The sequence below is a fragment of the Miniopterus schreibersii genome (genome assembly GCF_964146895.1).
Source record: "Miniopterus schreibersii genome assembly, chromosome: 2".
Lineage (NCBI taxonomy): Eukaryota > Metazoa > Chordata > Mammalia > Chiroptera > Miniopteridae > Miniopterus > Miniopterus schreibersii.
This window is the reverse complement of record NC_138102.1, coordinates 155,099,801-155,219,215: the sequence shown is the minus strand read 5'-3', so window position 1 is coordinate 155,219,215 and position 119,415 is coordinate 155,099,801. Positions and strand designations below refer to the sequence as shown.

At 38.0% G+C, this 119,415-nt stretch overlaps 1 protein-coding gene across 2 annotated transcripts; it reads left to right on the top strand.

Moving 5' to 3' along the window:
- Window positions 1-44,161: 44,161 nt before the first annotated feature.
- STK38L (serine/threonine kinase 38 like) lies at window positions 44,162-113,041 on the top strand. Of its 2 annotated transcripts, XM_081125562.1 has the most exons (15): window positions 44,162-44,264; window positions 49,376-49,451; window positions 86,812-86,956; window positions 90,998-91,049; window positions 94,499-94,621; window positions 94,841-94,924; window positions 101,428-101,551; window positions 103,025-103,179; window positions 103,464-103,566; window positions 103,748-103,809; window positions 105,707-105,824; window positions 106,266-106,389; window positions 107,380-107,475; window positions 109,883-109,974; window positions 110,079-113,041. In XM_081125562.1, exons 3-15 carry the CDS (start codon window positions 86,823-86,825, stop codon window positions 110,204-110,206), a joined length of 1,395 nt encoding a protein of 464 aa, XP_080981688.1. In that variant the 5' UTR covers window positions 44,162-44,264; window positions 49,376-49,451; window positions 86,812-86,822; the 3' UTR covers window positions 110,207-113,041. The 2 variants fall into 2 exon arrangements, with proteins under 2 accessions (XP_080981688.1, XP_080981689.1); XM_081125563.1 differs by lacking the exons at window positions 44,162-44,264; window positions 49,376-49,451 and having other exon boundaries at window positions 86,873-86,956; window positions 91,002-91,049.
- The last annotated feature ends 6,374 nt before the right edge of the window (window positions 113,042-119,415 follow it).

Below are 119,415 nucleotides of genomic sequence, written 5' to 3'. Positions count from 1 at the left end.
GATCTTGACTGCATAGAGCAAGTGAAAGAAGAAAAATAGTGCTCTTCACAACCACTATAATGAGCTTTATTTCTGTCTGGGTTGGCCACATGATACATTTGAGTTGATCCAGGCTTAGTTTTAAGTAACCATTTTTTTTTTTTTATGAACAAAATTAGAACTCTTGTGCATTTTTATAACATACACCCAGGCCCTATTTAATCTCCTAGGAGAAGAAATTTACTAAATGATACCCTGGTGTCCTAGAAGAGTTTACTCAACTTAATTCAGCAAGCTCTTTATTTGCGTAGAGTAGATTTGACATTCTGGTTCTTTCTGATGATTCTGCATTGGAGTCTAGCTGACCTGGGTGTTGGCTGTGCATATAAAACATGGAACACTTTTCTTTTGCCCACAGTTTAATTACTTAGAGAGAGTGGAAAAGAGTTTTGCCGTGAAAGCTTAATATGGTATAAAATACATTAAATTCATGGCAGAGGTATTTTCTCTCTCTTCCTCTCTCCCTCTCTCTCTTTCTCAGTAGAAAAGCAACTGAAACTGATTATCAGACCTGATTATCTTTGGAAAATAGATTCAGTTTAAATGGAGAGCTACTTATTGAGAATTATCTACAAGGCACTGTGCTGGCTAGTGTGAATAAGACAAAGAATGTATCCTCCCTGCTCTCAGGAGATCACCATCTAAGCCTAAGGGAACAACCAGTGCAGGGCAGGCAGTGATGAAATGTGGTGAGTGCTATACTAGCATGCAAAAAATGTTGTAGAAATTCTGAGGAAGCCACTAACTCCACCAGGGTGGCAAGGAGCAAGGTGCTAAGGAAGACTTTGCAGAGGTGACTTTTTTTTTTCAGAAGTAACATTTGAATTGGATCTTAGAGGATCTCCAATACTTTTAGAGGCAGACAATAGAGAAATAAACAGCATGAGTAGAGGAAGAGAAGCTCAGTGTGGGGAGATGAAGCTCAAAAGATTTGCAAGGTCCAGGTTAGGAAGGGTTAACAGTCTTCCTAGAAGGTGTGAGCTTTATCCAGAAAGCAACAGTGAAGATGGAAGGTTCTTAGTTGGGGCTGTGACCTGAGCACCTTTGGTTTTGAGATGGTCATTGCAGAAGCAGTGACTGAGAGTGAGGGGCTAGGAGATGAGCTTGTGTGTGTGTGTGGGGGGGGGGGGTGGCCAGAGAAGAAGCTAGAATGATACCTCTGGAGAACATCTAAGGGTGAGTTGTGGAATAGAAACAGGTGAAGGAGGCTTGTAAGAAAGGGTCTTCAGAATTAAGAGTATCATGAGACAAGTATAGGAAGCAAAGAAAGAGTGAGGCAAGGAAGAGGCGTTGACCAACAGTATCAACCACTGTACACAGTTCCAGTGGGAAAGACGCTAAAAAGAATCTATTGGATTGGGCAACTAGACTATTTTTGGTGACTCTTTTGAGACCAGTTTCAATAGAATAAACAGAGTAGAAACCAGATACTGTGTCAGACATGGAAAATATTTATAATGTACAGGAAATTTAAAGATAGGCAGGAGTTGATGTTGCCTCCCTCAAGGAGGGTAGTTTTTAAGAGCAGCTGATGGAAACTGTGAGAATTAGGAGCCAAAAACGTGTAATGCCAAAAACCAGACAGACGAGAAACATTTGCAGAATGATGTCATCCTGCCTTCTTGGATGATATCACTTTGTTCTTTAGATGTTTCACCAGACTGCATGAGTCAACATCTATATTTGGGCATAAGGAGAACTACCTTTTGTGCTATATGCCAGTTCAGAAGTCTGTCTGTGCTAGTCAGTTTAGCTCTGCCAAATTATTTTAGGCTTGTGACCTCACCCACAGCCCAAGGTAGTTAATCTGTTTAATATCTCACAGCTTGAATTCCAGCACACTCACTTTAATGCAATGTAATCTTAATCGGGTTTTTTGCCTTTCACATTTGGAAGACACTAGGTTTATATTTATGAGTATATTCATAGCCTATATAAAAAAGCCAAAAGTGGAAATATCAAAAGCAACCATAAATAGATCCAAGAGATTATGTAGATTACTGGGCATGACTAGAATAATAGTAATAAGTTCCATAAGTTAAGTGCCTAATGTTTGCCAATTTTCAAACCTTGTTTCTAGTTCTCATTATAGCCCAAAAATGTAGCTATGGTTTCCAGATTGAAAAAGATTAAGTAATTTGCTAATGTTCACTCAGGAAGGATATGGAAGAGTAGGGACCTGCTCAAAGCCAGACCTGCCCCCAAAGCTGGTGATCTTTAACCGCACTATGCTGTCACCTCCAAAATATTATGGGGTCATAACTGTAAAAGAAAGGTGAACCAAGTCTATCAGATATGTTCACAAGGTATGGTCTAGAAGTTCATGCCTAGAAGCTCTTATAAGACAGATGTAGCCCGGCCAGGCGTGGCTCAGCGGTTGAGCGTCAACCTAGGATCCAGGCGATTAGGGTTCGATTCCCGGTCAGGGCACATGCCCGAGAGATCAATGACTCTCTCATCATTGATGATTCTATCTCTCTCTTTCCCTCTCCTTTCCTCTCTCTGAAATCAATAAAGATATATTAAAAAAAATAGATGTAAATTACTCATCTAACTTATATTTAGAGGTAAATATTAAAAATTACATGTGGTTGACCAAACTTGAGTAAGTGATTCTCTATCTTTGATGGACAATCAGAGGAAAAGATGAGAAAGGAAAGAAGACAGCAGCATTGCACAACAGGAACTATGCCTGGAGGGAAATTCAGACTTAAAGAAGAGCTGGAGATTGGTTCTTATAAGATCTTGAGAAAGTACAACTTTTCTGAAATTTTGAACTGTAGTGATTGTTTCTTTGGCTAAATTATAATGAGATCACTTATCAGAATTCTATTCCTTTTATATTGAGTTCATTGCTATGATAAGCAAGCAAATATACAATACATATTTAGGAAAGAAAAGGAAACTAACAGTTAGTCAGTGCCTATCCCAGTGCCTGGTGCATAGTAGTTGCTAATGAATGTTAATGTCTACTTTGCTGTGTTTTTGTATAGTGGTATAGTATTTAAGTAGAAGTTAAGGAGAGGGACAGTGAGGCATTGATTTGGGTTTTCCAGGCTGGAATGCTGAGTAATCAAGTGTCTGATATTTGATATTATTATGGGGCTATTTCCAAATGAAACACACAAATCAAAGAAACTATTTTGGGAAGGTCATTGGGATATCAGTACTGTACCTTGTAAATTTGTTGTGTCGAGATTCCATGGGACAGGGAAGGGGAGACTAAAGGAGAGGGAGCAAGGGGAATGCTGCTTCTGAACGCCAGTACCTAGCACAGTGGCATGTGGGAGGCGATCCACAAACATTTGTTGCACTATCAATCGCTCTATTATCAGTGTAAGTCATATGTCTTCAACTCAGCTTTCTGGGATCACATTTTACTTTATATCCAAATAATACCCTTCAGATTCTCATCCTCCTTGATGACAATGGAATTCTCAAGAGCAGAGGCCAGTCTCCTTTTGCTCAGAATTTTATCCCCAACACTAACAAGGTGCTTGGCATATGACAGGTGTCCAATGAATGTTGCTGGGTGAGTGAATGAGCCTCACAGCATTAAAGATTCTGTTCCCAGGCATTTCTGAGGACATTCAGGTAGTCCTGGTTTTCTCTGTCATTTCACATCAAGACTGCTGATCAATCCTTGCTGTGTAGCAATTGCTTCTCTTGGCTGCTGTGATTTTCTCTTTAGCTCCTGGGTGGCAGCAAGTTGCTGAGGTATATTTCCTCCCACTGATGTGAGTTCTAGTTGACTCTGTCTTTTGTGGGTTGAATAATGTCCACTCCAAAATTCATGTCTACCCAGAACCTGTGAATATGATGTTATTTGGAATAGGGTTTTTGCAAATGTAAGCAAGTTAAGATGAGGTCATATTGGATTAGGGTAGGTCCTAAATCCAATGACAGGTGTCTTCATAAAAAGAGGGAAATTTGGACAGAGAGACACAGAGGAAATACAGGGGAAAAGGCCATATGAAGGCTGAGGCAGAGATTTGAGCTTTGTTTCCACAAGTGCAGGCACAGAAAGGATTGCTGGAAGCCACCAGAAAACTATGAAGAGGCAAAGAAGGATCATTCCCTAGAGCAGAGGGAACCTGACCCTGCCAACAACTTAATTTTGGACTTCTAGACTCTAGAACTGTGAGAGAATAAATTTCTGTTTCAAGCCACCCAGTTTGTGATAATTTGTGATGGCAGCTGCCTGCTTCCTGATATCCAGGGCACTGATATCTCTTCTCCTGGCTCCAACCAGAAGAAATAGGGTGGTGGTGGTGGGGGAGTCAGTTCACATCAAAAGAATCCCCCTAAGATTATTTCCCATCCCTACTGCCTTCAAAGAAGGCTTTAGCATATTACATAGGGAAGTTCTACTTGTTTTCTCAATCCCTCCTTGTCAGACCAGGAGGGGAGTGGCATCAAATCTAAAGTAGCCTGCCAAGTACTCTTTAGCACATTATTGGGTTATATATTCTTCATAGCAATACCAGACATTATCTTGTTCACTCATTTTTATTTTTTATTGACTGTATCATCCCTCCTTAAAATTTAAGGTCCATGAGAATAGACCTTTTCTCTTTGGTTCACAGCTAAATCTAAAGTTCCTAGAACAATGTCTGAAATATAGCAAGTGTTCAAAAATTTTACTGACTGAAAGAATACGTGGTAAAAAAAAAAAAAAAAAAAGGCATAATAATGTCAATTTCCAATTTAGAGAGGAGATCCTCACTCTAGAGAGAAATTCTACATCTCTCCTAGAAAGGGAAAACAGTAATGGGGTGGGGCGGTAGTGTTTGTTTATGTTAACAGGCTATAAAATGAAGACTCAAAAAGATGGCTTACTAACAACCTATTGTGAATAGAGCTCATTCTCAAGGATCTCCTTCCTCCTAAAAGTGAAAGTAGACCTATAGACATCCATCCAAACATATCTTGGGTTTAAGGCAAAAGGATGTTTTAGTTAAAAGTTTATTGTCCCCTAAAATATCAGGCGTGTGAAAACTGTCCAATGATGTACTAAATATACGCAGATAATTGAAATGAATTATTAGCATTCAGACCTGATCTGATGTTGAATTTACTAACTGTTGTCCAGGATATTTTCTTCTTGCTTTTGCAGGTCAGAATTTTCAAAGCAATTCTGAGTAGAGGGATGTTTTTATCTTACTAGTGTCTTACAGCATGGAATAGCTGGTCAGCTCTTAGAGCTCGTAGGCTGGAGTGCTTCAAAATACAGAAATAAGACGGTTGGCGCTCCTAGTTGACATGGCTGGATGCATTGGGGAGTTTACCTCTTATAAAGAAGTCCATTCACTGACTTCGAAAACGCATCTCATCTTCAGCTGACATGAATAAGATACGTTCAGAGGTACATGAGCTTTCACATCTTTATGTTTTTCTCTAATAAATTCCTGCTTGTGGCATGGAAAGCAACCTGGTATATTTTTTGGACAAGTATTTGAAAAACTGTTTCTTCCTAAAGCAAAATGATTATTATTTCATTGCTGAAAACTGGGAAACCATGTACATCAAATATATGTATTTTTCCACAGAATTTTCTAATATTGAGAAATCATCCTAAGTAATCACTAAGGCATATTATCAAAAATTAAACAAGGGAATATTGAAGTATGAAGAAGTTAAACAAAAGAAAGCAATACAATTAACAAAGGAGAAAAGTCACAAAGACTGATTTTAGTCAACAAAACCACAGCATTTATTTTATCTAATGATGTATAACAAACCATCCTTTGTAGCTTAATGCACTATTAATTATTTATTTGTTTATGATTTTGCAGTGTGGTCAGGAGTTGGTAAGCATAGCTCATCTTTCTGTTCCACTTGATGTCATCTCGGTGGCTCAACTGCTAATGGAAGATGGAAAACCCACTTTCAACACCGTTCATTCACACGGCTGGCCAGTTGGTATTGAATGTCCCAGCTGCCACTAGCTAAGGTTGTCATCATCTTCCATGTGGACTTTCCACAGCTGCTTCGTTCAGACATCGCACTAAGATAGCTGTGGGAATTCATCACAGTTCCCTAAGGCATGGTCTCTACTTTCAAGTAGTTGACAACCTAGTGGGGGTGGGACAGATGCGTAAAAGACAATGCAATGATAGGGGAAACCTGGAGTTCAGAGGGAACAGAGAAAGAATGTTTCATGTAGCCTTAGCTGGGGAGGTGGGGGTCCGTAGAGATATTCTAGGATATGTGCATTCTGGCCTGAGTCTCCAATGATGAGACAGAGTTACCCAGGGGAAGGGAGTCTGGGAGGCGCACGGGGTCATGCGATGCAGGGATAGCTCCTTAGCAAAAGCACCAGTTCTAGAAACAGTGTGGTGCAGGACGGGACTTAAGGCTGCTCATTGTAAAGGGAGAGGAGAAGGTGCCAAAAGATAAAGGTGGGTAGTTTGGTTTTCATTCTGTGAATCAGATAGAGCAAATGTACAGAAGAAGGGCTCCCACTCTTTCTTCTCTTACCAACAACAGAGAAAATGGGTGAATAGTGAGATTTACGGAGCGGGGAGTGGAAGAGGAGCTTCTGAAGGTGGCCAAGGAGAAATGGCTAGAAAGGTTTAAGGAGCGTCAGGAAAGTATGGTGCCCAAAGCCAAGGGCTGAGAATTTCAGGAAGGAAGAAGGAGCCCCCAGAATTATATTCGGCAGAGACCCATTAAAATAAGGACAAAAAGTCATGATTGTACTTCTCAGTAGAAGGTCCCTGGTCACTCTTGCACCCTGCCTTAGTGGAATGGCTTGGACAGAGCTGCGTTGCAACTACCAATTGAATCACAGGTGAGGAAGCAAAGGCTTCCAGCAAGTGTAGACCATTCTCAAGAGTCTGGATGGGTAGAGGAGAGGGACCTTAGAAGAGCTAGGGGAGGGTGCAAGATTCTATTGAATCTTGGAAAAACAATCTAAATATCCAATAATGTAGACTCATTAACAAAGTGTGGTAATTCCGTATGATACAGCCAGTAAACTCATATTTTTCAAGAATATTTAATGACGTGTGAGAATGTTTATGATATAATAAAAATTCAGGCTATATTTTTTCAGCGTGAGCTGAATTTTTAAAAAAGAAAGTACACACATTAGTATATATACATTTAAATTTTCCTGGAAATAAAATACATTTAATAATGCAGTAAAATGCTAGTAGTTCTATATCTGGGTGGTTCTATTATGGATGATTTGTATTTTCTTACTGTGCAGTTTTCTATATTCCTAAATTCTCTTACAATGACATGCATGGTTTTTAATAATCAGAAAAATGTTAATAATAGAAAATGACATTGTACTTGGTGTCTTATTTGTAAATTTTGATGACTGTGGGCCAAAACCCCTTGAAATCTAACTCCATGTCACTCAAACCAATAGCGTTTGGAGCTCTCTAATGACCCTCAGCGCTCTGAAATGCTATAGTGTCATTCTGTGAGTACTGCTTTCCTTGAGAGCAAATCAAGCAATACTCCAAGCATTCTGGCAAGCAGCCTTCGCAGGGACCAGCTTTAGGAAATTTAGATTTGTCTTGTTTAAAATGGTAGGGCATTGGTATTTCAATTAGTTATGTATACAATGGTTGATTAAAACAAAATTATTATAACACATGTTTGCAGTCACCCCAGAACCAGAGATAAATCAGGTGTGGTAGTGGCTTGTTATTGTGAATGTTGACATTTTTTACCCCTATGGGTGGAGTGCTCATGAGTCTGGATATCTGTGAAAAATGGAGTGGATTTCCTTAGAATCAGGGCCACTCCCCGTGTCTGATTACTTTCCTTAATCCTTTCAGTTTGTGTAGAATTTTTTTTCCTCGGGTTTTATTTTATTAGAAATCTAAAGTGAGAAAGCATGTGTCTCAGTTCTGAGATGTGTATATAGGTGGGTGGATAAGTGTGTGTTTCATGTTTCTGAGCCACACTATCTAGGACAAAGCAAAGAACAGACTTTACTGGAGCCCCGTCATGTACAAGGCACTGTGCCAGGTGCTGAGCCACAGTGCCATTCCTTAGCCCCCAAAGCCTGAGACCCCATCTCTCCTGGTGGAAGTGTCTGTCAACCCTCAACCTGGAAAGAAGCCTGATCGGACCAACAGAAGGTGCTTTGATTCAACACACCTTTTAATAGCAGGGAACCAGGTCCTGACCTTCTGCAAGCATGGCCTTCTATGAGCTGTGTGAGAAACAGACCACTTCTTAGCGTTTTCTCACAGACTGTTGTACCCTTGAAGATGCATGCCTAGGTCCTTTCACCACCTCACCAATTCTAGATCTCTCTCAGGTCTTCGTCCAGTAGCTGCCATGCTTGCCACTCTACCCTGTTTCCTATCGCTGCTATAACAAATTGCTACAAACTTGACAGTTTAAAAAACACCCAGGTCTCTTTGGCTGGTTTGGCTCAGTGGTTAGAGTGCTGCGTTGGCCTGCAGATTGAAGAGTCCCAGGTTCGATTCCAGCCAAGGGCTTGTACCTCAGTTGCAGGCTCGTCCCAGGCCCCCACTGGGGGAGGCAACCAATCGATGTGTCTCTCCCACATCCATTTCTCTCTCTCTCTCCCTTCCACTCTCCCTGAAAAGCAATGGAAAAAATATCCTCAGGTGAGGATTAAAAAAAATAATAATAAAATAAAATAAATAAAAAAAAACAACCCAGATTTGTTCTCTTATCATTCTGGAGGCCAAATGTCCAATTTTTATTGGGCTAAATCAAGGTGTTGGCAAGGCTGCTTTTTTCTGGAAGCTTTAGGGACAAATCTGTTTCCTTGACTGGAGCTCCTAGAGCTGTATTTTTTGCATTTCTTGGCTCGTGGACCTTTCTTCCATCTTCAAAACTAGCAATGTACCATCCTCAAATTTCAGTCTCTACTTTCATCTTCACACTGTCTTCTCTGTTACAAGAACCCTTGCGATTACATCGGGCTCACTGGTCAAACCCAGGACCATCTTCTGATCTCAAGATCCCCAATGGAGTCACATCTGCAAAATCTCTTTTGCCATCTAATGTAACAGTCACAGGTTCCAGAGATGATGATACGGGCCTCCTAATGCCCATGGGGAGGGAGGGCAGAGGGGCATCATTTAGCCTCCCACACCATCTGATGTTGGCCAGCTGCTACTGCCATAAGGCTCCCTGAATCAACATGCCAGTGCTTCTCAAGCGTGCTTTGTAATGTAATACCTATTTGAGGAGGAATTTTTATCCTACGGTAATAAAGTACGAGAGCTGGAAGCAGTCCATTTAGCAGGCTCTCAAGTCAGACTGTCTTGATTTCAGCCCTGGTCTCTGCCCCTTAACCTCTTACAAACCATGTGACCCTAGAAAACTTATTTGACTTTTCTAAATCTCAGTTTCCTCTGTAAAATGACATCTGTCCCCCAGAGTTATCGTGACAGTTAAATGAGACAATGCTTTTAAAGTGATGAGTACAGGGCCTGGCATATAAAAGATAATAATTATTAGCTGTCGTTAGTATTATTAGTCTATCTTCCTTACCATATAGATAAAAACAAGAGTCTTAGAAATGTTAAGTAAGTTATCTTTGCCTCACACCCTTGATCTCAGTATCTATAGACGGGGAAAAAACAAGTGAGACACTGAGCTACTTAGACCTTGTTAAGAAACCCCCTTCCCTTCCCTGCCCAAATGCTGCCACTGTCACTTCGCTAATACAGTCCTCACACCAGTCCAGAAGGGCCTCTGAGCCTTCAGTTCCCTTTTTCAGCAAAGTGGCTCCCATCTTCTACCCTGCTGCTCTCCCCATATGGGCCCTCAAACGTGTCTCGGGCCATGCTTGCTGCAGTCACAATTTTGATTCATGTCCCACCACAAATTCTCATTGCTACCGCCTAGAGGATTTGGGTGTCTAATTTATATTTCAAAATCAACATGTCCAGGACCAAGCTTTTGAATACAGCCCCCTTATCCCAATGGCTCCTTCCTGAATGATGCTCATTTCCGTGAATGGTGACACCATTCTCACAAGTTGTTCAAACACTTTAGTGATTCCTCTTTCTCTAACACTTGGTGCTCAACCTGACAACATGACTTACAGCTCCTCCCTTTGAATCCAACTTCTTCTCACTACCTCTACTGACACCAGCCAGTCGCAGGCTCCAGCATCTCACATCTGGAATATTGCCTCCTTGCAACTCTCCTTGCTTTCTTATCCTCACGATCCTTCTACAGATGACTCAGATAATGTCACTTCACTGTTCAGTCCCCTCCAATGGCTTACAGCTAATCTACACAAAATCGTGTCTTACAACTCTCTGTGATCTGGCCTCTGCTTACTTCTCCGATCTCATTTCCTACCATGTTCCCTTACGACTCTTGAACCACACTGGCCTTGCTTTCTTGGGAACACCCCAGGCATGATCTTGCCTCAAGACCTCTGTATATGTTATTTCCTTTGCCTAAAATACTCTTCCCACTAAGTAGCCTTATGATTTGTCCTTACTCCTTTCAGATCTTTATCAAGTATCTCCTCATAGAGGCCTTTCCTTACCACCCTACGTGAAAAAGCATTCTCATCGCTTTATTTTCTTTTTAAAATATATCTTTATTGATTTCAGAGAGAGGAAAGGAGAGAGAGAGAGAGAGATAGAAACATCAATGATGAGAGAGTCATTGATCGAGCCCGCAACCCGGGCATGTGCCCTGACTGGGAATCGAACCCCGATCGCCTGGATCCTAGGTCGATGCTCAACTGCTGAGCCACGCCCGGCCAGGCTCATCACTTTATTTTCTTTGGAGTGCTTATTATTGCATGCCATTATATTACATACTGTGTTATCGGTTTATTACATATCACTCCACTAGGATAGAAGTCCCATGTTCATATTGTACTTTTAGCACCTAAAACAGCATTTGGTTCATAGTTGGCACTTGATATGGCCTTTTTTTAATTTTAAAAAATGGAAAGCTTTCTATGTGCTAAATAGTGTCCTACATGCTTTACAACTGTTAGTGATCTTAATCTTCCTAATAGCCTTATGAGATAGATACTACTATCATCTTTTCGTAGAGATGAGGGACAGCTTCCCCTCTAACAGCTTGATCTGGAAGCTTCCATCGGTACATAGTCACCTTTCTCTGAAAGTATTCAGAGCGTTGTACGGCAGGTCCCAGCGAATAGATCTGCCCAGTCTCAGCCTAAGGATGCTTTCCTGGGGGAATATACTTGGGGGATTGTGTGAGCTCTCCCACTTCTATGCTTGTAAGGTTCCCCCAGTACACTGTACTTTGCATTTGTACTGTGCGCCCTGTGGGGCGTCTGTTCATGCGCCCTTTGCACAACAATGAGACATTTCTGTGTTGAATTTGCTTTGTCATTAAAAAGGAAAGCATGGCCCCAAACCGATAAAGATTGTCATGAGGGTAATTACTGTATTGATGAAGTTCTCAGAATGCATTTTAGCCCACTGGTACTTTGTCTCTCCTGCTCTATGCCAGGCCCTCTAACTGGCATTATACTTCCTGGAGGGGAACCTGGAAACAGAGGCCAGGGCTTGACTCTGAGACCACCTGTCTCCCTGAGTGGACCTTGCTGGAAGTTCTAACTGCTTTGCTTCCCATCTGGGACCCAGTGAACACTGACTTTACCAGGATAAGATGTTATAAGGAAAAGTCAAAATCCCCTCCTTTCTAAGAGACCAGTACAGCTGAGTGAGATACATCTTTGTCCTTTCCATATATGCTAGTCTCTGGAAATTTCCTCCGCTAGTTCCAAGCCATTTTGTTTGTTTTTTTCTTCCCACTCTCTTAGGATTTTGCTTGGAATCCTTTATTTTTATTTGATGTGAAAATATGGGGCAGAGAATTCCACATTCCAGATATGCTCCCATCATCTGTTTGCTTCATGGACCAGTGTACTATTTTTTTTTTCAGATTCCAAGTCTTTTTAGAGGTGATGATGTCATTCTTTGGTTTTTCTGTAGACAGTTTATGTACTTTGGTGTTTCTTAGAACCATTTACAATTTCCTGTTGGGTGGGATTTTGTCCCGTTGGAGTTCTATTTATAGTGTTTTTCCCATTAGTTTAAAAATACACATATATATACAGAGAGCCTTTCTTTCTCTCCTACCATCCGCCCTTCTTTTGGGTATATATTAGCTTTGGCTCCAGAGGCGTTCTAGAGTGTAAAACCCTTCAGCTTGGTTGGGATGCTCAGGAGACAAGGAAAAAAGCCCTAAAAGGTCAGCAACTGCAGCAGAACTTAAATGTATGGGGTAAGGAAGTCAGGAGGTCAGAACGAGGTGGCCGCTGTGCTGCCGTGTGGTGGGCAGGGCTTCTTGTCTCTGGAGTTGTGGTTTGTGACAGCTGCTGTGCATGGGAGAGCAGAAGTCAGGAGAGGGCAGGAGAGGGGCCATAGCTTGGAGGCTGGGCAATTAGCAACCAAAATCCAGTCCTGGAGCACGTGGTAATGGGATGCTTTACTTTTCCACTCTCTACTCCTCACCTTCCTTCTCCTTGAAACTCATGCCGCTTCATAGCTTCCTTCTTTAATGTAGAGAGAAATGCTCGCATGAAAATACACTATTCAAAGAGTAAAATGTATAATTGCAGCAGAATGTCTGGTGTTGGTCAAGGGCAGAGTGGCAGCATGGCAGAGCTGCCCCCATGAGCTCTGCTCTTCAAGGCAGGTCGGGACCCTGGTCTTCCTTCTCCTCTATGCCAGTTCTGACCTTTGCAAGGAAATAAGAGGTAGAGGGGGTGAGAAATGCTGCTGGGATGCATTAGTCGTGGGACCCGTCTCTGCTTTCTCAAGCCTTTTCCATGGGGGAAAGCCTGGTTCTTTCTTTCCTTCATACTATGTGCCTACTATGTGCCAAGTATTAGTGCTGGGGATATAGTGGTAATCAATACAAAAACAGTTCTTTGCACCAGCACAGAGCAAAAGACATTGAAGTAATTACAAGTCTGATGAGTGTTAACCCAAAAGCATATTAAGGATACCAAGGATCACAGAGTGGGGGAGCCGATCTGATTCCCTTTACCTGTAGGCTTAGCCCTGCCTAGGACATAAGCCTTTGCCTGTCAATTAATAAATCCTTAGAATAAGACTTGCTAAGAATGACATAGAAAGCTGGATGCCTAGAGTACCCATGTGGACCTACCAGATTACAATCTTCCCCAGTATCATGTTAGTCCAGTAAGTTTGGGCTTTAATCTTGGTTCCATTGTCCTACACTCTAGTTCTTTGCTGGTATTTGGACCCTTTGACCCTGCTTAGTTCTTGTGCGGTCCCTCCTCTATAAGACCAAATCCTTTCCCTTGTTATCTCCAGTCACTGACTGAGTCCGACTAGGACTGGACTGCCCTCCACCCACCTGACTTTCATTCTAGCCTGTCCCTGGGACTCCCGCTGTCATGTCCCACTCTTCAGATTAGACCAACCTGCCCAAACCCAACCCAGGCTGGCCCTGGACATGGATAGTTTCCAGAGCTGATTTTCTTGTCTCCTCTGTCCTTCCGATTCCTGGTTTCTCCCCTGCTCTGTTTCATTTTCCTGTGATCCTGTAGGCTTTGTGACTAAGTCTAAGTTGTGGCATTGTTACCCAGAGTGCCCTGGATTTGTTGACAATTGAATACCTATTGATTTTTTTCTTTCTGCTTTGCACACAGCTTAAGTATTGACAATTTAGTCAACAAAAATTCTCTCCGAGCTCTGCTTTGCACACAGTTTAAGTATTGACAATTTATTCGACAAAAATTCTCTCAGAGCTCGCTGTGCACCAGCCACTATTCTGAGCAACCAAAATCCAGTTTGAGCAAAGCAAGACCCCTGTCCTAAACGTGTCCATTCTGTGTGTGCTCTCTGCAAATATGGATCTTTAAAATCAAACTCACTCTGATATGAGATCAGTTGGATCCTCTACTCAAGACACACTGAATTTCCAAACGCCCATATTTCCCCAGATGAAAGAGCCCAGGTGTTGCCTTAATTCCATGCCTCTCACTTTCTCCATTGAAAATGAATCCCCATATGGATGGATCATTTCCAAACCACCCTGCTGGAAGCATGACATCAGCTCACAAACTGCGTCACTAAGTTTATAAACTACAACTGATAAATGAGTTTAAGGCTTGGAAATCAACTTGCTCTTTGAGGCTTGCAGGCTAGACAACACAAATTGCTCACTGTTGACACAAAGATTCCAAGCTAAGCTTTCTCATTTCAGAGACTTTAACCATACTATTTAAGGCAACACAAATTTGACTTTTGCTCTGATTAAAACCTATTGTAATAATAACATGAATCACTGTTGGATGAATACTCCCTTATGTCTCCCTCTAATGGGAACAGAAGCTTGGTGGTACACACACACACACACACACACACACACACACACACCCCATACACACATACTCTATGTGGGATGCGTATAATCATGAATGTATGTATAATTGTGCAGTTTCTTTAGTTTTTTTCTTCTGTGTTTTACCTTTCTTTTCAGTTTCAGAGTTCTCTTATTGACTACTGTAATTATGGAACAAAGAGAAATATTACCTATCTATCAAGAGCAATTACAATTAAGCAGAATTTTGAAATCATGCTCTAGGACTTGAGACAAATGTCACCACACACTCTAGCTACATAGTAGATAAGCTGAGGTCAGGATGGTCTCCTTGGTTTTTCTAGCAAGCACAGATGTGCCAATGATGTGAGGCAGAGCCAGGCAGACATCAGATGGGTGGAGTGGGTAACTGGCCATGTGGAGTGATGTGAGAGATTCCCAAAAAAGGTACTAGATTGAGAAAGCCCTCCCTCTTTGTTACAGACAGGGGTTGTTTTTATTGGAATTATTGTGAGATAAGCCTCACCACTCTGACTCTTTCTGCATCTGCCAACATTTTATCTCCTCAACAAAGGTTAAGGGAAGTTTAATAACTTGGCCAAACTGACATAATTGAGTGCCTGGCTTAAGCAAATGCATATTTATGTCTGGAGTTCAGCAGAGAAATCTGGGCTCTTTCTGTAGATCTACCTTGGCATGGTAATTAGAAGTATGAAAGTGGATGAGACTCCTGATAGAGAGTATTGGAGAGCTGAGGACAGCATTGTTTAAGAGATAAAGACACTGAGAGGATATAGCCAGAGACAAAAAGAGAAACTGAAAGAATTAGGTATCATGGAAGCCCGAGGGTGAAACTAATTTGCAGAGTCAAATGTTGCTGAGAAGGCAAGATCCAACTGAATGGCTTGGGCTTCAAAGAGTCAATAATTGAAGCCATCTTTCTGCATCAATATAGATTTTCATTATTCTTTTTAAGGGCTGTATAGTATTTCATGGATGCTGTATCACATTTACTTAACCACTCCCTACTAGGGGACATTGTTTCCTATTTTTCAAAATCATAAACAAGTGTGAATACATCTTTTCAAATTTGTGTAATATCTCCTTGAAGTAAAGTCCTACAAGTAGAACTGCAACAAAGAATATGCACATCGTATGTCTTGATACTTGTTGTCAGGTTACTGTCTGGAAAGGTTGTACTATTTTATAGCGCCCCCAGAAAAAATGCAAAGTAGATGTCTCCCCTAACCTTGTCAATGTGTGAGTTTGGGCAATTTTTAGAAATCTTTGCCAGTCTGATAGGTGAAAGTCATCTCACTGTTTTAATTTGCCTCTTTCAATATTAGTGTAGTTCAACATTTTTTTTCATATATTTATTGACCATTTACATTTTAATTACCTGTTTGTCACTTTTGCTCATTTTTTTTTCTATTGGGATTTTTCTTTTTTTTTATTTGTACAAACTCTTTTAATATTTTGGCTATTAACCCTTTGCCTTGTATTATTGTTAATATTTTCTTCAGTTTGTCTTTGTCTTTCAACCTTATATGTGATTGTTATTATTATTATTATTTGCCACAGAGAAGTTTTCAATTGTTTTTACTCCATATTTTTTAATTATTTTTTTTTCTGTTTTCTTTTACTTTTATGTTTTAAAGTATTTACATTTAAGTCTTTGGCCTGTCTATAATTTATTTAGATGCAGTGAGGCAATGATCTAATATTTTCCCTCTAGTTGCTAGTCAATTTTAACAACTTTTTAAAAAATTATTAATCTATTCTTTTCTCCAGTGATTTGCATATCACTTTTTGTCACATGCATAACTAGTACCCTGTTCTTTTCCATTTTCCTGCCATCCGCAAGCTGGAGTTCTGTTGTGGTGTGAGGATGTGGGACCCTGCCCAGCCTCTAGTTCATGCCCAGCCGGGGGAATTGGTGAGCAGTGTCTCAGATGGAGTCCAGGAAGTAGGGGGGGAGCGTTTCAGCAGCTCTTGGGGAACAAGACTCTGACTCATGCAGTGACTGGAACATCATGGGCGGCTCCTTCAAAGTACAAAAATAAACGGGGATCTGACAGCACAGTGGCAGACTGCCTGGGCATTTATTCCCCGGGCTGCAGCACTGGGATGATGGCTCCTCCATTCTGGCCACTGCTTGAGGCGCTGGCATGGTGCCCACTCACAGGAGAGCTGTACCTAATCACTGGCGTTCAGGATGATCAGCACCTCCAGGAGAAATGCTGATCTCCGACTTGTATCAGAATGTACACCCAGATTCTGGTGTCCCCTCCCCAAACCCTGACCCCCACCGTTTTCCCTCCCTCTATTCCTGCTTCAGCATGACATTGCTTTTCTTTTGGGCACTCACCCCAAATGTACCGGTTCCTTCCTCTTTAGAGACAATGTGGGTATTGCTTCTTTCCTGAGACTGGTTACCCTACGAGTTTGAATGTGACCTTATAAAAATGGCATTCCTATATCCTCATGTTACTTTTTTCTAAGGATAGCTTCTTTAAGCCCTTATATGTCTATCCCCTTCAAAGGGGAGCTATTTTTAGTGTTTCAAAGATAAAAAGAAAGAAGAAAAAAATGTTCCATCTATCTCAAGGCATTCTGCTACACAAATTCTTGATTTAAAGAAAAAACAGCCCTGGATGGTGTGGCTCATCCCATGCACCAGAGGGTCCCTGGTTTGATTCCTGGTCAGGGCACATGCCTGGGTTGCAGTTTGGTCCCTGGTTAGGGTGTGTAGGGGAGGCAGCCAATCTATGTTTCTCTCACATTGATGTTTCTCTCTTTCTCCCTCTCTCTCTCTCTCTCTCTCTCTCTCTCTCTTTCTCTCCTCCCCCCTCTTTCCTTCTCTCGATAAAAAAATCAATAAAAACATATTTTTTAAAAAATATAAGAGCCCGGCCGGGTGTGGCTCAGTGGTTGATCGTCGACCTAGGATCCAGGAGATCGGGGTTCAATTCCCCGTCAGGGCACATGCCCGGGCTGCGGGCTCGATCAATGACTCTCTCATCATTGATGTTTCTGTCTCTCTCTCTCCCTCTCCTTTCCTCTCTCTGAAATCAATAAAAATATATTTAAAATAAAATAAAATAAAATAAAAATAAAAAATATAAGAAAAAGAAAAACAGCCCCGCTTTGAACTTGGGTAGACAAACATGGATCCTCATCACTCTCGCTCCTTGAATCATTCCGGGAGCCTCAGAAGCTGGCGCTGCTGCTGCTGTTGCTCGGCTCCCGGAGTTCACCTTTGGTCTTTCTACTCCCAGAGATGCCCCTACGGCTCCAGTCCCTGAGGTGGGTTGCCCATCCCTAGAGTGTTTTGAATTCAGCCACTGCTGTGATTCCTGTCTCTGTCTTCTACCACCGAGCCCATGCTATTATCCAAGTCTCCTTTTTACTGATGTTGGAGTCCTTGCGTTTGGAGAAGGGATAGCTTGCCTACATATAGGCACCTGTGCAGCCTGGACCCTGCCGGGCTGAGAGGTGAATTCAGGCTGAGACTCAGTGCTCGCCACAGGAGCCTGGCATGCTGCTGGGAGGTGGGTGGGTGCCGGTGGGCCTCGAGGAAGGCGTGCCTTTCTAATTTGCACAAAGGCACTGTGAGGGCTGGCAGATATCTTGTCTGCAGAGGACTTGGAGAAAACATGAGTCAGCCCAGAGTTATGGCCTTTTGCATTAGGAAAACAGACGCGACCTCTCACAGTACTTACCAGAAGGCTCCATTCCGGGCGCTACACATTTTAGGTGCTTCTTTTCAGTTTCTCTCAGCGTCCTCTGATGGGAAGCCTATTGTCCCCGACTACACTTCAAATGAATGTGAACGTTTCACCTCTTATTCCTTTCAGCTGAGGGGTACCTTTGCTAAGTTGACAAAAGTCTGTTCTCTAAAGTATCCAGGGCATGGCTCTTTACTAGCCTTTTCTCCCTCTTTCTAGAAGCTTAGAAATTTGTTGGTAAATAGCACAGCCCATGCCCTCAAAAAGAGCAAAGAACATCTATGGAATTATCAACCCAATACCCTTCCAGCTCCCTTCTCCTAAGAACTGTCTCTCCTCCACCCTTCCTCTCTCTTTCCCTCCCTCTTTATTGCCACGGTTATGTAAGGAGTGTCATTTTCTGGGTCATGACACATCTCCTGTTAGGTTTGATCCAACCTGGGCCCAAAGGTTGTCCCTGGAATTTTTTAAACTAAAATTGAGAGGTACTGTTCCTCTCTAGGAATAAAGCTGTAAGATTTTGAAAAGAAAAATGAAGGAGCTGTGTATGGTTGGATATCCTCCTGGTAGAGAAAGTTGAACCACACCTAACAAGGGTAGCACATAGAAAAATAGATTGGAAATGCAGAAGAGCAAGTTCTGGCAGCTTTCCAGACCCTGCTTCCCACTGTTCCAGGGGCTCAGCTGCACTCCAATTTCCCCCTTCATTTGGTTGTATACTTCCTTCTTGGATTTTGTGAACCAGCAACTCCTGCCTCGATCCCCTTCTCTTGGCCTAATTCAAGCGGTGTTTCCATCACCTTGCAAATAAGAGCTTTATGTGTATGAAGGCAAATCAAGTACTTTAGGAATGTGTTGCTTTTCCAGTTAGACTTCACTGGGCCTGGACTGTAAATATTATTTCTCATAGATGAAAACCAGAGGTCGGTCGTATTATCTGTCTCTTGGATTACTAAATAGGATTCATTTCCCACTGAAGGGTAACAGTGAAGTGAATAGTTAAGGAAGCAAAGTCTAGAAGGGTTTTCCGGTTCACAATAATGCTAATTTCCTGTGAAAATTGCTTGACCCCAGAAGAGGCATTTACGAGAATTGCTTTGTTTTAAACAACAGGGCGCTATTGTGTAGTAGGCATTCTTGAGATGACTTGCTTTCTATCCACACATATGAGCAAGTTAAACAGGAATATAAGCGAACAAACAGGATAAAAAATATGTATGCGTGAAGCACAGTTTGGAGAATCTCTGCCATGGTTTCATAAGATCAATGCCATTGTAAACCTATTTTCACATTTGCATTAATGACATTCATTCATTCATTCATTCATTCATTCATTCATTCATTCATTCATTCATTCCTGCTTTGGGAAAACTCTGTGGAGGCTACAGGGTTGGACAAAAGAGTTTCTTACCACAGGGTGTTCATAACCCTAATCTGGAAGTACACTTATGAAAGGAAAGTAATTTGAGTCCAATTGACATAGGTGCATTAACAGAGATAATGAAGAATCCTGGAAGCACTGTGGGAGGAGAGACTAACTCCAGCTTCCCTGAACACAAGTGGCAGATTTATATTACCTAAGCTCAGAGAAAATTATCTATAAATCTAAAATATCAGCTTACTATTTTTCAAAACTATTTATGGCAAGATTTCAGACACTTCTTTGGTTGTACATGAGCTTACCAAAGGGCCCTTAACCGACACCTGATGCTTCCCAAACTGAGGTTCTACTTTATGAGGAATATTTCTCAAAATACTTCACAATTCTAATACTTACAGATTTTATAAGGTGAGAGGTAAAGCAGTGAGTAGTTTAAAGGATTAAGTCCAAGGAGTAAATCTCTTTTCTTACTAAAAATGAACAAGGGTTGGCAGCATTTTTTGTAAAGTGTTGTTTAATAAATATTTTTTGGCTTTGTGGGCGCTAAGATCTCTGTTGCAGCTATTCAACACTGCTGTTTTAGAGTGAGAGCAGTTACAGGCAATACATAACCGATGAACATGGCTGCATCCCAATAAAACTTTATTTACAAAAAACTAGACAGCTGGATTTAGCCCACAGGGAGTAGTTTGTTAACACCTGAACTAGAAGAAATGGGAAAGGTTATGAGCATTTAATAAAAAGAACACCTTGTGGAGAGATTATAAAAATGCAACACACACAATCCAAAGTCCAGTACAGTGGAGGCTATCTGTAGTAAATAACCTGAACATGAGGTGAAGTGAGGACCAAATAATTCTGGCTTAGAAAAGCTCCTCAGTTTGACCCCAAGACCTTCCATAATCTAATCTCTGCCCACTTCTCTGGCCTGAAAGTCCAACAATTCTCCTTCTCAGTTCAGAAAACCAAGCACTGGCTACTATGCTGTCTTCTAATCCCAAACCCCATCCCCAGTGCTCTTTTTGACTTGCCTTTCTCTGGAAGACTCCATGGTGGTCCTTCATTTTACTTGTTCCACTTTCAACTATCCACTCTCATTGTTGGATTAGTCAGCCAGTACACAGGCATGAATCTGTGAGTGGCACAAAACACACCTGAAAAAAATTAGAAATTTGGTACTGGTAAATCCAGATTTTTAAATGCATCTTCTTATAGAAGTAAAGAAATTGAAATTAGTCCAACTCTTACTTTAGTGCATATAATAAATCCATTAGTTTGAATTTAAACATGTAAGAAGAAAATTTATTTATTATTAATACTCTTTCACTGACTTCTAAGGAAAATGGATCCCAATTAACTAGAGGATAAGTCTAAAAGCCTTTGGCATACTGGATGACAGGAACAAGTAGTAACAAATGGTTCTTGTGCAAGTTTGGAACAAGGGGCTGGGGCACAGCTAAAGTGTTTGGCGTTAGAGAGTTTGGGAGGCAGGAGGGGAGAGGTCCAAGGGATCAGTTTATCCTTTCAATTGCAAAAAAAGAAAGTTAAGGAAATATCTTTAAGATACTGGTTTGAAGAGGCACCAAATGAGTAGCTTACCTGGAGCTCACAGCTATCTTAATACAACCTGAACAGTACTTTTTGTACATTACTCTGTAACTCTCTACCTTCCATACACTAAAATACATCTGAGGAATGAAGGATTTCTCATGGTGGTATTGCCTGCTGATTTGATGACACTGTTATTTCTGTTAAACAGTAGTTTGTGTAACTATTAGAATGTTTTATTGTACCTTGTCCTTATTGTTTGATAAACATGAGTAGAAAACAGAAAAGTAAAAGTGCAGATACTTGTAAAAAGTGTAAAGCTATCAACTTAATACAACTGAGAGATTAGACCTAGGAAATAGAGGATCTAACATACAAAAATGACAAGATAAAGTCCCTGGATGTCAGCCTGTGCCTAAATACCAATCATGATTGGAGGAGGCAGATGGAGGTCCAGAGTGAAGGACTCCAGAGAAAATTGGTTTTGATGAAATGACTGATGTGTCTGGCATTTGGAAAATAACTATTGCTGTAAGTGCAGCAGATTGATAGAAAAAAAATTAAGGATTATGAACATTGGAAATTAAACAAATGAAAAAATGAAGCAGTGGTTAACCTCAGGCAAAATAAAAAGATATAAAATAAAAAATGATAATAATACATTACTTATCTCAGTAGCAAACAACAATTACATAGTTATAATAATACTGTACTATTGATTCACCCCCATATTGAGAATAGGGAAAGTAGCATTAGAGCTTTATACTCCATAAAAAGAAGTCAATAGATTTCTAAAATTAGATAAGTCAAGAAATACCATATAGGTATATTACTTAGAAACATGCCAAAAGAAATAGATTTAAAAAATAGCCCAGGCTGGGTGGCTCAGTTGGTTAGAGCATTGTCCTGTGTACCAGAAAAGGTTGTGGGTTCAATTCCTGATCGGGGACATACCTGGGTTTCGGGTTCAATCCCAGGTCGGGTGCATATCAGAGGCAACCGATAGATGTTTCTCTCTCACATCAATGTTTCTCTCTCTCTCTCTCCCTCTCTCTCCCTTTCTCTCTCTCTAAAAATCAACTAAAATATATCCTCGGGTAAGAATTTTTAAAAAAATTAAAAAAAAAGAGAAATAGATTAAAAAATGAAGAGTTATCTGTTATGAAATGTATTGAGGATGGGTATAGTGAAGCAGGACCTGCTGTTTTTTATTATAACCCTTTTTTCACTATTTGATTGGTTTAACTGTGCATGTATTGTTTTGACAAAGATTTGTTGACTTATTGGCCATGCCATCTCTTTTATACCTTTTATTTATTTTTTTTGTTTTTTTAATTTTTAATTTATTTATGTTTAATCTTCACCCAAAGATATTTTTCCCATTGCTTTTTAGAGAGAGTGGGAGGGAGAGAGAGAGAAAGAGAAACATCAATGTGAGTGGACATGCTGCTTGGTATGTGCCCTTGGCTAGAATTGAACCCAGGACCCTTCAGTCCACAGGCTGAAGCTCTAACCACTGAGGAAAACCAGCCAGGGCACCTTTCACCTATGTTTAAGAAGTTTAAACTGTTATATGCCTGCTGTTCCCCTTGACATATACATGATATTGACATATCTTGATCAAACTTTTTAAACTGGGCATCTGGTAGTGGATATTTCAAGATCCATCTGTGGGGAGCTGTGTAGCAGAGCAACCCATCTGTTGACAGCTAACTTTCATTTCTGCTACCTGAGGACTTGAGCTCTTCTGTTCTGACTCTGGCCCTTCAGTGTGGATACTTCTGTTAGCTCCACAGTTCAGTATTTTTTTAGTGTGGGTACTTTGGCTTGACACTATGAAAGTCTATATCCTTCCTTGCTCAGTCTAAGCTAAGTTTTCTTTCTCATCTTTCTGGAAACCTGTTGTCCTTTCCAAATTTTCTTTCCAACTGGACTCTTCTTTTCCTTTTTAAACATGCTTTATTAATTCATCCGACAAGCGTTTTTAAGCCACTACCCTCAGTCAAATCCTATGCCACAACCTGGAGACAGAAGAATATCCAGTTCCATCTAGCAGAGGAAATGAAATTTCTCAAGTTACAGTTTGGATTTCCTTTAGAGGATTAGGGTGCCACCAGCCCTCTTCTCTTCCAGGTACACTCATGAAAAGATCACTAGGTAAATGAAAATGATACGTACCTCTCTCTTAATCCAGGCAGTAGCCCATCCCCCCAAATGCAGGGCTGTGATAAGCTGCAGTGCTAGAGGCTGAATTTTGAGTCTGGCTGCCCTGGGGTTTCCTACTTAGCACACCGGTTAGTAAATCTTGACACCTATATATTCAGGCTGTGAAGTCACAGGTAGGACCTTCCAAACAGACCCCGAGACTACTTATCCAAAAAGCAGACAAAAGGCAAGGACCACAAGCCTGCAGGCCCTGCCCACATGTGCTTGTCACTCCAAGGAGAAGTGATCGAGTCAGCTGGACCTGGGCTCGGAAGTGAATGAGAGGATGAGACAGTCATGAGCACTGACCTTTAGCCTTCAACACAGGTCTAGTTCACCAGTGAGACTGGTCTGACAAATGTCCCCAACTCTGACCGATCATCTCAGTCACTCCAATGAGGAGGAACAAAGAAAGTGGTGAAGTGAAAGAGGTTAGAAGTGTGGGAGAGTTTCTCTCTTCTTTGGGCTATAGCCCACAATGCGGAAAAAGTGAAAGAAATTCCCTCCCTCTTCAACAGTGTTCCTTACTATGTGTCTTCTTTCTTCTTCTCTTGAAAATAATTAGAAGCACAAAGATATAGGAATAGCTCAGTGTTCAACTAGATCATAATTAAACGCATTTCCTCTTATTCATTAACATGCAAAAATACTAATGAAACATATTTGTTACATATAAATATGACTACCCACCCATAAAATGCAAACATCAGGAACCATTGCCCTCGGGAGATTTTGGGGCCTGGTATTCTGGGCTCCCTAGTCACGTCAGATAAAATCATTGAGTTGTTGCAAGGATTGAGTAAGTTAAAATATGTAAAGTATATGGAAAAGTGCCTGGCATGCAGAGAGCCTTGGTGCTGGTGGTTGTTATTATTACTGATATTATTATTAATGTATATTTGTGTATCACATTATAGTAATTATCTCATTTGATTTTCACAACACCTTGTGAAGGAAGTAAGACAGTCATGTTTTAAAAGCTACCTTTGCAGATGACGCTATTCAGTACACTAGGCCTACAATTCAGATTTTCTGATTTTTTGTTTAAAACTTGTGTCCCATGGTGGAAGGGTCTCAAGAAACAGATATGTCATCTTCATTAGAGAGCACCCCGTAGCACATCTTCCCATGGCATCAAGCTGCCTCTCCTGTTGGATAAAGAAATGAAGTTAGCTTGCAGGTGAAGTGATGGGCACAGGTGATGATGGAAATAAGCGAACATGAGTGCTGCTTTTTGACCTCCCTTCTAATTTTGTTCTTCTCTGAAAGTCACTAGCATAATTATGGGTTTTCCCATTGGGCTTATAAAGATTTGGCTTACTGATATTTTTGGCTGGGAAACTGGGGAGAGATCAATGATTCGGTCCTCTTTCCCAAGGTCTGGGGAGAGATCGAAGATTCAGCCCTCTTTCCTGAGGTAGGGTAATGCAAAGTCTCATTCGAAAAGTTCTCCAGGGAAATCTAAAACAAGTGGAGTACGCGATTTCAGAACCATGGGCTTGTTCATTTAGGATGTTTATTGCCCTCTGTTTTGCTGAAGTAGTTTCCTCTAATCTGAATATTTTTAATGCTATCAAGAAAAATTCCCTGTCTCTACAGCAGGAAATACATTTCACTTTCTCCAGATACATTCCAGGGTAATTATGAAGTTTAGAAAAGATACCCCGAGTCTCTCCCTGTGCAGATATCTGGGCTTGTGCTTTGAGCATTGATCTGGCTGGTTGATTAATTCTAAAAAAACTTAGTGGTGTGCATACAAATAAGGCGTCAAAATATGGAAATGTGACATAAGGGAGAGTACTTTCGGGTCTTAGCTAATCTTAGGAAACTGGTGAATAATTTATTCTTCTAATTAGTTTTCTTAAAGTCTAACCGAAGATTGCTATTTACCAGTAATTAGGCTCTCCATTTCAGTTCCTTTCAGAGAGAGAAATAGCATGATGAGTTTTACGTTGGTAATGAGGAATTAAAAGGATTACAATAATGCTTTTAAATTTAAAAATATATATTTACTGTAGAAAATGGGGGAAAGTACCAAAATGAGTAAAATTATGAACATTACATATTTTTTCAGTCTTTCATAACATTGACACATTGTTTTATGTAGATAAAATGTGTGTATGAATAAAAATGTGTATAAATTGGAACCATGCTCTGTGCACTGTTATGCTCAACAATATACCATGAACATTTTTTCAAGCCAATAAGTTTTCTTCTACAACACACTCCCAAAGACTGCCTAGTATTCCACTGAATACATGTACCATAATTTATTTAATCACTCCTTATTGTTCAACATTTTAATTTCTTCTGGTTTTGCATTATTATAAATAACTGTGGTGAACAACCTTGTAACTCTCTCACAGCCCTGATTATTTCCTGAGGGTAAATACATAAAAAAGGATAATAGATATCCCTTGTTTGTGCCTGCCCAGAATTTCTTTCCTTTTTCGGATGATAGAACTGGCCTCCAATGCCATGTATCCACTTCCTTTCAGGAATTACTTCTCCCCCACCTGGTGGAACATTTTGTCACATGGCTGTGATTAATCAGGATTAACACAGTGAGTGGTCTAGGAGTGGGCATATGATCCATGCAGGGCCAATAAGGGAATTTTTCTAAGTCTAAAATGATACGTGGAATAAAACATCTCTTTTCCCCTAATATGATGGGTGCCAAAGACCATTTAAAATTGGAACTGATGATGCCATCCTTGCCACAATGGTGCCAACACAGAAGAAAGCAGAGCTGAGAGATGGAGAGAGAAGGGGGATTTCTGATGACATCATTTGAGTTCCTGGTTTTAACCATGCCAGAAGCAAGATGTTCCCCTAGACTTTTCCAATTACTTGGCCTCATAAATTCCCCTTTTTGCTTAAAAGAAATTAAGCTGGCTTTCTGTCTTTAGGCCACCAAAATTCTTGACTAATATTGATTTTTTTAAAATATATATCTTTATTGATTTCAGAGAGGAAAGGAGAAGGAGAGAGAGAGAGAGAAACATCAGTGATGAGGGAGTCATTGATCGGCTGCCTCCTGCACACCCCCAGCTGGGAATCGAGCCCGCATCCTGGGCATGGGCCCTGACCGGGAATCAAACCCTGATCGCCTGGATCCTAGGTTGAAGCTCAAGCGCTGAGCCACGCCTGGCCGGGCAATATTGATATTTTTAAGGTTTGTTGCATATTTCCAAATTACCTCCCAGAATAATGTATTGCCAAATATATTTGTGAGATGTGGGATTTTGTATTGAATTATAGTTGATATTGCTGTACTTAGTCAGTGTAGAATTACAGTATGAATCAATCTTATCTCTTCTTTTCATACCCCGCTCCCCTCCTGACTAAAGGAGAGCATCCCAGTGAAACTGTCGCACTCAAGTGTGAGTGAAGGTAAAGGCTGTGATGAATGTCGGTCAAGCTAGGGTTATAGGATGTCTATATGTCAGGGTGAGTAAAAGTCTTTGCTGTCAGGGAGGGGAAAATAGGTCAATGTACTCCTTAGCCAATTATACTGTGAGTCTCTAACACCTAAACTTTCTTTCCACTCTCAGAAGTGAAAGTTAAGAGATGTCTTAAGAGGAGGCAGTTCCAAGAAAGGAGTTAAATTATTCAGGAGTAGCTTGTCAACTTCAAGCCAGTGAGCCAAGCAGGAGGATTTTGGAAAAAAACTATGTGGCTGGACTAGGTGGAACCAAAGTTTTGGAGTCAAATGAAAGAGGCGGGCCAGTGGGCAGCTGTGGGAGGGGGTGGATGGGGTGGGGTGATTTTAAAAGGATGCTAAAAGAACACTGGCAGGAACAAGTCAACTCTAACATTTAACTGGGATGAACTGGAACACAGTGCCCTTTAGCTCTGGTTTTTCTATCAATACCTTATGTAGCTAAGGAAATGAAAATAGATTCCAGTTTCACTGAGGTAGGCACCACCCTCAGAAGGAAATGTAAACTACACTCATTATTAGCAGCCGCCCACCTAATTTGTGCACTAGTGATCAGCTGAAAGTCCTGAATCAATTAATGTGTGGCCTTGGCTGTTTCTTGAGAGTGAGTGGTTTGTTTCACTCATCCTTTCATATACCTCCCAAAATACTTTCTGGCTCATAAAATTACAGACAAACAAAACTGAAGAGAGAAGAGAACTTTAGAAAATAGGAACCAGTTGTTAAATTTTTTAAAGAACATTTTCTGTCCTACAGCTAGTAGAAGTGAATTACTAAGTAAATCTGTTTCTCAGTACACATTTCATTGATTAAAAAAAATAAGTTTACCCCTATAACAGAAACTCTCATTCATTGCTGGTGGGAATGCAAAATGGTATAGCCAATTTGAAAGACAGTTTGATTGTTTCTTATAACACTAAACATATTCTTACCATATGATCCAGCCATCATGCAACTTGGGGTTTCCTCAAATGAGTTGAAAACTTATGTCCACACAGAAACCTGCACATGGATATTTATAACAGCTTTATTCATAATTACCAAAAATTGGAAGGAAACAAGATATCCTTTAGAAGGTGAATGGATAAATTAACTGTGGTACATCCAGACAATGGAATATTATTTATCGTTAAAAAGAAATGATCTACTAAGCCAAAAAAGATACAGAGAATCCTTAATCTATATTACTAAGTAAAGAAGTCTGCATGAAAAGTCTACATACTGTATGATTCCTACTAAACCACATTTTGGAAATGTAAAAAAATCAGTGGTTGCCAGGGGTTAGAGGGGAGGGATGGATGAATAGGTAGAGCACAGGGGATTTTGAGGGCAGTGAAACTATTTTGTATAGTATTATAATGATGGATTGCATTCATCATACATTTTTTAAAACCCATAGAATGTACACCACCAAGAGTGAACCCTAATGTAAACCAAAGGCATACATAGTGGTATCGGTAATAACAATGTGTCCACCCAAGTTCATGGATTATAAAAAATGTACCACTCTGGTTTGGGGTGTTGATAATGGGGGAAGCCATGCTTGTGTGAGATAAGGAGTATATAGGAACGCTCTGCACTTTCCACTCACTTTTGCTGTAAACCCAAAACTGCTCTAAAAAAAATAAGTTTGTTATTAAAAAGAGTACAAGTGATGAGTGGGTGAGAGAGGGATGAAAGTGTTGAGTAGCAGATGCTAGTTTTCACCAATACCACCCTAAGGAAAGTTTGCTTTCTTCTCTGACATCCTGCCTTCCCCACTCCATCCCAACCTCCACTCTTTTAAGCATTCAGTCACTTTGTTTTCCTCCATGTGTTCATTATTAGTCTTATATTAGTATTTTTGTATTGCAAGGTGGACACACTTTACACGCTAGCCCACGGATGGACCTTCCTAAGATAGTTCCAGAGTGATGGGCTTATCCCTAATTGAACACAATTCTGTGTCTGATTTCTACTTGTTTGGTCCCACACTTTCCTGTCTTCTTCCGTTCTTCCTTTCTGTCTCCAGTTCCTGGGTTCTCTGGATCCAGAACCCCGAGGCTCACAGTACAGTGGACATGCTTGGCTAGATTGGCCTAGACTATCCTGGTCATTGCAAGCCCCAAGCTTCTGAATTTCTTTTGCCCTCAAAAGCACCCAGATGTCTAAGCCTGGCTGTTTGAGTGGGATTGGGCCTGCAAGGGAGGTATCTAATGCATCTAGATTTTTCCCCCATTAATTACATTGCACTTAAAAGGGTTTTACCAACTTTAAGTGATTTGATTGGCAGAATTTCTCAGTGGGCAAGTCACAGGAGTCTATGGCTTTAAGTCGTCACAGTTAAAAAAAAATCAAACCATTTAAGAACTGCTAAAGATTTTATAGCATTTAAAATTATTTTTGCATTTGTGTAGATAATTATATCATACAAAGAAAATATAATGTTTCCACCAAGACTCCAGGTTGCAAATGGTATCTGATTAATTAAATTACTATCCTGAAGTCCATACATTTGAATTTAATCTCAGTCACTCTAAGATACTTAACTTCTTTGTATCTTAGCTTCCTTATATGTACAAAGAAGGGAGGGAGACTAGATGATGTCAAGTTTCTTCCAGGTTTAAAATTTTATGATTTCTATACTTTAAATACAAATGCAGGTGATGACTAAGCCAGTACCGTTTCCTCCTGTATCATGTTTCTCTCAAAGTGAAGTCTAAAAGCCTAAAAAAGCTTACTCCAAATGGCCACATTTCAGATTTCATCAACTCCCAGAATAGATTGTCTATGGATCAGAAATTCTCATCTTGAAAAGGGGCAAGTCCTAACATGTGCAGATGTTCTTTCCACTCAAAAGCAGACACTGTTTTTGTGGAAATAGTAGAAGAGTTGAGCCAGCCAGAGGCCCCTGTCAGAGGCGATTGAAAGGTCTCCCAAGACAACCACTCCCAAAGGCGGGTCCAATTTCTATGAGCTGTTTCCTGCCTGAACAAACAGTCCCTCCCAAGCCTTTGAGGCTGAACTGGTTCAGGGACCACCCTTTGGGATCAGATCCACTATAGCAGCCCGTGAGCCTTGGACAAAAATAAATGTAAAGAAAGTGGTCCCTGGGATCTGACACTATGGCAGACCCAGAAACAACATGGTTTTTCAGTCTGGGAATAAATAACATGAGTCTGTGCCAAGCCTGAAACTCATTATTTGGTCTATCCTGGCTCATGTCAATGTGACAGGACTGGCAATGGGGAAACAGGAGCCAAAACTCTTTGGGTTGACTTCTGGTTCTTGGCCAAATTGAGAGGCTGTTTGTCTTGGAGTTCTCCTAGTTAGTTCCCTTTTCAACTATCCTCTCACCTCCCTTTTTACTCCCTAGCAAATCGGCACCTCTCCCCATCTCAGGTGCCTACTGTGATGCCTTTGCACTCAAACAAGAATCAAGGTCGAAAGGATTTAATTCAAACAAGTTTGGAGCGAATGAGAATGTAAGATGTCATTCCTATCAAAAGAATTTTTAATTCGTAGGGGACTCTAAAAGATTGTAGTCTTCAACAAAATCCCTAATAATGGAATTTCATACCTATAGGAGAGAGGGATTTGGATGGAGCACTTTTACATAGCTTCTAATCATACCATGCTTGATAATACAAAGAAGCACTCATTTAATGCCAACCATTTGCAAACACTGTTTTATCTATATCACCAATGTCAATTGATTTACTCCTTACAGCCATATAAGGTAGGTACTTTTTTTAATCCCCCATTTTTCAGATAAGGAAACTGAAGAACAGAGAGGCTAAATAACTTCCCCAAAGGTTGTATAGTTAATAAATGGCAAAGCTGGGATTCAAATTCAGTCATTCTGCTTCTAGAAGTCGTGTTCATAACTACTGTGCTATTTGCTTGCTCCGTTTAAAGCTTCCTCCAATCCCATCCTAAAAGTTGAAAGTCAATAAAAATTACTTATATTATTGTGTTGAGTTAAATATTCTTCAATGGAGAGCCACATAATGTGCTACAATTACATTTATTTTCTTGTGCCACCTATTTTCCTTGTGGTTGCAAATTGCCTTCTATTTTTTATTTTCATTCTTTGCCTCGATCCTTAATATTATCTACCATTTCAATCACACCATCTAGCCCATGAACTATTCCTATTGCTGTATTACTCCATTGTCCTACTGACTTCATTCTGTCGCTCAAAACCCTCCAATGACTAATCGTTTCAGTTAACACTGCAGAGAAAGTCCTCGTGATCTGGCTCCTGCTTGTTCCTCTGACATCATCTCCTACCACTCTTGTTTCACATCCAGTCTTCAAACACACAGAGCTCATTTCTACTTCTGGGCCCTTGCACTTGCTTCTTCTTGAAATGCTCTTCCCTCAGAGTTTCCTAAGACGCAGTTCCTCATTTTATTCAAGCTTCACCTCGTGTCACCCTTCTGAGAGTCTTTCCCTGTCCACCCTGCCTGAACTAGCACACCTCTCCTTTCCCTGCTATATTTTCCTTCTTATCATTTCTCACTTCCTACAATTAGATTATGCACATATTTATTACTTTTTCTCTATCTCCCTCATTGGAAGATAACCATTATTATGACTTTCTTATTTATGGCTGAATCCCTAGCACCTACAAGAGTGCCTGGCAATACACACACACACACACACACACAGATACACACACACATATTGGAAGATAAAACAAGGAAATTTGGCAAAAATATATAATATAAAGACATTAAGGTAAAAAAATAGGAGGAAAAGTTAAAAAATAAGGAATCATTCCATAAAGTCCAAACTGGCTAAAAAGCATTTCAGAAAGAAAGAATAGCAACATGACAGAAAAGCTAAATGGAGGAACATGCTATCTCCATAGTGCAAAAGCCCACTGATTGCAGAACAGGATGAGTGAGGGGAAAATCCAGATACATCACTGGGAATGTATAAAGATAAAATCCTAAAAGCTTCTAGAAAGAAAGTTCACATACACAACATACACACAAGAGGTGCACAATAAATATTTGCTGATTAAACTAAGGAGTTTCTCTCTTAAACCTGCCCAGTAGATGCCGTCTTGTACTGCCCCTCCTCCCTCCCCTTCATTGGGCCTATTGATTTCTATTTTGCTTGAGAGTATATTTAAGTAACTTCCTAAGAAAGGATGCATGGGAGTAAAATTTCCAAATTCTTACATATCTGAAAATGTCTGTAATTCTACCTTCAACCTAATTGATAGTTAGGCTGGACATAGAATTTTAGATTGAAACTTACTTTCTCTTAGGATTTTGACAGCACAACCACTGGTGAGAAGTCTGAAGCATGCCTGCCTTTCATTCCTTTGTTGATGACCCGTGTGTGTATATATAATCATGGCTATACATAATGGTTATTTCACTCCCTTTGGTCAGTTTTAACCTCATCTTTATATATAAAATATGATTATTTTGAAAATCTATACAGTACTAGTTTATGGTGGGATGATGATTGATGATGATAATAGTGGTGGTGTTGATGATTCTAGGGTCAAGATCTAATATTACTGTAGGGGGCCATTTATTACTTCTTGCTTCTATTTTGCCAAAGTCTGTTTTTCCTCACAACATCTCTGAGAGTTCTATTGATGTGTTTTTTTTTAACATTTTACATTTTTCCTAGTGAATCTTCCTATTATGAAGCTTCAAGCCCCTTAGAACTTTAATAACTTCTGTTTTTCAGTGTTATGCATTTTAAGATTGGTCTTACAAAAGGCTAGGAACAACATGCAATTCTGTTTTTCACCACTATTTACATATTACCTTCTTCAAAAAAAGTCAAGTTAAAATATTTGGTGGAGAATACAAAAGTCTATGGTTGACCCAAGTGTCACTCTTATTACAGAGTAAAGTGAGAATTTAAGTACATAGGTTCACAGGCCAGTCTATGATTTATTGCTTAACAAGTGGGATATTTGACTTTATTTAATATTCAGTTTTCATTCATTTACCTTGAAAGAAAAGTGGAAAGTATACTTAGAATGACCAATTGTTCTAGTTTGCCTACTCTTGAGGGAGTTCCTAGGACACAGGATTTTCAGTGCCAAAACCAAGAAAGTCCTGGTCAAACTGGAATGACTGGGATGAGTTTTATGCCTGTGTGTGTGTGTGTGTGTGTGTGTGTGTGTGTGTGTGTGTGTGTGTGAAGGGGATTAGGTCTATGTGGTAGACATTGTTTTCTATTAAATTTTATATTCCAGATAATAACTTAAATATATGCATTATATATGTGTGTGTATGTATATATGCACATATCTATCCCTCTATTTATCTATCTCCTTTTGATTTTTCTTTAGTTGAGTCACCTTTAAAATGAGAAGAATAATATGCAGTGTGCTCACAGTAGTGTTCAGTTGCTTAATTAAGCCTGTAATCGCTTTGGGATCCTTTGATGCAAGCACTAAGTAACTGTAAAAGTTTATTATAATATTATTCTTATTTTATTCAGAGGGACTCAGCAGGATTCAAATACTGATTGAATATAAAAGGATTACTTTACCATTATTTAGATACTATAATTCCCATGGAGGTTCACTAACAATATTTACACAATATGGAACTAGTTCACAACAAATGTTCTTTAAAAACTATCAAAGGGAAGGTAAATGATACAGGGCCTTTGGACCTAAAGAACAAAATACACAGTAAGAAAGAAGAGGGTTGCACAAGTCTGAAATAAATGAAGCATTTTGTAATGGCTTTTGTAAAAAATTATATGAAAGGGGTGCCTATAAAAAAATAGGCTCTGTTCTTCTTGTATGCATTCTAGGTAAACATATTTCTGTGAGATGTAATTATTCCTAGATACTGAAAATGTCATGTTCTCCATTGACAGACACTGTAGTTTTCCCTGGGGCTAACTTGGGGATATTTGAGATAACAATAAATGGTACCATTTGAATGGAGCATTTAATCCTTTTATGCTTACATATTCCTGTGTGTATTCCTGAAGAACAAGGGTATTCTCTTACCTAACCACAGAACAATTATAAAAATTGGAAAATATACATTACATTTTTAATTTACAGATCGTAATCATATTTTTGCCAGTTGCCCTAGTAATGTCCTTTATGGCAAATTGTAATTTAAAAATTCTGGTTAAAGATCAAATTGGGGATTAAATGTTTCATGTAGCTGCTTATCTCCTTAGTCTTTTAAAATCTGAAACAATTTCTCAGTCTGTTTTTCAGGACATTTACATTTTAAAGAGTATAGGCCAGTTTTTTGTTGTTGATGCTATTACAGATGTCTTATCCCCCCCAGCCCCCAACCCAGCTTTCCCTCTGGCCATCACCACACTATTGTCTGTGCCCACGGTTATACTTATATGTTCTTTGGCTAATCTCTTTACCTCCTTTCATCCAGTCCTCCCCACCCCACTCCTCTATAGGCCAGTTATTTTGAATAATACCCCTTACCTTTTGTTTGTCTGCTGTTTCTTCATGATTAGATTGGGGGCAAGCAGGGTAATGCAGAAGTGATATGACCTAAGTATATCCTATCAAGAGGCACAATGGAACATTTTTGAAGAGCAGAGTTCAGTGGTACATGCAGTGTAACAAGCCCAGGCTGTGGACAAGACCTTCAGTGGGCTGATAGTGGATGCTGTGGACCACCACCCAAGTCCACAGCTGCTAGGACTATTGGCTTCTGATAATCCACAGCCGAGGCCCTCTCCAGTTATTCCTCAGGCTAGTGAGCTGTCTCTCCCACATTCAACGCTGGTTGAAGGTGGGGTGCAAAGGCCTGGCTTCTTGCCTCAACTGGGACAACTCTGAAGGGCCATCCCAACTCCAGAGCTCCCTGTGGGATAGGCTGAGGCTCCGTTACACGTGCATTTGAGTTCAACTTCTCCCTCTGCCTAATCCTGCTGCCTTCCCTCTCACCTGAGTTGTTCCAGAGATCACTCGGCAATGAATTTCCTGCTCATTAATCTGAGAACTTCGAGATCTTTATTCTAGGACATCTGCCCTACAACTGGGCCATTTTACATATGTGAGTGAGTCTTTTAATAATTATTTCAAGCATTAAAATAGGTCAACTTAAAACATATTAACATTATTAAAGTAGTATGCAAATTAATCCTCTTATACAAATTTTACTCCAGCATGATTCTACTATAAGAACTGTGTAGTCAGAGAACAACAATACGAAGATATCAATAAGAGACTGTCTAGAGCTTGATCCTTAGCGCTGCATGTCCAGAAATTTAATTTTATCAGAGGTGATCACAGTCAGAGAAACTAATACAGAGTAAGGGCAATCTAAGTCAGAAAAGAATGTGTAGCAGTTTATAATGAGGAATGTAATAGTCAAGCAAACCAAAAATGTTCATTGGCTAACTGGTATACTCTTATTCCATAAGAAAATCTACATGGGAAGCCAAATCAGAAATTTACTTGATGCATAAGATCACTTAGACAATTTTAATTTATCTGATTTATCATGATCTGATCATCTTTGCACTATTCAACTCTTCTGAGACATACCTACAAGTAGATCTGATATTCATTTCTGCTTACCAAGGTACTCTAGCCCCAGTTTACAATATACAACTTAATACTTAAAAATATAACATAAGCTCCTAATAGTTCATTAATATCCATTCTGGTTCCCCACAGACAAGTTCTCTACATTAAAGGCAGAGTAATTTTTATTTCTTTAAAATATATTTTTATTGATTTTAGAGAGAGAGAGAGAAAGGAAGGGAGAGGGAGAGAGAGATAGAAACATCAGTGATGAGAGAGAATCATTGATTGGCTGTCTCCTGCACGCCCCTTGCTGGGGATTGAACCTGCAGCCCAGGCATGGGCCCTGCCCAGGAATCGAACCTCGATCTCCTGGATCCTAGGTTGATGCTCAATTGCCGAGCCATGCTGTTCGGACAGAGGCAGAGTAATTTTAAAATGAAAATTTGATGTCACCCCTCTGCCTAAAACCCTTCAATAGCTTCTTATTGCTATATGAAGATAAATCTCCTTAACCTTGTCCACAAGGCCCTGTGTGGCCTAATCAGAAAAAAAACAACACATCAATTCTTTGAAAGCCCTATTTGGGTTACTTCCTCCAGGAAACCGAGTCAGCATAAAATGCATGCGGCTAAAGCCTGTGAAAACAACAACCTGACTCACAGGGAGGTTGGAAAGAGTAGCAGATGGGAGAGGGCCCAGTAATTTCTCCCCCACAATCCCTATCTCAAGATTTCTAAAACCATCGAGCAAGAAGGAAATTGTCTTGTTTGCCCTGGATGCTACTTAAATTCTCTATGTTCAAGTAAGCCACAGGTTTTGTGACTTACTTCCCTTCAAAGTCTTGCCCTTAACCTTAGCCCCAAAGCTGAAAGAAGAGGAACTTCGACTGTGTGCCTGTGAAGCAGCTGGCATGCTACATACCTTACTGAACTTAGTCTGGTAACTCTGTCAGATGGAGGGAGAGGGTCCTCCTTAGCCAGGTATTCATTCCCTGAGGCCCCATTCTTATAAGATTGTTCAAAGAAGCAAAAGTCATCAAAACATGAAAATAATTACTAACCAATTGATCTATTTCAAAATGAGTCCCTATACAAACTTCCCATTCTGCTTAACACTAGGGTTTATCTGTAATATCATGCCAAGCTCTCAGTCTCTCTTTCTCTAGCAAGATTAAAAACACAAAGCCTAGTGTGAACAAGCATGTGGGGAAATGGGGATTTTCTTGTAATGCTTGCTTGTAACCATGAAAATCAGTGAACCTCTGGATAGTAGTTTGGCAATAGGTTTGGAAATGTAAAATATGCATTCCCTTGGACCCACTTCTAGGAATTTGACCTAGAGTTGACATTCTCTAGTGGTAAGCAATAACTGAGAGGGAAGTTCAATTATTTTAAGTATTTTAACAACGTGGAAACTGTTGCAAACAATGGTTTAAAATAGAAAAATATAAACATGAAAAGATTTTAGAAAACACATTTTTTCAAGAGCAATACTATATGGTCATGATGTGATGTCACATTAAACTGAGGGATACCAATCCATGTCATACACTTGTGTCAGAAAAATTAGGCTAAAAAAATTCTTTGATGTGATTTAGCCTTTGCCTAGTCTATGTACTGCATGGCAGCAATTATAACCTAAATCTTTTTTCAATTTGTAAAATTATGGTAAAATACATGTATCATACATTTTTTTCTACACTTACTATAAAATACTGGCCCTCCTTCAGACATTTTTTTTTCCTGGTAACAATTATCCTCTGATAATGAGGACTTGCTAAATTTTCCCCATATGGATGAGTAAATTAAGGTTTAGAGAGTTTAAGAAATGTGCCTAAGACCACAAGATAAAGGACTCAGTCCTTAGTCCAAATGTAGATCTGCTCGTTGCCCCTATGTCTGACTTTCCCTTTAGGCTCAGACCACAGTAGCAACGTCTACTAGTACCTGGGGCCACTATGTAAGTATGAGTTAGAGACATTCTCCACCTAGCCTGTTCCTCCAGTCCCAGAAATTTCAATGCTGAAAAATAATAATAAAATAAAAAAGAAAGAAATAAAGTAGACAATTTGAGTAGGACCTGCCTGCAGAGTCACTGAATAGGGTGGCTATAAGAAAAGGAAAGAAATTCCCATCCACAAAGATGGAAGGGGTAAAAAATAAATCCCCTTTAAACCTTTATAGCTTATAGATTTTCTGAGACCTGTAACCATCTCTAAAGAGCTAATTCCAACTATTCAAATAGACTTTGAAGTAGAGTCATAACCACATAAAGAAATCAACTTTTTAAAACATATTCTATGTTAAATGAACTAATAAATTATAGAGGGAGAACCAAATAAATGTAGGAACTCTAGTTCAGATCCAAAAACCAAACTGCACACACATACCTTATAGTTAAAAATAGGGGTGGTATCATTAAAATTCCTTTTAAAACTGGAAAGTAATTGCTTTTTAAAGGTATAATAATTTTAAGTGTTAAAATCACAAGATATGAATAGATACTCAAAGTGACTATAATAATTTCCTAGAATGTATCCAAATTATTTTAGCTTTTGTTGGGCTGCCTACACTAAATATCAAAAGCATTTTTGTAGTTGAATTCCACTATTGTGATGAAAAATAGTCTTTTGGGGATCTTCCTTTGCTTACTTGAGAAAATGAAATTTTTGGACTTCATCTTAAAATAGGAATGAGAAAGGCAGTGAGATTTAAGGGAAAAATACTTTTTTAGTTTTTAAAGAGGAAAAGTCTTTTAAAATTTGACTATAACGTTAGTGAATTTCTAATGTCAAGGAACATCATTTTTAGGAGACTGAAGACATCAAAGAGAGATTTATTTTTTAAATTTGATATTTAAAACTTTTAAACCATGTCAAATATAGCATATATTAGCACAAAGTATTAACACAAAGTATAGTGTCTTGCGTGTTTCTTTTGTAAAGAGCTTAACTACCAGTTTTTCTTTAAAAGGTGGAGAAAGGGAATCATGTAATATCTAGCACTTGGACAGTGTTTTTCCTGTGTACAATAGATAGTCATCGTTACTGCTGCCAAATAGTTCTGCTTTTTTCTCCTTGGAATGTCAAAAACGGTACCTCCAGGCTCCCTTTTATTTGTATGGGGCCATGCAAATACTTCTGGCCAACAGATTGTGAGCAAAAGTTTCTACTTCAGATCCTCGAATCTTGTCTTTTCCTCTGGCATGAAGATTAGCAATGTTCAAGATGAGGGCCACACCACAGCATATATTAGCACAAAGTTTTAGTCTGAGTGATTCTGATGAGCAAAGCCTTATTGCTGACCTGCAAAGGACATAAAGCATACATAAATAAATCCTCACTCCTTGAAGCCATGAAAATTCTGTGATTATTTGTTACTGAAGCATCGCTTAGCCTCATCTTACGCACCAGCACTATATTTCTTATTTCACAGATATAAAATCCACTCCGTCTGTATCTCTGTTAGTATCAGACATTTGTAAAAATTTGTAGAGAGCAGATAAGAATCAAAGCAAGAAAAGTCTGACGGGCTTTTTCTCTCTTCATGAATGTAAATTTCGCAAAAATGTCCCTTAAATGTAGAGAATCCATTTGATTTGTAATTGACAAAAGAAAAGGGTTTCATTCTGAAACATGTGTTTTTGTTATATCACTAATTATTAGTATGAGTGGTAACAATAATAGCCACCTTGAATTCAGTGTGAGTATATTCTGGGTCCTATACTAGATGCTTAATTTATATTATCTCATTTAATTTCACTTAATCTCACAGTGATCCTAAGAAATAGCTATTATTCAAGCAGATCTATCTTCAGACCAGCATTCTTTCCATTATGGCAATGGTGTTTTATGGTTTGCAAAGTGCTTTCACCAGATACAATTATATTCATCTTTGCAGCAACTATTGGGTTGATGTTCTCCCATTTTATAGAAGAGGAAACAGGACTTCAGAGAACTTTTTTTGATCTGTGTAAGGTCATATAGGTGGTAACAGAACCAGGTCCTTGGAATACACATCCCCTCTGGTTCTTTGTTACACTTTGCAGAGCAATAAACATAATACAAAGAGATCATTATATTTTTCACCTTTTCTTAATGTTTTTCTTCAGGCTTCTGATTTACATAGGTGATTTTTCACTTTTGGAGAGAAATTGCCTACTTCTTGTAATGCTTTAAACTCTAGGTGATAAATAGCAGTTTGGTCAAGCCAGTTAAAATTTAAAGCAGGGATCAATTACAAGTCATTGTTTCCAGGTTTATAAACTGCTTTGCAGAAGGCAGTCTGGTAAGAGTTCTGAATGGATTGTCATGCATTCGATTAAATGGCCTAATGAAAGGCTCCTGAAGCTTGCAGAACAGAGCTTTATTTTCAAACATACAAACTCAATTGCACTTAAGCCAGTTGGGTTAGATCCCCTTTGAAAGTCATGGCTATGAAAAGAGGAGCCAGGAGTCAAGCATGCTTTGTGTTGATCTGAAAAGGCCTGTTCAATTTTTTTATTTTTATTCCAGCAAATTTCCATTTTTTCCATAGTAAAAAAATTAATGGATTTCTATTAGGAGAGCCTTCCAGGAAAACTGAAAAGCACCTATTCTTTTTCTCTCCTTCTTTTTAAATCTATTTGCATAACAGTACATCATAATCATTTTGTTTTCATAATCACATTAAGAGAAAACTTTTATTTTAGTGTTTTACTTTTCGATCTTCAAACATAACATACAAATAATGTATATTGTGCATATATACATACACACATATATTATCTTCAAATAATTTTTATACAAAAGATCCTACACTATCAGTAACCTGCTTTAAAAGATCTCCCATACCTAACAATATATTCTGAACACCCTCCCATGTCATTAACCATTTATTTACATATGATTTTAACACATACATATCTACATATGATTTTCAACACATTACACTGTATAGACTCATCATAATTTATTATACTAATCCCTATCTTTACACATCTAGATTAGTTCCAACTTTTCACAGTTAGTAATTAATGCTGGGATAAACATTTTAGAAAGTGCACTTCTGCCCATATCTCTGCGTGTTTGAGGTGGTGGTCTTCTTTTTTACAAAAAAAAAATTTTCTATCACCGTTTATCCCCTCTATGCCCTCTTCCACCTAGGTGGTGGCCTTCTTAAGACCATTTAAAGTATGGGATTATCATAATAATAGTAATAGCTAACATTCATAGAGCACATTGTAAATAGGCAAGTCACTTCAAACTAGTTTCTGTGTCTAGATTCCATGTTTTTGTAGTTGATCAGTGTTTCTATTACTTACTATTTGCAATCTGGGTAGTTGGCTTTATCACTTGCTATTGGGATGGCCTTAGGTAAGTCACTACAGCTCTCTGAGCCTCAGTTTTGTCATTTGTAAACTGGGATAATAATACCTAACTCACAGGCTTATTGTAAAGATTAAATGAGATGGGACAAGCAAAGAGCCCAATGGTTGGCACACAGAAAGAACTTAATAAATATTAGCTACTCTTATTTGTCTATCTATGGAGCAAATCAGGAATTAACATTACTCTTTTATTCACATAGAAGTGAATGCTCAACCAGCTTGTCTCAATAGTCTGTCTCTCTCATTTTTAATCATATTTTTTATGCTTTAAAAATCTCCACACCTCTATTATCATTCTTACCATTTGTGTCTTTTCTTTTTTTCCTGGATTAGTCTTGCCAAAGTTTTTCCAATTTCTTTGCCTTTTTAAAGAATCACCTTTTGGTTGTTATTGGTCAAATTTAGTCTTTTTAAAAAAATTCCCTATTGCATTAATTTTTGCCTTTATCTTTTAGAATCATATTTGAATTTGTTAATTATAACAGAATTTACATCCATCTGAAAAACAGAGTGATCTATATGATTCCTTGCATATTTTATCTATAATACTTGTTGCACCTAAGGGTCATGGACTCCTATAATCTTTACATTCTTTCTTTGGATTTATTTTGTTTTCTTTTTCATGTTGAGAGCTTGGTTCATTTGTTTTTACATTTTTGTATATTCTGTTAAATGCATTTAAAGCAATAAATTATCCTCTAAATATGGTTTAACCATGTCCTATGGTTGCAAAATTACATATATAGAAAAGCATCCTCACTCACTTGGTGGAAAGGTTTTATTAATAGTTTCCTTCTATTATCATTTATAGTACTGCTGTCATTTGGCATTGACATTGTTATTGGTTATTTGCTAATAGGCCTAAGAGAGTGAAAGTAATACTAAAAATCCTTACAGTCAAGGAGCTTACAATTTCACTGTAAACAAAAATCAGATGAATTCTGAGTGCTGAAAATGTTTTCACCATAATTTTTTGCACTCTCTCTGGCCTACAATGTTAGTCTGTCAACCTACATTTAGCATAAATTTAAAGAAGAGGGAATAAGTGAAAGATAGGGGATAAACATTCATGTTCAACTATAGGTTAATAAAGTTAGCAATGGCCATGGTGTAGATCTGTTACCTGGACTTATTACCTAAACTTTAATTCTAATGTCTGAAAAAGTTGCTAGTAAGAGTTTTGGAAGGCCCTACAAACGATCTATTATTTAGCCCAAGGGTTCTTAATCTGGGTCTGTGAACTTTGGTGGAAAAAAGAAAATGTATACTTATATTTTAACATATATGTATATTTTTTTCCACTAAACCCTAATAGAAAATGAGCATTTCTTCTATTATGACTGTAGCTAATATTAACAACCTGTGTCGTTGACTCCAGTAGAAATCACACATAGTTACTACCACATAAAAGTTGTTGCAGATATCTCAAAATACTATTTATGTGCATCACTACTGAAAAATTTCTGTAGGTACTAATCTTGTTATAAAATGCATTAATAAAGACTCAAATATGTAACTGCTAGTTATCTACAGCTATGTAACAAATTATACCCAAAATTAGTGCCTTAAAACAACAAATATTTATCTCACAGTCTTGTGGTCCAGGAATCTGGCATGGCTTGGCTGGGTTTGTTGGCTCAGTGTCTTTTACCATGCTGCAATTAAAGTGTTAGCTGGGGCTGCAGTCATCTCAAAGCTCAATTAGGAGAAAATCTGCTTCCAAGCTCACTTATATGGTTGTTGGCAGATTTCAGTTCCTCACCGGTTGTTGGACTGAGTGCCTCAATTCCTTGGTGACTATAGACTGGAGACCATTCTCAGTTCTCTGCCACATGGACCTCTTCATTAGATAGGTCACAGCACGGCAGCTGGCTTCCATCAGAGTGAGAGAGGAAGAAAGGATGGTCAAGATGGAAGCCAGTCTATTTGTAACCTAAGGATGGAAGTGGTAAACCATCGCTTTTGCTTTTTCTCTTTTTCAGAACCAAATCACTAGGTCCAGCCCACACTCAGTGCAAGACAGGAGTGCCAGAAGGTGAGGATTATTGAGAGTCATTTTAGAAGCTGCCTACTACATAACTATATTGCAAATTTACTTTTTAGTATTTTGATAACTGTATATTCACATAATCAATTTCTTTTGCAGCCCTAGATAGTTTATTTTATGCATTTAAGAACACTATTCTCAAAAAGGGTCCATAGATTTCACCAAGCTTCCAAACGGACACTTGGCTCTAAATTTGTTTCAATTCAGGAACCTTCAACAACCTCCTGTGGGAATGTTTAGAATGGCCTCAATTTAGAAACTGGGGGTCAAAGTTTTAGCCTATCCCATATTATCCTTATCTGATACCCTTGAGTAGTCCATATTACTTTAATGCTATGACAAAAGTATGACACTTTTGAAAACATAAATGTTCTGTAGAGCACTCCATGAACTGTTCTTAATACTACCCACTTGAATTAGTGTACGCACTCACACGGAAGGGAGGTGTATAGATCTCTGTCAAGCATATTTGATCACTATTAAACCTCCTTTTGGTTGTATATGGCAATTGCCATTTGAGCCTCCAAATGATCAGATGCTATAGGTGGAACTATTTCCCCAAGAATACCCTAATTATCAGACTAGTGCTTTTTACTCTACCTAGCTATGTATGAGAAAGCATAAGTGCAAAAAAAAGAGAGAGAAGTGATGTCATGATTCTTCCCTAAGTCTTGTGCACCGGTCACCTGCTTTTGGTGAAATTAAAGGTAATGGTTGGCATCTCTGAATTAGATTTTTTGCAAGCACAGTACCAGCTTTCTATATTATCTTAGTCATCTAAAAGCTAAGAGTATTTTATAAAACTTCCAGTATTCAGATTAAAGATAAACTGTCAATGATAATTGGGAACAATTCTCTTATTTGTTTTGCCCAATAAGTTTTCTCCTAAAATTCAAATGCATCATCTTCCCAAAGCCATCACTTCCGTGCCATATTACAGGGAGGTGATTTTCCTCCTAGTTCTCTGATCCTAATGAAAAATTAGGTCAGTATTGTCAGTTATTTTAGATCTTCCAAGATAATGCAGGCAAAAATTTCATATTTGGCATCAAATTTTTCTGTGGTTTTTTAATCTGAGCCCCTCTCAATTCTCTAGAGAACGACATGGAAAGGGGCCAGGGAACCTGGGTGGCTTCTAGATCCCATAGCTACTGACTAAAAATAACTTGGTCAGCCAATCCATCTTCTTGGACTATATTTTCCTAATCTGAAAAATGTGTGAATTGGTGGAGATTTATCCCTCAGCCTCTATTTCTAACACTCTTTGCATTACATTGTGAAGTCTTGGAAAAAACTCTGACCACATTTAGGACTTGTGACTCATGTGACAACACACTCTCAAAGTGGCCTGAAGCAGCTCTGAGCAGAGAAGAGAGAAATGACGTGAGGTTTTTGCAGCGGTGACTCTCCCGTCAACTCCGCCCGGGCCAATCAGAAATTCCCCAGGCGCAGATGGGTGGGGCAGGAGGCCAGCGTGACGACAGAAGGCTACTTCCGGCTGTGGTGCGTTTGACGTCAGGGCCGAGTGGGACGGGCCCAGTACCGAGAAACCAAGGAGGGAGGGCTCGCGAGAGTTCAGGGAGGCCGCCCCGAGATTCCGGCGCGGCCGCCAGTCCCACCTCCCGGGGGCGGGGCGAGGGCGGAGCTGGCTGAAGGGAGCGGACGGGCGCCGGGCCGGCTGAGGTCTGCGCGGAGGCTGAGCCGGCCGCCGGCGCGACCGGAGACAGGTGAGTGCGCGGATGCCGGGGTCAGGAGGGGTACGAGGGCGCCGGGCTGCCGCACCTGCCCGAACTCTTCGAGCAGAAGGAAGAGATCTTGTGTGTCTTTGGGCGTCCAGGGGAAAGCCTGGCTCATTTCGGGGCTGGTAATGTCTCCGGTGAAGCTCCGGCGACGGCCTTGGCCCTCTTGTTCCCCGAGGTGATGCCGGCCCGGGTGTCCGGAGAGGTAGCCTGGAGCCCGGGGAGGAATCTTTGTCCTTCCTCGCTCCTTTCACCCTTCCACTCATCGGCCCTCGAGCGCCCGGCTCCCGTCCCTGCCTGGGCTTGGTAAACAATAACAAATGTCGTGGGTCCTCTCCTGGTATCCCGGGCCCTCCGGTCCCGTGCCCTCCGGCCGATGTCCCCGAGAGGGAGGGTTCTAGGCGCGGTTCGTGTGTCGTGGGGGCTCTGTGTGTACCGTTCCTAAAAACTGATGCGTCAGATCGCTAAACATTTCTCAGACCCGGTAAAGCCGCCCAGCTCCCAGAAGCCAGGGAGTGCTCAAAGCCGGTCCCCCCAAAATCTGTCCCCACCTCGGGAACCGTAGACCCTTCTTTTCGGCAGCATTTCCTCCCACTCCCCTTTTCCACCTTTACTGTCGCAGGCGGACGAGCGGTGGTTTGGTTTGCGAATAAGCAAGGTTGGCCCCGATTGAGTAGGAGACATTTCACCTTTAGAAAGTTGTCAGGTTGACAGCAAAGGAACAAACTTTATTTTCAACACCAGTAGCCTCCCGTTCACTGAGGCTACTTTTGTGGCTCGCTTTTCAGGTCGTAGTTTAAGAGGAAAGGTAGGAAGAGAAGCGGGGCGGGGGTGTGGAGCTGGTGGTGCTGGAAGTAGCGGTGGCTTGTCCACGAGTGTGATTCTGCTCTTCACTTGATAAAATGCAGAACCAACGCTCTTGTTCACGTAACTTCTGATAAGTTTTGATAGAAGCCAATTGCTCGGAAAAGGCCTGAGTATTGGCTTTATTACGGCTAAAATCCGAGGATACAGCTTTGTTTTAACTTAAGACTCCTGGTTATAAGACGGGGATTGACCAAGGAGACCGTGTCTTTTGGCCTCTGGGGGTGGAGGGGTTTAAACTTGTCAGGTCTCCCTACTTGAAAGGCAGGGTTGTTATTTAAAGCCATTTTACTTACCCAGTGAAGGTTTTCGAAAGTTCATTGTCTCAATCATATATGTGTACATGACACTGGAAAACTCTTTGTGTTCGATTTGCGTTTCTTTGTATGCCTCAGGATATATAAAACAATTAAGTTTATTATGCTCTCTGCCCAGTAACTGAGAGGTATTGTATGTGAATTAGCCACTCTTGTGACTATTTGAGGGGAGAGAAATTAGTTTAAATATGTTATTAAATTATGATGACATTTGTTCATTGCATAGGTTCATCAAAGTACTTTTATGTGAAAAATTCTGATCTGAAAAGAAGTACAATGAATAAAAAATTTTTTGGTTTGATCTGTGTTAGCTTTGCACTTTGCACTCTTCTTTAAGATGGCTGATAATGTTTCCCATTGGTTGGGATGTGTTTAGAATGAGAAACAAATAGGGTGTACTTTTTGTACTCCTTTGAAAAGCCCTGCCACTGGGAAATGAAAAAATTAGAAAGACCATGTTAAATAGGTGCAGTTATTCTTTAGCCTTTGGTTTTTGCATTTGTTTTAAAGTTGAGATCAAATTCAAAGAATCCTAGTCAAAGAATAGAGACTAGGAATATTTGTGCAAGTAAATAGGTGTCCTCAGCTGTTTTTATGCTGAAAATTTAATTTCAAAAGGTAGCACATTATAAAAAGAAAGGAAAAATTGTACTTTGTAGAAAATGGTAACAAAGCAATGTTTTCGGTTCTGCCATTTCTTTTTTTAAAAGTTCTATTCTCTCTAAGTAAAAGCAACGGCATTGTGTTGCCAAAGTTGGATAATTTAGAACGGGCTTTCTCAGGTAATCCTAGATAAATTGGAGGCCTGTGTGTGTGAGAGTGTGAGTGAGTCTCACTTTGTTAAGAGGGAAAATGGGGCGAAAATCAAAGCCAGAAAGATTTCCATCTTGATGTAAAGTTAAAATGATTTTATTTTACATAAATAGTGTAGGGTGAATCAAGCAAGCATATTGTCATCCAGCATCCCTGTGATTACATTAAAGTCAGCAGATGGGCAAGTTATGATTAGGTTAACATGACATATGCAGAAATTATGCTACTGTATTTTTATATTAAAAGCACCATGGGCTTTTTGAATGGGATAATGAAAATAAGCTTTTAAAGCATAAGAAAAATTTAAAAATAAATTAATTTTAAAAGATATTCTTGATCATTAGTTTAAAAATTATCAGTGAATCCTTCTTTCCTCTTGTCCACCCCCACCCCCAAATTTCTTTTTAAGCCTTAAGAGGATATTTATCAAAGTGCACTTGGTATGTAAAGCTCCTGTCTGCAGGTAAAGGTTTGCTAATTAGCAGGGTATTATTATTCAGAACCTTTAGAGAGAGAGTGAGAGAAATGAAGGGCAACAAGGAACAGTCTTTGCTACCCATTATACTCAGATGTGGTCTCTATCTTCAAGGAGATATAATCTAATGGAAGGGAATTTTACCCATATAACTATAATACACAATGCACTTTGTGGACAAATCAAGGAGGGAGGGATTCAATTCTACTAGGCCAGTTAGGGAAGGCTCTGAGTAGGGCAAGGCATTTGTGTAGATGATTTGAATTATCTAGTCATATGATAATCATAATAAGCAAACACTTTACATAATGCTACTTGCTGATAAATGCTTACATGTAGTAATTTACCTGTGTTTAAGCTGTACAACAACAATATGGATTAAGTATTTTTATTCCGTTTTGCAGATGGGGTAACTGAGTTACGAAGATCAGATAACTAGAAAATGGTAGAACAAGGATTGCAACCCAGGCATTCCAGCTTATATCTATATCCCTGTGCTTAATCACTCTCGTTATTTTCTCTCCCATTCTTGATGATCTTTCTCAGGTCTGTAGTTTCAAAGAATTGATTTGGGAAAATATGTTTTTCTGGCACCTAAATTTAGGGGTCAATTTTCTAGAAAGAGCTCCAAAATAATGAAAACGCAGGTAAATAAGTTGTTTTTGGCATGTTAGATATTTAACCAATTTTTGGAAGTTGCTCTTTGTGCGAATGAAAGGTAACCATTGAGTGGGATTTCTGATAAATTGCACTTCATACTTAGTAGCATATACTTAAGGATTTAGAAATAAGAAGTTATAACTATATTAACTCCTTTGCCTATAATGGAATTTTTGAACCATGTAATTTGGCTTGTAATTTTTAAAAATCACTTGGCACTGGATATTTTTTGGATTGAATTGTGAAGTTGGAATTTGTTTAATGATCAAATGCCAGTTTAGGCCCTTTTAGTTTTTATTTCCACAAACAGTTAAATTTTTAATGCCTGAATCAGGATTTTGAATAGAGTTTTGTACATGTGTAAAATGAGAGACATTCAGTCACTGATAATTTATGTTAGGGCAACTTTGAAAGCTTTTTGGGGTTGTAAAATAAAAGGTACTATAGAAATACACTGTGCCTAGCATAGGCCTACTCAATAAATACTGCTTTGTTGAATGAATGGTCCAGTTAATTTTATTTATGAAGTTTCAGGCATAGTTCACATTTTTTATTGGTTATCTAAGTATTGGCATCACAATAAAAAGTGGATTTAAAGATTAGGAAAAAAATATATCTAGGCAGAGGTAGGGGTACTGCCTATCCTTACCTGTCTAGCAAGATATGGACCCATTCAGCTCCTTTGTCAGTGTCCTTCTGACTCAGTTTTAAGTGGAACTCCAGAGGTACAGTCTCTGTGAATGAATATAGTAAGTGCTCTCTCCTTGTCTGAGTGATGTAGGTTCTAGAAAACGCCTACAGTAGGGTAATTTATGGTTGATGAGTTTAAAACCTAATGGGAAAAGTAGCAGAACTAAAGTCAAGATATAAAGCCCATATATTTATGTTATTATAATAAGATAAATGTGGCAAAATTTTTTTTAAAGATTTTTTTATACAGAGTTTAAATTAATAGGTGATGGGATATTATTTTCATTTATCACCCCTGATTGACAAAATTTTCAGGATCTAAACCCGTAATTTCATGGAGATATTTATAAGTCAACTGTGGTTTGTTGTAGGAAAGTTATATGTTCCTCTAAGTACAAGTTTGGTTTTGAATAGTTATTCTAAGTAAAAAAGAAACCAGACACCTACTCTCACCTCCTTGCTGATAGAAATTTTAGGGGATCTTTTCCCATAATAGACTAGTTTTGTCTACATTGAAAATCCACTGAGACAGGTAGCCCCCGTCTTAGGTGTTCTCTTAGGGAAGACCTTAGCAGTTACATATCATATCGTAAGCTAACATTGGTGTTGTGTAAATTCAAAAAGGCCTCAAACTTTGGCAGTTTATCTGTAGCTTATGATAGTAGCACTTGTATTATGCTCAGCTTTTAAATTATTAAATAAACTACTTGCTGTCCCCTGAATTAACATTAGACCAGTTGACAACCTGAGAGGATGTTGATTCTCTGGCTACACATGCAGAAGGTCTCTTGTTTTCCTTGTTTTTTTCTGAATCTTATTGATTCCACAGGTATGGATTTTTTGTGTTACAGTATACGAGTCTCTGATCTCATAAGCACAGGCAGCATCCATTGTTTTCTTACCTTTTACGATTATTTGCTCTCTCTTCATCTGATTCAGGAGAGGATTCTATTCTTCCTAATTTAGGGATACTTTACTGCTTTTGCAATTACTTAATATGATGGAGTTAATAATATTTAACACCTCAAAATCAACCACAAATACAGCAATGTGCCCAGAATAAAGAACAAGATGGTAGAAACTTAAGTGGCTGTGCATGATTGCTAATACCATCTATTTTTGGCATGCAGAGTTGTTGTCCTTTGCTGTGGGGCCTAGCTTTCATTCTGTCTATGAAAATTTAGAAAATCGAAAGCCTGTATACAAAGAAGCTTCTGTATACACCAGTGAGAACATTTTAAAAATTTTATTTTGATTTTTTGTCCTGTTCTTCCATATAGTCACTGCTGTTCTGCTTTTATGACTTGGAGATATTGGCTTCGGTTCTCTAGATTCTTCAGCAGTCCTGGAGACACAGTAAGTAATTTGGACATTTATATGAAAATGCTTTGTATAATCTATGTTTCTCAAGTTTTGTCTCCCAACAGTAATATATAAATTTAGCTCTCTATATGTCATCTTCCCTTCTAACATGTTCTTGGCTCATTTTTCTTCCTTAATGTCACCAGTTAGGGTTTGGGTGTCATAATTATTTAATCAGCAATGGTAACCATTTACTTATCATTACTATGTACCAGACATAGTGCTAAGTACTTTATATAAGTATTATCTCATTTAATCTCTACTAACAAATGAGGAAACTGGAGCCTAGAGAAGTGAAGTGACCAGAGTCACCTAGGCAGATAGGAAATGTAAGAGTTAGAAATTGATCCCTAAGATCCAGGTTTGCTTTCTCTTGTATCGCTTTATTTTATTACAAAAACGCCTTTGCTATTTAATTTACCTCCTTCTTTTAGTCCCACCTGAGTTATCTTTTTTCCCTCTCTCCCTCCTCTTTTTAGGAGTTATTTACAGTTTTGCATGTCAAACATAAATTCTCATGGGAAAAGTATACAGAAATAATTCGGCTCTGTTCAGATTTCCTATAGAGGGGGACTTGCTCTTGGAGAGAGCTTATTGTAAGAATAATGTCAGTAACATCTTATATTTGTATTGTGCTTTAGAGTTTTATAAAGCATTTTTATACATCTTACTTAATTCTAATAGCAAACTTAAACATAGGTCTTTAGATTAAAAGTTGTTACAGGCAGTTTGCTAAGGACTCCACAAAATTTGTTGATGAGACACAGTTTTTGCCCTTAGCAATTTTAATGCTGAAATAAATGATATAATCAGATGTTCTGACTTCATTCAAGCCAATTAGGAGCAGATAAATATCATTATAGCACAGCGTTTTCTTAAAAGATGTTATAGTTTTGAGCTTTGTTTTTGGCCAAAATTGAGAAGTTGGAATTTCAGTGCTGCATTTTAAATCATGAAATGTTAAAACTCTTCAATTCTTCTGATTCAGTGAATGATAGTTAAGTTGCTGTCTACCTCATTCTGCACACAACTGTTACATTTAACTAAAACAATTATCATGAAGGAATGGGGTAGAGGGAAGATAGGCAGAACTTCAAAAGTGAAATTAAAGAACTCGGGATCCTAATAAGGACTTGATGAGGTACCTTACGGGTAGCACTGTTGCAGGAAATTGGCTGTAGACTTTAAAGAATGGATAAAAGCTCTAAGTATTCCCCTCTGGAAAGCTGTATTATTTGAGGGATCAAAGAGCTTATTTAATGATCCATTTTTAAAATATTTTTATGTGCCAGTATCTTGTTTTAATGAATTTAATTTTTACTAAGCTTTGGACATTTTTACTTAGTTAAGCATTTGCCCATTGACTTGCCCCCATTACGGAAACACCACACCATATTTGCCCTTCATAATTTTCTGTATTTGTCAGCAGAGGCGGACTGCCTGATTTATAGAACTAGGGAGTTGCCTTTTGTTGTGTTTTTACAATAGAGGTCTGTTTCATTTGGGCACATCTTTCAAATCTGGTCGAGGATAGTCTCCATATGTCCACTATTATCTAGCCAAACAGAATAGACATTTTCTATTTTAGTGGATAGAGTGGAAAAATTTCCAGTCTTGAATTGCATATATTTGGCCAATTGGTATTCTTAATACTGCCAAATCCTGAAAGAATCACAGACTCATAATGTTTTAGTGAGGTTAACCATCATAATTCAATAATAATCAGCTATTTGCATGGCACTGTATTAGGTACCATGGCAAAATAGAGACGAGTAAAATATATTCCCCTTCCATTTAGAAAGGTTTCATCCAGTAACAGACATGAATGTATGGGTATAAACTCAGAAAGTGATCAGCGAGTAACAGGGCACTGTGGGAGCAGAGGAAGGAGAGATTGCTTCTGGCTGGAGAGATTAGGAAGGCTTCCTATATAAAGAGAAATATGAATTGACCATTTAAAGGAAAGGACATGCTGGGCTGAGGGATTAGCATGAGTTGGATATATTTCTATAACACCTGATAAATTATTTACTTATTTACTTAATTATTTACTTCTCTCTCTGCCCTATTGGATTTGAGCCCATTGAGCTTAGAGAACAGGTGTTTTTCAGCTTTTCATTCTCTCCATCATCAACTGCTCAACCTGGTACATTTAATTAAAGTTGTAATTTAGTAAGATTACAGTGGCAGTAGTGTCTGTGGAATGGATTTAAGGGAAGAGAGCCCAGAAATCGGAAGACCAGTGAAGAGACTAATTTAAATAATCTAGGAGAGGCCTGGCTGCTGGCTCAGTTGGTTGGAACGTCTGTACTCCAGAGGTTGTGGGTTCCATTCCCAATCAGGGCACATGCCTAGGTTTTAGGTTCAGTCCCTGGTCGGGGCATGTACCGGAGGGAACTCATCAGTGTTTCTCACATTGATGTTTCTCTCTCTCTCTCCCTTCCTCTCTCTCTCAAATCAATAAAAACATATCCTCCAAAAAGGAAAGAAATTCTAAAATAATAATAATAATCATTATCACCTAGGAGATAGATAAAATGAAGTTCTAAACTAGGTGAGATTGGAAGGAAGAGACTTGGATGGATGAGTGTTGAGACCTAGGGATGACCTGTGAGGTATGTCCTGTGTACCAGGAGATGCAGCGATGGAAAGGTACTGGTGTTCCCTCAGAAAGCACGAAGGTAACCACAGAGCTACACTCACAGGTATAGAAATAATTGCACTAGCACATCGCTGCTGTAATGAAGGAGCAGCGAGAGGAGCGCTCAAGGGAAAGGAGCACAGGTTTGGGAGAATCAAAGAAGCTTCCCCTGGAGGTGGTAGTGTTTGAGCTTAGACTTGAAGGGTGAGTTGGGAATTTTTCAGGCCAACAAGCAGCGGGAGGACATTACAGCATAGAGATGTAAAGACTGTTTAGGCAGCCATGAGAACCTGGATTATTTTAGGATTGGGACATGAGGCTAGATAGGATAAATTAACTTGTCTTTATAAAATAACTTTGTATTTGCCATTTTTAAAATGTGTACTTTATCCAGCGTTAGTGCTCTGAGCTTTTGTAAGGGTTTCTGTTGTTTCTTGCAGTCTGGTGGAAGCACCTGTGCTGTGCTTCCCACCTGCACCCACACCCGCACCCCCAGCCTGCAGGTGTACTGCCAGTGATAACATTGTCTCTTGCTTCCTTTTTGGGAGATTAAGCAGAGTAGGTAAAGATACGATTAGCCAGAAAGATTAAGAGAGAAAAAAATCCACAAAAGACCTTTTCTCTGATGAATGCCTAGAGCAACTAGGATTGTGTATGGAGAATGCAGCATCGAAGCATAGTGTCAAGAGCGCTTGACTTGAGGGAGGGAATTGTGGTAGTAACATAATTATTTACCTTTCCCATAAAGTTTTATAGAACCCTTAAAAATTTCCCCGAACTGTCATATCTAGTGCCAAAGTTCTTTAATTTTGATTCTAGCCTTGATTTCTTTCCATCTCCTCTACTTAACCCTTCCTGTATTTTAATAACTTAGCATGACTGTAAACTTCAGATGGTGTCAAACATTGTCTGTAGTTTCCCCCTGTCCCACCTTTTTTGGTCCTTCAGAAACCTTCATTTGCAAATCATGATTCTGAACTTAGTATGTATAATCAGTATTAGACTGCTGGAGCTGAAAAGCACTCTAGGTTTTTTTCTTCACATAGGTTTACTTTCTACAGCCATATTTTTTTTTCTGTCTTGTGGATTGGGCAACTGAAACAGAATACAGTTAAGTTTTCTAAGAACAACCAAAAAGTTAATTGTGGACTCCAATTAGAATTACATCCATTGTATTTCTAGGCTGGGTTTGGCAGCTGTGTTAGCTTTAGAGCAATTAGTGGTAATAATAAAAGTTTATGGATACTACAGGAAGGAAAGTGAAAGACAAGAACAGGAAAAGAAAAAGGAAGCTTGCAGACTGGCAGGAGAGCCATAGGATGGGGGCAGAAGAAAAGGTGCATAAGGTTAAAAGATGTCAAGTTCCCCTGACACCTGTTCCAGGTGCCACTTGGTGGGACCAGTGCCATATTTTAAGATTAAGTCAAACTGCCAGTAATCCTTTCTAGAAATACACTGGGTGTATTGTTATGCCAAAAATGACAGTTTATTGTAATAAAGTATTGTTTGATTTAATAAAAAAATGTATATGTACCTGTGTTTCTCTGTTTTTCGAATTGAGCAGAAAGGGAAACAAACCAACACACTGTAAATATTAGTGAAAATTATAGGCACATTTCTGAAATGTAATAAAACCTTTCAGACTTAAACCCATAAATTATGTCTAGTCCTAGTTAGGCAGAAGGTGCCAGAAAGGGAAGGGAAGAATGAAATAAATAGGAAGAGGTGTTTGGATAAAACTGCATTCTCATACCAACCATATAACTGGGGCCACAGAGGGGAAAACAGGGTAAGAATGAGATCTAGGGCCCGAGCTTGCCTGTCCAGGTAACCCAAGTACTCCTTCACTTTCAGAAAAAAGTATTATCAAACACTAAAAACTAATTTTTCAAAATGTATTTTCATCATTGGACTAAGGAATAAGCCAAGGAATAAAAATAGGTATTACTTTAGTTTTTCTGAATGGTAACAAAAAGCTATTTCTCAGATTGTAAGAAATACTGGATTAAATTAACGTCTTTGACTTTTTCCAGAGTTGAAAGGTACTGTAGAGGTCATCTAGTTTAATTCTCTACTGTAAATTACCTCTAATCCACGACAAGTGGGTGTTTAGTATTTGCCTAAAGACAAGAAACTTAACAGATTACAAGATAGCTAACTTTCATTCCCTTGAATGGTTGGTATTGTCCTGTGTTCTGTCCCCAATCCTCTTTTTTTCACACTCCATACACTCTGGGGTCTAGATGATCTTATGTGCTCTGATACCCTCAGTGCCCACTGTGTGATGATGACTCCCGATCTGTATATCTTGCTTAGCCCTCCCTTCAAGCTTGGGACTTCATTGTCTATCTCTTCTTATATATCACCACCTTGATATGTTTCACAGGTAACTAGGATTCAACTTGCCCAGAGCTGACTTTAGCTTTTTCCTTCCCCGAATCTTTCTCATGCAATTTACTTTTCTAGTGCGTGAGATTATCCTCTGTTTTGTTGCTCAAGCCTTGTTTGACTCCTCCTTGTTTGTCACTCACATCCAGCTGCTGCTAAGTCCTCCTTACCACCTCTTGAATTCTGTCTGTGCTCTCGAGTGTTAGTATCTTCATTCAGGCTTCAAATTACTGAACTAGCCATCTCCCTTCTACCAGACTTGCCCTTCTTCCAGTCCGTCTTCCATGTGGCTGCCATAGGGTTCTCCTAAAACGTAAAACTGATCATATATCTCCCATGCTTAAAATTTCCAGTGATTCCCCGTAGCCTCTTCCAGACTCCTTAGCAAACTATACAAGTCTGAGTTTCTTTAAGAAGTGGTGCCTTTTTGGATTTCTGGCCTTATTTTTCATTGCTCTCTCTGACCTTAGATCTTACATACTCCTTCCTGGAATGCCCTTTCCCACATTCTTTTGGGTAATTCCTGTGATGCCTTTCTTGACCTCCCATCTGTTGTGTGGCTTAGGTGTTCCTTCTTTGTTTTCCCATAGCCTCTTCTGTATGTCTCTTTCATGACATTTTTTTATATCCTAAAACACATTCATAACTAACATGTGCCAAGACTTATTGAGCATTTACTATGTGCCAGGCATGGAACAGTGTTCTTCCATATGCAACTTTCAGCTGGTTCTCATGACAGAATTAGAGATAATTTCTTATTACCAAAGAGTGATATTTGAAATCAGCTATCTTATATTGTCTCTGTTTCAGGCTAAGCATGCTCGTTTAATTTGTTTAAATATCATGGATTTCACACCTTTTACCTTCCTGACCACTTTCTCTGTGTTATATTTTGTTAGTTTTCTCTCTTAAAATGTGTGGTTCAGTTTTAGATAAATTTACAGCTGTCATAAAGAGAGGCAGGACTTCATAGGTGTGTAGTATCTGGATATGGATCATCATAATTAAGGTATAGGCCTCACTTTTTCAGGTCCATAAATATGAGTTCTGTGTGTGTGTGTGTGTGTGTGTGTGTGTCCAGAAATAAATCAGGATTTTCGGAATTGACTTATATTTAGCAAGTGACCAAGAGACTGACATAAAAACAAGACTACCAGTTAATGAATTTATTAATATAACTGTGAGTAAAGTGGAAACTTGTATCATTTGGCCAGCAATTGTTACCCCAATAGGACAACCTACATGGGAAGCCAGTCATTCTAATCAGAATGGGGAGTCTCAATGGGGAGTATGATAGCCTGATGGAGCCTCTTTTTCATAAGGATGCACGTGTCTGTCCAGTGCTGCTCTAGATGTGGTTAGTCCACTTCCACCTTGGACAACTTTGGGGGAGTGCAGACAGAATCTTGCTTGTTAAACTTCTGCTTACCCTCCTCCACCCCGTATTAATGTAACACTCCTCTGTTAACACAGTCTTCTTTGGCCAGAAGAAAACACAATTGACAAGGTTTTAGCTTCCTTAATTCACATTTTAATCCTGCCTCTCTACATCCTGCTCACTTTTTGTTGGTCTTGGGTGTTCCCAAATATCTTCAGTCACACATTGGAATTACTTATGTTGATAGCTAATGTCTTCCACTTCATTTGCTTCATGCCGATATTACTCCCGGAGGGGGACTTAATTTCAGTTTATGAGGGTATTTTATTTTGTCCTTTTGTACTGACTATAAGGCATTGCCAAGTATTGAAAACTTCTCCAGGTATGAGCGAACCAGTACAGTGCTGAGTGTGGCATTCACCTTCCTTGTTCCTGATTTTACTTGTCTATTAACTCAGCCTAAGGTTAAGATTGGGTAATGTTTGGGGGCAGCCATCTCACACTTTTAGTTTGTGTCAAATTTTATTCAACAAAAATCTGTAGTTGTTCTTTATGTATATACAATCTGTCACAATTTATACTTAGCTTTTGATTTTTTTTAATCCAAATGTAATTCTTTACCTTTTCTCTATTAAGTTTCATTTGATGAAGTTAATCTTCTGTTAAAATTGTTTTGAGTTCTGACTCTACTCTCCCACTTTTGATTACTGTCTCCAGGTTCTGGTCATCCTCACATTTTGATAAGATGTTGTCAAAAGCTTTATCTAGTTCATAGGTGATATAATTACCTAAGCCCAGTGAGTCTTAAAGAATTTATTTATGAGCATTCTGAGTTTTTTTGCTTAATCATTTGTAAACACATCTATTAGCCCATTTTCTTCATCTTCCTTCCTCCTCCTCCCCACCCCCCAAAAGAATTGGTGAGTGGAGTTTATTAAATAACCTTTCAAAGAGTCAAATAGATTATTTGTCTTGTAGATCTGCAAAAAAAAGAAAAAGAAAAGAAAAGAAATAAAGTTCCTTGGCAATATTTGTTCTTCCTGAGTCCATGCTGATTTCTAATGACCAGCCTTCTTTGTCTGTTCAAAAACCATTTGCTTTATTATCTCTTCTAGAACTTTCCTCAGACTGGATAAGTGCAACAGTTAATGTTTTGTAATGTCCATGTTCTTTTGTAATGTTCATATTCTTTCCTTATTTTGAAAGACTGTGTATTCTGTCTCCTGTCTTTCAGCAAAGCTCACTCGTTTTTATAATTCATCAGAGAGTATTTCTGGCATTCCCCAAAATTTGTATGCAGGGTCATGATGTGTGCACTAGTCAGCTGGCCAAGTCAGAAGATTTGCGGTGCCTTGGGGGCAGCTCTCTTACAGCCTTCTGTGTATGGTGCTTCAGTTCTCACGTCCCAGCTCTTCATTTTTGTTTTGGCCTTCGTTCTCCTAGGCTGAGTGAGGAAAGAGGCAGGGTTTGAGTGGTGGGATGACCACAGGTCTGAGAGCTCCTCTATGGAAAAGGGGTGGCACCGACCTCTCAAGGGTATTGTAAAATAGAAATATGTAAACAATTAAGTAGTATTCAAATTTTGCTAGGTATTGATAGGTTAAGCATTCTAAAATATTACACTACAGAAGAAAATTCATAAAATCATTGAATCAATTTCTGAAGTAGCTCTTAATTTTAGAATGACATGGGTAAGTAAATGTATTTAACATAGATCCAGAGTAAAACAAAGTATTTGTTATACATGAGTTCTGTTTTAAATGGTACTTTGTGTCCATTTCACCTTGTATTTAGGAAAGGTCAGATAATAAAAGATCATGTATGTAGAGAGCCTTTTGAAGACTCCAAAGAACTTCATAAATACGGGCACTACAACTATGCATGTGAAAATATTTCTGATCATTTGGCAGTTACCATCTCCTGAGCAATAGCAGCGTGGCACCTCTTGATTTAAACGGAGGCTCAGTGAGGTTTGGTGGTTTTTGCAGTATCGTCCTGTGAATAAGCAAGACTCCACTCAGGTCTTTTGTTTTATGCGGTTCTGTTTGACATTCATTCTAATCAAAGCAGTCTTTTAAAAGACTTAGTGCCTGTTCTCATGGAGGTTGGAAGTTGTATATACTTGGAGAACCCCCAGTATTATTCCCTATAACTTTGTCTCTGTTGTCCCTAATATGGGGCATAGAGACCACCCTGTCATCACTACAGTATTATTCCTACAAGGACCCCGTAAGAATGTGCTTAAGAGTCTTCTCTGATGTCCCTTAGGATGGTGCTCAACCTGCCCAAACCACTACATACATGTTAAAGAGAGGCTGGAGCTAAAGTTGCTGAATCAGTCAACAAATATTGAGCACTTTCTAAGAGCTCTGAGTCATGCTAAATACTATGGGGGACAGAATAAGGTATGGCCCTTGCCCTCAAGGAGTATGAATTTAATAGATGACTAACATATATGACAGTAAGTCCACCTTCATGAGAGTGTGGAATTAAATGCTTAATTGTGAGATTTGTAGTAAGTGCTGGGCAAATTCTGAGAAGTGAAACAAATGAGGTCGGGGTAATCAAGAAAAGCATTGTAGAAGAGGAAAATTCAGTAGGTTCTTTAAGTACAAATAGAGGGGAAAAGAAGGACTGTTTATTTTAAGTTCAGATATTCCAAGGCTTGGTGGTAAGACAGATTATGGCATGTCTCTTGGTTGATGAGGGAGGAGACCAGCAAGTAACGGAAAATCAAGTTAAGTAGTTAGGGTGGATCCAAATTATGGGGCTTAATAAAAGCCAGGCATAGATTGGAGTGGTAGAAAGGAGAAAGCTTTAATAGTTTTTGAGCCAACAAATGACATCATCCAAGTTCTACAGAAGGAGCTGTGACTTAGAGATGGGAGAACATGGCATCAGGAAGACCCACTTGAATGCCAGTTCAGTAACATCACTGACAGTTCGATCAGGGCCTGGACTGATCCCGTGGTGGAAGTGAGAATGAAGAGTAAGGTGCATTGGGAGACAGATTTTGACAGCATGTATTAATGAACTTGAAAGGAAAGGGAGAAATGAATTAAGGCTATTTTCCAAGCATTCTGATCAGGAGAAAGCTTTTTTCCATGGACAGTAATTTGGTTGCTAGAAGGTTGGCAGCGGGGAAAAATTATGCATTTGTTTTTGGACATAATTAAAGGGAGTTTTCTGTAAGACGTTTAAGTCGGAATGTTCGGCAGACAGCTAGAAATATGAGACTACAGGTTGGATGGAAACAAGGTGTATTACTCATCCTTGTAGAGTATCCCTTAAAAGCCTAGGAAAGGTTAAGCTCTCTGAGAGTTCAAAGGCAGAGGTTCAAGGACTGGCGTTGGTGGATAGAATCTAATACATAAATCTGAAGAGTTCCTGGTATTGTGTTGATTGAAATTACTTTAACAGCTTTTTTTTCCCTTGGTGATAAAAGGCATGTAATGCTATTTTAGGAACTAGGAAATTAGAAAAGATAAAAAGAAAAAAATAATTTACAAACTTTGAGGACTTTTTGTATGCATATAAAGGGATAGGAAATACATGCATATATGTATGTACTATGTACACTTTTATAGCCTGCTTTTTTCATTTAACATTGCATCATGATAATTTTCTCATCATCAATTGCTGCTTAAAAATATTGTTCTTAAAGAGCTGCATTTTAAAACTCATTTGGATTTATCATTATTTAATCACAGCTCTATTGTTGAACATTTAGACTGCTTCCAGAATGTTTTGCTCTTAATAATATTACAGTAAACTTCTGTGAAATATGTACTCTTTAGCTGTTGCTTAGATATGAGCTCTCTGAAAGCAGAGACCTCAGTATCCCTAGCACCTAGAAGAGTACCCAGACATAGTACTTAACTAAAAAAAAAAAAAAAAATACTGACAGAATGAAACAAGACTATTAAAATTCAGTTCCTCTTCCTTAATTTTGATTCCATGCATACCCTTTTCTGTTGCACTTTATGCCTACATCATGTTTTGCCCCCAAGGAAATCACAATAAAGCTGTGTCTGTGTTCATACAACACATAGAATGATCATTCCCTTATTTCATAAAGGGTTCTTTTTGGTTATGGGTCTTGATCTCAGCTGTCCAGGGTTTGGCTTGGATAGGTCCACTACTGAAGACTTATTATATATCGAGTACCTTTTACTGGAGTATCTCTCTCCTCTCACATCAGCCTTGGGGGCAGTATTTGATTGAGTATGGGCTCTGTGTTATAAAATGTTTCCCAGTTTGTGTTATGTGAAACACAAGTCCTAAAAGAATCACTATGTAATTCACCATGTTAAAAGATTCTAGAGTCAAAGAGTTTGGGAAATTCTGTTCCTTTAAGAGATTTACTTTATAACTCATTATTCCCCAAATTTATTTTACTCTCAGAACATGGTTTTTTCCTCAGACATCCAAGAAAAAGTGTTTTGTAGGGAACACTTGGACAAATTATGCTTTATATCATTTTGTTGTTTTTCTGCTTGTTAATTAGTTTGGTTCAATTTTAAAGTTTGTGGATTTTGTTTCTGTTGCAGGTTTTTAGGTTTTCTTATATTCTTTATTCTAAAATAGGTACTTTCTTAGTCTGAAGTGTCTTCATTGTTTAGATGATAAATCCATTACGTAGACTTGCCTACAACTCATCTAAAAGAAAAATGTTAAATTGTTTCTTTAATTTTCAAAGTGTGTCACATATGAGAATATAAAATACATCTGTACAGTATAAGGAAAAATAATGAAATAGACACCAGAGTATCTTCCGTGGAGGTTAAGAATAGAACCAATGTCCCAGCAGCTCCCTGTATGCCCCTTCCTCCTCCAGTGGTAATGAATGCCTTTAATTTTATGGTAAGCATTCCCTTGCTTTACTTATACTAGTTTTATCACCTAGGAATATATCTCATTGATTCAATGTTATTTTCTAGGTTTACTTGTTTTGAACTTTATTTTAAAAATTTTTATTTATTTTTATTTAATTTATTGGGGTTACATTGGTTAAATGGAAACATACAGTGTGTATTATATTCTATGACTTGCTTTATTTTCAGCTTTGTTTCTGAGTTTATCCATGTAGTGGTACTTTGTTCTTTTTCACTCTGTGTAGTTTTCATTTATATGAATATACAACTATATATATGTTTATATATTTTTTATTCCACTTCTATTGGTGGTCATTTGTGTTGCTTCCTGTTTGTTTGTTTGTTTTTGTTTTGTCTGTAGGAACAATGCTCCAGTGACTTTGTTAAGCACTGGCCCCTGTTCCACATGTGCAAGAGTATCTTTATGGTATATACCAAGGAGCGGAATTGCTTGAGCATTGGGGATGTGCATGTTGAGATTTACTGAGTAATATCAAACTGTTCACCAAAGCAGTTGTACCAATTTATACCTTCACCAGCAGTAAGAGTTCCCATTGTTCCCCAACAAAAACATATTGACAGCTTTTTAAGTTTTTTCCTTTTTAGGTGTGTGAAATCATATCTCATTAGGGTTTTAATTTTCATTTCTCTGATTAGAATTATAGTTGAGCATCTTTAATTTTGTTTACAGGCCATTTGTGTTTTCCATGAAATTTCTATCTGGGATTTTTGCTCCTTTTTAAAAATTTTGTTGTTTGTGTTTTTTTGTATTGATTCATAGGAATTCTTTATGAAGTTAAGACACATTTATATTGTTTAGAACTGTGCCTAATACATAGTAAGAACCAAGTAAAAATAGCTGTTAATACTATCTTACTGTTGGTGTATTTAATTCTCTGTTTTTAGGTGTTGCAAATATGCTATTTTGTGGTTATTTTTCTTTCTATGATACTAATATGTTTTTTACCTTAGTATTTTAATATGTGTAGTTTAGGTTTTATAAAAAACTTTGAAAACATAGTAATAAGCATGGCATAGTCGTTTTGCATATGTTATATTTCACGGCCTATAACTTTTCAATCTTTATTACCATTTTTGTTGTTGTTGCTGCTGGTTTTGTTTTTGTTTTTTAAACCCCAGGAAAAATGAACCCATTTAATCCTCTGTTCAAATTAATTTCATTTTCTGTGTTGTAGCCTAGTTGTAGATGTATCTGTCTCTCCAAATGTATTGTGATTATTTTTAGCTTCATGATTTCCAAAATTTAGTCCTCATAACGTAGGGACTGAAATCTGTAACAGTTGCCCATAAGAGATCCAAATGAATCCTAAGCTACTATTATAGTTGAGTCCTTATGATGTTAAATCACAGACTTAAGTTCATTAGAATATGTAATTTGCTAACCAAACTATCAATGTATTATTTTCTTAAGCTTAGAAGTAGTTCAGAGACCTGATTATCTTTTGATTGATTTTTCCACATTCTGGAGAAATGGCATAGAGACATGTTAACAGTATAATTTTCAAGTTAACAACAGTGACGATAGCAATGATAATAATAGTAATCATTTCTTTAAATTGACCACTTATTGTGTGTGAGCTAATGTTTTAAATCTTTATTAACTCATCAGAATCCCTTTGATCGATGAGAATACCAAGACTCAGACAGATTAATTAACTCCTCTAAGATCACACAGATAGCAAGAGTGGAATCAGGAATTTAAACTCAGGCAAGTCCAGTTGCAGTCTTAGAAGTAGATTCACGAAATATTTATCAGCTTGTTATCCAAACAAGTATTAATTCATTTCTAGCTTTAAGAGAAGAATTCACCTAAAACTCTGTTTTTGTTTTGTTTTATTTTTAATGTGATGGGGAAAGAATGGGAAACACATTTTCAGTGTGGTGACGGGATCAAGTACTTTTAAGGTAGGAAAAGCCTGGAGCTGGGCTTCTCCATTATGAAGAGCTTTGCATCTTTGTGAGTGGATCATGGCCTGTGAAAGACTTCAGGAAATTCATCACCTTTCATTCAGTCCTCCATATGCCATATTAAAATATTTGGAGAGTAGTCAGTGGAGAATGGTTTTTAAAATACCACAGAGGGTTCCAACTGATTTTCAAGCTTGGATCCAGCTTAGTTACTATCCAGTTGAGATAGAATCCTCTTAAAAGACTGTCATATAGGAACTCTTATTCAATTATTTGATAAATAGCTAAACATACTGAAAAATGTCCACATACTAACTTTAGGTGAAGAGAATTTCCTAATAATTTTTATTTTGGATTTAAGACATTCTCATTGGTTCATGAAACAGTTTTCTTTAGGTTGTTAATAGTGCTTTGGCTATTGGCTATTTTCAGATACCATTTTTGCTCAATGTGGTTTCTTTATTAATTTAGCTGTAGATTAAGTAGTTAAGTGAATGAGGTCAGTGCATTTACTCTAAAAATTAGTGTTAAATGACTACATTAAAAGAATGAAAGAAGTTATAGCTTCTTAACCATTCTGAATAGAATTAGCGTAGAATTGGAACAATCATGTATAGAAAAGGTAGTTAGTATTGAGGTGATACACTTGTAGGGTATTATGCTGATGACTCAGCCAGGGTGTGTGTCTTAATGGAAAAGTTTGAAAACTTTGCTATGGGATTTAAATAATATGCTTTTTCCTCTGTTGCTTTCCCCTCAAGGAGGGACTAGCAAGATAGCTCTTTTCCCTCCCTTGTATGGTCATAATAAAGGATTACAAATTAATATGCTGCATTCAAGGCATCACACAGATTGAATTCCATATTTGTCTTGGAGGGAAGTCCAGACTTCTGTTTGAGGTGATTGAATCTGGGCTTTGTGAGACTGGGTGCAACTTCCTTGTATTCAAGGGCTAGATCATCTTGTTAACTGCCAATGCCCTTAGAAGAAATGAGCCCCCCAAATGTGGTTTGTTTTTAATGTTTCTCTCTACCCTCTTTCACCCCTCTCTGCAGCCCCACCACAAAAATATTGCACCTGCTTGTTATTTGGCGGCAGAGTCTGTGAGGATTAATTGTAGACATTGTTTTCTCTGTGGGTTGGGGATACAAAATTGCTCTTTAACCTTTTCCCAAGTCTCAGATAAGTACTGAGAACTTTGGCAGTTGAATGTGGACTATAAAAGAAACACATAAATATTGGAAAAACAAATGCACACATCAGAAATCTGAAAAGCATTATTTTCTAAATTAGCTCCTTTTATGACTTGAGTTAAAGGTGGCCTTGATGTGTCAAAAAAGAAACTTTATTAGCTCTTTTTTTAGAACCTCATGACCTTTATGCAATGTTGACAAAGCCATTTTGTGTGTTTTTTTAAAACAAGGGTGGGGATTTTATACTTTGCTAATTCCTCTGGAGTGGTTATGATTTGTTTAATGGACCAAGTCCAGTATCAGAGGTGGAGTGGTAGAGGCCCTGAGCTAGGAGCCTGATGCTGGCTCCATTTCTAAGTGTGTGACCTTGTGCAAGTCTTGTCAATTTTCTGAGCCTCGGATTTTTAAAAGAGTAGAGATAATAATACCTGCCCACATACCTCACATGGTTTAGGAGAGGCACTACTGCATAGTTGTGCAGAATCCTGGGCTACTGAGTCTAACAGGCTTGTTTGGGTTGAATGTCATTGGATAAGATACACATTTCCTCTGAGCCTCATCTTTTTGTGCTGTAGAATGACAGTACTTTATGTACCACTTCTTAGGGTTAATGCAAAGATCAAAATCAAATGCGATAATATTTATATAAATATTAAGCATATTATCTGGCACATGGTTAATGTTTTGTTAATTATTGTGAATTATATACAGGGTAGGGCAAAAGTAGATTTATAGTTTGTATGGAAAATAATACAATAATTAATAAATAATAATACAAGAATACTCTGTTTCGTGTACTCACAACTGTAAACCTACTTTTGCTCCACTCTGTATTGCTATTGTCAATAACATTTGAGTTGGTATTAACATTTTATAAAGTTATGGGCATAGAATAGAATAGATAGATTTCAAGGTTTTGATGTTTAGTACCACAGTCTCACTGCTGAAAAAACCTGAAAGTGTAAGGAGGTAATAATTAAAAGATAGGCAGAATTTTCTAATTTCAGATTTATAGTCATTAATAGCAGGACATTGTCTAGATTATCTAACTTTATTTGTTTTACTTTTCATCTTTATTCAAATAAAGATAAGAGTTTTTAAGGGAAAAATATTGCTGCTGTTTTGTAAAAATTGAACAAAAGTCCTTGTGGTTTTGTGGCACCTGGGATTGACTAAACATTTCTAGTACTTCTCTTAGAAGTGCCCTTTTGGTACTCAGATAAAAGGTACTATATAATTTATATGGAAAAATGTCTTCTACTATAGACTACATATGAGGAGTAGTCTAACTCCTAAATAACAAGAATTTATCTACTTCATTGTTTTAAGACATAATAGTGAGGATTATTGCTGATATAGTTTAAAAACCTGGGGGGGGTTTAAGAGAAAAAGTGCACAGGGGCTTAAAATCACCTGATAAAGAATTTTCACCTTTCCTTACTTATGCTTTTTATCAAGTCATTGCTAATATGACCAGTGAGCAGGGAGTTAACCCCTGTACCACGTAGCGCTATTTCATTTATTAACTTATCACATTCAACACATAACCCACATTTATTATTATTTTTTAAATGTTTTTATTGACTTTAGAGAGAGAGGAAAGGAGAGCGAGAGAGCAAGCCATCAATCGGCTGCCTCCTACTGGGGATCGAGCTTACAACCCAGGCATGTGCAGAATCGAACCAGTGACCTTTTGGCACATAGAATGACACTCAACCAACTGAGCCACACTGGCCACATTTATTAAGCACCAACTCTGTACTAGGCACTGTGTTTGAAACTGTAACCCACTGATGCTGAATAGTTGCTAGCATTCCGTGCTAGTTTTTATGTTATCTTGAAAAATGAGTAAAGAAATATAGCAGAGTACCTAAAATCTGCATTTCTAAAATCTTTGTTTCATTTGTACTTTGAAGAAGGAACTGATTGTTGTACATTAACAACCATTTACTCATATAACTCAGTATACTTGCCTTTTCCTACTCCAAAATCCAAGGTGCTGCTTTAACAGTATCTCAGGAATCGCCACTAATACTGCCTTGATTCAAAACCTCATCATATCTTGCTGGGTCATTTTAGGTATGTCCTAACTACTAGGTAAACCTCCCTTCCCTTCTTTGTTTCTCTCTTCTGTCCTCCAAACACCACCAACCACCACCAAATCTAAATTCTTGTTCCAGCAGTTCATCTAAAATGTAAATTGGATCGTATCATTTCCAGGCTCAGACTTTTTAAAATGCCTTCCTTATCACTTTATTTTTGTTTAAAATATTACAGATGTCCCTTTTTCTCCCCAATGACCCGTTCCACCCCGTCCCATCCCCCTCCCCAGTCCCTCTCCCCACCATTGTCCGTGTCCTTGGGTTGTGCATATATGCAAATAAATTCTTTGGTTACTCTCTCCCCCTCCACCCACCCACTCTCCTCCATCCCTCTGACATTCCTCAGTCTAATCTATGTTTCCATGTCATTGAATCTATTCTATTAATCAGTTTATTAAGTTCTTTAGATTCCACGTATAAGCGAGATCATGTGATGCTTGTCTTTCTCTCCTTATCACTTTTTAAGATACCATCCAAATTCCTTGGCATCACATTCATAGTCCTTCTCAATCTGGTCCTTGTTTTCCTATCCAGTCTCATCTCCTGATGCTTTCTTTCACTGTCTGCATGTAAAATCATTTACAGTTCCCTGCTCTCTCACACTGTGAAAGCCTTTTGGTATTTTCAACTCCATCATCCCTATCAGCACCCCTTACATTGTATTGTTATCATATGTTTATACATGTATTTTCCATGATTAGACTGGATCTTGAAGGCAGAATTCTGCATCATTTAACTTTGTATTCTACTCACACTGCCTGGCACATAGTACACATTCCCTAAATGTTTGTCAAATAATTAAATAAATGAGGGATTAAAGATACTTGCATATGGCCATAGTCTATTATCAGTAACATTTGTAGTTCTTTACTGTATTATACAATAACTGTGTTTTATCATGTTATAGTTAAAAGGGAGCTTAGATGTCATCTCATCCAACCCTTTCATTTTTTTAAATGTATAAACTCAAACCCAAGGAGACTGAGAACTAAGACCAGGGCACATAGCTGACTAGTCGTAGTGTCAGGACTAACCCTGACCTGGTTGCCTGATCCCCTTGTTGTGAATAGGCCTAGCAGATTGAAATGAGGCAGGACTTTTAATGTGATGATGGTTGAATCATTTATTTTAGTTTGGGATTGAAAATAACTTTATTATAGAAAAATTTAAATATACACAGAAGTAAATAGGAGAGTATAATGTATTCCCATGTACCATCACCAGCTTAAATAGCTATAACCATGATCAGCCTTGTTTCATCTATATTATTTTGTAGCACACCCTTGGTGTTATCTTATCCAGAAATATTTTAGTATGTGTGGGATATACTTCTGATATTTTAAAAGGGGTATCTCTGGTATTCTTGGAAGTCATGATACTTCAAACAAAATAATGAAGCCTGAAAGAAGACCTGGCTCCAGAGACCTGGCTGCCTCTCCTGCTGGGCAGTGGTCTTCTGTCTAGTGCCCTCTCTTCCCTCTACCAGCCGCTCTCAGAACTGTCACTTCACTGAGCCCATCTCACTGAGCTGCTTTTGTCCGTATGTTCTGGAGAGAGTGCTTTTTTTATTTTTTAAATACATATTTATTGATTTCAGAGAGAGGAAAGGAGAGGGAGAGAGAGAGATAGAAATATCAATGATGAGAGAGTCATTGATCGAGCCCGCAACCCGGGCATGTGCCCTGACGGGGAATCGAACCCTGATTGTCGACGTTCAACGGCTGAGCCACGCCCGGCTGGGCGAGAGTGCTTTTTTATTTCAACTCTGTTAGATGGAGGTATAAGGAAAAAAAAAAAAGAGATGGTGACAATGTTAAAAGGAAAATAGATAGTTGTTAGTAAAAAGTGAGATACTCTATTTATGTAAAAAAAATTGTCCACAAAAAAAATTGTCCACAAAAAAAAACCTTTAAAATTCCTTAGAATCTTTGTCATTTTATTTTCTCAAGATTATATTATAAAACTTATTGTTGTAGTTTTTATTATGAATTATTATAAATGAAACCAGACAACAAATGGGTCCAGGCTGCCTGTCACTACTTGAGTCAATTAAGCAGAGACAGGTTTGAATCTTATGTGAGCATTTATTTTCCAGTATTGCTGGCAGTATGGGAGAGCAGTAGGTTATCCACAAAAATCTGCTCTACCCCCATCCCCTACCTCCCATAAGCCAGCTGCTTATATTGGGTAGAAGGACAGGTTACAGGCAATGTGGGCTGGGGGTTGCAAAGTGTGGCTGCCTCCAAATGGTTAACAAGGTGGTTCATCTTTCCACTGTGACAGGCAGTTCTCGGATAAGGAGAGTGGACTGCATTACGAGGTTAACTCTCAGGCCCTGGGGTATACAACCCCCAGCCAGGTTAGGATGTGCTTTCTTTCATCAGAACAAAGCAATCGTAGTTCACAGAGCGTGGTAAATATTTCTTATAACCATAGCTCGTCCCCATTATTCTGTTTCTGCCCCTAACATAAACATACACAAAGTTATAGAGAAAAGGATAACAAACATTTATGTGTCTGCTGCACAAATGTTAATATTCTGCATTATTTGCCTTGGACTTTATTTAAGTAACAAAACATTACAGATAGAGTTTGAGATGCCTTTCTAGTCCTTCCCTTCCCTCTCCAGAAATAACCATTATCCTGGATTTAGAATTTTTATTGTTCCAGTGCATGTTTAACTTTATGTTGAGCATTGAGTCTTGCCTTTCATAAAGCAATTTTACCTCTTCCATTTGATCTTCACAACTCTTAAAGTATGTAGGGAACGACATAGAATTTTTACTTCACTTCTAAAAATGTATAGCTCACCAAATTATCCCAGTTTCACTTAATAAAAGCTATAGGGTGTGAAGTACTGTTTTATGATTTACAGTGTATCTCATTACAAATAGAGTTCTGAGGCTTGTGTGTGAAAAGTATTCACGCCCTGCTGTGTTCTCTGCTTAATTTAAAGTACTAATAGTTACCTTTAAAAATGCAAACAGTGTAATAGAACTGGCAGGAACCTCAGAAGGTTACTTAGTCTTAACTTCCTGATTTTAGTGGAACTGCCTTAAAACCAAATCACAGGTAAGTTTTCTGCTCATTTTCAGAGAAGGTACTCTCCCTAAGGAACACTTACTGGCTTACTTCTTTACAGACTGGTAAAGAAGTCATGAAGTGTCTTGCTTTACGTTATCTAATACTTTAAAAATTAATTGTAGAGTTTGCATATGATTTAAATTAAAAAAAATTTTTTTTTACCCCATTTCCTCCCAACCAGTATTCCCAGCTATGGTTAGCATTATTTTTTGCTCCTTGGAAGGAGAAAGAGTGCTTATCCTGTTTATTCAACAATGACAAAAACAGTTCTTTTTCTCCCTCCCCCTTTTTTTAAAATAAAAAAACAAATCCAGTGCTGTTAAAAATTTCTGACTCAGTTACTTTGGAGAGAACTATTTCTTTCCACAAATAGACGAGCCCACATACTAGGTCTTCTGAGTGAACTGGTAAATTTCCATGATTTCAGGAAGATAGGTGGAGTTTTTGTGGATGCAAGTCCAATGGAATAGGGACTTTTTAGGCCAAGTATAGCAGGAGTAGGATCAGGCTCTGGTATTGAATAGCCCCTCAAGCCACAAGGCATTTAGGGAGTTCTCATTGGGGCAATCTAGTGCTGGTCACAGTTTATGTATATGATCTGGAGTAGCTGCTGCAAGAACAATGAGAAGTGCTTGCTTGTAGGATTGCTGACCTTTTATTAGGGTGCATTTAGTGTGACTCAGTCTTGATTTATAAACCAAGTTGAGATCATCACTGTTTTTCTTCACATGGGCTTCTCAATAGCTGTCATTAAATTTTGATTACTGCCGGGTATTTGGTTAAGCTAGAGCTGAGCCACCCAATTTATTAGTTTTCATTGAGCCCTGCAGCCCACACTGATCTTTCCCTGTTCTGAAGCCTAGGCTTATTTCTTGTTTATTTTTTTAATCCTCACCTGAGGACATTATTTTTCATTGATACCAGAGAGAGAAGAAGAGAGAGGGAGAGAGAGAGAAACAGTGATGTGAGAGAGAAACATCGATGATTATCGATTGCCTCCTGCAGGTGCTCCAACTGGGGATCGAACCGGAAACCTGGGTAGGTGCCCTGACCAGGAATTGACCCACGATCTTTCATTGCACGGGACAACACTCTAACCACTTAGCCACACTGGCCAGGGCCCACCCAGGCTTATTTGTCACATGTACTGATTATTTTTGTGGGTTAGTCTTGCTTTTTTCAACAGCATTATGGGACTGTAGAATGCTCATATCATCTCTCTTACTATTTGGGTCTCTTCCTACTACCATACCATTCAGTGTATGACAGATGCTAATGATGCCAATTATTTGATCAACCTTAACTAGAACCGGTGAAATGATTAGCTTAGCTGGTGTCTTCCTTCTTCTTTTCTATTTTTGGTCAGACTGAAGCCTCAGCTGTCTTGCAGACATCACCTGATAGATTTATTGAATATCTTATTTTATTTTCTATAATCAATAACAGTCATTGTAAATTTGAATGCAGCTTTTTAAAAGGGACTTTAAAAAAACTTAACCTTGAATTTGGATACTTGTTCCACAGGTGACAGAAACACCTTCCAAAAGGAACTGAAGTCAAAATGGTAATTTTAAGCCTGAGTTTGAGGCTGGGTTAGTTTAAATCATGCTTTTTACGCTTTTCAAAAAGATAATACCCAATCAAAATCCCAACATTAATTTTAATTGAACTTTACAAGCAGATTCTAAAATGCATGTGAAAAGATGTGTAAGAATTTGGGGAGAAAACAAAAGAAAAAGGAGAGAAACTTGCCCAACCAGATGTCAAAATATATTTTACAGCTCTGAAGATAAACTGGATGGATGGATGGATGGATGGATGGATGGAAAGAATGGAGTATTTTTTTATTTTTATTTTTATTTTTTAAAATATGTCTTTATTGATTTCAGAGAGAGGAAGGGAGAGGGGGAGAGAGATAGAAACATCAATGATGAGAAAGTCATTGATTGGCTGCCTCCTGCATGCCCCCTGCTGGGGATGGAACCTGAAACCTAGGCCTATTCCCTGACCAGGAATGGAACCGAGATCTCCTGGATCCTAGGTTGATGCTCAACCGCTGAGCCACGCCAGCTGGGCTTGGAATGGAGTAGTCTTAAAATGTACTGTTACCAGATGGTTATTTAGGGCAAAAGTTCTATAGTTGCTAATATTCATGCTCCTAAGTCTTAGTGTACATATTTTTTCTTAGTTTTAAAAAATTTTTGCTATGTTCTTAAGTATGACACTCTTTAGTTTTGTGAACCCTTGGAGTTGTTATATTTCTATTAAACTTTATAATGGAAAGAGATGAAGAAAATAAAATTTATTATAAAGAACTTGGTGCTTTGAGGAACGAAGCCTTCTGTGAAGGGAGGCTTAGATGAGAGATGATGTAGCTGAATGGGCTATGAGCTTAGGCTGTGGTATGAAGCAGACTAGCTTCCATATACTAGTTGTATGTCTTTGGAATGGCAGCTAAGCCTCTGTTTTCTCTTTTGTCAATTCGGAAACATATACTTCATAGAATTGTCAAGATCGAAGAATGTCATGAATCTTAAACGTTTAGCACTGTGTCTGACGCAGAAGTGTATGATAAGAGTTACCTGTGGTTTTATTATTAATAGACCTTTAAAAGCACTGTGAAGGGTTTTGTTTTTTAAACTCTCAGGTACAAGTCATGAAGATTTCAGAAAAGCAACTTCATTTTCAAATCAGTTTCACAGTTTTCTTGGATAAGCAATTCTTCCCTTTGCAAAATGGACTGACATTTAAGAACTTTTGATTTTGCAATAAAGAGAATCAAAGAAAATCAGTACTGAGTCCATCTATCTTTTCCTTATTTTCTGTCTGAATTTGAGCAAGTTATTTGCTACAGTGAATTTCTTCATTTTTATGGAGAATATGAGAAAAAGAAGTGAGTTTGAATTTCAGTGGGAGAGATTTAGGTTAGATGTAAGAAGAACTTTCTGATTGTAAGACTGCCAAGCAGATAAGAGGGACTCCTTTGTTACCACTAGGAGACCTCTCTGGCCTCCTAAGGTTATTTCAGGGCTCCTGGGAACCCATCTAGATGCACATTAAACCTGGACTTAAAAACGTAATGAAGCATCTTCGCCTGGATTCTGGCTGCCACTCAGTGTCAGTTAATCCTCCCACACATACAGTAAAGCATTCTGATACATTTTTTTCTATTTATAAATAACTGAGGACATAGGATAGACAATATATATTTTAATCTGTGAAATAATTGCAAAGTTTCTAACAGAGATTATAAAAGTCTTCCAGCAGTTTATGGAGCTGTCTTGGGCAACAGGGCAGGTTAAGTGGAAAGAAAGTTAAACACAGCCTTGTTTCTGGTAGAAGGATGGGTGAATTGATCCTTTTAAGTTTTTTAAAACCAGGAGTTTTAAACAATTTAAGATTTATCAAGAAATAAGTAAGGCAGTCATGTAAGAAAAGACTAGTAATTTTCTTGACTTGCCTTTAGGAAGGTACAGATTTATTTTTGGCTTTAGCTTGTTAAAGTAATTGAGTCTGGTCCATAAAGTATAGACATGATGTTAGAATAATAATCCTGTAGACACGCTTCAAATCCCAGCTCTGCCACTTTCTAGTTGAGAGGCCTCTGGCAAGCAAATTAACTTTTCTGAGCCTCAGTTTCTCATTTGTAAAATGGGGAAATAGTACTTACATCATGTGGTTGTTATGACGATTAAGTGAGATAATGCGCACAACACTGTCTGGCATAGAGAAGGTGCTTAATAAATGATAGCTGTGATGATGACAGTGGTGATCATGACGATGACAGGACATTGATTAGTTGCTTTAAAAAAAGAAATTATATATGTTAGTCCAAATAGATAGGGTTCAAACTATAGGCTCTTAATGTCACACCTGAATAACAGAAAATCTTAGTTTGGAAAACTATGTTTCTATTTACATTCTTAACCTTTGAGTTAAGTGACGGTTTTGATTTTATCCTACGGATTTATGGGAAAGTACCCTCCTAATGTAATAACTGTAATTCCTGCATGAGCTAAAGGATACTCTGATTTTTTTTCTTAAGTTGAATAAATTGAAATTATTTAAATATTGGCATTATGGTATGATTTCAGCTATTTAAAATACCCAAGAATGGGCTGTGATAATTATATTGTTCAAATATAGTCTGAATCTCTTAAATAATTTTTTCAATATAAAAGTGGGCAAAAGACTTAAATCAGGCGTCTTGTAAAAGAGGAAATAATTATTTAAAGTCTATGAAAATATATTTAACTCATTTTAGTCGAATGCTTAAGCAAAAATAAGACACCATAGGTTCTTTTTAATCAATCAGTCCAGCAAAGATGAAAAAGATGGACAGTGCTGTATTGACTCTCAGTAACGTGATGGTCAGTTGGTACTGTCTCTCTGGAAAGCAGTCTTGCAGTGTGGATCAAAATTTTAAATGTGAATATTCTTTGACTCAGCAATTGCATGTCTAGAAGTATATAATGAGGACATAAGAGGAAGAGTGTGCATCTATGATCTAATATTTTCACTGTGGCATTGCTAAAAATACCCACCCCCCCAAATGGAAACCATCTTAACATTTGTTAGTGGGCATTGGTTTAAAACTGTAGCACTATAGAAGATGGAGTGTGCTGTGGTTGCTTAGTTTCAGAGGAACCTAAGTTCATATCCTGGTTCTATCATGGTTAACTGTATGATCTTAGGCAAGTTACTTAATCTAGTGAAGTTTCACTTTCCTCTTCTCTAAATGGGAATGATAATGGCACATGCTTTTTAGGGTTGGTATAAGGATTAAGTGAGATGATGCACAGAAAGCACAGTGTCTAGTAATAAACAATTCATGTTAGAAAATATTATTACTGTGTTCTTCTTACAAAGGATAAAGTGGGTTTATTTGTATTAACATTGAAGGATGTCTGCAAGATAGTAAGGGAAAAGCAAGTTATAGAACACTTTATATGAGCCCATTTATATTAAAACTATATGTGTGTCTGTGTGTGTGTGTTTATATGTGCACTAAAATTTTGGAATGACATAACAACAGTTAACATTTAATGAGCACTTGACTAGGTCTCAGGCACTGTTTTAAGTGCTTTAACACATAGCAGTCAACCACTTTCTTAAAATTAGTTAATATATTTTAAGTGCTTTGAACAATACCTATACTTTATAAGCTACTTAATAAAACCCTAGTTATTAATTTTCAAATGCTGTCATTATCTTTATTTTATAGATAAGGACACTGACACACTAAGAAGTCTTAACAGTTTGTAAGTGGCAGAGCCAGAATTTATCCACACAGTCTAACTCCAGTCTGTCACCCAGCAGTTAAAACTGAATATTATGGGAGGTAGGATTGCGAGGTCATTTTCACTTTGCATTGTATGTACTTCTGGATATTTTCACATTATTCATGAAACACTTTGCTTTCATAAATACAAAAAAAGATATTTCCAGTATGGAGAGAAATAAAGCACATTTTTATCTTTTAGAAAATCTATTTTATCTCTTATAGAACACCTATGGCAAATTCCAGAGATTTGAATATACGTATGTATACTTAGGTTTGCCTCATGCTTGGTTGTCTGATACTCCAAGGTTGCAGGTTCAATCCATGGTCAGGGCACGTACAAGAAACAACCAATGAATGCATACAACTCTCTCTCACCTTCCTCTCTTTCTAAAAATCAAGAAGAAAAGTTTTTTTAAAAAGCTAAACACAATTGAACTCATAAGCTGATTTATGGAAGGGTTTGCAGTATACTTATTTGAATTACAGGATATCCTTGATAACAACAAACTATACAATTTACTTTTTGTTCCACTTTTCTCTCTTATACTTTGTTACAAATAAACCAGAATTGTGTTCTAGAGATCATAAGTCATTAAAATGGTATGGCCCTATTTGATGCTTAGATAATAAGGTGTTCAGGCATCAATTACAAAGGTCACTAGCACTACACAATTGTTTTCTCTCTTAAAGTTTTTTATACTCTGGTGTCTTAATGAGGTGGATTTTCTTACAGTTACAGAAGTCAAGTAGTGTGTGCTTAACACAATATCTGGGTCTGATGAGTCACATGGTATGTCTGCTTTTAGCTGGGAACAAATTTCTTTGGTCACTTGTGATGGTCAGAAAGTCTCTTGGGAGAGTTGACTCAAAATAACTAAAAGTAACTCATAGCTACTTATATCTTAAAATTGTAAGCTTGATGATATCATACTTTAATTTTAGTCTAATCCAATTTTTGCCCTCAAAAAGAACTACTGCTTCTGGCTCTTAAGTTGTTGAATTAGTTTGATCTCTTTCAACAAGTGGTTTTCATTTGAAAAGGAACCACAAACAAAATAACACAGTATTTTTCTAATTAAAATTAAGAAATATAAAAGAAATTTGTACAATGACGGACTCTACATAGGTCTCTCCTAAAGCTATGTAGTGATGAAGAAGCCTTGAATATTCCAAATGAATGGGAAAATTAAAATTAAAATTAAAATATGAGTTTATATTTTCAATTAAAGTCATGTTTTTGAAATTTATATTTTACACCCTCACTTAAACTCGTCTATTTTCAAGTTTCATTTTGTGTGACAGTCTGTTTCTCTCTCTCTCTCTTTCTCTCTGTCTCTCTCTCTCATTTCTATTAGAAAATTCCTTTTAAGAAAATGAAAGACAAGAATTCACAGATGACCACACATTTTTTATACTGGGCTGCTGAGTGATGTATGTGTTCAGGCCGTTTCCCAAAGCATGCTCCTCCCCTTTCCTTTACCAGCGTGTCACACCACCTCTTACCACTCATTGTTTTCCTGCCTTGTCCATTTATTGGTTGTTCTCTGGTCATCTGAGACCTTCACCTTTTAGCACAAAATAGACATTGTTGGTTTTACTGGTGTTTTGAATCAGGAATTATCTGCTTTAAAACAGACTAAGTGGGAGTAAAGGGAAGTAAAGATATTCTTTAAAGCTAGAGCTTTTATTTTGTCTCTTTTTATGACTTTGGAGGAATAGTTTTCTTACCTTAAATAAGACTTGAAGTTAACTTAGCTAAGTGAGATTTGTGCTGCCTGCTTTTTGATTTTCATAAGGGCCTTTTGAGTCACCAGTAGAAAAGGTAATTTGAGAAGAGAGTGACAGTTTGAGCCCTTGTAAATATGCACAGTTATAAGCCACCAAAAAATTCTCCCTAAAAAGAGGTGTAAGAGATGACTGAATTTTCAGAATTCCCATTAGTCTTATGGTTTGCCTTTAGTTTTATTCCATGACTTCAAACTCTTTTTGCTGTTCATTATAATCCTCCACTAAGCCAGAACTAAGGATTTGGCTCATAGGAAAAAAATCCAAGTTCAGTGGTACCTAGAAAAAAAAACACCACCTCTTGCCCTGGCCAGGTGGCTCAGTTGGTTGAAGCGCCATCCTGGGCACAAAAGGGTCCCCGTAATTCCTGGTCAGGGCATGTACCTGGGTTGCGGGTTCGATTCCCAGTTGGGGTGTGTACCGGAGGCAGCCGATCAACATTTCTCTCTCACATCGATGTTTTTCTCCCCTTCCCCCCCTTCCTCTCTGAAATCAATAAAAACATATCCTAGGGTGAGGATTTAGAAAAAAAAAAAAGAAAAATACTTCTCTGGGCTGAAAAGTGCAAGTCAATTCCCTTTGACAGCTCCCATGTCTACTCACACACAATTCCTCTTAAGTACTTTTTTCTTATTATAAAAAATTGTTTCTTTGATGGAAAAATTGGAAAATTAAAAAAATGATAAAGGACAAAATTTGAAATCATTCATAATTTACCCTTTTTAAAAAATAGAGGTCATATTTTACATAAAGATAGAATTTTGTATCTTGTTTACTTAACATTATTTCTCAGGCTGTTAAATTGGGGTGGGGGGAATTTTCTTCATTATTATTTCTATGGCATTTCATGCTATCATCATTATCCCACTCATCATTTTACCTAATTTTAAACATTTGTTTTGCTTGTTATTTTAAACAATGCTTTCATTTGATAATTTAAAAAAACACCTTTATAAATCTTTGCTGCAATTTTGGGATTATTATTTTAGGATAGATTCCTAAAGGTGGAATTATTATGTCAAAAGGTATGAAAATCTTTAAGTTTCTTGATACAAATTGCCATAGTCCCTACTAGAAAGGATTACATCTCTACCAGTTAACATAAGCACAGGGAGTGATATTATCAAGATGGTGACATAGGTCATTCCTAGCTTCAGTCCCCCTCACAGAAGACCAGCTAGCAACTACCTGTGGCAAGACACCATTGTGAAAGTCCCAAAACCCAGGGCTGAGGCTGAAACATCCCCTCCCCACACCTCCTGCAGCCCTACTTGAACTGTTAAGCAGCCCTTTTAAGTACTGTCCCTGACCCCACATAACCAGAGAGTCTGACGGTGACCCTGAGCACCCTTGGAGTCTGGTCTATGGTGCTACCCAGCTGTGGAGCCCATCCTACAGTCCTGCGGTGCAGCAGAGCCCAACATATGGCCCTGACCAATTGTTGAACACAGCTTGAGACCTCATTTAGGCAGGGAGCCAGCCAGTGACCCCACCCATTTGCAGAATATAGTCTGTAACGTCACCTGAGGTGGGAGCTTGGACAGGAATCCTGCCCATCCATGCAACACAGTTTCTAGCCCATTTAAATGCAGGATACAGCTGGAGGCCCCTCCCAACCAAAGAACCTGGCTAGTCTAATAGTGGAGCATAGCCAACAGCTTACCTGATCACAAAGCCCAGCCTGAGGCCCTGCCCAGCTTGAGGACACAGCCTGTGACCCTGTTTGATTGCATAGCATAGCCAGAAGCCCCATCTGACCTCAAAGCCCTGCCTGCAACCCTGACACAACATAGAGTCCAGCTAACAGCACCATTTGGTCAGGAAGCACAGCCCAGGATCCCACTCCAACCAGGTATGATTACAGAGACCAAGCCATAGCTGTGTCCAATCACGGAGTCTAACCAGTTACACCATCCTGCCCGGGAACACAGCCAGCAGCCCCACCCAACAGGGAGTTCTCCCAGTGACCTCGTTTGAATGTGGAGCTCAGCCAGCAGGCTCACCCAACCGCAGAGCCCAGTCAGCAGCAACCCTCCTGACTTTAGAGCATAAGCAGTGACCTCACCCAACTAGAGACCCAGATAGAACATCCTGCTTGTCCACAGGCACTACCAGTACCCAAGCTGAGCTAACTGGTGGAGGTTTTTCTTTGTGAAAGCAAACCTGTAAAGTCTGGAGGAGGAGACCAGTTGCCTAAATGTGTAGATAGTAACACAGGGAATCAAAGAACACAAAGAATCAGGTAAACATGAAACCATTAAAGGAAACTAGCAAAACTCCAGCAACTGACCCTGAAGAAAGGGAGATCTATAAACTATCTGACAAAGAGTTAAGAATAATCCTCTTAAAGAAGTTCAGTGAACTTTAAGAAGACACAGACAACTAAATAAAATAAGGAAAGCAATGTGTAAACAAAATGAAAAGTTCAACAAAAAAATAGAAACTATAAAAAAATCAAACAGAAACTTTAGACCTGAAGAATATGATGAAACTGAAGAATTCAGTTAAGAGTTTCGACAATAGGCTTAACCAAGCAGAAAAAAGAATCTGTGAACTAGAAGATAGATCATTTTAAATTATCCAGAGGAGGAAAAGCAAAAAGAATGGGGGGGGGGGGAGTAGAGAAAGCCTGTGCACTTATGGGACATGATTAAGAAATACAAGTATGCACTATGGGAATCCCAGAGAAGAGAAAGAGAAAGGGACAGTCTAAAGCAATAATGTGTGGGTGGAGAGCACACAATGCAATATACAGATCATGCATTATAGAAATGTTCACTTGAAACCTATATCATCTTATTAACCAATGTCACCCCAATAAATTCAATTAAAAAATAAAGCAATAATGGTTGAAAACTCCCCACACTTGGGAGAGACATGGATATCCAGATTCAAGAGGCCCAACAGACTTCAAATTGATTGAAACTAAAGAGGGTAATATTTATATGTGGAATCAAAAATAATACACAAACTTTAAAGTGCAGAGGGATTTTTAGTAATTATTTGGATTAAAATGCTCAAGCCATTAACAGCATTACTATAGACAAATAAGTTCTTGGAAACTCAACCATTGAAGTATATTTTTGTCAGCAGGAAAAAAATGTCTCTTTCAAAAACAGTATTGAAAATAAAAATGATAACATTAACTTCAGCACCAACGTACAATCACCACCAGGTTTTAAGACTCACACACACAAAAGAAAATGTATCTATGAATTAGCTCCTCTGCACTAGTGAATAGGGCACATGCCAAATGTAGAGTCACATTAACTAATTGAAAACAAAAGCTCTTGACACTAAATGCAGTCATTAGATTATAAACTGGATGTCTGTTGCCTCATAAGAATTACAGCATCTTGTGAGCGAACTGATTAGTTCTTCCCTGGAACACTTTTTTCTACCCTGTTTCTACCCCCAAATCGCTACTAGCTTCTAATATGACTTCTACAAAGATCTCTTTTTTTTTTTTTTTACTTCAAATCTTTCAGTTTAAGAAACTGATATGTACTTTTTGATACATTTCTTTCCACTCTCCATTAAAAGCAATCTAATTTGTCAAATCAGGTAGGTGTAAGACTAGGAGAAACAGGGAATATGCACTAGAGACAAAATTTACAAACTAAGAATAGCAGAAAGGCAGAAGGAGTGATCAGGAAGATTGGGCAGGGAAGGGAAGAAAAATTAATCATTTTTGCATATTTAATATGATTCAAGACATGTTTTAAAATACTTTCTCATGTAATTTATTGATTTATCATACACTTACCTCACATTTCTCTGTACCAGGAACTAAGTCCTTTACAAGTATTAACTTTCCTAATTCTTAAAAGTCTTTTAACATAATCAGCATGTACACAGTTCACCATTGTTATCTTTATTTTAGTCAACAGAAAAGTGAAGCACAGAAAATTTAAGTAATTTACTTGAAGTCACACAGCTAGTGAGTGTCTAGGCCACAATTCAGATCCAGGCAATCTGGCGTTTCATCATTGTGCTCTGTCACCATGGAAGCATCACATCAACGCTATATGGTTGGCATGTATTAGCTCCATTTTAGAGATGGGGATCCTGAGTGTGGTTAAATAACTTAGACAAGATCAGCCTTAAACTTATTTTCTTTCCCCGCCAAGTTAGCTCTTCTTATACTACATAGCCTAGCTAATAAATGGTAGGACCATTTACCTAGTCATCCAAATCTGAAACCCACAGATAAATTTAGATTTCAGCTGAGTATCTAAACCCTTCTTTTAATCTCTTTTGCTACTATTAAAAAGGATTATAATCTCAATGCTTGCAGGAAGCAGGTAATAAAGCTTACAGCTAATAAAATGAGTGAAGGAAGCTGGGTATGAGGGAGTAGAAAGTTGGTGGACCCTGGTGGGATGTGGTGTTACTAGGAGGCTACTGCTTCTCCGATCCAGCTGTCTATTTCCAGGCAAGAATGTGGGCTCATATATGATAGATCTGATTTTTTAAGAGGAACCAGAAGTCTGGATTTTTATGTGAAATCTTTCCATTTTTAAATCATAGTGCAAACCCAACAAAATATGGCTGCAGGCCACCAGTTTGTAACCCCTATTTATTACCGAGTCCCCTAACCTCATATACATTCCTCTAGTCTAATCTACTCCCAGCCTTTCAGGCACCTGCCCTATACTAGCATAATCTATCCAAAGTGGTAATCAGATAGGATTTTAGGGGTGGTTAGGAGGATTAGATGCATTAAAACACGTAACATTCTTAAAAGAGATCTTGGTATGTAGGTAAGCACTCAATAAATGTTCTTTATTCTCTGTTAGTTTTTCACTTAATGAAAAGCCTTGGCTGCACAGGGTTATTTTTTAACATGGCAAAAAAAGGGTATTTTATCATGACTCCTATTGTCTTCCCACCTTCATCTTCTGCTATTTCACAAAATATACTCAAGCCATTCTCTACACTCAAGTGTGTCAGTCTACTTAATGCCCTTACACCCCTCCTCCTCCACCCTGTCCATCTGACTTGTGAACTCTTATCTCCCATGCCCCCCCTCAAGATTCATTTCAAACATCTCTTCCTCTATTAAAGCTTTGGGTACACTTCCCCTTAGAGAGCTGATTTCTCTGTTTGTGTTCCCATAAGATTGTGAACCTCCTGAAGGGCAGGAACTATATTTTAATAGTCTTCATATTCTTAGTACTTTGTGCAGGGCTAGCATGTATTCTATATCTACCATAAATGTTGATTGGAAGTAATACAACTAGTAAAAGTTAGGACTGGGACTTGAACACTTACCTGGCTGTGAATTTTTTCCTCTTTGTTATTTTTTTATTTATTGAGTTTAGAGAGAGAGAGAGCGAGAGAGAGAGAGAGAGACATCAGCTTGTCCTTTCACAGATTTAAGCATTCATTGATTGACTCTTGTGTGTGTCCTGACTGGGGATGGAACCCACACCCTTGGTGAATTGGGATGATGCTCTAACCAACTGAGCTACCCTCCAAGGCTTCTTCCTCTTTGGTTTGTACTCAGAGAGGAAGAAGTTGTGACTGCTCTATCATTAGGGACCAACATATGCGGACGGTATCTAACCTAAGGACCTGTTATAGCTTAGGGCATAATTGTTGTAACTAATGATGAATTTAGGAAATTTTTTATAATCCAAGGTAATACAGTAGCATTAAAGATACTCTTTCCTCTGAAATGTAGTATGTGAAAACTAAGGTGAAACCACCAGTTAAATACTGTGTTTTACCAGTCAGGTAAAGCAGTTCTGTTTTCCCACTTTAGAAGTTTGATGGTAAGTGGTTGGAAACACCGCATCTATTTATAGATGGCCTGAGTGCCAAATTTGTTATCACCTTTCCTCAGGCTTGATAAATGAAAGAATGTTGGACTTAACTATTAGTAGTGTCTCCATTAATGAATAGGGGAGTCTGGAGAAAACACGTGAACGGGAAATTCAAGGGCACCTGGTGCTGTTTTTATCAGTCCAGGAATTCTAGACTTGCAATTTGTATCCTGTTCTTTTTCTGGCCATAGAAAGGGCTTTAGTAAAAGGGAACAGAATTAAATACAGTAGAGGAATAAATTTGCAATATAATAAGTGCCAGTCATCTAGGCAATTCTTTGTAATAATTTGTTCACTTCTGTTCTTAGTTTTGTTTAACTTGAAAATTTCAAGCCCTATTTGTGTATGGTAAGAAGGACATATTTTTTTCTTAATTTTAAAGCTAATCTCTAAAAGATACTATTTGATCAAGACTAAGGGTAGAATTTTTGGCCTTTTCTGTAATTGTGTCACTCAAGTAGGGTTTGTTTCCGAGGGTTAACATAACCCTAAATGATTCTATAGTTTATAATACAAAAGAAATTACGATGTGAAGCATGTTATTGAAAATCCATTAAAGTTAAGTTAAATTACATACCATCATTTATTTATAGAATGCCTACTGTGTGTTCAGTACTTTGCCAGATGCTGTAATACATTCATTACAAAGATGAATACATGTAGGACTTGCTCTGATTTGGTTTTTAAACAGGGCATAGACACTTGCATGTATGTGTAACTAGAATGGAAAGAACATAGTGATCATGATTAAATTACAGAGTATCTGGAAGTTGTTTTTATTACTTGATATCCACTTCTGCATTTTGGAGTTGAATTCATTACATCTTCCTATGATGGGAGAAACCTGATCTTCTGTTTACCCCTCTTTTATAAGCTCCTCAGGTTCATAAATTTTTATCTAAAACACCTTCATATTTATTTCTGTATTATTAATGCAAACAATTCCTAGTTGTTTGGAATTGTTTTGAATTCCCTAACTTTTTTTATGTTTCATAAAAATTTCCCCCAAATTTTTGCTCAGTAATACTTCTGCCCACCTCTAGCCCCCCAATATTGTTTCATCGTGGGAAAACCCAGTCAGTAGCATTATATCGGCCATCTCCAGCCACTTTAAAGTGGGCAGAATTGCCTTAGGCTAGATAGTGAGTAGTGTTTTTTGTTTAAGATTTTACCTTATCCGGATGCCATTCAACATTTAAATTCAATAACAGTTCTCTTTGTTCTGATGCCATGCTCACCAAGCCATCTTCTGATCCTCGTCATGGCTTTGCATCTAGTTTGCTGGCGAACAGAATGCATTTGCGGAGGATGCAAAGATCTGTTCCTTGTTACTCAGTTTCTTATTGTGTAAATCAGTCAGTTGCCATTGTGTCTTATATATCAGTCTCCTGTGAACTCTCTTAGGATAAAGTAGCTTCCAGAATTTGATTGCCCTGGGACACTGGCAGCTGAAGGCCAGACCTTGCCCTTTGGCAGACTGAGCAGAGCAGCCTGTTCTAAGAGGCCCCTTGGCAGGCAGTCAACTGCCTTCCAAGACCACACCCTGAGTTCATTATATATCTTTCTTTTTGACTTCTGAAATATTTAGTTATGGGTATTTCTTTGTGCTTTTTTTCAAGAGGCATTATAAAATGTTTTGTTTGTTTTCTCACCATAAACTTTTTGAAAGGAAAATACAGACCTTGGACAACTAGAGTTGGCTCTTTTTTCCTCCTAAGAACTGGCAAACCAATTAGAAAATTCTCTGTCAGCTACAGATCTGGACAAATTAGAAAGCACTCTAAAATCCCTAGGCATTGCTCTTTGTTGGAACTTCTATGCCTACAATACCACAAATTGTATGCCTTATTATCTTTTTGAGGATTTAGGGTACATAGTAATATATTAAAGATGCCAGGAAGTCTTGCAATAGAAACTTGTTTAATTTTATATTTTGTATTTATTGTTTTTAAAATAATGTGCATTATTATTAAAGCATTCAGCACGTTCAAAAAAATTAAATGACGTGCCTAAAATAATGTCTTACATTTGTATAAGCCATTGTGGCTTTGCTGTGTATTATCTCAGATGGCCTTACACTATGCCTGTGAACTAGCCAGAGCAAATATTATAATGCCTGTCTGGGGAAAACTGATGAGTTCAGTGTTCTGGTGATTTGAATAAGACCATATGATCACTTAGCAGCAGGACCTGGATTAAATCTCTAAATTTCTGACTCATAGGTTCAGTAATTTCTTTTTCCACAGTTGCTTATTAACCAATCTTTATTACTTTTAGCCAATTCTTTCAACTCTTCCCCCACCCCCCCATTTGAAAGGTTGAGTCTTTTATTCATTAATGCCTACTATGTGTCAGAGATACAGTGCCATTGTGGTAAATACTAAAAAACGAATCAGGAAAAGTTCTTGCCCACAGGTGCTCTGAGTTTAGTGGGATAGAGAAGTAGAGTGATAAGCACCAATGCCTGAGATATATTGGTGCAAATGCTAGAAAACACACATGAAAGAATGCCAAATGTTATTTCTCTTCTGGTAGGGAATGTTAGAGAAGTCTTCACAGTAAGACTGTGCCTTAAAGAATCAGCAGGAGTCCTGTGAAGAGAGTTTAGGACAGGTCCGGGCTGGGTAGCTCAGTTGGTGGAGGGTCGTCCTGATACACCAGGGTTGTGTGGGTTCAATCCTCAGTTAGGGCACATACAAGGATCAACCACTGAATGCATAAATAAGTGGGACAACAAATCGATGTTTCTCTCTCCTTCTTTCTCCCCCTTCCTCTTTCTCTCTCTCTCTCTAAAAGAAAAGGAAAGAAGGAAAAAAAGAAAGGAAGGAGAGAGAGAAGGAAGGAAGGGAGGGAGGGAGGAAGGAAGGGAGGAAAGGGAGGGAGGGAGGGAGAGAGAGAGGAGAGAGAGAGAGAAAGAAAGAAAAAGAAGAAAAGAAAGAAGGAAAGAAAGAAAGAAAAAATGGGAAGGAAAGAAAGAGAGAGAGTGTGTTCAGGATGTAACTGATCCAGGGATGGCTCATGGGAGGCCTTGGAGGCATGAAAGAGCCAGTTACGTTGGGAGAAGACTAAGCAGTGAGGAAGGGCAGCAGCTAAGGCTGGAATGGCAAGCTGGAGAGAGCATTTGGAGTTGGGGTCCAGACTCCATAGCTCACTAGCTATGTAACTTTTCTAAGCTTCTGTTTCTTACTTTACACGGCTGTTGTGAAAATGAAATGTAGTCGTGCACTATCTTAAATCCTCAGGAGAAAAAAGGGAAATTCAGTGAATAAAATATCATGAAATTCCTGATATATACCAGCATTCAGTGTGTGTGAGTTGTCTTCATCATGCTAAGCTAATTCGATTTGCTGTAGGCAGTGAGGAGACAATGAGCGATTTTAAACAAATAATGTGATCAGCTTCTTGTTATAAAAAAATTTATAGTAGTCAGTGGAGAAACAAGTTTATGATACTAAAATAATAGATTGTGTTTTAGACATGAGGATTTGAGAGCTCCTGCAATACTTTGTGGTATAAACCCAATAAGATGCCAGTGGAACTGGAAATTGTTTACTTTCATTCTATTGAAGCACTTGACATTGAAGCACAGGAAAGACTTTTGGTTCATTCCATTATCCCTGGATTCTATTCCAGTTCAGGTCCATATACAGGGGTCTGTATCTTTGTGTAGTTAAGGAGAGGTGGGTGTTGGGGAGTAGTGGCAGGTTTGGCGGAGTACCTTTCAGCTAATAGTTCAATGTTGGATGCTCACTCTTGGCAATCTGGATCTTCTCTAGGTTGGTCTGTTATGATCCCCATCCAGACAAGCAAAAATCTCTTTAACATATGGAAACATTCTCATTTTTTGGTTCATATATAGACTGTGGTGGGCAAATCTCTTCTGGTCAGTGTCCACCAAAGCAGCCACCAGAGTTCAATCTGTCCCCCAATGAAGCAGCCTTTTCGTTACATTCCTTGTCTTGTCCAGTTGTCCAGATTGTCTTCTTCACACCAGTACTTTGTTTGGCTGTCCCAGTGATTTTTCAAAGTTGGCACTTAAATGGCATTAAGTAGACAGACACAAAACTTTACCTGTTGTCACCTGGCTTGGTTCACACATTTGTGTTTCCTTCCTGGTTCCTACAGGCATTTGAGTGTCATTTGAAAATGAAATGGACCTCAGGAGGAAAAAAAGGGACATCTGTAACATTTTAAATAAAAATAAAATTTAAAAAAAGAAATGGACCTCAAAGTTTGGAGAAGTATACTAGACCTTGTTATAGTACTATCTGAAATGACAGAATTCAGAATGAAATAGGGCAACCATGGCTTCCATCAAAGGGGCTTCTTTCTCAAAATATTTCCCCCTGAAACATATACCCATAAGAATTGCGTTAGACTGATGTTCGTGTGCTTATTGATATACTTCATGTTTCATAAAATTTATATGGCAGAAGCTATTTCTTACTATTTAATTAAACTACATTAACTCTTAAGAGACTTACATTTATTGAGGATATAAGTATTAGCAAAATCTTGTGGGTTTTATTTAGTAATCAATAAAACAAGAAAATAAATTGAACCTTTCTTGTTTGAATGCTAGGTGAGTATAACCTTTTGTATATAAATGTATTTATATTGTGTGTGGACTCCCAATGGTGCTTCTTTACCTCAGCCCTGGTTTTGCCAGCACAAAATTAATTTCTGTTGCTTTGGGAATAATGCATCTTTCTTTTACTAGCATTGTATTATTTATAATATGAAAGATTTGCATATCTTAACAGTTAGGGTTGAATTTTGCTTAGGAGAAATCAAACCATTTCTAGAGTTCGTTATAAGGGATAAAAAGTTTTTTCTACTGAATAATTTGTGTTTATATGTTATTTCAGTTTCTGTTACTATGGCAATGACGGCAGGGACTACAGCCACCTTTCCAATGAGCAACCATACCCGGGAAAGAGTAACTGTGGCCAAGCTCACGTTGGAGAATTTTTACAGCAACCTAATTTTACAACATGAAGAGAGAGAAACCAGGTATAGTAACAGCTAGTCAAAATTTTCTGTTTAATTAAATAAGCTGCAAGCGGAGTATAAATATGTTGCCCATTAATAATATAAATATTGTAGATCCCTCTGTGTTGTTTTTAGGTTTCTTGTCCCGACAATGGACCTAGTTACTTGTTTTATTTTTGCAGAATAGTTTCTTTTCCTGTGCACCCATATACTTATTTCAAATGACATATTTTAAACAAAATGTTTCCAACCATGAAATTATGATACAGCTTTTTACTTTCTTTTAGAAGGATGCATTATGAATAATTGACTGTAATCCAAAAACATTTATAGTGTGTGTGTGTGTGTGTGTGTGTGTGTGTGTAAGTGGGAATGGAAGAATAAAAAATGAAAGACTTGGTGTTTTGCCTTCAGGAAAGTTATAGTAAGGGAGATAATGCGCATAAATACTACATGAAAGAGTGTAAAGTATCACTAAGGGAAGGGCAAAGAAGAGAGATTGCTTTTGCCTAGGGCAATGGGGAGGGCTTCATAAATGGTGATGGCTTTAAACAGGGCTCTAAAGAAAGAGTCCTATTTATACTTCACAAATGGGAGAAGAAAGAAATAAAAGAGCTGGAGGAAGGACTTTAGAGGCAGAAGAAATCACCTTCAGTGCTAAGTCAGGCATTGTTGAGTTAGCTCAAGCTAGATGTCAGCATTTCCTGGGAGCCTGGGATGCTTTGTTAGTGTAGCCGTTCTCATGGTAGTAGAGGGCCTCCATGAGTTTTGAGCACAAGAATCAAATGATTGCAGGTGTTTCTCTAGAAGAGTACTTTAATTGTGATGTATAGAATGGACTGTGGGAGGAGGGATTAGAAACAGGAAAGGCTAGTGATGTAGTCCAGGCAAATAGAAAGGAGGCTTGAATTAGGATTGTGACAGCAACAATAGAGAAGAATTGACGGGTGAGCAAGATAAAATAAAACATGGAAAGTAGCCAAATATGAAAAGTGAGAGAAACAAGTCAATACTGGCTCTGAAATGTCATGCCTGGGCAAGCAGAGTGGTGCAACTTGAGTGAAACAGGACCTGAGAAGAAGAATCAGGTTTTGAATTTAATTTTGGACAGGTCTCACTGCAGATGAGACATAGCTGAGGAGAGAATTAGAACTAAAAAATAAAACAGTTATTTAGAAGTCCATGTAGTGAGACAGAATAAGAAAATACTCGAATTAAGAAACAGAAAGACTAGTGAGAAAAGCTAGCGTGCCTTTAATCAGAGTTGCTAAAGGAAGAGAGGAAAGAGAATGGTGCAGATGCAGGTTAAACAAAGTTCATCAGCTGAAAAAACTCCGAGACTCCGCTCAGGCAGAAGGAAAGTGATCACAAGCAGGAGGTTTAAAGTAAATAGGTGGATCTGTCCCAACAAAAATCTACTGTATAAAACAACAACAACAATGATAATGTCTTAAGCAGTTAAAAAAATAGGATTAAAGTGCTTTCTAACAGTTGACTGTCAATCAGGAGAGGGAAATGGTATTAAAGTGCTCTTAGATGTCTTTGTATCTCTAAGAACAGGGATACAGCGTAGACAGGGTCAAGACTAATTTCAGACTTTGACAATTTAAGTGTATGTGTAATTTCTAGGGTAGCCACTAAAGAATAAGAATAAAGTCTGTAACTTCTAAGCCTGCAGAAGGAAAATAATGGAGCGAGGGGGAAATCAGTTCAAAAGAAGGCAAGAGAAAATGAAAAACTGAAATACCAAGTAGTAGGCAAAGACAGAAATCACAAAATAAGTTAGAAGTAAACCCAACTGTAGAAGTAGTTACACTATTTGTAAATGTAATGGAAGTCTCTGGAGGTGATCGATGGTGGAGAGAGGGAACGGCGTAGAAGAGACCCGCAGAAGGTCCTGTGTCTCCCAGGAGGCGGGCACTGAGTTACTCCTCAGAATTTTAAAGGGTCCTTGTTGTTTTCTGCCAAAACCTTCAAGTAGTTCAGTTTTCCCTCTATTTCCAAACAAAGGAGAGTACGAATAAAAGTATCTGCTGTTATTAAAAAAAACAAAAAGCAGTCTCAGTTTGGTGGTGTCATGGAAGTCATATTAAACAGTTTATACTATACTCTGAACAGTATATGATTGTCTAACTGCTATGCGGTACACCTGAAACTAATACAAAATATTGAGTGTAAACTGTAATTGAAAAAATTAGAAAATTATTGCTTTATTAAAATAATAATAATACACAGTAAAAACAGTTTATACTTTAAGAAAACATGGGGCAAATTTTTGAGCTTAACTAATTGGATAAACACGTAAGCCAAATAAAGTACCAACCAATGAACAAAATGTCAGCATTTTATGAGGAAAACTTTTTTAAATAATTTCTTTTTAAATATGTCTTTATTGCTTCCAGAGAAAGGAAGGGAGAGGGAGAGAGAGATAGAAACATCAATGATGAGAGAGTCATTGATCGGCTGCCTCCTGCACGCCCCCTGCTAGGGATCGAGCCTGAAACCCGGGCATGTGCCATTACCGGGAATCAAATTGCAATCTTCTGGATCATAGGTTGATGCTAACTGTTGATCTACACCAGCCAAGCGGAAAACTGTTTTTTAAAAAGGTACAAGAGAAGTCATAGCTGTTCCCATCTAGTCATGGCGCAAAGGAAGGAACGTGACTGCCTCTCTCCCCTGAATGAGAGATGATTTCATGAAGTGTTAGTCTTGGCAAGGAAAGGGTGCAGTAGAGATTTGAGAAGAATAGAGTTCCTTGTATGTGGCTGTCCCTCCTAGATTAATGTTCCTCTTACTCTTTGGATTCTCTCTGCAGCGGAGAAAACTCAAAATCATTCAGCATGCAGCTCTGCAGGCCCAGAGGCGCATGATGGCAGGGGCAGAATCCGATGTTAGGCCCTTATTTCATTCTCAGGTTGGGTTTAGGGGAATAATCTGTGAACAAAAGATAAAAGTCAGTGTGGAAGGCACCAGTGCTGAGGAAGTGGGTGAAGAAGATGTTATTAGGTCTCATCTCCACTTGGGTGCTGATTTATACACAGGCTCTATATATTTTGGCTAGGAATTTTCCTTAAGAAATAAAAAGAAGTGATCTTGATGGATTAGGAAAGAACTTACCTTCGGACCCACTATTATAACTAACAAATACCAAATGATGAGTATGATAGACTCAATCCTCAACCCCTGTACTCCTGTGCATAAATCCTGGAAAGTTCCTCTTACTCTAGCATACTCCAAAACGAATTAGGAAGAGCTCTCTCCAGCTTATCTTTAGGAAGAGCCAATACAATAGAAATAAAATACTTAATATTCAGTTGGACATGAGTTACAAAATTCCTACCACAGTCATATCTCTAGTTACTAGTTCATGTATCCTATCCCTCTACCATCCTCCCCATGCCCACAATGCTTAGCCTAACTAACTTTAGGGTGCCATTTAAAAATAATGAATAACTGAACTTGGCTATATACTGTATTTGAAAAGTAAATGTTTTGATAGTTAATGGGTTACTTTTAAAATACATAGATGACTTTCAAATTTATAAAGAATTATAATAGAATAAAGTATATTCAATTACATCGAACACCTTTCCTTGATTAATTAGGAAATCAAGCTTAGACTTTAAGTGAAGGATATAGACAAGCTCGTTTAGCTAAAAGGTGTTAGAATCAAGATTTAAATAGATATCCACCTTAAAAATTTATACTTCTAGTCACTATAGTTACCTTTGTATACATCTAATATAAATATTGATATATGTTAACAATTTTGGTGGTTTGAACATTAGATAACAGTTTTCCTTCTTAGAACATTAGTCACCTTTGCTAACAATTCATTTAGGCAACTTTAGAAGTAAATTTTATTTGCCAAGTATGAGAAGGCTAAATCTGAATTGGGTTTATTTTTGAGAAAGAAAACTATACTAGGGACTATTTTGATTCAACTTGAAATATTTTTTTATCATATCAAATTGAAGTGGTAATAAATAAATATACATTTTAAAGATGAGATTAGTTAGAAATGTATTTAAAATCTAAATTATTTTTTCTTTTGTTAAGGCAGAAGAAATTAGAAGTGGCCATGGAAGAAGAAGGATTAGCAGATGAGGAGGTAATGTGAGCTATAATTACTGTGACTATAGTTAACAATGCTGTATTATGTGCATGACAGTTGCTAAGAGTAGATCTTAAATGTTCTCACTACAAAAAGTCGTAGTTATATGAGGCGATAGATATATTAACTAACCTTATTGTGGTACTCATTTTCCAATATATATGTGGATCAAATAATGATTTATACCAAAGGTGATTACTTTGTTAATCAGTTGACTCAATCTAGAAAACTAAAATTTTACTATAATAATATTTTAAAACTAATTTTATTTATGTTATTTAAGTTTTAAGTGAGAAAGGTAATGGTTTAGATCTATATTTCAATCTATAGAGAAAAAATAAGACTAAGCACATCTTTCTTCATTTTTATTCATTAGTATTAATAACCTTATCATTAATAATCTTAGATTAATATACATTATACATCGTTATATTGATATAGAAATCTTATGCATAAGATCTTAATTTGAAATCTGGAGGGGGAAGTTACAAAAACAGATGCCCAAGGCCAAGCAAATAACATAAATGAGAGAAGTTGGCCAGGTTGGTTTTATAATGTCATCTTAGGTTGTTATTTTGATGTAACATACTTTGTTTGCATAGTCAATTCATAAGAATCTTTTTCACTTCCAAAAGAAATAAATTTTTTTCCTTTTTCTAAAATGGTTGATCCTCACAGTTTATCTTTTGATAAAGTCATACTACGTTTCACTTTACTGAAAAAACAATAACAAGAGTACCAGCCCACTTATACACATCACCTGGGGACTAGCATGGGTGGTGGAGACTGACAAATTATTATTGTTAGGCCCCAGGCAAGGTCCTAGATTATGTCAAATTCTATAAAATAGATGTATTTTCTCAACCTAATATAAACTATGTTGGAGCTGTCTTTACGTGGAATGGGTTTTTCCAAAATAAAATTGTTGTATTAAAATAATGCTAGTTTTTTTAAAAAATATATCTTTATTGATTTCAGAGAGAGGAAAGGAGAGGGAGAGAGAGAGATGGAAACATCAAAGGTGAGAGAGTCATTGATTGGCTGCTTCCTGCACGCCCCTGACTGGGGATGGAGCCCACAACCCAGGCATGTGCCCTGACCGGGAATCGAACCCCGGTTGCCTGGATCCTAGGTCGATGCTCAACCGCTGAGCCACGCCCTGCCCGGCAAGGCTAGTTTTTAATGAAAGCTAATATTCATCCTTAACTCATTCTGTAGTAGAAAAGTATTTGTGAAATAATTTGTGAAAGTTACTTGTGAAAATGAAACTATGTAATGTAGCCATGAAAAGCATATATCCTGAGGTGAAGCTGCTAGCTGAACCCTTTTATATCCCACAGCTTCTGTGTACACTGTTTTATACAAAATCTGAGCACCCCGCAGATTGAGTGTTTGAGGAACACCCATTTAAGAAGGAATGGTGAAAGGAAGAAAGTGATGGATTTCTAGCAAATCCCATTAAACATGGGATATTATTTACTCTCATGGAAAACAAAATAGGCAACTTTAAGCTGCAGAAGACAGCTATGAAATGTTAACCTTGTCCACAGGTTTTTGATGTCTTCTTTGTAGAGGAAAGATGTGATTACCACAAAATGTTATTTGTTTTTTCAAGGCAATGTAATCTACACAAGTTGTGAGCAATATGTCAACATGCTTTTTTCCGTCAATTTTTTAAAAATGCTAATTTTCTTCAGCTACCTATGGACTACAACATGGACTTTAAGATTTAAGACTAATATGGAATAGATTTTTTTTTTAAGTAATGTAACAATGTTGTAGGTGATATCCTATTTTTGTAAGATTATATTTTCCATACACTTGGGATTCTCCTTTTTTTGCCATTAAATTGCTGTCTCCAACACAAAAACATTGTTTACTTGCTTCATTACACAACCTGTCAAATATTAATAAACATTTTCTCTAGCTGCTTTTCTCTTGTCTATCAGTTTTGAGCTTAATTTATGAAACTGTATAATAAGGTCATCTTTTCCATTCAGATTACACAAGCTCCTGAAACTACATCCCACTGTACTCTGTTTACTCTCTTTATAGCTTATAACATCAGAAATCCAGAATGTCTTTCAAAATTCTTAAGTTTATTCATTTACGTAATTAAAAGGGGGGGGGGGCGTCTTTACTGTTTTGAAAGACAGTACTACAGTGCCACCATGTGGCCTTTTAAATTTAGTCTTAAAGTCTAAAACTGCTTTTTTGATCTTTTGTTTTACTAGTAATTCAGTTTTTTAAACTGTTATTCAAAAGGCATTTTTGAACAAAAATATAATCTTTGCTGTTTCCACCACTGATGTGCCTGAATATGTAACTTCATTTAGCTGTTTAAAGATGTTTACATTGAAGATATAATTTCATAATTTATCCTCTTAGATTAACTTTGTTAGAAGTATCAGAATTCCATTTCATTGATGATACATAGTTACATATTTCTGATTAATAGTTTACCTTACCCTTTTGAAAACATATACAGAGGGGTAGGGAAGGACTATTTAGTAGCTATACCTTGAGCTGCATGTAGAAGCGATGTTTCTGAGCTGCGATGGTCCTTTTGCCTTGTCTCCTCAGAACTGAACCACTGAACGCTTGATAGGGTTCAGTTGAAGATGAACGGGAGTTTAATTTTTCACTGTTTTTTTTTTTTTTATTTCCCGCTTTATGTTACCTCTACTAGGAGCTATGCCAAAAAACAGAATTTTGTTTGGTGAGGGGAAAAATGAAATATAGAACAGTGAAACAAATGTCCATTCCAAATGTAGGTATTTCATGTTTATTATTAATGCTAGTTATTTTTTGTGATCTCTGGAGAATGAGTTATGAAATTCCTGACTTGAATATTTTAATGAATTCTTCATGTAATTATCTTTGTTGCAATTCTGTATTTTCAGGAATTTGTGTGCCAAGTCTCAAGCAGTTTATTAAAATCTGTCCAAGAATAAATTCTACCATAAGTAAATCTTCATAGAAACATTGTTGTTGTGTTATTTTGGTGTCGTAAGTCTCAGTAGTTGTGACAGAGCAACCTTGGGATTTAGCTAATTGAAGCAAAGTAGATTTCTTGACAGAGTAAAAAATCAATATCAGAATACTGTTAGCATTTCCTAAAGTTTAATTTTTATTTTTGAATTAAGTTAGCATAAAGATGAAAGAATATCATAATTAGTTAAGATTTAATGGAATACTAATATTTCATGGAGTACACTTCAAGAATAAAGATTTATCAATTATTAAAAAAAAAGTTTCCTCTAGATTGTTTTATTCTTTCCATGCTTAATAAATATTTCACTTTGGTAAATAAGTAATAGCACCAGTATATAATGTGTAAAATACTTCACTCCCATTTTTATATGTCTCATCTTTTAATACTATAGGTTTCCTTTGAAACAATCTGATTTTAAAGTCATCTTTTTAAACTGTCTTTTTTTTAATAGAAAAAGTTACGCCGATCACAACATGCTCGCAAGGAAACAGAGTTCTTACGGCTCAAGAGGACCAGACTTGGCTTAGATGACTTTGAGTCTCTGAAAGTCATAGGAAGAGGAGCGTTTGGAGAGGTGTGGCTCTTTTCAAAAGTCACTGCTATTGAATACATATCTTAAGATAGAGTAAAATAGTTTAATATGTATTAAAATAGTTTAATTTGACTAGAATTCCTAAAATACCATGAATGACAAATTGCAACACTGTTTTCTTTAAAGAACCTACCTTTTGCTCCTAAATAAATAGTAGTGACTGTTTAACATTTTATAATGTGGCCAATTTTTACATTCTAGGTGCGGCTGGTCCAGAAGAAAGATACAGGCCATATCTATGCAATGAAGATACTGAGAAAAGCTGATATGCTTGAAAAAGAGCAGGTATGTTCTTTAACACATGCAACCAAAGGAACATCCACTGACTGGTAGTAGAATAAGTGCTGATGTTAGAATTTTTAAAATCTACACATCTTACTACATAATCTATTAATTTTTTGATAACCTATTTCATTTTCTCAATTCTTAATAGTTAAAATTTCTTCTAAATTTGTAATCTAAATATGTATTATTCTGTTCATAACAAAATACCACACACCGGGTAACTTAAACAACAGAAATTTATTTTCTTACAGTTCTGGAGGGTGGAAGTCTAAAATCAAGGTTCTGGCAGGGTTTGTTTTCTGGTGAGGGCTCTCTTCCTGGCTTGCAGGCAGCTGCTGTCTCATTAAGGCCCCACATAGCCTTTCCTAGGTGCGTGCACAGAGAGAGTGTGAGCTCTCTGGTGTCTCTTATAAGGATACCAATCCTCCCCCTGTCCCCCATGACCTCACTTAACCGTAATTACCTCCTTAGAGGCCCCATCTCCAAATTCAGTTATACTAGGGGTTTGGGCATTATCATGGGATTTGGGGAGGAACACAAAATAACCTCCTCTGACTTCAGTGAAAATAAAGGATAGTTCTCAGTACCCTCACTCCGTTTCACATATTGAAAAGGTAAGACGAATCTCCTGAGAATTTGCTGAGTTTATGTATTTCTAAAATCTGTACTCACTCCATTTCATACTGCTGGCTCTCTTCATGTTTCCTGTGACTTGATGTGGTTTAAGTGGTAGCCATAAATTTGAAAACATCAGTAGTAGTATTTTATGTATTTACCTGCATTTCTAGTCTGGGTAGACACTCTGTAGAACCCTGTATTGAGTACATATGCTAGAGAAGGGCTCACAATAGGGGTAGAGGGGGGATGGCGCCTCTCTGAACCTAATGCTTTATTTCAGTCTTTTAGTGCCCACCTGAAACTTATTTTGTTGTTGTTACAGCAATATAATATTAATTTTTATTTAACTATTAGTTTTTATTTAACTATGGCCCACTTGGATTTTCACTGCATTCTTTCACTGCATTTCTGTTTCTTTCATCCAACAAGTATTCGCATGTTCCAGGTTCTGGGACTACAGTGGTTCACAGGAAAAACCTGACCCTTGTTCTTTTATAGCATTGGGGAAAATAGGCAGCCAGCTATTTCACACAGTCACAATTGATAAGTCCTATGAAGAATATTCTTACAAAAGGATAAAGTGATGCAGGTGCTCTGGGCTTAGGAGAAAGCACTGGCTCAAGGAAGGTTTCTCGGAGGAGGGAATATTTGATGAGAGACAGTATGAGAAAGAATGACATATAAAGATCTGGCAGAACAAATATCCAGGTAGCAGATGCAGAGTCCCTGAGGCACGAATAATCCTGGCCTGCTCAAAGAAGAGAAGGAATCCCCATGGCTAGATTGAAGGGAGGGGAAAAGTGGTTAGAAATGAAGGGGGAGAGGTAGGCAGGGACCAGACTATGTGGGGCTTTGAAGACCAAGATACAGAGGTTGGGTTTTATTCTGAATGCACTGGGAAGGCACTGTTTTTGTTCAAATGGGAATGATATATCTGATTAATGTTTTATAAAGATGAATCAGTTTGTTTGCTTGTTGATAGGAGAAATAAGAATTGCAGCACGGAGACCAATTGAGGGACTGTAGCAGTTCCAGGCAGGATATGACTGTGGCATATACTAGGGTTGTCACAGTGAAACTGAAAAAAAGTCAGATTAAGTAGTTTCAGTGAAAGAGCCAGTAGGTTTTTTGTGATGTACCCATGTTGAGGGATGAGAGGAAGGGCAGGGGTAGTGGGGGAAAGAGGGGAGAATCAAGGATGATGCCTAGCATTTTACTCAGGAATGGGGTGCATCATGATGTCATTTTCTGATTTAGAAAAGACCGAGGAAGGAACAGGTTTGGAGACAGTGGGAATCAAGAGTTCTCTTAAGTGTGAGCTGCCTGTTAGATGTCCAAGTACAGATATTAAGTTGGATAAAATATGGGGAGAAGTTTGACTAGAATTATAAATTGGAAGTCATCAATATATTGATAATATTTAAAGTTATAGAACAAGATGAAATTGCCAAGGAAACAAATAGAGATAGACAAGAAAAGAGGACCTGGATCCAAGCCCTAGGCAACACTAGGCAGAGGGGAAACCAGCAAAGGAGACCAAGAGAGAACATCTACTCAGATAGTGGGGACCTAGGAGAACATAATGTTATGGAAGCCAAGAGAAGAAAGTGTTGAAAGGAGGAGGTGACAGATCAACTATGTCGACTGCTGCTACGAGAGAGAAAGCAAGAGGAAGACAGGCCACCGGATGTCACAATATGGAGATCTTGAACAACTCGGCAAGGACAAATCCCATGTACTAGAGGGCAGAAGCCTAATTGGATTGGCAGAAAAGAAAATGCGAAGGGAGAAGAGATAGAGTGTATAGATAAACCTTTCATGTGAAGCAGAGCAAAGAATAGATTGGTAAAGTGAGATTTAAGATCAAAAGGAGGGCTTGGGGGTTTTATATTGTTGTGGTTGCTGTTTTACAGGAAATGTTTCATGCTGATTGGGAGAACCCATTAGGAAGAGAAAAGTTGACCATGCAGGAGAGAGAAGGCAGATAATCACAGGAGTACACTGGAAGTAGGAGTTGATCTTTGATAGTAGAGACCTATTAGTTAAAATCAGTAAGGAAAAGCAGAGAAAATTAGAGCAAATGGCAGGGTGGTTGATCTGAGAGTGTAAAGTGCCAGTTTCCTGCCTGAGTGCAAATAAGTAAAGTCATCAGCTTGGATAAGGAGGAAGATAGCTTGTTGGAAGTGTAAGGCGAGGGAAGTTGTGAGATAGTCACAGCTGTTGACTTGAAGTGTGGGAAAGCAGCCATGCTAGGGAAGTATAGCTGAAGGCCCACCCAGACTGGCAATCACGAAGGTAAAGTGAAACCAGTGGTATAATTAGGTGATTTTTCTCTAGTAACACTTAGTTGCTCTGGGGCAGAATAGACACAATAGATAGAAATTTGGGGTTAACTAGGGTTAGGGTTTGGCCGGGCCAATACAATGAAGGGCAAGGACAAAGGAATTCTGGGCATTTGCCCAAGAGTGGTCATGATGATGGCACCCAGGCTGGGGGAGAAAGAAATGAGGTTATAGGAGCGTAAGGGGTGGAGGAAAGGTGGTGGGGTCCATGGGATGCAGATGGAAGTTGGAGAATCAGAGGCCTGCAAGGTGAAGGTCAGAAACAGAGTTCCTTAAAGTTGAGATTTTAGAGGGGGTACCGTCGTTGGTGATGAGGACAAGAAGATTACCACGGGTGGCTGAGGTGTAGAAAAGGAAAAGGCCATTGGAGGTGAGGAAGCCAAGGCACTGTGCAGATAGGGCAGTTGATGGCTCATCATCTCGGAAGGTGCTGAGCCATGAGCTCGAGTCCCGAATGGCGAGGGGGACTGCTCAGGACTGCCCAAAGGAGAGCTATGCTGAAGGATGGCGGGGGGGACTGCCCAGGAGTCTACAAAGGAGAGCTATGCAGAAGGATGGCGGGGGGGACTGCCCAGGAGTCTACAAAGGAGAGCTATGCAGAAGGATGGCGGGGGGGACTGCCCAGGAGTCTACAAAGGAGAGCTATGCAGAAGGATGGCGGGGGGGACTGCCCAGGAGTCTACAAAGGAGAGCTATGCAGAAGGATGGCGGGGGGGACTGCCCAGGAGTCTACAAAGGAGAGCTATGCAGAAGGATGGCGGGGGGGACTGCCCAGGAGTCTGTAAAGGAGAGCTATGCAGAAGGATGGCGGGGGGGACTGCCCAGGAGTCTACAAAGGAGAGCTATGCAGAAGGATGGCGGGGGGGGGACTGCCCAGGAGTCTACAAAGGAGAGCTATGCAGAAGGATGGCGGGGGGGACTGCCCAGGAGTCTACAAAGGAGAGCTATGCAGAAGGATGGCGGGGGGGACTGCCCAGGAGTCTACAAAGGAGAGCTATGCAGAAGGATGGCGGGGGGGACTGCCCAGGAGTCTGTAAAGGAGAGCTATGCAGAAGGATGGCGGGGGGAGATTGCCCAGGAGTTGATAAAGGAAAGCTGTGCAGAAGGATGGCGAGGGTGGCCTCGCAGCATGTGCTGCATGGGAACTGGAGAGAAGGAAGTGTCACAGTGGTTCAGAAGCAGTCATGAGAATGGACAGGAAACCTACCCCCTCACCAAGCAACATGTGAGAGAAAGGCGGGCCATTCTTGAGAACTCACTCTGCAGGAAGACAGAACTCAGTGGAAAGATAGCCTGGTTTCAGTTAGGATGAGAAGGTGAGAAGGGATTTTGTTGAAGATGGCCTGATTACAGATGGTTTGGAAGGCAAGGAAGGTCGAGATATTGAGTTATATTAGAGAATTATAGGTAATGATGGGAGTGTCTGGGTCAAGCTGTAGAGCTTTAGAGACAAGGAGATAAACAGAAATTGAACAAAGCCGTATTATAGTTAGTCCTGGGTAAGGTTTTAAGGACAAAAAGTAGTCTTTAGTTACTAGCTACATGTGGCTACTGGGCACTTACATGTAGCTAGTCTGAACTGAGATGTGCTGTAAATGGAAAATACACACCAAGTTTTGGAAAGTTGGTATGAACAAAGAGTATAAAATATTTCAATAATTTTATGTTGATTACACTGAAATGAAAACACTTTGGATATATGAAGTTATTAAACTATATTATTAAAAAGTTTCACCTGTTTGTTTTTACTTGTTATGTGACTACTAGAAAATTTAAAATTACATATGTGACTGGCATTATATTTCTATTGGACAGATCTGGTATAGAATATTTTGCTAGAGGTTGAAGAGCTTCTGACCAATGTTTGTTCCTATGCAGGGGCAATTTCAGTGGAACCCAACATTAAGTCTAATTTTGCCCTTTGGGCCTATTTTCCTCCTACATAAATTAATCTGCATTTGTTACTATTGAATTTCATTTTAGAAAACCTTTTCCCACTCAATTCTAATACGTCATTATTGTAAGTTTTTATCATGTTTACTTTAATGCTAATTACCCCACAAAATTAAGTGGCAACTTCTGTCTTTACTATTGTGGCACCAGATTACTGTGCATAGTACTTTCTACCCTTTGGAAATATAGGCCCTTTTTGAAAACATTTTCTGTAATCTGGCTTTAAGACATTTAAAAATAATCAAGACAGGCCAGCCGGCGTGGCTCAGTGGTTAAGCATCGACCTATGTTCCAGGAGATTGAGGTTTGATTCCTGGTCGGGGCACATGCCTGGGTTGTGGGCTCAATCCCCAGTTGGGGGGTGTGCAGGAGGCAGCCGAACAGTGACCCTCTCATTATTGATGTTTCTGTCTCTCTCTCTCCCTCTCCCTTCCTCTTTCTGAAATCAATAAAGATATATTTCTTTAAATAAATAAAAATAAGCAAGACAAGTTTAAATGTAATTGTTTTTCCTGACAATACCAGGTACAACACCAAAAGTTTAAGGCTTTTCCTTTATCATCTTAGAATGCTTTGTAAAAGACAATAGATAAGAATTTTGAAACAGATCCAGAGATTATAAAGTTCTTTGATGTCAGAAAAAATTTCTTAATTTTCAACTTTTATTCTTGTGCTTTGATCTCAGAGCATTTACTATACTGTATAATACAATAATCTCAAATATATTTTAAGCAGATCATATTTTCTAATCATGAAAAGGTTTACACAATCTGTGTTCTCATATGCTGTGGGGTGCACCAGAATTCATATTGGTGCACAATGAAAATAGCAAAAGCATAAAATCAAAATCTTATTGTTGATTAGTCTCTCAAGAAAGAATGTATAAATATATCAATGCAAAAACATCTGAAAACTGATTATATGAATTCCACAAATTACTCAGTTTATAAAATATTTCAGCCTATTAAGTGGATCCCTAGTAATTGTGTATCTGACAAGTCAGTAGCAGAACCCCCCAAAATTACATTAATTTGCTATAGATCATGTTTATAGATGTTATAGAGGTTTTATGTTATAACAAAATAATATAAAGTTGCTATAAATGTTTCTACTTAAAAAAATAATGAAATGGTTAAAGACCAAGTCAGGCCCTTTGTTTGACTAACAGTTAAAAATAGTTTGCTAAGGACCCTGACTTTGTCATACCGTTTTATAGGGCATTGCTTACTGCTTTTAATTTTTAAAAGTCAGACTAGGGCCCTAAATTTCTAAGACAAAGCCAGGATCCTTGCCTAGGTGGAGAATCTGGTCAGAAAGGTTTTAGACTATTCATTTTTTTTACCACAAAGGCCTCAGCTTCTCCTAATATACTGTGGATCCCACCTTTTTAGACCTAAAGATATAAGTTAAACTATTTCCTGAGGTTCTCCATATGTAATGAGAATATGAACGTGCAAATGTGTTTCAAATCTTTTCTAAAACTCCAGCTTTCCTTCGTGACTTCTAAGGAACTGGATGGATAATTGTAAGAGGTAAGCTTGAAAAATGTTCCATGTGTTACAATTATTTTTTCAAAATACATTCATCTAGGTGGCTCATATTCGAGCAGAAAGAGATATTTTGGTAGAAGCAGATGGTGCCTGGGTGGTGAAGATGTTTTACAGTTTTCAAGATAAGAGGAACCTTTATCTAATCATGGAATTTCTCCCTGGAGGTAAAAGCAAAAGTAACAGCAATGACAGACTGACACAAGCAAATCACTATATGTAATTTTAAATTGATTAGGTTTACTTTTGTATTCCTGGCTCTGAGGTTTCACGTAGTCAGTCATGGTTTTCCAATAGTTCCTCCCATAATAGTGCTAATTTTGACCACATTTTGAAGGAAGAACAATAAGTCACTAAAAAAAAACCCCATGGTCAAATGATGGTGCACTGAGAACTCTGGCTAGTCTATAAATATGTAGGAAAATGTTCAACTTCATCTATGATCAGGGAAATGCAAATTAAAATGAGAATGAGATACCATACCATTCACACTCATCTGATTAGTAGAAACATTAGGAGTCAGATGAGGCTGTGGGGAAACTGGCCTCTCACATATGTAAATTAATCTAATCCTTATGGAGAGCAATTCATCCATAGCAGTAAAAATGGAACATGCAGGTGTCCCACAGTCCCACAATTCCACAACCAGTTGTATTCCTTAGGGATTGTCCCCTGGCCCATGTAGAAGAGACCTGTAAAAGCATGCTCATTGCAGCATTGTCATAATAGTGAAAACTGGATGCAAGATAAATGTCCACCCATAGAAGAATGGACAAATAAAATGTGGCACAGTTATGTGATGAAATATTTTACAGTAGTTAAAAGTCAGGAGCTATATCTGTTGCCATAGTAATATCTCAGGAACAGAGTGGAGTAATAAAGCAAGCTGTGTGATTACATGTACAGTTGATATCATTTGTGTAATTTTTAAAAACCTACAAAAGACTATAAATCTATAGATTAATATGTAAGTATTTGAAAACATTTTAAAAATAAGTTGGAAGAATACACATCAAACCAAATTCATGATAATTGTTACTCAGCAAAAAGGGAAAGTGGAATAGAATGGGAATGGAGGGCAAAGAATACTTCCACATTATTATTTTTTAATCTTGAAGCATCATGAAAATATATTAACAGTTGTCAATTTCGAGTTGTAAATTCACCACTGTTTGTTCTTTGCCTCCTTTTAAAGAAAAAAATTCCTTGAAAACAAAAGAATGTCTGGAGGTGAGTCTTTTAGTGGAATGACTAGCCCAAAGAGCTCTGAGTATTTTTGAAACTTGAATTTGAAAGAATATATCCCATTTCCAGGTGTGCTTATTGATTCATTTTCCAGTTTGACATGTTTTTCTCAGCAACGTATTCTGGATGTTGAGTGGTGGATATTACTTCATTATTAGCTCTGCTTTGATTTGATTTCACATACTTTCTTTCTTAAACCCATTAAAATGTCATAAACTTTTGCTTATGCAATGATACTTTTTTATTTGGCCTTAGGGATGGTTGGAGGTATACTGGGTAGATCATAAAATGCAAAAATCAGGTATACATTGTGTAGTGCAAAGAAAGCATTTGCAAGGTATTCCCCTTTTGAGGCATTTCCAATACATGATACTTACTCTATTTTTCCTTCATAGGTGACATGATGACATTGCTAATGAAGAAAGATACCTTGACAGAAGAGGAAACACAGTTCTATATTTCAGAGACTGTTCTGGCTATAGATGCGATCCACCAGTTGGGTTTTATCCATCGGGATATTAAACCAGACAACCTTTTGTTGGATGCCAAGGTATGTGAGTAAACTGGTGAATTATTAGGTTGCTAATTATTTTATGGAGTAGTAGAGCTGATTTTGTGATTGGAAATGGACAACTGCAATTTATGTTATTGCTAAACTACACTATTTCATAGAATGATGCAATCATTATCAGATATTTACAATATTACATTTCATTTGTATGAATTCTAAGCTAAGAATTTTTTAAATGATTGAATTAAAAAGTTTATAATAAAGCTTTTGTTTCAAAGTTAATATAATCCACTAATTTTACGATTTTTTTTTCTTTTTTTTAGGGTCATGTAAAATTATCTGATTTTGGCTTATGCACAGGATTAAAGAAAGCTCATAGGACTGAATTCTACAGAAACCTTACCCACAACCCACCAAGTGACTTCTGTGAGTTTGATGTTCTTCTTTGGTTAAAGTAGTATAGCTGTTTTGATTCAGCACTGTTGAGAACTAAAGATTCTCTCCCTCTCCTTACTTCTTAAGTCAGTGCATTTTAAATGTATATGTGTGAATTTGTTTTGGGGTGAGAGTTTTTCTCATGATGACAGTTCTGTCTTGTTGAAACTAGCATTTCAGAACATGAACTCAAAGAGGAAAGCAGAAACATGGAAGAAGAATAGGAGACAGCTGGTGAGTGAGCCATGCTTCTAAGAAACAATTTTGTGCTCTGTTTCTAAAATCCTTTGTTTTTTGCTTGATTATTTTGTATCTTTCACAATGATTAGTTCTTTATAGTAGTGATAGAGCGTGTTCTGGGATCACACAATTTTCTTAGTTTCTCTATAGTGTTTCCTTGCCTGTAAAGTGAAATGCTGATTTTTACTTTATGATTTAACTTTAGAGTACTTTATCAAGCATATCTATAATTAAATAATCTGTCTGTTTACTAGTAATTAGCACTTTATATGAAACTCACTGTGGTAAGTGTAATTGTAGTGAATGCCTTGTGATTTCCATTTTTCCATTTTCCATATCTGTCGTGATACATACCAATCAGCACATGCAAGGTGGTTGTGTGTTTCTGAGAACTTGTTTATAGACAAAGTAAACAGGAAGCTGGGTGTGTTAACAGTCTTACAATGAAGAATTAGAAAGCAGACTTTACCACTGATAAATTACTCCTTTAATGTGTAATAACACTATTTTTAATCCTACACTATTTCTCCTCTATTACTTGGCAAATATGAGAATCTCTTGCCCCCTTTCCTCTTTTCCTTTATCCTGTTAACTAGGTCTTTGAACATTCTCAAGGTTAGGAATGTGCCTTTTGACTTTGTTTTCCTAATTTCTTGTACATGCCTAGCACATAGACACATTCTGTAAATATGTTAAATTCAACAAAGTGATGAAAGTGAAATTAACTCAGCATTCCCTCAAGAAGATAAACAGACTGAAAGATAACAGTCTGATATCCTCTCAAAGCAGACAAAATGGCCTTTGCATTACTGAGCTCATTCTCCCATTGGCCCAAATAATTGCAAGCTTCCTGAGCTTGTAAAGCATTTCAGTGTTTTTAAAAGTTTAAAAAAAATGTTTTTAAAAATGTATTGAGCTACACATTAATAAGGAAAACTTCCTTCTACTTTTAAACGTGTCACTTTTAGATCAGATTTTACAATTGAGGAAAGATTTGCAGTATTTCCTACTTTAAAAGGAAGAAATGAACACAGCTTAAAAATATGGTGGGAATTCTGTAACCCTCTATTTACAGAATATTTACAGAAGATTACTTATGTGCATGTTTTACTATTTTGCCCATCCTCAGAACTTGTATAGTGTTTCCCAAGAGAGAAGTAGAGGGGACTCTATTGTATTTCAGGCAGGAAATTCCTTCAGAACCTGTATCCCCTGCCCACTAAATGGCAACCATGTCCTCTCCACATCATTGAAATGACAAATCTGCTGCCACACATTTTCATATGGTCCCTAGAGTACTACCCTTAGTTGAGAAATATCGCCTAAAGTATAGTTTTTGTAAGACTTTATATGAATTAAGAATGAAAACTGTATTACTTCTTAATGGATAAGCAGTGGCCTGGAATTAGGTTTATAATGAAAATACCTGATGTTTTTCTATATATATATTAAGCTGTAGTAGCTTACAAAAGCACATTCCTTTTCTTGTTTTATCCTCATATCAACTGTGCAGGCAGGTATTATTACTTCAGTTGTATGTAAGCAGAAGCCGAGGCTCAGAGAGGTTCAATAACCTGCCTAAGAGCACAGTAGTAGTGAGTAGGAGAAACCAGGTCTCCTGGCTCAACCTTTTTATTCTTTTTGAAATGGACTTAAGGCTAAATATGTAAATAACTTAACTGAGCTTATTGGGGGCAGAAATCATGTCTTAGATAACATATTATCTGACTCAGTACTCTCACTGACGCCTTATACATGATAAACATGCAAAACAAGTATTAAAAATGAAAAAGTAACTTCTGTACACCTTGCTTTTAACAGTAGTGTGCCATACTCCTATCTTTCAAAAAATATATTAAGAATGCTGGTCTGACAAGCTGTTCCTCTGCAGGCATATTCCACAGTTGGGACGCCAGATTACATTGCACCGGAGGTATTCATGCAGACTGGTTACAACAAATTATGTGACTGGTGGTCTTTGGGAGTGATTATGTATGAAATGCTAATAGGTATGTTTTATCTTTCATTTACATACATACTATATAAATTTCCTTGAGTGCTTCTGATTGAACATCTGCAGATACCATGGACTAACATATCAGAACTCTTTTAAACCAATTTCTGACACCCGTGCCCCCAATGTTAAATACACAATGGTAACATACCAAAGAACTCCCTAGGGATCTGGTTTCAGGAAGCAGGTATTTAATTGAACTTCCATGTATCAGAATTGTATCTGCATGGCCTTTCAGGTAAAAGAGGGGAGGAGAATGCTTTAAATCCTTTATTTTGTTGATATCATTAGGAATTTTATTGTAAATTGATGACTGGTGGCATTTTTATTGTTAAATAGAGCACTCAGGGCTATTTTGTTTCTTGTGACACATGTAGTAGATATAGCATATTTGATCACAAAAGCTGATAAAACTTTTGTTTTCTCTGATGCATAGGATATCCGCCTTTCTGCTCTGAAACACCTCAAGAAACATATAGAAAAGTGATGAACTGGAAAGAAACTCTGGTATTTCCTCCAGAGGTGCCTATATCTGAGAAAGCCAAGGATTTAATTCTTAGGTTAGTGGTTAAATCTCTAGAGGAGGTTGTTGTATCTTAAACTTCACAGGTACCTAAAAGACTGAATTGGCCATTTCACTTTTGTAGGACGGAACAGACTACCACTGATACATATAATCAAGGAGATCAATAAAGAAAAGCTGTTTTTTAAAAAAATGCAAACTCTAAAAAGGAAGTATGCAGGAAAAACAATTAAGACTTAAGAAGAGGGAAGAGGGCCTATATGGTTTCAAAGGTCACTCCTGTTTGAATGCAATGACCCTACCCCATTAAAGAGGAAAGGAAAAATAAATTGTTAGTAGCAGTTCTTATCACAAAAGTCTTTAGATGAAATCTTATCTAAGCAAAGGATTCCATTCTGTTTCCCAATTAAGATGAAGTGTTTGATTCTGTTGTGACTGGCTGGAAGGAATATAAATTGGGGCAACCTATGGGAACAGTCTTTGGCAGCATATTATGAAAAATCTTTAAGCTGTATATGACCTTTGACCCAGCAATTCTACTTCTAGGAATTTTGTTTATGCAGATAATCAGATGTATGTAAAGATCTAGGTATAATATATTGATTGTGATACTGTTTTTAGTAATGAAAAATTGAAAACCATCTAAATGTTCAACAGTAGTGGATTGGCTAGATAAATTATAATATTTCCATATACAGATTTTAAGAAATTAAGTTATAGAAAAATTTTTAATGACTTTGGAAAATTTCCTCAATATTTTATATGGAGAAAAGTCAAAATAGTAACTACTGTATCAACGTAATGTTTTTTAAATTACAAAATAAAAGACTAGACAGAAATGGCTTCAACCTGTTTTCAGTAGCTATCTCTGAATGATGCAATTACAGATGATTTATATTTTCTCCCACATTTCCCACAATAAACAGTTAACTTTAGTAAACCAAAAACGTGAAATATTTGAAATAATGCAAATAGAATACTTTAGATGTAATTTGCATATGATAATTTCTCTTTGTTCATTTTCTAGATTTTGTATTGATTCTGAAAATAGAATTGGAAATAGTGGAGTAGAAGAAATAAAAGGTCATCCTTTTTTTGAAGGTGTAGACTGGGGGCACATCAGGTATGTTTGTAGGCTTTCAATAGGAAGGGAAAGGTCTGAGTAAAAAAATGATTTAGTGATTGATTTGCCTCTGATTCTGCTAGATTAAAAACAGGAAGTAACGCTGTTTAATGTTATTAAATCAATGTTTTCTGGATTATATAGGTGAGTGAGACTGTAATGGCTACAGCTAAATGGCTGGTTTTAACTGATGTGCACTGTAGGGGAAAATCACATATTGTACACCTGCTTAGATTGTATCCAGAGTTACATGATGAAGGCTATTAGCACAACCAGGATGTATGTACATTTCACACTATAACCTTTCATTTTTGTCCTCTTGTTAATGTACCATATTTTGCCTCCTTTATTAATTTATAAGATATAGTCCCACTTTAAAACATTGTGGGAGAAGTTAAATAATGCAAGTAACTTATAAGAATTTGCTTATAGTTGTTAATTGTGAACATTGGCTTTTATGGCCAAACTACCTTCAATAGTTCTGGTCTGTTCTCCACTACCAACAGTATAGAAACAAATCTGATCATGCCACTTTCTTCCTTCCCTTTGCACTTAGAGTAAAATTAAGGATCCTTAACTGCATTTCAGGACTGTGGGATATGGCTCTTACCTAATTGCTACAGGTTGCATTTTGTATGATCTTTCCCACTCCTCCTACCTCACAGCTGTTCATTCTGACTGAAATGCTCTCCTCCTCCCTGCCCTTGTCCCAGCCCCTGCCCCTGCTGCTGCCAAGCCAGCTCCTTTTCATCTTTTGAGATAGCTTAGGTGTCACTTCCTCCATGTAGATCTACTAGGGGTTAGACACTCTGTTATAATAATAGCTAATTTTTTGATCATTTATTGTATGTCCAGCATATGTAAATTTCTTATCCTCAATTAACCTTATAAAATAGGTACTTTTATTTTCCCTGTTTTTCAAATGAGGAAACTAAGGCGTAAAGAAGTGACTTGCTTACAGTGCACCATAGCTAGTAAATGATCTAGCTAGAATTACTAACTATAATTGGACCCAGGCAATTTGATTCAGGAATCCTGACTCTTAACTGCTACGGTGTATTATACTATACATACATCATCTCACTGAATAGAACTATGATTCCCCCCCTCATTACAGTTAGAAGGTGCTTAGAGACTACCAGTCCATTCTCTTGGTTTTATAATGAGGAAACAGTTGCAGAGCAGAGACTTGCCTGCCTATGGTCATACTGCTAGTCCATGAAAAGAGATTAGATCTGAAGGCACTAGGGTCTATGATTCTTTCCACTAAACTAATATAAATTTATTATGTATAAATAACTTAGAATAATTCTGGGGAAAAAATATATGTGCTTTTACATAATTTTGTAAATTTATCATCAAATAGATCCAGTAAATATTTGTTGAAAATCTAGAAGCAATAAAAATTGATAGCTTTTTTAAAAACTATTTCTATACTTGGAAAACTTTTAGATGGTAAAAAGGCATTTTCATGACTGATTTGTTTTGTTTTGTTTTTGTTAATCCTCACCGGAAGATATTTTTTCCATTGCTTTTCAGAGAGAGTGGAAGGGGGTGGGGAGAGAGAGAGAAACATCTATGTGAGAGAGACACATCGACTGGTTGCAAGCAAACAGCAACCCAGGTACACGTCCTTGACTAGGAATTGAACTCTGGACCCTTCGGTGTGCAGTCTGTTCCTCTAACCATTGAGCAACAGCGTCTAGGGCATGACTGATAATTTTAACCTAATGTTCCTGATTCTCTTAAAATGTACATGAGAGAGAGAGAGAGAGAGAGAGACATCAGTGTGAGAGAGAAACATTGATCAGTTGTTTTCTATATACACTCTGACCGGGCACTGAACCCAAAATCTTTTTGGTGCATGGGGTCATGCTCCAACCAACTGAGTCACTTGATCAGTTGTTTTCTATATACACTCTGACCGGGCACTGAACCCAAAATCTTTTTGGTGCATGGGGTCATGCTCCAACCAACTGAGTCACCTCGCCAGGGCTTCCCAAATGACTTTTGATTTATGGATCTTCTAGAAGAATTCTATTCCTAAATTAATTAGGTAAGATCCAGTCCCCACAATATTGAGTGTACTTTATATAATTATCAAATCTTTTAAATAAAATCTCTTCTGTTCTACTTTCCCTTTCATTAATTCTAGTTTTTCCATTAAAAAAACCCAGCATGAGGAAGTCTTGTTACAAAAAAATAAAAATTCCAAATAAATGATAATACCTTGATAAAAAAAATTATACCCAACTATGAAATCCACTTAACTTTTCAAATCCACAATAACTTTCCATGGCCCTTCTAATATCTATAGAACAGCATGAAGAATTTTTAAGTAGAATTATGTTTTGGAAAATTAAGAGTTCAAGAAAACTTACCATAGTTACTCAATACCTTTTTATAGGGAAAGGCCAGCAGCAATCCCCATAGAAATTAAAAGCATTGATGATACTTCAAATTTTGATGACTTTCCTGAATCTGATATTTTACAACCAGGTAAGACAATCTACAACACAACTAACACTATTAAAAATCTATGAAATTATGACATTTTCACTAATGAAATTCTTTTGCTCTGGTTAATCTTTCTATCTTTCTAGTGCCAAACACCGCAGAACCGGACTACAAATCCAAAGACTGGGTTTTCCTCAATTATACATATAAAAGGTTTGAAGGGTTGACTCAGCGTGGCTCTATCCCCACCTACATGAAAGCTGGGAAATTATGAATGAAGTCACATTCGCCCACAACCAAGAGAACTCAGGTAGCTGCATCACCAGGCTTGCTCGGCATAGGTAACAATACACTGAAATTCTCCTGAAGACGGTGGTGCTTATGACTACAAGAGGAAATTCTACAGGATTAGGATTTCTAAGACTACTATAGGAATTGGTTGGCAGTGCCAGCTGGCGTTTTTTGTGTTGGTTTTTTTTTTACTATTTTATTATTTTTGTTAACTTTATTATACGAAGGTACTGGAATAAAAGAAGCGTACATCCCTTTCTAACTGCACTGCCTACATGTGTATTAAGGTCCATTTTGCCTGTGTGTGCTGTGGCTTTGTACTGTAACACCTTTAATCAATGCAGGAGAAACACATATCATTTAAAGCAACATAGGCTAACCAGTAGGTAACACTGCAGTACTGCTGTTTTACTGCAGATCTTATGGGTCTAGATAATCAACAAAAGCCATCTTGCATAGTTGGTGTTAGAACACTTGCTGTATTGGTTGGGACATCTATAGAATACATATGAAGACAATTTCTATAATGCTTTTAAGAAATTTTAAAAAGAAAATACACTGGTTATTTAAAAAATAGAATTTATCATCATGTTATGACACAAACTCCATAGTAGGGAGTGACAAGTTTTTAACAAGGAGGAAGTTTAACACCTTCACTCAAGCGCTCCACTAATATATTTACTTTGCATTCAGAAATACTGATGACCTTTATATACGTAGTCTGTGTACTCACAGGGGAGATGTACTATACTATATTATATAAAATGTAAAGTTACTTTTATTGTGACAAGAGGACTTCTTTTTTAACAAGAGGACATGACATTATTTTAATTTGATTATGGTGAGTTGAATATAAGAAATGACCAAGAAGGCTGCTTGTAGAACTAGTGTATTTTTATTAAACTATTTTTTTAAATGTCAAACTTCTGATCATGTAAATGGACTTGTAGAGTACAAAGAGTTATTTACTTTGGTTTTCTAGAAAGTTGTTACATATCATGGCTGGTTAACTTTTATTTTTTTTTAATGAAAATTTTTCCTTTGACAGTACTCGTATTATTGTGCCATTATTTTCTTATACTCCAAATGTACCAAAGATCCTGAACAGAGTGGATGTTCACGGCCAAGTAGAATTTCACTTTCCTGTGAATGCTATACTCAGACATGACAGGTCTTTGATAGAAATCAGCTTATTGAAGGGCAATATTATTCATGTTTAGCTACATCACTGTGGATACTGTAAATGGAATTGAGATAAATGCAGGCCAGAGGGGTTGTGATTAGAGGATAAGGGAGATGGTGTCAGCACCAAATTCTTTGGGTATTTCCCTAAGAATTAAGTAATCTTTCTAGTTCAACATTTTAATTCTAAAATGACTCTGCAGTTTTGGTTTCTTAAGTACTAGTTAAGGAATAAAATTTAAAAATGGCTTAATGCTCTTAACTGCTGATAGAATTTTTAAAAGATATAACAATTATAACCATTACAAATGACCTGTGATCAAAATCTAAAGTGACAATTTATTTTTAGAGATATTCTTAATTGGGAAGAATTGTATAAGATTATTATGCAAATCTACAAAAGTTTTAAAATATATATATTTTTATTGATTTCAGAGAGGGGAGGGAGAGGGAGAGAGAAACATCAATGGTGAGAGTCATTGATCAGCTGCCTCCTGCACGCCCCGGACTGGGGATGGAGCCCGCAGCCCGGGCATGTGCCCGACTGGAATCAAACTGTGACCTCCTGGTTCATGGGTTGACGCTCAGCCACTGAGCCACTCCTGCTGGGCTACAAAAGTTTTTGTAAATGTTGCTGCTCAGTAGTTCCTCAGTGTTTCAATAAGGCTGTCCTGATCCCCCCAAATCCTCTTCTTTTCCTCCTCCGCTCCTCCCTCCCTGCCCCCCTTTCATTCTTTAATTCTAGTATTTGTTCGATACCTGCTGTCAGTTCCTCTAGTAGTTCATGTCTGTTTTCTTGTTCGAATCATGTGGCTGAGTAGGAAGGAGAACTATTAAAATTCTGGGGTTATCTCAGTTTTATTAACTCAGTTTTTATTATAACCACCTCTAATTTGAAACAAATCTTTAACTGCTCAACTTTAGGAGATTTTTCTCACCCACCTCGCCCCTCTTGTTAAAGGACTGTTCTGCTGGTGTGGTAGAGAATGGGTCATGCATGAGGAAACTGCAGCATTCTCTAATTCAATATGGTAACTATAGTAATTCAAGTTGACAGACAGAGAGAGAAAGGAGCTGAATTACCCAAGTTTACTTTTTAATTGAATAAGAGCAGAGCGTTTTCATTTCCTTCCCTCTCATTCTTGTTAACCGGCAGAATTGGAAACAGTTATGACTTCCTGGCAGTGAGCAGGCAGTTCTTTGGTTAGCGTCTCACTCTTCCCTGGAGTCAACAGAGTGATTCACAATCTGTGGGGTTTCCTCCTGTCAAAAGCATTTCTTAAGTGCCTATCTAAAAGCAATTGAAGACTGTGTCTGTCCTTTGGAAGCTAAGAATTTGATTCATGATGCAAGTTAGCTAGATAATTTGTGAAGTACTCTTGAGACTGAATTTTCTCTATTGTACATTTCCCATGTTCCAGGTGAACCATTTAATTTAAATGACAAAACCCTATCTACTTAACTGGGCATAATGACATTTTCTTTAAATTAGACTCTATTTTGAATTAAAGAGTTTTATTATAAACTGTGTGTTTTTGGTTTTTCTAAGTATATAGAAAGCTTGTATAATTCAGATTTCTTGATTTCCCGATTTAATGTAGACTTTGACTTTTTTATTAAAAAAAACCTTTGTATTAAAGCAAGTTATGTTATTTTTCTTTTAGGCTTTTCTTATTAACATAGCTTTAAGTCTTTGAATTTATTAAAGCATATTAGAAATTTCTTATAAATCAACCTTTTCTGAATTAAATATATAGCTGATTTAATAAGCTATTAGTTGAATGGAAAATAACAAATGTGGAATATTCAAAACTTTTTTTGGTTGCTAAGGCTTAAGATTCCATTTCATTTTTATCTATAAAAGCATTCTTTTTTTGTTTTTTTAAATACCTGTATATCTCTGTGTAAATCTGTAAATTTTAAAATATTTTAAGTACATTTATTTTTGGTGTTTCATTGTAGAAAACCCTTAGACAACCAGTCGATCAATATCTATTGGTAGGAGAAACAACTGTCCATCTTTTGATGATCTACAGATGAATGAATTGAAATTTTAATCAGTAGAGAGGTCCCTGGCTACTAAACACATTCTCTCTTTGAATTGCTAAGATTCAGAACATTCAAAATAACTATTTGCTACAATTGTGATTATTTCCTCTTGTCTTTAAATTTTATTTTCTCTTTAGAAGTGCACTTATTTCTGAGAACTTTTAATGAAACAAATACTTAGAACAAATGTAAATATAAGACACTTGGGACTACTAGAGATATTTTAGATTTTTAATGAAAAAATGTGAGGGGATATTGTTACATGAAAAGGAAATGAAGTAATAAAAATAGACCAATAGTTATTTTTTAAAAAGCAATATAAATTATTCAGCAGTTGTCTAGAAAAATAATCATCAGGCTCTTGAGTTCTGTGCCCAGTTACTGAGTTTCAAAAAATGTTTTGGTGGCATGAGGCCTTTTTTATTGAAGGTAAGAAAAGAATAAAAACTATGTTTATAATATTTCTGTTGGTGAGGGTTTTTTTTTGTTTTTCACTTTTGAGTTTTGAGATAGGTGTTATCCAAAACTCAAGAAAGACTATTATTTTGTAAATGTCTTCAACTTTTACACTTAAAGATCACATCAAGAACAAAATGAATACTTGAGGTTTCAGTTGTGTTTTGGTTAAACAATCAAGGTAGTTGTACAGGTTTATATACAACTACCCCACTTGGCCAAAACCAATTAGCAAGCAGAATTAAAATTGAAAATGCCTCAAAATAGCATGGAAACCAATAACATAAGTGGCCCGAGTACCCAGGTACCACTACATTCTGTCCCATGAAATACACCAATAATCATGATACTTTCTGCCAAGCTCAGAATGGCCAGCAAGAATCCTGTTCGTCCTACTTGTGCACCCAGCTGTTCCCTGGCTAAAACATCACTTCAACAAATGGCATGGTGAAGACAAAACACTGGATGGCAAAATTTGCATGTTGAACAAACTTTGAGACTCTAAATTCATCATCTTTTGGAAGCATCTTGTGATAAAAAGAACTTTCATTTGTATACAAAATGCTTTCACTTACATCATTCATTTTAGTTTTTACTATGTGAAATAAACATAATTGCCATCACTTTACAGAAGATGAACATGAGGCTGAGCATGACTTACCCAAACATGTAATAAATTGCTCTTGAACTCAAGTCCAGGACCCCATCTACTCCCCCAAATCATAGAGCATGCTTCATTGACAAATTACTTCAGATGCTTCTAGACCTCAGAAATGCATGGCGAGCTAGTGACAGTTGTCACTGGGTACTTTTGAAGGCAAATGTCAGACACAAGTAAAAAATATGTTCAATGATAAGGAAAATGAATGTCTAGTGTAACACTGAGACACAAGATAGGAAGCTTCCAGGGGAGTCAATGTATCTCAAAAACATTAAGGATGAAGGTTCTTTCCATTTTTCTATGGTTCTTTCATTTTCCTAGTCATCCCTGGTCTTGTTTTCTCAGAGGCTAGATGGCTACAGGGACTAACCATCAAATCCTCATGCAACGTGTGGGTCCTTACAGAGAACTATTATGCACCCTTTTTTAAAGAACAAATAAAATCTTTTTCAGAAGCATTCTAAAGCAAATAACCCCCAGATTTTATTGGCGCTGACTATGTCATCCATCCACTCCTACAGCAGTAACTAGCCTGGATATTGACTTAAAACTAATTCACATTAGTTTTAAGGATTCATATTCCCAGTACTTGAGTGAGGCTGACCCAAAGCACATGGCCACCTGATACCAGAATAAAATTGGAGTTCTTTTAACAACCTCCAAGATAATCCACAAAGGTTTACAGTGATGGCTCTCAGAGCCACTGCACCTGGGTTTTGTTGCTGGCTCTGCCGCTGTATGAACTGAAGGGCTGGCCCACTGAGGTCTTTCCCGACCCATCTGAGACAGGAGTACCCCTGCCACTGTGCTAGCCCATGGCTCAGCTACTGGGATCCTGGGTTTTTCGTCCTTCGGGGAACCAGGAGTAGGAGTGGGTCTGCAGACATCGTAAGGATGGAAATGGGTATTTGGCCATCCCTCCCAGCTCCTGTTCGTCTTTTCATTGGCCCATCTCCCCCCAAAGCTGTTATATTGCTAAAAGGGACCCTCAATCAACTTACCTCCCCCCAAGATCCAGACAGGGGTGAGGTGGCCTAATTATTGACTCACCTGCTTTGTCTAACTGGACAAGATGGGCTCTAATAGAAATAAAAATATTTCTCAGGTGAGTTTGTGCAAAACTACTGTAAAGTTATTACTGAATTCCTTTACTGTTCATCTTAAAGCATTCTATGTCAGACTCTGAACAGGATGCCTTTTAAGTCTCTTCCAAAGCAAGAAGCCCACAAAAGGGAAACTGTCTTGACTGCCTTGTCCTCGGGTAAGAGAATCGTGAACAGAACTTGAACTCCGACAGTCTTCCACACAGTTCAGGGAGGACTGAGGAGGACCTGGGGCGCCACACTTGCTGTAAGAGTGTCCCAAGCTTGCAAAAGTAAACATTAGTCCAGCTTCTGACACATAAACACACACACAAACAATCTCTAAGGGAAAAATAACTTAAAGCATTACCTCCATGTTTAAAGTGATGTCAACGCAACCATTCCCTCAGCCTTGTCCTAAGTTTTGTTCTTTCCTGTGTTGTTGCTTTTTAAAAAATATGTCTTTATTGATTTCAGAGAGAGGAAGAGAGATAGAAACATCAATGATGAGAGTCATTGACTGGCTGCCTCCTGCAGGCCCCCAACTGGGGGTCCAGCCCGCAACCCGGGCATGTGCCCTGACCGGGAATCGAACCGCAATCTCCTGGATTCTAGGCCAATGCTCAACAGCTGAGCCACGTCTGGCCGGGCTCTCCCTGTGTTTTTCTTGGAATCTTAGTTTATTGCTATTCCTGTCCTCCGGCTAGTAAAAATTACACACACATACATGACTGACTCTGCAACAACCCAGGCTTAAGAATTATTTTTGACAAGTTGAAGCAGTATTTCCTAACACAGAGTATTCATCAACTGTTTCAAAATCAACTAGGGTGCTTATTTGAAACAAGGACTCAGTGTGTCTCACCTCGGACCTACTAAATCAGAATCTCTGGGGCTGAAATTCTGCACATCTTCACACACACGCAACTCTGGGAACCACTGAGCTAAGGGGAAAAGGGCACTGGTTGGACTTTTCCGAAACAAAATAATACTGCCTCATTGAGTGCTGTGAGGACATCGAGGGGTGCACAGTGGGTGAAGTACAAAAGTCAGTGCTTACAGCAGGACCTGGCACATTGTAGGCGGCTATAAATACTTGTGAACAAATGAATGAGATCACTGTGTTTGGTGGGTGGCCCTACTTTCCATCTAAGTGCAATATCAAAATGTTTTTGCTTTTAATAAAAATATAAATTCTAAAAGCATTGAAAAGGAATGTAGCTTTTGCTAAAGTTATTTTCCAGAAAAATAATGTAAGAGGGTTTGCATTACACAATGAAGCACCCTAAATACCCTTTTTAAAGATATTTCTTAAATTTCCACTCCCTGTGGCAGCTTCCACCAGTCTTTCCTCTCTCTTATGGGTATACCCTCCTGCAATTCCCTTCTCTGTTTCTCCCTTTCATAGGCCAAGCTCAAGCTGATCCTTTAAACACATTTGGCCTGCCTATTTCTCCCAATTGCACTCCCACTCATCATCCTGTGCGGCAAATCCAAAAATCCTCCCCAGTATTCACCCTTCATAGAATCCTGGGGGTGGGTTGGGGTGGAGTGGAAAAGAAACGATAGTTTAAATATTAATAACTTATTTACTCCCTTGATCACTTAGCTCATTAATGGGTAGTTATTTATTTCTATTTGTTTGCATCATTGGAAATACATAGTATCTTCCTTCAATTTAACAAGTCTGAAGTAGGTGGATTTTTTTTTTTGTCTTGGACCAACTAAAATATCTAAATAGCCTTAAAGGAACCCCCAAACTAAATTACAATCCCAGCAGGAGGTTGACGAGGGTAGGAATTTATAGTTTGCAAGGCAGTGATTTCTAATTCCAGTACTGTTCTTGCCTCAGTACTTGGCAGTGAAACAAAATTAATGAACAAACTAAGTTCACTCTAGGATTGGCAATGATTCCTAAAGAGCAAAGCTGTTCCTGGGCTTTTGGCAAAGAAACCACATTGACCAGAAGAACTATATATATGTATATATATACACACACATGCATTCTGCTTATGTTTCAATCCTCACCTCAGGATATGCTTATTGAGAGAGAGGGAGAGAGAGGGAGGGAGGGAGAGAGAGAGAAACATTGATGTGAGAGAGAACATGGATTGGTTGCCTTTCATGCATGTCCCGACCAGGGGCCAAACCTGTATCTGGTCAGGCATGTGCCCTGACCAGAAATCGAAACCTCAACCTCAACCTTTTGGTATATGAAAGGATGCTCCAACCAACTGAGCCACACCATCCAGGGCTCAAATCACTTTTGTTACATTTTGCCCAAGGAGAAAATATGAGAAAAGCACTGGTTGGAAATGGGAGATCCATCCGTAAAGATATTGTGTGGCTCTCTGTGTTATCCTATTAGGTATAATAGAAGTACTCTTTAAAAAAATAAAATAAAAAAAAATCGGGTCAGAAAGTAAAGCTCCAGAGCATAAAGAAGTAGCAAGTAGGATTTAGACTGATCAGGGGAACCCTCTGAGAGTGATTTGCCCTGCTGAGCCTGATTAGTCTCTTCTTGTGCATACTTCCTACTATCATATTTAAGTTCTGGATTCCTTCTCTCTAGCTTTCAGGCTTTTTGGTGGAAGTGAATCATTTTTTAGAAATAAGGACTGCAAAGATTCATGGGCAACCTTACTGGACACCATGGCATGAACTCCCAAGAAGGAGATAGGATTTTTACCACCTGGCTTCTACCAGCTCCTGAGTGATCCTGGCCAAAATTCTCATCATCTCTGAACCTCTGTTTTCCTACTAATAAGACAATAATTACAGGTGTTCAAATACCTTACAAAGATGATTTATAAGCAAACAGTGTGTACATAGTCTGTACTGTATATTTTAACCTGGGTCCTAGCAATTCTGCTTCACAATTAAGGTACCATTTAAAGCATGCCCAGGTCTAAAAGGATCCCCTCCGCCCCCTGGAAAAAGTATCTCAAAACAGCGTACACTTGTCTGGAAAGCTAGGGCTTGAATACGGGCAGGGCACCCTAGACCAGATTTTAGGGCACTGCCAGGCCCTCTGGCATTTTTCTTTCCGAGCTGCCAGCAGTTGGTATTGGTCGGTTTCAGGTAGATTTCCAAGTCAAGCCAGGACGGAGAGGTTTCAAGAACGGTTCTGACGAGGACGTGCCGGTGTGTTTTACTGAAGGCGGCAGTGTTTAGCACTTCCATCCCTGGCAGCGCGTCATCCCAGCCCCCATTTGAGGCTGCAACAGTTTCCTCCCGTCTACTTCTGCCCAGAAACACGTGTCCAACCTCCGCACCCAGGTGCAGGCCCTAAGGAGCTCTCGGCAGGTAATTAAGACGCTATCATAAAGAGTCCGGGGAAGTGAATGAGTAGATTTAGGCTGGTGGGGGCAAAGCTTCGGCGTTTCCGCCGACATTCCTTTCCTCCGCTACCTCCACTAGACCAACTGTAACCAAGGAGCCGGGGTAGGGACCCGCGGGGGGGGGGGCAACCAGCGTTGTGGGCGCAGGATGAATGAAGGCCGTCAAAGGGATCCTCAGAGGGTCTTGCTTCTTGATCCTGAACCGTTTCGGGATCTCCAGCGGCTTCCTAGTCACTACACCCCCGTCTCTGCAGCGAAGCCCGTCTTTCGCAGGCAGAAAAGCGCAGGGGGCGGCTCCCCCGGCGCCCGCCGCGCGCCGCGCTCCTCCGGGTGCGGCGGTCTCCGCGCATCCTTCGCCTTCTCCCCAAGGGAAACGGCTCCCCCTCCGGCGCGCTCGGACGACGCATCTCACAGTGGTCGT

Bases quoted from the DNA above. Each gene is read 5' to 3' on its own strand.
- STK38L (XM_081125562.1), top strand. From the start codon at position 86,823: ATGGCAATGACGGCAGGGACTACAGCCACCTTTCCAATGAGCAACCAT. The intron at 91,050-94,498 runs GTAATGTGAGCT...TTTTTTTAATAG, and splicing joins AAGGATTAGCAGATGAGGAG to AAAAAGTTACGCCGATCACA. The intron at 105,825-106,265 runs GTATGTTTTATC...TCTGATGCATAG, and splicing joins TATGTATGAAATGCTAATAG to GATATCCGCCTTTCTGCTCT.